Source organism: Acomys minous (assembly GCF_964271855.1).
Source record: "Acomys minous genome assembly, chromosome: 13".
Classification (NCBI taxonomy): domain Eukaryota; kingdom Metazoa; phylum Chordata; class Mammalia; order Rodentia; family Muridae; genus Acomys; species Acomys minous.
In genome coordinates, this window is record NC_140495.1 from 72,667,146 (window position 1) to 72,808,187 (window position 141,042).

A 141,042-nucleotide genomic window follows, 5' to 3' on the forward strand; every position below is an offset into this window, starting at 1 on the left:
ATGGAAAACTGACTAATGCAAGAGGTCTCAAGGAACCTATTTAGAGAGTTAGTTAGTGGACACAATACTGAAACATACAGAAAGCTGTTGTCTCATTCAGGGCTGAACAAACCATGTCCACTGTAGAATGGGAATGAAATCCAATAAACTATACAAAACTAGGTGATTTGTTCTATGGCAGAACGAGGAAAACACAGCTTCATTGAGAAACAGCTTGTGATCACAAACTTAGTTTCCAAAGAGGAGTTGGGCTATTGAAATGAATGGATTAACTGGTGTCTTGAATTGTATTAGGTATCTCCTCCAACCCAGAGGCCTACTAGGGAAGGCATAGGAGACCTTGTCTGGAAGAAGCAAAGCTCAGGTATGACCTGCAGCCGATGGAGGAATTCTAAGTGCCTCTGCTTGCTTTACAGAGAGCTAGAGATCTTCAGAGATGTGCACATGCTTGCACCAGAGAGCCAAGTTGAACACCGAAACCAGTTTGTGATGGTAGCGGTTCACATAAAACTCATCCATTTTCTTCCCATTTCTGTTCCAATAGGTAGCATCACCCTACCCTTAACTACTGACTGCAGTCTCCCAGTCAGAAGTAAGTCGGAGGTAATAGTGCCATTATATAATAAACTGCAGAGATAGTGGCGTTCCTTCATAAACTTAGTTTTCACTACCTCCTAGGTGTCTTAGTTTCCTTTGCTAGTGCAATATAAAATACCCCGATAAACGTAACTTAAGGGTGGGAGGGTTTATGAGCTCACAACTCCATGTAGAAATGTGGAGTGACTGCTCACATCCAGTGTCAGAAGGGGACAGCAAGTTCTGCATGCATGCCAAGTGCTCAGTTTAGCTCCTGTCCAGGGTCATGAAATGGTATCACCCACATTCCGGGTGGGGCTTCCCAATAACAAAATCCCTCACATGCCCACAGGCCAATCTAATCTACACAATGCAGTTGGCTCTGCGGTGTATCAAGTCCGAAATCAAAACTAAACATCACGCCAGGGTTTGTTTATTCAGCTTAAATATGCACCAATACACACACCACGGGACCCAGGCAAGCATGGAAATTCACAGGTACACGCAGATGACAACATCACATGGTAACGCAGTCCTCGGCCAAACAATGACGTGGCCTGGCCACCAGCAAATTATAGTCATCTGGGCAGCCGGCATTCTTTTCTTCTGAGTCATTCCTGCACCGTGATGATTTCTGCTTGGATATTGGAAACAAAACCTCGGTTTTTTGGAAAGCAATGGAAGCCCCTAAACTTCACTTGGACAGTCAGGATCACAGGGTCCAGACTTTGTAGAGCTTCTGGAGACCCAGCCAGAGACGGTGGAACGTAGCTGGCGCGTAGGCGGGCAGCGTGGTGACGTCACGGCGTGTCCGGTGCGCACCGCCCCGGCTCGGCTGGTCGCCAGGGGACGCTCGCGGGTCGGGTCTCCTTGGCAACCCTCCGCTCCGCCCCTCCGCCCCTTTAACCTTTAGGCTGCGCGGTTCCGGGTCCCTGTCGGTCTAGGTCCCTTCCCTCCCCTCCCTTCTGGGCCCGTCGTGACCGGAAGCGAAGATGGCGGCGGCGGCGGCCGACCTGGTGATCGGCTGGTGCATCTTCGGCCTCTTGCTCCTGGTAGGAGAGGCGCTCCGAGTTCTCCCAGGGCTCGGAGGTGGGAGGAGAAGGGCGGGCCAGCGCCGGCCTCGCGAGTCCGGAGACCCTCCTGGCCCGCCCTGCTCTCTGCTGGGTCCGCGTGGGTCCCTAAAGGAAAGTGGGGAGGTGCTCACTCCCCGAGGTCTTCTTCCTAACTTTAGACTTCATCCCTTGTCTGACAATATGGTTCGCGGGTGGGTTTGGGGATGAGCCCACTCCCTTGGGGTGGAGAAAGACGTGATGGCTTTGATTGGAGTCCTCGCCGCCTCTGTGCCAGTCTCCTGGGTCCTGGATTGGCCACTTGTTTGTTTTTCTAAATGCTCCTTTTCCGCCTTGTGCTTCCTCGCGCCCATTGTGCGATTCTGCCTTGGTGACGCGAGTGTCACGTTCTAGGTGCCACATTCCACCGAGAACGGTGCAGAGCAGGTGCAGCCCTCCTGTCAGCCAGTGCTGGGATATACTACTACCTGTCTGACCTCAGGTGCCACCTTTCCCAGCCTTCTCGTCTCTAATCATTGAGTGCACAGAACCTAACTGTAATGGCCCAGGGTGATCTGGTTTTTACTTTCTTACCCAAATGCAACTGACTTGGTTTGTTTAGTTTACTTCTCTTTGGAACGTTCAGTTGTCAAACCCTTCCCCCAACTCTTACAGGATGTCAGCCCTCTGGTTACTTAGTGTTTGCAGTTTGAAACTTGTTTGACATAGTTTTTCAGGTCCCTCAGACTGACACTTGTGTAGTCTGTGCCACTAACCAAGCTTTCCATCAGGAACCACAAACACACAGAGAACTTGCCCAGCTCATTCCGGGATCCTAAATTCACCCTTCTGTACATGGAGACTCCCTTCACTTTGAAACCTAATTGCCCCTGGCCACACTAAACTTTGCTCATGGAGGGATTTGGAAGGCCTAGAGTTCAGTGGGGTGCCCTCCCGAGCCATCAAGCCCTGTACTTGGGGAATTCACTAGCTCTCCCAGCCCATTTATTTAGAGAAAAGTATGCATGTAACCAGTGTGAAGACGGGACTATCTTGATTACTGAAAATACATTTACAGTTCCATTGTTTTACTGTAGATCATAGGAGGATACAGACGAAATAATATATGGCTTTTATAAAGAGCTGATGACACGTGGGACACATGGATTTTAAGCACTGGAAGACAAACTATAATTTTGTAAATGAAACAGGACTTGAGGGAGGATACCATTGAAAGAAAATGCAAGTGGAAGTAGTCTTTAGGTAGCTAGTGGAGTTGCATCAGGTACAGCCTGAGGATAGGGAAGTATGTTTGCGAGGTGCAAAAAATAGTGATTTATTAAAAATTAAATTAGTGTCCATCAATTTAGTGCTTGGCTTGGCTTATTAGAAGGGAGCTATATTCATGTCAGCTTTTCATTCAGTCTGGAAGAAAGTTAAATTTTTGTTGAATGCAGTCTTAGTGCTCTGTACTCAGAAGTAGAGGCCTATGTTGATAGCTGGGCATGTTTTTTTTCTTTTTGTAACTGCGCCACAAGCCAGCAAGTGCCAGCGTTCTGCGGCAATGTGCAATCTAAAACAGTGGGCATTTTCTCCCTTGCTTGCAAGGCCATTTGTCCAGCTTGTCCTTTGAGTGGATCTTTTACCCATTCCTGGGTTTGATGTGTGATCAGTTTGATACTCAGGAGGCAGTGGTGACTGTGGGAAATGCATCCCCTGAACGTGAGGACACTGCATTATGTAATAACAGATGGCACATTTACTAAACTACCGCAGAACTTGTCAGAGATGGCCCGAGAAGGGCTAAGTGTTGAAAAGTTGTCAGGCTCACAGCAACTTTTACAAGTTTTCCAAAATTCTAATTGTCACTGCAAAGTATGAGGTTTTAAATGGCATTTTACTCATTTGTTTGTATGGTGTGTCTGTGTGCTGGTCTGGAGGAGTGCGGGGGGGGGGGGGGTTCGTGTGTACGTGTGCAAGCCTGAGTGCACCATGGTGTGTGGGTGCAGGCCGGAGGAGAACGTCCCTCCACGGTGAGAATCTCAGAGCAAACTCAGCTTTGGCGACAACACTTTGGTTGTTACTCAGCTTTGGTAAACAACCCTCACTGGCCCAAAAGCACGCATTTTGTCACTGGCAACAGATACTGTAGGTTTTTCTTTTTCTTTTTCTTTTTTTTTTTTTCTTTTTTTTTTTTTTTTTTTTTGGTTTTTCGAGACAGGGTCTCTCTGTGTAGCCTTGGCTGGCCTAGACTCACTTTGTAGACCAGGCTGGCTTCGAACTCACAGCGATCCGCCTGCCTCTGCCTCCCGAGTGCTGGGATTAAAGGCGTGCACCACCACCGCCCGGCCCCTCTAGGTTTTTCTAAAGTGCTATTTTGTTGTTGTTTATTTGATAAAGTCTAAAGCAGTCTACTTTCAGAATGCTGTTGTTTGAGGAAGACGGCTGGCTTGGCTTTCTGCTCTGGTATACTCAGGGCATTTGCATGCTTTTTTATCTTACTGCACAGAGTTTAAATCTCATGGGTTGAAATGTAATAAAAATGAAGTTTTACTATATAACCAAGCACGGTCATAAGTTGTTGCTTGTCTTCTTCTCCCTTCGCAGACTCCAGGACAGTTTGGTCCTTTTTTCTTGGTTTGTGATAATACACTCCAGTTTTACCCACAGTGGCCTACAAATCATGCATCCAAATGTCAGAACTGGGTTTTTAAATTGCTTGCTTAAGGTTTCTGTAGCTGTGATGGAACACCATGACGAAAAGGCAACTTGGGGAGAAAAGGGTTTACTTGGCTTACACTTCCATAGCACTGTTCATCATTGAAGGAAGTCAGGGCAGGAACTCAAACAGGACAGGAACCTGGAGGCAGGAGCTGATGCAGAGGCCATGGAGGGGTGCTGCTTACTGCCGTGCTCCTCTGCTTCCTAGTTTAGCAAAACTCTTTAGGATTTTCATTGTTTCCTATGCGTTGTTGGTTCCCAGCCTTGGCCATTCATTAAAACCAGCTAGGGAGTTTTTAAAATCCCAATGCTCAGAACAGTTAAGTCCAAATTGGGAAGAGTTGGAGAGCTATTTTAAAATGTTTCCTTTATTTTTTAAAAGGAAACAAAATGCTTTACGGTGTTACTTTATTGCTATTTACTACACTGCTGCCTGTTAAGCCCTTACTCTCCATACAGGATAGCTCATTTAGTCTTGAAAGCCCATTAGGAAAGTTTTTATTCTTGTCAGGACAATTGGTTTACTTCATGATACAGTTACTGTTGTCATCTGTAGCATAACCTAAAGGAAAACTTTGGGGTTCTCATAAAATAGTAAACCCCCTTGCTAGATGATTCTGCCTGGCTTGTCTCCGTGTGGTTGGTATGTATTTTCTGTGTGATACTTATCACCTTCAGTTTGGTAAACATGCTAACACCTCTTTCTAGAAGTCTGTGTAAAATGTGTCCAGCACTGCTTTAAGTGCTGGTAAATGTGGAAGATAGAGAAGGCTCAGCTTCCAGTGAGCTCAGCAAACTTGAGGAATGTTTACAGGAATAAACACTTAAGCCAGAATTTGAGTAGGTCTGGTTTTATTGTGATTGTATTTGTTTGTTTGTTTACTCATTTATTTTTACTTATTTATATCTAGCTTCTGTTCTCTTGTTTTCCTTCTTCCTGTAAATGACAGTGTTGAAATGGCAGCAGTATGTAAGAATGACATACAACTTGGGTGGATTGCAAATGCCTTGAGCAACGTGAAAGAACCAGACTCAAAAGATGAGATGTTCTGTGTGTACACGATGGCATTCTACAAGTGACAGACACTGTAGGAACAGGGCACAGGCAGTAGTGCTTAGGGGCTGGGGATATAGAGTGGGGTTATCTACAGTCGGACAAATCAAAATGTTCAGCTGTAGGGGAACCCTTCTTGGTACCTTAACTGTGGTAGGGTTTGGATAAAAGGCACACAATAAGGCCTTTTTTCATTGTAGGTCTTGTTTAGAACCGTGGTCCTTACGTTGACATAGATTAGAATTCTCTCACATTAAAGCCCTGATGCTTGGAAGAGCCTCACAGATTGACTTAATATGGAGTAGGGGATGTAGGAAGGTATTTAAAAACTAGATAGGTAAGTCTACCTCACAGTCAGGGTTGGGAACCACTGACTTTGTATGTGATTGTAACCTCCTATCATTGAGTAGAACATAGGAGCTCAAAATACAGTACCTGACCAGTACTGCCATGGTCATGCCCACTCTAGAGATGTTCACAGCCCACCTGGGCCTCTAATTCTGAACCTCTGGGAGATGGGCATAGCCCCTGCCTTAGCAGGCTCCCTGTATGATCGCACTGCTGCCTGATAATGCCGAATCATAACCTTTGTTATCTGTTAGCCACTCGAGAGGTCCTAAGAGTGCCACTCAGCTAACGATGTTAGCTTCATCACCTCTGGGCACAGTTTTCACCAGAAAAAGTTGTTAAGCACATGACTCCATTTTCGTTATTGACTTTTCTTTAATGCACTTTGAAGTTTGAAATTATAGCTTGTATATGGTGAGGCTCTCGGTGGATGGCATCTGCGAGTTGTCATTGCAGAAGTTACTTTCTATCCATCTTCCGTTCTGGGATGCTTTTACCATAAGACTGGAAAAGAACATCTTCAGGCACATTTCCGTTAGGTTGGAGAGATATTGGGGGTGTGTGTGACATGTGTAACTACTAATAATGTTTGGTGAGGCTATATATGCACTCTTACTCATAAGACGTAAAATTGAACTGCATTCATAAATAGGCTTTGACATCCTATCTTGTGCAAGTTAATCAATATTTTCCTTACACATGTAAAAGAACCGTTACCCAAGTAACTTTCCAATACGGGTTGATGTTAGTGTTCAAGAATGTCTAAGGTAATAATAGGTATTTCTTTTTGCTGTGTTTCAGGCTATTTTGGCATTTTGCTGGATATATGTCCGTAAATACCAGAGTCAGCGGGAAAGTGAAGTTGTCTCCACTGTAACAGCCATTTTTTCACTGGCAGTTGCACTTATCACGTCAGCACTTTTGCCAGTGGATATATTTTTGGTTTCTTACATGAAAAATCAAAATGGTACATTTAAGGTAAGTGGTATTATGCTGTGTGATGATTTTTTTTTCCCCTGTGGATGCTTGCTTAGCAATAGCTTCATTTAGCAGACCGGTGTGTTTTGTTTTCCTTATTCTTTCTTTCTTGTGTGTTGTGTGTGCATCTGCGCGTATGCACAGAGAGTCCAAAGGTGGACGCCAGGCATCTTCCTCTGCTTGGGTCAGGCTGGTGGGTGGCAGGGACCTGTCTGCATCCCCTGGCTCTGCCTCCACTGCCCAGTGCTGAGGAATAGCTGTGGGTGGCCGTGCCTGGCTGGCATGTGTGTGCCGAGTACCTGAACTCAGCTTCTGCTGTTTTCTCAGGTAGCTAGCATTCGTACCACGGAACAATCCCTCCGGTCTGGTTTCCTTGTGGGTCTGGGAGAAAATAAGCATAAAATGAACCATAGAGGATGCAGACACACAGTGGGAGACTAGATGCAGACCTTATATGGGAATAGTTAATTCAACAACCCAGCCTGTAGCAGGAGTCATTTGTTCATGTGAAAATATTTCATTATAATAGGTTTTGTTTTTGTGCTTCTTATAAATCCTCTGCAGTGTATTTGGTTTTATTCACATTCATGCCACAAATAAGTGATTTAGGAGGGCTTCATTAATGGCAGAACAGCATTGACTGTATGTCATAGCGTTCCAGTGTAGAGAGAGTGTTGCTAATCTGAGCTGAGTAACTTTGGCCAAGTTAGCCAACTTTTCTGTACTTTGGCTTCCTCATTTTAAAAAAGGAAATGCGTAGATTGGAAGATGGTCTCTTTCAGATATGCAAATTTCTTTAGTTCCTTATTAGCTTACTTAAGTCTCTGTGATGTAGGCATTGTGTATGTCTGGCACATGGTACTTGACTAAAGTAGTAATCTTTGCATTTCAGTAATGCGTAGTGCTTTAATAACTCTGGTTTTGGTATAAATGACTTCATAGTTGATAACATTTTTTTCTGTGTGTATGGTTATGTTTGGATGTATTCTGGCTGTTGCAGAAACTACAATTTCTTTTTTTCCTGTAGGACAGACTTCTAGTTAGTATTAATGGAGTCTTAGTGTGTGCCACACAGTGTAGTTATTGACACCTGCTGAATTGCATCCGTGTGTCAGGTGTTTACCTACATTGCCTTCCTTGACTTCCAAGCAGCTCTATGGGATAGATTACCCATGACTTCTTAGGGACCAGCATTTACTGTTCACACAAACCAGGTTCAGCTTAAAAATATGAAAGCATCTGAAGCCATGCTATCTGCCTCCAGGGGTCATTTTCATTTGTGTTTATAGGGGAAGATGACTTTTTAAGAAATACATATTTCAGTAGATTAGCAAACAGTCTGTTTCTTTCTTCATTTATTTTAATTTAATTTACACTTTCGTGTTTTACACTGAGATATTTTAGGAGGAAATGATTATCCTTAGTGGTTTTATTAGGGTTAGTATTAGGCTGTTTGTTTGTTTGCTTTTGTTCTTTTTGGCCAAGAAGTAAATATCTTTAATAATTTTGGATATAAGTAATTAAGTAATTGGTTTTGACATTATGAGGCCATTTTCTCTGATGTCGTTTTAGTAGTAAATTACATAATTTCTTGTGATTGGGGTTGGATATACAGCCATGTTTCTTAGATAAACGATTCTGACGTAAGAAAAATATGGAGCTTTTATTAGAAGTAGTATAATGAAATCCAGGAAGTACATAGTTATAAACTAGGTGTGCTTTTCTCCCTGCAACCTGTGACATTAATACATGTGTATGTGAATATGTACAGGTATTCTGATACAGGACAAGCAGTGTAGTTATCCCTTGTTTGGTTTTTAATGTAGACTACTTATATGCTCCAGGGAAATGTTTTCTTCTTGAAGTCTCTAAAGTGAGCACCTTCATAAACCCATGAACTCTCCTGTGCACTGCTGCTCCTTCGTACCCAGGCCTACATTACTTATCTTTATGCATCATAGTTATTTTCTTTTTTTAAAATTTAGTCTGGATTCCTTCATTTATTATTTTCTTCACTGCTGGGAATCAGACTCAGGGCTTAGCACAAGCAGACAGGTGCTGTATCAGTAAGGTACGTCCCTCGCCTCTGTGTTAGTTCAATTTGGGAGAGTTTATTGTACTTAAGAACAAGAGTGTAGGCATTTTCCTCTGACTGGGGCTGTGACTCAGCAGCAGAGCTCTTGCTAAACATGTCTCAGACCTGGGCTCTGCTTCGACTCCTAGTTTCTTTATCTTATTGTCTTTAGTTTTGCTTACTTTTAGTTCCTATAATGGAAGTAATGTGGTAGGGTTTGTTTTTTGTTTGTTTGTTTGTTTGTTTGTTTTTGGTACACTTTTAAAATTTTATTATTGTCGTCATCATCATTGTGGTCATCATCAGCATCTCCATGTATAACCCTGGTTAGCCAGAAGCCCTCCATTCTTCTGTCTCAGTCTGATGAACACAGAGGTGATAGCACTGGTTCTCAATCTGTGGGTCATGACCCGCTCCCGAGGGGGTCAATATCAGATATCCTGCATATCAGACATTTGCATTACGATTTACAGCAGTAGCACAATTACGGTTATGAAGTAGCAATGAAATGATGGTTGGAGGTCACCCGAGCATGAGGAACTCTATTAAAGGTCACAGTCTGTGGAAGCCTGAGGACCCCAGTTGTGCATCCTTATCATTACCACACCCAGCTCCACACTTGTGTTTTGTGTCCACACACAATTTTTTTTTATTCCTGAAAATTTATTTTCATATAAAGCCTCATATTTGCTGCCTTACAAAAGTAAAAACTGAAACGATGGACAAAACTTCCTAACCCACCCTCGTCTCAAAGTTCTTGTCGAGGTTCTTTTCAGTGCTTAGTGAAAGTCAAGCCCACATATTTAACGGTTACTTTTGTTGACTTTGTGCTGCAGCTGTAAGTTGAGGTGTTGAATAAGGTGAGCCACGGGCTTTGGTGAATTTCTCAGTTGTTTTCCATTCTGGATGACAGTCTCTTCCTGTGTGTGTGTCTTTTGTTCCTTCATGCATATGCACTTTGTGCACTGTCTAACTTTCATTCATTCCCACTCCGTATTGGTTGAGTCCTTCTGACTTATGGCTGTGCTTCCAGGGCCTATGTGTAGTGATTGCTAACTCTGTGCCCTGAGTGGCAGTGCACTCTTTTCCTGTTTTTGTCTAGTAACCCTCCTGGTGTTTTCATCATTCTAATGCAGGTGTGTGCTATAAGGCCTGAGTTGTTTCTGGTGACACTTTAAAAATATAATATGAATGAGCCAGCATAATAATTTGTTTCTAGCTTTAATGAAACAATTAACTTCGCAGACAAAAGTTTTGTGGTATAGGTGTAAATGTCCTATTAAACACCCATACAGTTGGCCAGGAACCTTGAATAGAGATGTACATAAAGCATGTTGCTACATATTATAACTCAACACTAATGTGGACACTTTTGTCTTTCCAGTGTGTGCAGGTTTTATAAGTTAGCTAAGCTACAGCCGCAGAAGATTACACGTTATGGTGTTTGCTGTGTCTGTCTTCCTCTCATGATTAATCTCATGGCCTATTGCTGTTACGTGTCTAGCTTATCCATTCTCGTTCTTATTTTAACTGGTGATAACAACACCCTGGAGCTTGTGTTCTTCCTGGAACCTCAGGGGTGAGCTCAGTGTGGCCATGTGGCCAGTGAGGTGAGGAAGCTGGGGTAGGGAACGCGAATGGTGTTCCTGGAGGTTTGTGCCACAGCAGTGGTTCTCATCCTCTGGGTCACAACCCTTCTGGGGGTTGCATATTAGATGTTCTTCATATCAGATATTTACATTATGATTCAAAACAGTAGCAGCGTTACAGTTCTGAAGTAGTGATGGAATAATTTTATGGATGGGGTCACCACAACATGAGGAACTGTACTGAAAGGTCACAGCATCAAGAAGGTGGAAAACCACTGCTTTATGGGGAAGTGGAGATGGGTCATTAGAGGCACTTTTCACTTGTTGTGGTTGTGTGCTCATCTCTGTGTGTGTTTAATGAAAGTTACTGGAGTTGTGTATGCTGTGAATCACCAGAGGGAAGGGTTTTTTCAGACAAGAAAGGATGGCATTGCAAGTATAATGTCCTGAAGAAGGGAGGGGCTAGAGCTTTCAATATGAATGTGGTAAGAGGAAATTGGGGTTCCCCTCTTGTTTCACTAATAGAAGAATTTAAGAATAGGCTTAAATGGAAACTCCAGGACAGTTTTTTTTTTTTTTTATCATTTTAAAAGAAAACCCCCAAGGCTGGCCAGCTGTAAACTTTAGCTGCTGCTCAGAGGAGAAGGGAAAGCTATGCCATCTTACTTGGCATGGAGGGCAGGCACATGGAGGTCGAGGGAGGGGATTAAAGGAACAGGAAGGAAGCCCAAAATGTGGGGGAACCCAAAGGTTAGGAGAAAGCACGCTTAGAGATAAGAAGGAACGAAGTTACTCTAACTGAGAAAAGCAGGCCAGCTTACAGAATGCATGCCTGTGGCCTTGTAAGCTCTGCAAGGAAAATACAGTTTTCCAAAAGAACCAGTAATTCAGTCCATATTTTTAGTATGGCTTAAGGTGAGCCACCATCTCAGGGGTGGTCTGCTGCCTAACTAGGATGTTAGGTCTCCACCCAGACCCTCTTCTCTTGACCAGAAGGAATTTTACTCTAAATAAAAGGGTTGATAGTAAAGTAGTGTGCATGCTTTGAAGGAAGCAAGGCCTAAAATCTGAATACAGATGAAGGTCAGTCTTAGATTTATGAATAAGTTGTGTCCATGTCTATATTTTAGAGTCAGACTCTGAGATGTACCTCTACATGACTTTTCTCCACTGCTGGTTGTGTTTAGCACTGGATGATCGTTGTTGTGGAAGGTTCTCAGGCACTAGATGCCAGTGGCACTGCTACTCCCCTCCCCCTCCCCCAGCTTCCAGTGTCTCGGGACATTGCCAGGTGCCCATAGAGAAAGAAATGGCTCCTGACTAGAATCCCTTTCCCCAGATGATGTCGTTACACGAGAGTAGCAGAGTTGTGCTGCAGTTCAGATTAGACAGAGAGCTTCCAGCGTCATCTTGAGGAATAGCAGAGGAAGTGTATGTGTGTAACCAACTTGGTCTTCTATCTGTGGAATTCATAACCTTTCTGAAATATTGCAGTTTATTAGTCTCTGGTCTCTAGTCCTAGTTCTTGATTGTTCCCCATTTCTCTAGAGTTTAAAATAACTGATATTTGTACTAGTTTCTTTTCAGGGAAGCAACAGTTTATAAAACATCAAGAGCACAGAAGGAAGGGTTTTTAAAGTAAGCTTTCCCAACAGTACATCGGACACTCAGAGACAGTGAATTATATAAAGGCAAATATACTAATAGTCCTTGAGCTCTGTTGTATATGTTACACATATTTGTAGTTTTAAACTAATAACAATTTGACTAGTTTATTATCTTAAAATTAGTTAGACATAAAAGCCTTCTAAATTAAAAGATGTTAAATTTCAATGAATATTTAGCTTTAATTTACTTTTATATTTTCTATTCTTAGTTTATATTTTGAAATTGGGCTTTTGTGGAATTTCCAAGTTTTAACATGTAAGTTGTTTTCACTGAGGACAACAGTGCTCTCTGGTTGTCTGGGAAATGTGTTGGAACTTTGTATAATGTTTAACAAAGAAAAAGAGAAAAATACACCCTCTAGCTCACTGATTTGACCATCTTAATTAAAACTCCTTTTTATCTTCTGCTTTCATGTATAAAGAATTACTTTCAAAGCCCAGCTTTGAAGAGCCAACACATATGACTGTGTTTGTTCTTTACTTGGGTGCTTAGAGCAGTGGGCACTTATAGCAGTAGGTACTTACAGCACTGGGTACCTACAGCACTGGGTACTTACAGCACTGGGTACTTACAGCACTGGGTACTTACAGCACTGGGCACTTAGAGCACTGGACACTTACAGCACTGGGTACTTACAGCACTGGGTACTTACAGCACTGGGCACTTACAGCACTGGGCACTTACAGCACTGGGTACTTACAGCAGTGGGACAAAGCGTTCCTGTTGTCTACAGACTTATTGGTAGGCATCAGGCCATATTTACAATATCAGCTTCTCTGTGTTGTTTGGATATTTTCCTTTTATTGAATTTCTAAAGAGACCATAAATGCATTTAAGGTGTTGGTTGTAACATATTCTGTTTCCCTTCCTCTAAAGCACTCCATGTCATTTTTGCTTTCTTGAAAAGACCTTAGGTTTTAGTATTTACATGGTATTTTATGTTTAGATTTTATGATAATACGTTTTCTCATCTTTCTCTGAACAGTGATTGTCTCCAGATTTTTGTTGTTGTTACTTTAAACATACTGCACTGAAGTTTTTTGTTTTGGTTTGGTTGTTTTTTGTTTTTTCTTTCTTTTTTTCTTTTCTTTTTCTTTCTTTCTTTTTTTTTGGGAGGGTGAGGGGTAAAGAGTTCCTCTTTATCAAAATCAAAGTTGCAAGCTGGAGTTCACTGGGATATAGGATCATCTGTACCATAACTTTCTTCTGTCTTGCTCTAGAGTAGCCAGAATAGTCTTGTCAGTAGATAAACCAGGCATCAACTGGTTTGAGCTGAGTAGGTGTATGCTGTGCATGCGGTGCTAGAATCTTTTGATAACTGACCACCTTAAGCCTGGGTTCCTAGGTCCCATGGGTAGTTAACATTTCGTATTCAGCTCCTTCTGGGTGGGAAAAGAAAGCCCAAGTTAGGCTTCTTGGTTGCCAAAGAACTCAGTAAGAGTCCTAAAGTCATTCAGTCCTTTGCAGGGCCGTTCTATTTAAATAATTTATATACTGTTAAGTATCTTGAGTTGTCAGATTATTTTTATGTTATATTTAATACAATGCATAGGTTGTTGTAAAAGGAACGTTTATTCTCGTGAGGTTCTTGCTCTGTTGGAGGCTTATTGCCTCTGTCTGCTAACCTAGGCCTAGTCCTGGAAGTTTCTAGCCTCTCTACAATGTAATGTAGGCCTAGAATATTTTTAGTCTCTAAGACTTCCTGTTTAATAAGCTCTCTCTTTTTTTGTTCTTACTGAGCTCTGGGCTGCTGGTTCGACTCAGCTGTTCTGGCTTAAGCTCATTTCCCAGCTGACTTATTTAATCTGGCTTTTCTCTCGGCCCCTACCTGCTCTTTTTGGCTTCAAACTAATCCCAGCAATCTGCTCTAATTTTCTGGCTCTTTCTCATTCTCTAGCTCCTTCAGTCTTCACCTGAGTTCTCTCTCTCTGCAACCTGTCTCTCTACTACTGTCCTGGTTAAACTGCCTCTTGTCACTCTCATTCTCGGTGTTGCACCCATAAGTAGCTCCCTTTCCTCTCTGCTCTCATGAGAGTTGGGCATATCCTATTCTGTGGTGCCATCCTGAGCAGGTAGTCCTGGGTTATATGAGGAAGCTGGCTGAGCAAGCCATGGGGCGCAGGCAGTGAGCAGGGTTCCGCTGAAATACGGTATGATTAGGGGTCTTTTCTAATACCCGCCCTGTCTCCTAAATGATGAAACCAGAACCTGTTACACTTATTAGAAGCCTTAAGCACTATAACTGGACAGATGCTCCTCTGTTCCAACCCATTTGTCATTGTGTCCATGTGTCAGTACTTGCCATCTCAGTCTCGCCTGGGCTGCTTCTGCCGGATCTCCCTGCCTCCTCATTGTGACCTCCTCTCTCTCTCTCTTCTTCCTCCTCCTCTTCCTCTCCAACCCTGACTAGGATAGGAAGTCCAGCTTTCCTATCTGCTCTGCGCAGTCATTGGCTATTCAGCCTTTTATTAGCCAATCAGAGATAATTAGGAGCATTCTTTACAGGACACTGATTCAGGAGTGTCCTGTATCACAGAATCAGTGCACAGAAATCAGCATCTCAGTGCGCAGTGTGCAAGGCCATCCCCCGCACCAGGGTCCTTCTGTGGTCTCAGCTCAGTTCCTGCCTGGAGTTCCAGCCCTGATTCACTTTGTGATGGACCGAAACTTGCAAAGGGAAATACACCCATTCCTATTCTGATTTTGATCAAGTGTTCCTACACAATAGTAAAGCCCAAAATACAAGTTACTTTTGTGTCTCTGTGACAAAATACCAGTCAGAAACAGTTTAAGGGAGAAAGGACTCGTTTTAGCTCAAGTTTTAGTGGGTGGGTGATGTTCTTAGAATGTCCTGGTGGAGACTGTGGCAGAGTCCACCCCTGGCTCATCAACAGAGGTGAGAATGCAAGCACCCCCTTTTCTTTCTTACTTTGGGGTGGGCTCCCAGCCATGGGGATGGTGCTGTCTTCTGTCAAGGTATGTCTCACTCCTAATTCTCTCTGGAAATACCTTCATAGACACACCTCAGCAATCTACGACTTCTAAAACCTAATGGTACATACAGCCAGGTAGATTATGAACACCGATGGCCACAATACCCAACTTCCGAAAACAAATCAGATCTGTTTTCTATTGCTTTTATGACAAAGTGCAAGATACTTAGCCTGAGGCACAGATCCCTGCAGTACTTGCCCTGCCTTCCCCTGCATTAGTTTTGTCCTACCTTCCCACAGCCCTGGGGAATCTGCCCTGAGCTGCTTGCAGGTTTTGTCATGCCTGCTTCGTATGTTCTGTTCTCTTTCCAAGACTGTACTTTCTTCCTAGAGTCACACTAGGACGGTTTTGGGAAATCACTCCTGATTGCCTGGCTTTCCCCAGAACTGTGCTGCTGTCTCAGCATCTGTGTATTGACAGCTATTTGCTTACTTGTCTGCTCTCATTGCTTGTAGAGACTGCACTTTATTTGAGCTACTAACAGACCTGAGAGATGATATTCAGTTGTACCAAATCTTAGGTTAGGCAGACTGTTGCTAAAGCTGATATACTTGTTTCCTTTTTATCCTAGGACTGGGCTAATGCCAATGTCAGCGTACAGATTGAGAACACCGTTCTGTATGGCTACTATAGTAAGTACCCTTCAGCTTCATTTTCTATTCCCAGTTGCCAGTTAAATTTAGACTAAGACCACATGCACACTCTTAATTTTGCTATCATGTATGAGAATATAGTTTTGAACGCCAGCAACACATAATATACATTTGTTCTTAAACCTCTTTGCCTTAGTTTCAGTTGTACCACTTCTCGAGGGCCATTTAATCAAGCTACTTTAAATCTCTGTGTTAAGTCAGCAGTTTCCTACACTTGCGCTCTGTATTTGATACTTGGGTTTTCCAGCATTCCTTTTATAAGCATTGGCAGTGGTAGAGTGCACCTCAGAGTTCCCACCGCAAGGTGTCCTCTGCTCTGCAGAGCTGCTTTCATCCAGGGGTCATGGTGGTTTGGTTTCTTTCCATCACTTCCTCTTCCCATTCCAGTTTAGACTGTAAAAGGCTTAAAGGGCACCTAAATGCTTCCTTTCATTTGAATAGTCCCCAGTCAGGTTTTGTAAAAGATATATATACACATACACATAATATATATGTATATAATATATATACATTATATATATATTATGTCATGTTTTAAAAGCAGTGAATCAAGATGTTGTCCAACATTTCAGTAGCACATTATATTGGACACTGAAGAAGACACAGATATTTTTTAATGATGGAATAATTAACCGTTTTAACACACTTAACTTGTATGTATGTGTTTGTGCTTGGGGGCATGTGAGAGCCAGAGTGTGCACAACAGGGTCAGAGGCAACTTGTGGGAACTGGTTCATTCCTTCATCACAATATTGAACTCTGATTGGCAGAATGGGGCCAAGAACCTTTGACTCGCTGAACTCTTGCTGGCCCTGAGGGAATGCTTTTTAAAAACAGGTTTATTGGATCTTAACTTAGCGGTTTTGGTTCTAACCTATATCATTTCTCCTGATCCATTAGAACCCTGAAATTCTTTTGGTGTAATGAGGTCTTAGAAGATTTTTATAGTATTGTTATAGAATTTGTTATTTATTTATTTTATTTTTTGAAGCTTGAGGAACAGTTTAGTAGAGTTTAAGAGAAAAAGAAAAACATAGTATACATTAGGGAAAAATCCCAGAAGCTGCCTGCCAGGACAAAAGAAGAGAAAGCAGTACCTTTTAAGAAATTAAAAAGTACTTTGAAGAATAAAGTGGGCCTGATCAGCTGAGGAAAGAACTGCATAGCCCCAGGATAGGGTTTACTATTTCTTATAAATATATTATAAAATATAAATAGTTCTGTGTTCAGTTAAAGTTGCCTTTCCCAACAAATTATTTGAAACAAATGACCTCTTTAAACATTCTCTTAAGGACTGGGTCTGTCAATGTTACAGTGTTGTCACCACCCTGTAGATCATGTGACAAGATAACCAAACTTGTTAGTAAAGTCTGAGCCCAGGAACCATCTTATCATTGAACTTGGAGGCCCCTGCAATGACCTTTTACTTCCAAGGTCAGAAGACACTTGTAAACCAGCTTATTCAGACAGACTTGTTCCTTTTGTCCCATCAACCCACGGAGAAGGGTTTCAGAGTATATTTTCTGAATCCTACCATAGATATTCTCTGACTTCTCAAGGGTAGAATGTCTGGGTCTCATTTGAACTGAGGAGGAGATAAGCTAAGGAGTGGTGGGTGCCTTGGGGGCTGAGGGCTGAGCTCTCTGAGGAAGTGAGGGTGTGCTGAAGCATCAGTTGTCTTGGTGACTGAAGCTCTGCATAGACTGCACGCTGGATTGTTCCACCCCTAGTGTTGAACATGCCCCTAGGCACAGGCACACACACATGTTTGGGCAGTCCAGTCATTTACAAAAGGACACTGGAATGACTAGGGAGTCTAAATGGGAAATGTTATCTAGATAGTGGTCACCAGGCTGTCTTCTCCTTTGTGCCTGTGACAGCCTTGGCTCCCTGTGGCTCTGGTTAGCCTGACAGGACGTGCAACTTCTAAAGTAGTTACTATCCCCAAGCTCAGCTGTTTCTTCTGGAATGTCAGATCTTGTCAGGTTGCCTGTTAGATTTTCTTCTGGATCTTAAGATTCAAAACGTCCAAAGCACTGTTTTATTTTATTTTATTTTGTCCTTAGTTTTTGTGTTAGTAGGCCCTGTAGATTGTTTTTAACCTATTTGTTGTTGGTAGCATGTCAGCGACCACCCTGATCCCTATAAGTTCATGAACATCCAGCAGTGGAATCGACCAGTGTCAGGGTGTCACAGGTGGGAAAGCAGAACAGGATTCCAGCTGTGAACCATACCCTCATCTTGCAAAGTCCTCCAAAACATACAGCAGCATTGGGTGGAAGTCTGCCAAGAGCACTGTTCCCTTCATGGGATGGAGCGGCTTTCCTGGTTGTTGGGGAGGGCCTTGCTGTGTGGGAGTGTGCTTTTCTGCCTCTCCGCATGTACCCCCGAAGCCAGGTCCTCTGCAGCAGTCAAGGCACTGTTGTTACTCATAGCCCCTGCCAGAGTCTGCTATTGAGACTTTCAGCTCCCTCGTGTGTAAATGGTTTTAATGTTAACTTTACTAGTCATTGTGGATTGTCACGCCCACCGAATTTTCATAGCCACCTTTTCCCACGTTGTTGTTTTTGCGCTGTGTTGCTGATGAAGAAATTGGGGTTAGCCATCATTGTGTTAGTGAGCGGCAATGCCCAACGTAGATGTGTACTGCCTTAGCTGGGCTGTGTGCTGTTAAGAGAGCTAGCTGCTTTCTACACAGTGGTTCTGAGAGTGTGACCTAGGGCAGTCAGTAGTAGTATTAAAACTCCAGGGCAACCTCAGGAGCACCCAGGACCTTTCAGTAGTTCAGAATTTTTCCAGACAGATTCTGAGTTAGTGGGTGTGATAGACATCTGTCTATTAGCAATCTATTGGTGATTCTGATTCTGATCTTAGTGCTCGGGCTGATGAACCATGGTGTAAGTGACTGGCTTTTCGTATGACATCTCATGTGCCCATGTGGAGAGAGATTTCGAGGCTACAGATAGTAATTTTGAATTACTGAGGGCTTTTGTCTTGGAGTGGGTGTTTTCAGCACAAGAGTGATCTAGTTGCAAATCATTTGACAGCCATTTTTTCCCTACAATAGTAAGATGAATATATGCTCAAATGCTTAATTAGAAGAGCGGCTATTGTGGGGTTTCTTCTCAGCTCTTCAGGGTTTGTAAAGATGCTGGTTTAGAGGATAGGTTAGGTTTGAGTTTATTTCCCGCAGAAGAAAACAAGCAAAAGGATTTAAATTCTTTTAAAAATATATTTTATTAATTTATTCATATTACATCTCAATTGTTATCCCATCCCTTGTATCCTCCCATTCCTTCCTCCCTCCCATTTTCCCCTTACTCCTTTCCCCTATGACTGTGACTGAGGGGGACCTCCTCCCCCTTGTATATGCTCATAGGGTATCAAGGTTCTTCTTGGTAGCCTGCTATCCTTCCTCTGAGTGCCACCAGCCCTCCCCATCCAGGGGACATGGTCAAATATGGGGCACCAGAGTTTGTGTGAAAGTCAGACCCCATGCTCCACTCGTGTAGAGAATGTCCTGTCCATCGGGGAGATCTGAGTAGGGGTTCAAAGTTTACTGTACGCATAGTCCTTGGCTGGTGCCATAGTTTGAGCAGGACCCCTGAGCCTAGATCTGTCCTTCATAATGTTCTTCTTGTAGGTTTCTAGGACCTTCTGGATCCTTCTATTTCCCCATTCTCCCATGTTTCTCTCACCTAGAGTACCAGTAGGATGTCCTCCCCTCTGTTCCACTTTCCTGGTAAGTGAAGACTTTCATGGGACATATCCCTTGGGCTAGTATGCAGATATAAGTGAGTATATACCATTTGAGTCTTTCTGCTTCTGGGTTAACTCACTCATTATGATCATTTCTACTTCAACCCATTTGTCTACAAATTTAGGGAATTCCTTGTTTTTAATAGCTGAGTAGTATTCTACAGTTTCTTTATCTATTCTTCTACTGAGGGACACTTAGGCTGTTTCCATGTTCTGCCTATTATTAATAAGGCTGCTATGAACATGATTGAACAAATGTTCTTGTTGTGTGGTGGAGCATCTTCTGGGTATATTCCAAGGAGTGGAATATCTGGGTCTTGAGGAAGCCCTATTCCCATTTTTCTGATATAGCACCAGATAGAAGGATTTAAATTCTTAAAGTAGCATTTGTCTTCTATATTGCCTTCAAATTACTGAAAGAAATTTATACCTTCACCCCCTTTTAATTCAACATTTGATTAAATCTATCAGTCCAGTTGTACTTTGAACTGCCTTCTTACAATGCATGATTTTTGCTATTATTTCATACTCAATGTAACAAATATTTGCCTACTGAAAACAGTTTTTTAAAATTTATTGATATGTGTTATTATGCACTGAAACATGTATTGATTAATACCATCATCGCTATTTTTATTTGTTAAAGTCTTTATGTATTTTGAAGGTGTAAATCTTAGTTATCTGTGGAAGTAGATTTAAGTATTACCAAATCCTGATTTTCACTGTGAAAGTTTGGGTTGTGCTGTTGATAGCAAGCACACTTCAATCAAAGTCTCCTTTGTCCCTTGTCTCCCCCACCCCTTTTTTAGCTGCTCAGTTTGTCCCATGGATTTCACAGATCTTCCCACACTCCAGATTTCGGAGGAGCACAGGCTCATGGGTCTTCTCCTTCCACTTTCTTCCGCCTTTGGGTCCTCCTGGTTGGTTCTTTGTCTTCTATGCTAGTGTTTACCTTTCTAATGTATGAGTACCCCAGGGCTCCACAGTCCCACCTGTTCTTTACCTTGGCAATTCCAGAGCTGATTGCCTCTGGGATTTGGCTCATCTCTGGTTTGACTCAGTGTCATCCACAAGCCAAACTGCCAGATTCAAGTGTGGTGCACATCTCTTTTGAACTTCATTTTCCTGTGTGCAACTATTCCAGAAATTTCTACCAAGAAGTCAGAGACGTTTCAAATATAGCACTGCCCTTCAGTTTGCTCTGCCTTCTGATTTTCCTGGTAGCAGTAGGTAGCAACTAGAGGCATAGAGTTTCTTCACATTAAAACCTTGGAGACATGGCTTTTTTTTCTCACTTTGCATGTCAAATATAGTAGGAGATTTTCTTATGCATGAGCATCCCATTGAATTTAGACTCTTAACTACTGCTCCCTACCTCTGGCCACTAGGCTGCTTTAAGCCACCATTGTCTCTTTTGGGGCGATTACAGCAGCCCGCAATATACCATGTTATTAGCCTTTGCCCCAAAGTATTCATAATGTGGCTCTCTTAGAGGTTTTTTTTTAACAACACGTGATCTGTCTTCATTGCTCAGAGCCCTTTTTTCCCCACTCACAGGAAAAGCAGGTTGTTACTGAAATACACAATCTTACATGATCTCCATCTTTCTCTCCCAAACCTCTCTGACTTTATTTCGCACAACTCTTTGCCTCTGTATGCAAATGCATAAGATAGCAAATAATGCTCTCTGTCTTCTCATATCTGTACCCTGATGTGGCCCATTCCTCTTAAGTGCTGGACCTAGTAATTGCTTTTAACAAAATAAATGCAGCAAAAAGTGTGAGGTATCACTTGTGAGATGGGGGTTTAAGAGAGATAGTTTTGCCTTGCTTGTGCCCCCTGGCTCTTTTCTCCTGCTCACTTTGGTTAAACACGCTGCCTTCCTGTCTTCTGTCTTGCATCGAGTTGGCTACATAATAAGGGCTTGAAGCAGCATCTAGCCATAGCCAGGAAGGGCTAGAATTCTGGGCAGCACTGTTTGAGTAGGCTCAGAGGCAGATCCACCTGCAGCCAAGCCTTGCAATCACTACTTGGCCAGTTGTAGCCATGGAGAAAATCTGAGCAAGAGGATGTAGTTAAACTCTGCTCATATTCATGGCCCATAGCGTCTATGCTAATACATGTTCCTCATTTAGTTTTTGTACTTTTTTTGGTTGATGCTGTTTTTGCTTGGTCTCATTGTATAGTTCAGGCTTGCCTTAAACTCAGAATACTACAGTTGGGATTATAGGTGTTATAATTTATTCTATTATAGTATGCCTATACTATAAATAATATATATTATAGTATGTAGTTATATTATAGACACCATCATGCTGGGTTCTACATACCTTTAAAAACCCACTAAGTTTAGACATTGCTGTCAATACCTAGTGTTTTCATCAGTATCTGTTGCTGTGATGAAATATTTAAAAGGTATTGGAAGGGCAATGCAGACCTACTCAGCTCATACTGGCTTGAATGAAGAGAAATAACAGGAATACCGTGGATGGCCCAGGACTGAATATAGCCCCTTCAGAAGCAAGCATTCCCCACTCTCAAAGTTTCGTCGTCTGACAGTCCATTCAGATTTGTTTACTTGTTTACTTGTTTGTTTGTTATTTTACATCCTGGTTGTAACCCCATCCTGTCCTCCTCCCAGTCTCACCCCCCCTCTTTCTCCCTTACACCATTCCTTAGAAGCTCCCCTTCCCATCCACTCTAGCTCATCAAGTCACATCAGGACTTAACTTGTCTTCTTCCACTGTGTCCTGGCAAGGCAGTCCCACCAGGGGGAGGTGACCAAAATGCTGGCAACAAAGTCCATATCAGAGACAGCCCCTGTTCCCCCTTATTAAGGACCCATATGAAACCTGAGCTGCCCATTGGCTACATCTTTGTAGGGGGCTTAGGTGCAGTCCATACATGGTCCTTGACTGGTGCTTCAGTCTCAGGAAGCCCCTCTGGGCCCTGGTTAATTGGCTATGTGGTCTTCTTGTGGGGCTCCTGTTACCTCCAAGTCCTTTTCTCCTTCCCTCTACTTTTCCACAAGACTCACTGTGCATCGCCCAATGTTTGACTGTGAGTCTTAGGATCTGTTTTGAAGTGCTGCTGGGAGGAGCCTCTCAGAGAACAACTTTGCTAGGTTCCTGTCTGCAAGCATAGCAGAGTATCCTTAACAGTGTTAGAGGCTAGCTCTCTCCCATGAAGTGGGCCTTGGGTTGGGCCAGGCATTGGTTGGACATTCTCTCAATCTCTGCTGTATCTGCTCTATCTTTATCCCTGTGCCTCTTGTAGGCAGGGTACATTTTGGGCTGAAGTTTTCGTAGATGGGTTGGTGTTCTCCTCAGGAGACTTATCTAGTGAGAGGGTGTCTTCTTCAGGTCTCTATGGCCCCTGCTACTAGGAGTCTCTGCTAGAGTCCCCCTTATATCCGCCCGGGAGCCTATCCTGACTTAGCTCCCCAGCTTGTCACAGAGATGCACTCCCACCCTCTTACCCCTCCACCCACAGTTTCTCTTTTTTCTCTGCAGGCCTCTTGTCCTCCCACCCCGGCTCTCCCCAGGTCTGATCTCCACCCTCATAGCTCCTGTGCTCCCCCTCCTACCTTGTTCTCTCTCTTCAACCACTACCTCTGTCTATTAATTCCCCCATCTGAGTGAGATCTAAGCATCCTCCCTTGGATCCTCCTTGTTGCTTATCTTCTTTGGCTCTGTGCATTATAGTATGTTTATCCTGTACTATATGGCTAAAATCCGCTTATGAGTAAATACATACCATGTGTGTCTTTCTGAGTCTGGGTTACCTCACTCAAGATTATCTTTTCATTCAGATTTTAAATCAGTCATTGGATTGAACTATTGCTTAGGTCAGAGCCCTCACAATCTGTTTTTGGAAATTTCTCATGAACATACCCAGGAGTGTACTTTACATCCCAATAGGTGTCAGTGCAGATATTTGTGATATGAACATTTCTTTGCTGTGTAACCTAGGGCAGCTCATTGAGTTCTCCACTTGTAAATGTAAGAAGAGATTATTTGTGTTATCACATAAGTGAGTTTAGGGTAGGGGTTGGCCATGGCTAGGTAAGAAGATTGGCAGATTTTCTACACCTCCCCACAAACAAACAAACAAATAGAAAACTGGACAAAATTGAACAAAACCCCACCACTGAAGTACTTTGGCAGTACTTCAAGGGTAAGTACCCTAACCTTGGCAGAGTTTAAGAACTGCTACAGTGTTGCGGTTGTATTTTGTCCTTCAGCCTTACCCTGCCCTGCTTGCCTGCCCTCAAGCCCCAGGTTGATTACTGGTGATCTGCTGGGCAGGCCGGGGCACAAGGCAGGCAGTTCTGCAAGAGGCTCATTCTGTGGGTGGACACTCACTGAGAGGAGGACTTTCTAGTCTCTACTCAGACATGAAGGCAGGCTTGGAAAGGAGCAAAACAAATAGGAGTTAAAACAGGAAGCAGACAGTTGAACAAAGACATTTAGTGGAAACAAGACTTGACAGATTATGGCAGACAACGATGGTCAGGAAACAGAGCAGGAGTGGCGTCCTTCAGGCAAGGCAGCAACAGGAGTGCTGTCCGGAGTCCAGGCCTTGAGTGGTATTGTGTCAAATGTCAGTGTTCCCATGCAGTTATGAAGAACGCATAGGGCCTTGCTAAGGACTCAAGCAGTTCATCAAACACTATTTCTAAATGAGAAATTTAGGTGGCAGACTTCAAAGCAGCTGCTGTGAGCTGGTTCAAAGCAGAAGAGGTGTAAAGAATTAGAGGGGAGTGAGACAGATGGAAAACTTTCACTAAGGACCTAGAAATGGTTTCACAAAGAACCACATAGAAATTCTGAGTTTGAGGAGTTAAAATAGAGAAGTGAAAGCTGCTAGAATTTCCCAGTGGTCGGGTTGACATAGCAGTAGAAAAAAACTCAGTGAACTTGAAGACAGCTGACCTATTCTGAGGATCCAAGGAGAAGGAAGGTTGAAGAAAAATCAATAGAGCTCCAGAGTACTGTGTGCTGTGGCCAGGCTCCTTTCAAAAGGGAAAGGAAGAGGAAAAAGCGTTAGAAGAAATTATAACCTTAACCCAGCCCGCATGTTTAAGAAGCTTAGTGCAGTTCAGATGGGAAAGATAGAGAACGAACCTTGAAATGGCACTGGAAAATTTAACACGACGGTGAAAAAAGTTAGAGCATCGGTGTGATTCGCAGTCAGCTGTGAAACAGTGGACAGCGGAGGGAAGGAGAATTAAGCAGTCCAGGCCCGGAAAGAAAATGTGTAGGTTCATTAGGAATCCTGCAGCACTAAGAGCATCCTTCAGAAAGTGCCCATGAAGTAGATGTGCTAAGGCAAACCCTGAGAGAATTCACTGCTAGCCGGCCTTCCTCACAAATGATGGGGAAGGAAGCCATTCAGGATGAAAAGGAGTGACACTAGACTGTATGGCGGATTTACACACGTATGCACACTCATGTTATCAGAAAGCATCAGTAAAGTATATGTTTAGTAGTTAACAAAGATTTTTACCTTTTATCCTTATAAAAGATAAAACATAATAAAAAACAGTAATTATAGCACTGCTGTCTTGGGTTTCTTTCATAGATAGATAAATAGGTAGGCAGGCTGACTGACTACATATAGTAATTGTACAAAAAAAAAGAAAAAGGAAAAAGTGGAGCTGTACAAGAGAATAGCATTTTTTACATTTTAAAAATTATTTTAAAGTTTTGTGTGTGCATGTAAATGCAGGTGCTTGCAGAGGCTAGGATGTCCGATCCCCCCTCCCACACCACGGGGCTGGATTTACAGGTGGTTGTGAGGCACCTGATGTGCTGGGAATCATACTTGGATCCTCTGGAAGAGCAGTCCATATTCTTAACCACCAAGCCATCTCTGCAGTCCGCAGAATAGCAGTTCTAAAAATATATTTTCCTGTATTATGGGACTATTACTTGGAATTAAATTGTGATAAATTGAAGGATGTGCTTAATTCCTATTGCAACTATTAAGAAAATCATTCTGAAATATACAGTGAGCTAAATAAAAAAAATCAAAATGTATACTAAAAGCAATTATTTAGTAAAATAAGAAAGTAAAAGAAATAAGCTGTGGGTAGGAGGTAGGAGATAAAGGCAGGAGTAATGATGAAATGCAAATGGAAAATGTAAATATGTCTATTAAAATTGTATTAAATGTAAGTGATGTAACTGCTTCATTCACATGCCACAGATTAGCATAGAGAAGTTTTAAAAAGTCACTTCCAATCTAGTCAACCTCTGATAGAGTACTGCTAGTCAGTGGCCAAATAATAGATTGGAAAATAGATTCCAAAATACTGGGGAAAGGTACCATACAAATAGCAATTAAAACAGTTGAAATACGTATGTTAATATCAGACAAAATGGACTTTAAAAATATATTTTTAATTTATATATTCACTTTACATCCTGGTCATAGCCCCCTTCTTCCTCTCTTCCTGGTCTCTCCCTTCACCCTCTTCCCCTATTTCCCCTCCCCTAGACAAGATGAAGTTTAGGACAAGTGTTACCTAGGACAAAGAAAAGCTGTGATTAAAGAGCTAGTACACTAAAAGATACAATAATAATTATTACTAATATTAATATTAGGACTGGAATTATATAATATGCCATAACCTATAAAAGTATCAAATGTTTAAAATAAATGAAAGAATAGAATTTTGACAAGCTTTGGCTAGACAAAATGTACTTGGGACTATTTCCTAGGGGAAAAACTCGAGTACATTGGACATCATGTGTATTAATTGCCCTCAGAACACAAGACGAACAAAAGGTGACTGGCTGGTTGTAGTGGTGTGTACCTTTAGTTCTGTCTGTTTGGGAGACTGAGGGGGGCAGGCCACTTGAATCCATGAGTTTAAAACACTAGTCTGGAGGCATAGAGAAACTCCATTAAAGGAAAAAAGATCATTGCTACACAGGAAGAACATAGTTGTAAATCATCTAGAAAAAAAAATATTTGAATAGGCATTCTTACCAGTGGAGATATATGAACGGCTAATAAATACACAAAAATGCCAGCATTATTAATCATTGAGAAATATAGATTATATTTCTAGACAGATAAACAGTCCCCCAACTAGCATGGCCTGCTTAGCTGAGACCGCCCACTGAAATACAGCCGACTGGGTGGCTTACACAAGCAGGTTCTCGCGAGGACCTTTGCCCTGGCTCGCAGACCGCAAACTCTCATGTCCCTTTCAGCGAAGCTTGTGTACTCTATTTCTTCTTGCCCATTGTTTTTTGAGGGGGAAGGAAGTCAGGTCACCAGTCCCTTCATTTGCCCCATCTTATGCCGTCATCTAACCCTGCTTGCTTCCCAAAGCCCCACCTTGAACTACTAGTAGGCCTTTAGCTTCTGTGGGGCAGTTCTCTTCATAACATTGCACCCTCTCCAATCATATCCTCTTCAACAAAAAGCATGTGAATTCCACCCTATTATTCCACAATGTCTTAACTTGTCGCAGACTCTAAAGACTGAAGTCCAAAGGCTTATTTCAGTATCACTTAAGTTCAATAAGATTGAACTTTTAAGTATAATTCATCTTGAGGCAAAATTCTCTGAACTGTGAAACCAGGTAAGTGATCTGCTTCTACAAATACCTATAATGCTGGCTGCAGGGATAGGGTAGACATTCTCACTTTGAAAGGAAGAAGACCAAAGGGAGCAGGAGTTAGAGCATCCGCAGGACATCAGAGCAGACACCACTGGCTCTTGGGGCTTCAGAGCTGTCGCTCTTGGTTTGATGCTGTCTGCACTGCTGGGGAGTGGTTTTGCCTGCTGGATTCACTAGGATGACAGTTTATATTTCTCCAGTCCTGCTGGGAAGACTTTGGACAGCTGCCATGTGAACTCTAACACAGTGTCCCCACTGCCTCCGACACTTTGAGCCCTTGGATGCAGCCTTGATGACCTCTGGCTAGCTTGTGGGGTCATTATTCTCTTGGCTTCATAGGCTCATGCACTTTCCCACCAGACAACTGAATGATCTAGCCCTATAGGAACTGAGAAGTCCGTCAGTCTACCTCAATGCCATCCTGCCTCCATCCCCATCACTTCAGCTCGGAGGTGTTCACGGTTTATAACTGCTCAGCAAAAGCCGTTTTGAATTTGGGGGCACTAGTTGTTCAAGACCATAGCAGGTAATAGAGCATACATCGTTGAGTATAGAGAAAATCTTCAAATGCTGCCACTAGGAATGTAAAATGGTACATTACTTTGGAAAACAGTCTGTAATTTTCTCAAAAAAAGGTTAATCTGTGATGTGACCCAGTGCTTACACTTCTAAAATCTACCTAACAGAAATAAATAATGCCCACCTAAAGCCATGTTTGTTTATAGTAGCCTTAAGCTATGAATCTGGAAGCCCCCAAACTGGTGTATACTTAAATGAAATGCAAATGCATGCCCATAGAGTGGACTGCATATTCAGAAACCTATGTCAGAGTCAGGAAAACCCCAAGTCTGGTCTGCACCTGGCCAAGGTGTTCCGTTTCCTGTGGCATCTGCTGTCAGCGCTGCAAGTGCACAGTTGAGGACTTGCAGCAGGAATGTGCAGACTGCGAAAGCATACTCCTCATTATGTCAGCATTGGCAAAACAAACAGCTCCCGAACTTAGTTAATAAGCCAGATGAAACACGTTTTCTTGAGTAACTCCGTGTGTGTGAAATATCCTGGAAAGCCCAATTTCTAGAGACAGCAGACCAGTGGCTGCCTCAGGCTGGAAGGAGGGCATATCACTTGCAGACTGGCACAGGCGGCCTCTTACGGGAGTGTTCTAAATGTGGATCGTGATAATAGTTACACAACCCGCTAATTTTACCAAAGTCTCTCTCTTCAACATGTATAACGTGTAAGTTTTGTCATAGTATATTACTTGTTGAAGTTACAGAAAAGTATTAGTGAAAAGTCAAGTACAGTTGCTGTATAGCGTGAAATTCTTGGGCACTCACCGCAGGTGGCATGGCTTAGGAGAGAGGCAGCTAGCAGGAGGCGCTTAGGTCACTGCAGTGTGCCTTCCTAGGGACATGACATCTTGGCTTCTTCCCGGTCCTCTCCTTTGGCTTTGACCATGCAGTGAGCCGTTGTTTCACCATGCTCTCCTGTCAGGGCCACCTGGAGCCCCGTCCTTGGCTCATATGGTTGCTCCACCTTCTTTGACTGACTTCTTCATACTGTGACCCAAATTCGCCTTTCAGGTACTCATCTTAACATGAAGCTTAACTTTTGTTTTTATCATTTTATGTGACTTTCTATAATTGGTACCTCACCTTTAATTTAAGTGAACAGATGACAAAAAAAAAAAAAAAAACCAAAACAAGAGGCTGTTAGAGTAAGGCTTATGAATTGGAATGTGGTTCTTTTACTTGTAGGAGGCATGGCCTCTAGAGTAACCAGATTGTAGTGTTAATTGCCTTGTTTCTGCCTACTACTAGTTCAGCTAATGCCTCTGTAGCTTTGAAGCAAACTTTCTAGTCCTCAGTTGCTAGACAGTTGGGAGAAGCACCAGAAATATCCTAATCTTTTTGGTGCTTATTTAATCAATTTTTCCTATTAAGTGACCTTGTAATGTGAACTGTGGGATAAATATCATAAAGAGGGAAACAACAACAAAATCACTATTCTTCATGATACAAATTTGAAGCTATTGCTCACCAACAATTTATTTACCTGTGTGTCCAGTGCGTATCCAGGGGACTCTGGGTGTGCAGCAGTGGCTCAGTTATCTGTCATCATTTAACAATAGACTTTCTGTTGCAGTTTTTGTGCACCAGGAATGCGGAAGCATGTCAGCTTGCTTCTCCTGCAAGCTTGCAGGGGAGCTGCTGGTTCTGTAGTCCTCCCAGGCTCTGCTGGGGAAGCACTCACTCCTGCTCCTGTCCTCAGCTGATTGTGTCCAGCATCCTGTTTTGTGCCACAGCTCTTCTGTAGGTCATAGCATGACATGGCAACTAGGGCCTCAGAGAAAGAGGGGTCATGTGATCAAGGCAGAAACCAGAGTCTTTCTGTAATGCAATTACTTCCATTGTGTTCTCCTTATATGTTGACTAGTATGCTCCAAGACTTGAGATAGTGCACCATTTCTCTGTTCCATCTAACCTTATTAGATGAGGATTCTGCATTTTGACTATGTACATGCCCTCCCTGGAATGAAGGCTGAAGCATATTCACGGTGCTTATAACTGAACACATTATCTGGAGGATCATGCCATTTAGAGGTTTTCTAAGTCTTGAAAATAATACAAACTTCATGGGTTAATTATTATTAAACCAACCTTACATGTCTTAGAAAATCATTGGTAAAGATGGTGTCATTTTAAACAGTACATTGCTGGGTTTGACTTTCTGTTCTCTCATTTAGAATTCTTCAGTCAACTTGCCGTGGTACGGGCCTGTGACTTTCCCTTCATTTTATTTTTGTGAGGTTTAAGTGTGAAGTCTCAGGTGGCTTTATAAAATGAATTGAGAAAGCTCTCTTTTAGAGACTGCCATGGACCACAGAGCACAGCATGGCTTCTCCCTTCCATATCCTGCAGGTTACTAATTACCAAGGGAATAAGGCAGCCTACAAGCCCATTTCTGATCTCTCAGTGAGTCTATTATCAGCGATGTGATTTTAAGGCATTCCTTATGAAACATTATCTTTAAATTTAAAAAGTTATTATTATTATTTATTTACATTACAACCTGGTTGTAATCCCCTCACTCTTCCTTCCTGTTCCCCCTCTTCCTTCCTTTTCCATTCTATTCCCCTCCCCCATGACCTCTGAAAGGTGGGGTCCTCCTCCCCCACAGTCTGACCACAGGCTATTGAGTTTCATCTGGATAGCCTGCTTCCCCTTCTCTGTTGAGACAGGACCTCTCTCCTAAGGGGCAGTGATCAAACCAAGGGCACCAGAGTTCTTGCCTCTCGCAGTCCCCAGCTTTCCCCTCTCCTGCCCCGCCATGTGGAGAATGAGCTGTCCATTGGCTGCATCTTATCAGTGTGTCTAGGTTCTCTGCTTGCAGTGTCCTTGGTTGGTGCATCAGTTTGTTCAGGCTGCCCTGGGTCCAGATCCACAGCCTTGATGGTCTCCTTGTGGGGCTCCTGACAATCCCCTACCACCCCCAGTCTTTCCATTCCCCTAACTCTTGCATACATTCACAGCTCTTTGACCCTGAACTGTGTGATGGTTGCTGTCTTAAAAGCTGTTTGGGGGTGGGTGCCTCTAGCAGAGGGTGAAGCAGTGCTTTCATTGCCTCAGAAAATGTGATTCTCTCTGGCCATTTTGGTCTCATTGCACAGAATGGCCAGGAGATAGCAGCTGTCGCAGCAGCTCGAATGGGAGGCTGGCCTCGGCTGCCATGCTGTATCATAAGGGTCTGGACTTACTCTCTGGCCTTCATCCTCAGCACATAGTCCCTTGTGATCATAACAAGTCTAAAATGGCGCTGGACGTACTTTAAGCCATCATGTATTAGTTTCAAACAGGAAGCAGGAGATGGGGGAGAAGCTTCGAAAGGGTGTGGGGTGTGCAGCTCTCAGTCTTGACCCCAAGTTTTTTCAGCTGGATAAATATTAAAGAAATATGAAAACTTTTCTTATTCCCACAGTATAGTGCCTTTATACTTTGGCTCCCTGAAACTAAAAGTTTTGGAATGTCTAATTATTCTCACTGTTGAGGACTGGACCTTGGCAGATGAGGCAAGCACCATCCCACTGAGCTAAGTCCCTGCCCCTTTTTACTTCCATTTCGAGACAGGCTATCAGTAAGTTGTCTAAAGTGGCCTTTGACCTTGCTTCATAGACCAAGGCGGCTTGAATCTCGCTGCTTCACCCTCCAAATTAGCCAGATTACAGGTCTGTGCCACAAAGCCAATGTGTTGTCCTTTATCATAGAGCTTTTGGTTAAAGGTTAACAATTTTTACTGGTAGTCAGGAGGAAATTGCTCTGAAAATTTAATACTTCAGAAGCCTAGTGTATTTAAGTTCATTTTGCATGTATTATCTTTCAGTGACACAAAGCATTTAAAAACTGGATTTCTTGCTTTTTCTGTATCTACAGAAAACAGTATAAGAGGAATTAATATGTGGTCTTTTCCAGGAGCTCTCCATGCATTTGTTTTGCGAGTTCTCTCTCATACACATATGCACGCATGCACACGTGTATGCACACACACACATATACATATATATGATTAATTTATTTAGTTTTTAAAGGAAATTATGAATTTAATTTATCACTTTCTATGGATATGAGATATTCTCTTAGTGTGATTTTTGATATCAGTGGACATGTTAACCTAAAACCTGCTTACTGTAGCCTGCTAGTGAGAGTGTTTAATGGAAACACAAGCGCAGGCACACTTTATGAAGGTGTCAGCATAGATTGTGGCATGACAGCGGGTTAAGGAGGACTTCCTCTGATGACAGGTATGAATCAGAAACACATCTGTTTCGTGACAGTAGAAGAATCAGTAAATATTTATTTAGTTCTGTCTGCCTTTATAGTTCAGCACTAATGGGCTAAGGCGGGAGTCTTGATGAAGGGCACCGAGCAAAATGACCAGATGAAGATCATTTAGCTTGGGCTGTCAAGATACTAGCATTTCGGGCTGGTGTGCTTTGTGCTTTGCATGGTTTCTGCCCTTTCTCTTCTTCCTGCTGCCCAGGGGCAGTGTTCTTTGATAGAAGGCCGTGCTGAGTTTTCCGGCCCGTCAGTCACTACAGTTTTGTGGCTTTCCATGAGACTGGTTTAGCTAGTTTGTCGAATCTTTTTACATTCAGCCACAGAACATGTACTCTTTTTTTTTTTAAGATTTATTTATTATGTATACAGTACGCATCAGATCACATTATAGATGGTTGTGAGCCACCATGTGGTTGCTGGGAATTGAACTCAGCACCTCTGGAAAAATAGTCAGTGCTCTTAACCGCTGAGCCATCTCTCCAGCCCCAGAACGTGTACTCTTTAGTCCGACCTTTGTTTGATCAGCATGAGGTTTGTGGACTCCATCTGTGTCACGCCTGTATTGCCACCATATGTCTTTTGTATGATGTGCATGCAGTCTGTTTAGTCACCTGTTGGCGGACATTTGATCTTTTCGGTTGGTTTTAATCATTGCAGTAACTTAGCTTGGTTTGCCGAGCTCATTATTGGTTTCCTTTACATTTTCCTGATGATGGATAGTGCGCATCTTTGCATGTGCTTGCACTTTGTGTTGCTGTATGTGTTCTGCTGCAGAGTATCTCAGGCTTGCTCTGAGTTTCACTTTTGAAAATGGCATGCCTTATTTTTGGATGAAGATGTGTATTTATGGATACACAAGGTGCTTCACAGCATAGCATCAAGTTAGAGAAACAGATGTCAGGACAGCAGCTACACTGTGACTGTCCTGTCTCCTCATTGAGCTACAGAATTTGTCTTCTGCCTTGTTATGTTCATGAGAATGACAGCAGCTTACAGCAGTTACAGATCATTGTTTTACAAATGAGATCATGTCTTGCCAGGATTAGGATTTAATCTAAATATTTTGTAATTTTACCTAAATATTTTGTATTTTAATATTTAAATTTGTTTAAATATTCTGTAACTAATGTGTAGTCACTTCTTTCTGAATAAGTCATTGAGATTTTGACAACCAGTGTTCTACTTTTTGTCTTTATGGGTTTTCCTTAAGTATCTCCTTTATAAGTTTAATTATATAGTATTTATTTTTATTTTCTAATTTTTGTGACTGCTGTATTTCAGTTAATGCAGTGATTGTTTAGAATTCATCCATAATATAGTGTATGCCAGAATTTCATTTTTAAGTTTGAGTAACAACAGTCCACTTTACGTATATGCTATGTTGTGCTTCACTGTTTGTCTATATTTGACCCTGGTTTCATCTGTATTTTCATTTTTATAAATAATGCATCTTTGAATATGGGGAATATAGAAATAATTCAGACACCAATTTTAATTCTTGTGGATGCATATGCAGAAATATAATCATCCAGTCATATAGGACTTGTATGTTTCAGTGTTTGAGAATGCATCCTACTGTTTACCGTGGTACCTATTACCATTTCACATTCCTACAGGAGTACGCAGGGTTCTCTGTGTCCTGGCCAACCTGTTGTTCTCGCCTGTGCAGTAGCCATTGTGACGTGTATGAGCTGGCCACATTGCCCCCTTGTACAGAGGAATGGGATGGCTGCTACTTTGTGACTGGCCTAAGAGACTGTGCTGCTCTTTGCTGATTATATATTCTGATCTTTTCTGATTATGCAAGAACATGCTTTTACACGGATTTTAAGAACAGGTTTCATGGGTTTTTCTTGTCTCTCAAGGTCACTTACACTGTTTTCTTTAATTCATAAACATATTGGATCTTTGCTCAGAGGTTAAGCTTTGCGCTGAATTAAATATTCTGCTATCTAAAACTATCTCAAATATAACATTATCTTAAAGCAGAAGAATGATTCCTGCAAATACCTTTGAATCTAATTTTACTCATTTACTGCTATTTGTACTTTTTTTTTCACCTTGTTTAATTTAAGACCACTGTGCTAATTCTGGGTGTTATATTTACCAAAGGGAAATTATTTCTATAAAAATTACAGTATCCTTTTTAAATGGTAAATGTTAGGCTGGAATGAGAGCAAAGGTTAGCTGAAGTGAGATAATGTACAGGTTTGTCTACTGTATACATAATAACCCGGATGTTAGCTTCCTCGGCTACATCATCACTTTTGTTACACATTGACTGAAACTTAGCTTTAGTTGTGATATATTATTCGACACTTGTTGATTTCTTGTGGGAATGGGAAAAAAGCGAAGCCTGTTTGACTGCCAGATATACAAACAGAGCTTGGATGGTAGGACATTTGCTTGGTGAATTTGATCATGCCGTTTGTTATTCCTCCCCACAGCTTTGTATTCTGTTATACTCTTCTGTGTGTTCTTCTGGATCCCCTTTGTCTACTTCTACTATGAAGAGAAGGACGATGATGACACCAGTAAATGCACTGTGAGTTGTCTTAAAACAGAGGCTTCGTCTCAGTTGAAAAGATTACTAACTCTTTTTTCAAAGAGTGGCGTGACTCCGCTTGACGTTAGTCTAGCCCTTGGTTAGACCCCTGCGGCTTAGGTGGCTTTGGGAAACTATTTAATCTCTTGGGGCCTCAGCTCCATCTCTGAAATAAGAGTTGAGCGTACCTGTCTTATACCTGTGAGAATGAGGCGAACTCACTTGCAGAAAAGGCTAAGAACAGCGCTGCCTGGCATGGTAAAGGCTGCACATAGATTGAACATATGCACACAAGCTAGGTGGAGCAGCACACCTGTAATCCAGTACTTGGAGATGGACAGAGGAGGATTGCCAAGTTGAATGCCAGTCTGGCTATATATTGACTTATATGTATAAATGTAACAAAACATATGAACATGTGAATGTTTATATAATTGTTATATATTTATATCTTACGGACACAAAATGTATGCATATACTAAGAATATTGCTTATTCTTAGCCAGGTAGCACACACCTTTAATCCCAGTACTCTGCTCGGGAGGCAGAGGCAGATAGATCTCTGAGTTTGAGGCCAGCCTGGTCTACAGAGTGAGATTCAAGACAGCCGGGCTACACAACAAAACCCTGCCTTAAAATATAAAAACAAAGAAACAAAAAAAAAATATTGTTGTTCTAATGACTCTTTTAGTGATTGGGTTAGGGATATCATAGGTATTGAGTTTTGCTTGTTTTCTACTTTGACAGTTTCACCTAGTGGCTAATTATACACTTAGTGTGGTGCTTTTCAAAGGGTCTAACCGTTCCAGATAATTGGAAAGACATTCAAGATGCAGAATACTGATGATAATTGTCTTTAAATTGTAAGACTTTCTGTCCATCAATTGAAACTTTGCACTCTTGACTTGAAATGTATATTTGGTATAAAAGAGAGTACTATTACGCTGTCATAATACCTTTTTATGTAAAGGCTTGCTAAGAGATATCTTTTCCCCCGGCCTCCAGCAAATTAAAACAGCATTCAAGTACACTTTGGGATTTGTTGTGATCTGTGCACTACTTCTTCTTGTTGGGTAAGTCTTGATATTTCATTGTGCCAATGGTGGGGATGTCGTTTGAGTAATAGTAAAGGTTCAATCAGAAAAATCTAGACAAGGAAAACAAAATATGCAAAAAAAAAAATCAAACAAATGGCTTTTTATGTCACCACTGTCTGGAACCACAATGGACACTGATTGTTGCGACTAGCCATTTGTACATCTTCCTCTTGCATGTACCCTCAGGGTTTTCACACAAATATGTGTGTACTTTGTATATTTATTATATCCAGTTCTTGGTGATGTTCCAATGCTAACAGTTGCTGCAGTGTCTTGGGAGTCTTCCCCAGGCTGGATTGCGAGTGTGGATTCCTCAGTTGATGTTGACAGGGCCTTCTTAGAGGACAGCAGTTCCCATGAGTGAGCTCTTAGGGCTACGCCATGGACACGCATGATGTTCATACGTTAAAAGCTCAAATCCACATCTGTAGAGTTCTTATGTATTTTAATGGAAATGTCAGTGAAGTTTCACATTGATTCATGCATCTGATATCTGTCCTTGTTTGTTGGAGACATTTGTCTTTGTTAAAATAGATGTGATTTTTTTCAACATTTTTTTATAGCAGGAAGGATGAATAATATGATCCTTATTTGCAATGCCATGCTTTTAAAATTTTGAACATTGTTTTACTATTCTAGTACAGGCACATCATTTCTCCATTTCCTTCAGTCCTCCAGTCCCCTTTGTCTACCTCCTCTTGAGGACACTAGGTGCTAAGGTGCTTTTGACAATTTTTGTTTATAATTCATTTGGTGGCCTTTAAACAAATTTTCAAATTTCATTTTATGTGTAGGGTTGTTTTGCATGTGTGAATGTCTGTGCCAGAGGAGGGCATTGGATGCCTAGAATTAGAATGATAGAGTTGTGAGCTGTCATACGGGTGCTGGAAACTGAGCCCAGATTCTCTGGAAGCGCTCTTAGCCACCAGCCATCATTCCAGCCCATAATTTGGTGTTTTAAATTTTAGCAAATAACTTTCAATACTTTAACCACTCATTAGACATGATTTGTGAGGGAGTGGAATCCACCAGTGGCCTGTGTGGCTCCCAAGGATCGTGAAGCATTTGCTATTCGAATTCCATCCCCGTTTCTTTTGACCTTCTTGCTGAGTCATAAAAGGGGTGCATTGTAAGGACGTAGGTTTAGGGTTTTGTTATTTGAAAGGCGGCCCATCAGTCTTTGTAGCACTTAGGTTTTGTGTCAGTGCTAGATCTCGGGGCCAGAAATGGAAGTTGATGGTCTCTGTCCTCAAGGCCCATACCCAGGACACATGCAAGTAAGTGAATTACGGTGTTTAAGCCCCCAGTGAGAGATGCATGATGCTGACACCAAGGAGCACCTTGCAGAACCAGAAGACTAGGAGGGAATAGTGATGGAGGGGAAATTTGAATTGATGGGCTAGTTATATAAAGAGAAAAGGTGAATGGCATGTAGGCTGTAGAGGTTCGCTTGTGCTGCTATAACAAAGTGCCACAGACCAGAAGGCTCAAGCAGTAGACACTGAGTTTTCACAGTTCTGGAAGCAAGAAGTCTGTGGTGGAGATGCTGACAAGTTTGGCCTCTGGTAAGAGTTCTTCCTGACTCATGGATGGCCCCCTTGTACTGCATCCTCTTTCTGTGCTGTGTGGAGGAAACTGGTCTCTCCATTTCTTTCAAGGCTATCAATCTCATGGGATAAGGGCTTTAGTCAGCTGAAGAATGGTGTAAAAAGTATGTGACTTTAAACCCACCTTTCCTGTCAGACTAACAAGTAAACAGCCAACAAACCACAATGTGAGGTTTCAAATGATCACATAGACCGTTGGCACGTGAGCTTGGGCTGGTAGGTAGGCTGTGAGTCTAGTGTGCAATGGTTAAGAAATTGTGAGTTTTATCCTACTTGACAGTCAGAACACAGTGAAGACGTGTGATTGTGACACCAGGGAAGTTAATATAGATTACGCTGCTTTAAAGTTACAGCACTATAAAGGACGTGTGGATGGGGCTCTTGGGATTGTGTTTGCGAAGTGATGTATTAAAAGGTTGAAAGATCAGCCAGGTGAGCCACTACTAATTCAGGTGAGGATCAGAAAGAGTAGTTTCTCAGAGAGCAGGGAGAAATAGATGAGCCACTGGGAAGAGAGATGGGACAGGGTGTGATTGTTGAGAGTAGGAGGTGAAAATCTTGTGTTTGATTGTGCTGAATCCACCCTTTCAGTTTCATGTCTCCTGAAAGTCATTGATTAAGGTAATTCAGTCATTCAGAAGGATTTTTGAATGTTTTCCTGTGCAACTTTCTAGCTTTATTATTTTCTGTATTGAGGGGTTGAGGGGGAGAATTCTAATCTTAGCATGTTCCTGCTCTGTCTGCTACTGTGGCTGTGGAAACTGGGGTGCCCTCTATTCACTGGTTTTGAGAAAGACGAAGTATTGGTGTGATTTGCCTCTATCTACAACTCTTAGCTGGGCGCAGCGGCACACACCTGTACTTCCAGCACTCAGGGAGGCACGATAGTCTTTCTAATTGTTTTTGTCTCTTCACAACTCATACATACAATCATTATTGGTTTCAATTGCCTTTTGAAAATAAGTGTTTTTGTTAAATTTTGAGAATTCCACACAATATATTTTGATCATATTTACCCGACTCTTCCCCTTAACTCTCCCCCAGTCTACCCCACTGTCCTCGACCTCCCAGCTTCATATTCCCGCCTTCTAGAAATGGAGTAACTATGGACTCCGATTTGCACCTTTCATACGCTTCTGCATATGGTGCTGTGCACTTGAGGATGCTCAGCCTACTAGGAGCCTCAACATTACAGAAACTAACTTTCCCTCTCCCAGAGGCCATCAGGTGCCTGTAGCATCCCAGTTAGATGTGGGCTTCCTAACCACGCTCGAAGTTCGGCTGGCCTGACCTCCTGCAGGGCTCGTGCAGCCATCCCAGCGTCCGTGAGTCCATGAGTCCAGAGGTCCTCTGCAGTGCTTGCTTGTCATGTGCCTCCCAGACTTCTTACCTTAGCCCAGCACTGGCTGACCACTACTACCTTTACTCTAGTGCTCAGGAAATATTCACATACTTTGGGATAGGATTTTGTGTTTAGTTTATAATTATTTTTCCCTCTGCCTATTGAGATTTCTCTCTACAGAAGATTATTTTGGTCCTGTTTACTAATTAACTCCCTGTGGAGATGTGATTGGGCAAGGGCTTTGAGCCTTTGCTCTAGTTTCGTCTCAACTAATGAGTGCTAAGTCTCTGATGGAGTTCATCAAAATAATTAATTTTTCAAAATCAGTTTGACTTATAGTTGGTATCATTTTTTTTAAAAGTTTAGTTAAAAAATTGGGGTCACTTGACCTTCCTCCTGGTGCTATTCTGTTACTTCAGACTTGTTGAACAGCCAACCTCACAAGTTGGGTTATGAGGTGTTTCATGAAGGTAGGGTTAGTTGAGCACTTATTCTGCTAATGCACAATAATTTTGATTACCAAAAAGTGAATTTTTCTTACTATTTTTTATTTACAAATTTATTTACTATTTTACTTTATTCCCAACTAAAAAATTCAAAACATATTTTGTAAGCTATCAAGAAAAATTTATTCTCAAATGAAACTAGATTATTATGTAAGTAGTTCTTTCTTGCTAATTTTTCTGTTAATGAAATTACAGTACATAAAGATTCATGCTATTGATATGTAGTATCTAGGCATTATTTTTTAAAAATTTATTCTACTTGTCTGCTTCTGCTTGATTTAATTTCTGAACATTGAGTGAACTTTTTACACTTATGCTTGTGCTTTGGGTGAGTCACTTTTCTTTCTAAAGTGATAAGAATTAGTCTCCAAGACTAAAAAGACGCGAGCCAACGCAAGTAGTTAGAGTTGCTCTCCACAGGCTGTGGATTGAACTCAGGGCCCTGGCATGCTAGGCAAACCTTGAGAAACACTACCATGACCTACATTACAGATCACTGGTTAGGAATTAAATAACCCGACATAGGCATTACATGCATTTTTAAAAATAAGAACTGGTATTTTAAAGTAAAATACCAACATATATTTATTTATATATATTCAATTCAATGTATTCATCATTTCTTCTTTAAAAAGTAGATACATCCTACTGCTGTCCTTACAGTTAAGTTAGTTTAGGAAGGAGATGTGAAAATTATTTTTACTCGTTTAGAGTGTTTTCCCATATATGTTATCTTGCGGACATCCTACTTTTTATCTTAATGTCTTGATGTCTTTGTTTATTATTCTGACCTGGAAAATAAATTGACTGCTTTTTGTTTTGTTTTGTTTTGATTTGGTTTGGTTTGGTTTGGTTTGGTTTTGGTTTTTTGAGACACGGTTTCTCTGTTACCTTGACTGTCCTAGACTCGCTTTGTAGACTGGGCTGACCTTCCCATTTATTCGTAGTGTAAGTTGTTGTAACTGTGCTTCTCTTTCAGTGTGCTTCTCTTATAGATTAGAGAACAAAGGGAAAGTGTGTTCCCTGTGTGTGTTGGGTAAGATCTTCAAAGATATTGAAAGAAAAACAAAAGTCACCTCTGGTTTCACTTCATTGCACTTATTGCTTATTGTGTTGCATTGTTTCAATTTTACATGTAAATATATTGAAATAATTGTATTTGTTTCATGCTAATTTAGCATAGGGGTTTTTTTTATACCATAGGGGAAAACAAATATGTAATAAAATAAGTATATTGATGAGAAACTCCTCATAACCCTATGCCTGGTTATAGATTTAGTATTTGGAGGAAGAAATGATTTTTCTTTTAAAAGTGTATTGAAAATTATCAGACCATTTTCTTTCACTTAACTTATTTTCAAAGCCTCTAAACGGTTCTTTTTTCCTCTGTAGCGCTTTCGTGCCACTGAATCTTCCCAGCAACAAAAATTCTACAGAGTGGGAAAAGGTGAAGTTTTTGTTTGAAGAACTTGGAAGTAGTCGTAAGTATTCAAAATTGTTTTCAAGTCATTCATATTCTGTGTTCTTTGGAATTTTATGCAGATTAGCCATTTTTGCTTTGCTAATAACTTGATTTTCTTTACTTAAATGAGAAGGTTTATATTGATAAAGCTGCCTTCCATCTATTATGTAGGTAGCTGTTTCACTTCTACATAAAGTTACCATGCTATGAAGAAACTTTAGCTGGGCGCGGTGGCGTATGCCTGTCATCCCAGCACTCGGGAGGCAGAGGCAGGCTGATCTCTGTGAGTTTGAGGCCAGCCTGGTCTACAAAATGAATCTAGGACAGCCAGGGCTACACAGAGAAAACCAGTCTTGAAATACCCCCTGTCCCCAAAAGAAACTTTAATGTGCAAAGTATTTTAATTGGCTCATTATTTTAATGTGACCTTTAATTTCTTAAGGTATGTAGAATAATATGTTAAAGAATTGCACTGGGTATATTGATTTTCATTTCAAATTTTTAAGAGGAGAGTGCTCTGTGGTGCTAACAATGAAGCAATATTTTATCAAGAAAGTAAATTATATGTTTCATATGAATTAGTCTTTTACTGTAGATTTATGGTACCAAAATGTGTCAGCATTGCTTTTCTTGAAAATCTTAACAAAACAAAACCTATGCCATACTGATTAGGTTAGTAATTAAAGATTTCTTTTAAAAATGTTAGTTTGGGGCTGGAGAGATGGCTCAGTGGTTAAGAGCACCAACTGCTCTTCCAGAGGTCCTGAGTTCAATTCCCAGCAACCATATGGTGGCTCACAACCATCTGTAATGTGATCTGTTGCATACTGTATACATAATAAATAAATCTTTAAAAAAATAAAAATAAAAATGTTAGTTGTGTACATGTATGGGGAGGTGCCCATGAATACTGGTGCCTGTGCAGGGCAGAGGCATTGGATTCCCTGGAGCTGCTGTACTATAGGTGGTGTGAGCCCACAGTGTGGGTGGTGGGACCTGAACTCCAGCCTTCTGCAGGAGGCATTCTACCTACAACTGCTGTTGGTGGGCTCTGGGAGTTGAACCTGGGCCTTCTGGGAGAGCAAAATGTGCTTTTAACTGCTGAGCCATTTCTTCCCTCCCGCCCCAAGGGTTCCTAATGTCTAGTCTCATTTACCCCCATCCTCTTCTTGCATGTGTACGACATAAATATGTAATTAATGTGTTTAAAACAAACATACATTTATGCAGTTCATCTTATATAAATTGTGTGTGTGTGAGTGTGTGTGTGTGTGTGTGTGTGTGTGTGTGTGTGCGCGCGCGCGCGTGCGCATTTGAGTGCAATGAGGGCATTTGAGAACATGTCCATTACTACAGAAATTCACTTAAGAGTACTATTCAGTTCATGTTGCCTCCCATGCTTTAATTTATTAAACTATGTATTGATTTACCTGTTTAACAGTACTAGCAATATATTGTAATTTTCACATATATTTGGCTTCTTTCACCAAACAGTGCTTTAAAATTCATTCATGTAAGTAATTGGTTCTTTTTCCTTTTTTTTTTTTTTTCTTGTAGCAAAGTAATAGATTGTACAAGTATGGCACAGCTTCTCTGTCAGTAGGATCTGTTCATGCACATGCCCAGACCATAGATTTTTATCAAGGAAGTATCTTCAGCATCTTCAACAAGCATAGTTATCCTTTACCCAAATAGGAATGATTCTTTTTTAGAAGTAACATTTATTATTATTATTTTTTTTTTGTGTGTGTGTGTGTGTGTGTTCATGAATGATGTGTATGTGGGTGTACTTATACACAAGTGTGCAGGTCAGAGGACAGCTTTACATAGTTCTCTCCTTCCACTCTTATGTGGGCTCTGAGGATTGCTGTCAGGTCATCAGGGTTGTGTGCCAAGCTCTTTAAAATGCTGAGCCATCTTACTAGCCCAAATATATAGGAATAATTCTTAATGATTAACTCTGTTCTTTGTGGGAAGCTATTTTTATTATTAGTGATAATAACGTTTTAAGTCTAAATATGTTAGTAGAATACATCGTTTTATCAATTTTAAGATATGGTCTCATATTGTCGGTGTGTGGTAAATCTATGTGTGCATGGAACTCAGGCGCTTGCTTATGTGTCTGCTCGTGGAGACAAAGATTGACATTAAATGGTTTCCTTAGTTTCTCTCCTCATTGTTTGAGATAAAGTTTCTCATTAAACCTGGAGCACACTGTTTCAGCTTGCCTGCCTGGCCAGCTAGCCCTGTGATGTGCTGGGCAGCACTTTCTACCTAGGGGCTAAGGAGGATGACACCACAGCCTCTGTTTACGTGAGTGCAGGAGATCTAAACTCAGGTCCTTACGTTTACATACGAGATACTTTACTCACCAAGCTATAGCCTCACACTGTTGTACACATGTTTTCATCTCAGATACGAATGTGTATCTTAGATGTAATGGCTCCTTAAAATACCTGTGCAGTGGATGCCAGACCTGCCTTGGTACTATCAACAGTTTTGTTGTTTCTTCTGTGACAGTAAAAAAAATAGCTTTCACATATCTTTGATTTGATAAAATGTAGTTTTTAAAAGATTTATTTGTGTGCGTGCATGTGTGTGTGCGTGTGTGTGTGTGTGTGTGTGTGTGTGTGTGTGTGTGTGTGCATGTGTGTATGTGTGTGTATGAATTTATGTCTCTGGCCACATCCATAGCAGTGCCATTCTTGTGTAGGAACCTCTGGTACCAAATGGAAGATGCTGGATCCTCTGGAGATGGAGTTTTCTGCACTTGTGGGCCACATGATGTGGGTAGTAGAAACCAAACTTGATCCTCCAGAAGGGCAATGATGTTTTTAGCTACTATGCCGTCTCTTCTGTCCCTGAAAACTAAGAATTGACCCTGTCTGGCTTATTAATATGTTCTTTTTATGTGTTAAATAAAACTGAGATGAGTTAAAGATATATCATTTTATAGTTTTAACTGTCATGAACATATTACCGTTTAAACATCAAATTATTAAAAACATTACATTTGGTTTCACAAGACCCGCCTTTAAGCCAGAGAAATGCAAACTACATAGGGCCTATATTAATACCACGGGAAAGTTATTATTCTCACTTAGTAATAGCCAGTTTTGTTTTACTATAGACTCTCGCTCTTGACCTTCCTAACTTGTTGACATAATATTCCTGATTTCATTTGGTTAATAATGTTTTTGTGACTGTTGTTATTTGGGGTATTTAGTTATTGCCACTGCTTATTTTTTTTTATATAGGCTCTGTTTTAGTTTGATTTTTATTGCTGTAATAAAGACCATAATGAAAAGCAAGTAGAGTAGAAAGGTTTTATTTCATTTTACAGCTTGTAGTACCATCCTGCAGGGAAGTCAGGGCCGGAACTAAAACATGGAGGATCTCTGCTTACTGGCTTGTTCCTCATGGCTGCTCAGTCGGCTTTCTATATACCCAGGACTCAGGCTGCCACTGCCCACGGTAGCATGGATCCTCCCGCATCAATCTTTAATAAAGAAAATGCTCTACACATTTGTTTCCAGGGAAGTCTGATAGAGGCATTTCCTCACTTGAGGTTCCTTCTTCCCAATAACTCTAGCTTGAGTCAAGCTAACGACATTCTAATCGGCACTTGCTGTCTTCTCACTGTGTGGCCAGGGTGGTCTCCAGCTCTTCAGCTTCATGCCTCTCTCCAGTACTGAGAACATATTCTATCCCCAATATTTTTGGCTCATGTTGGGTTTGCTTTTCCTGCCAAGTAGGCAAACTGATCCTCTCATTCAAAAATGACATATGTGTAGAGTTATTTCTGAATCCTTCCTCTTCTTCCATGTTACTCTCCTTTCCTCCTTTCCCGTGAGAGTGCCACCCTGCACTCTAGAGTGCAACCTAAGGTGCAGAACATCATGGAAGATGGGATGGAAAGAATGTAAGAGCCAGAGGACCAGGATGCTTGCTACTGAATAACCTTCTAGGACCAGGATGCTTGCTACTGAATAGCCTTCTAGGACCAGGATGCTTGCTACTGAATAGTCTTCTAGGACCAGGATGCTTGCTACTGAATAGTCTTCTAGGACCAGGATGCTTGCTACTGAATAGTCTTCTAGGATCAGGATGCTTGCTACTGAATAGCCTTCTTTAGACACGACAGGGACATAAATACAGTGCTCATAAAGTTCTCAAAGCAGTACATTTAAATAAAATTTGAAAATCTTGAAAAAAATGAAAAACTCTAAAGATTTTAGGCTACATACAAATACTATTTTCAAATTAAGAAAAACAACCCAAGATTATCAAGATTAAGAGAAGGAAGAAAAAAAGAGAGTAAGGCAGGATCTTCCTATGTAGAGTTATAAAGAAGTCTGACATGGCCAGGGAGATGATACCTCAGCGGGCACAGCACTTGCTGTGAGAGCATGAGGACCAGAGTATGGATTCGTGCCTTCAGCATAAAAGGTCCGTAACCTCACTACCAGTGGTTGGAGGCAGGTGGAGGATCCCCCAAGCCTGCTGGCTAGTGGGTCTGGATGAATTGGTGAACTTCCGGTTCAGTGAAAGACCCTATCTTAAGGAACAAAAGAAGAAAGGAAGGAGAAAAGGAAAAAAGAAAGAGAAGAAAATGGAGAGCAACCTCTCTACCTTCATACACACATGTACTTCCACTCCACACACTTCAGCATACACAAGCGGGCACAAAAGGCAAGGTTCAGGCGGTCTTTCTTCTTTTTGTGCATCTAATATCTTGATTTCTTTGTAGGCCCAATACCTTACCTTTTTTTATTTTAAAAGGTAAAGGTAAGGAAATGTTAGCTGAGCTAAAGGATTATGTGAAAATCAATTTATAAAGAGCTCTTTAAAAATTCCTCTTGAATAGAATTAGCACTTGAAGGACACAGTAATATATATTTGTTTTATTCCTTCATAATGCCTAAAGGAGCCTGACTTATGTATTTTATATGCTATAATAAATACAAACATTAGACTCGTATAAACATACATTAACAGTGTTTTTCATTTTCACAGATGGTTTAGCCGCTCTGTCATTTTCCATTAGTTCCCTGACCTTGATTGGAATGCTGGCAGCCATAACATACACCGTAAGTGCACTGGGAGTCTCGGAGCTCAAGCTGAAGTGTCACCTATGCAGCAAGCAACCTTGTACCTCAGTCATCTACTCACTGTCCCTTCTTCAATTTCTTTCTTGTTTTTCTTATTTAAGACTTGGTTATCTTATCTGTTGGCAAAATTAATACTGAGAGATGAACCTTATAACTCTGTGAATTGCAACTAGTGATGTCCTGTATAATAGTGGAGTTAGTAATGTGTACATGGCAGAGCCCTAGAGTGTTGGCCAGTATGTTACTAGCTCATAGATTGTTCTCTCTGGGAGTGTGGCTGTACAGTCAGACACTGACACTGCTCTATATGCTTTATTTTCTAACTTTCTGATTTTGTTAGTTTTTCTGGAAGTAGCAAGGCATGGATAACTGACTACTACATATACGGACTTCTTGTTTGGTCAAATTAAAAAGAAAGAACCATAGTCAGTGCTTCTTTTTACCTCTTCCCCACTGAGCTGTATAAGCCGTATTTAAGCTAGCCAGAGGCTTCAGAGATCAATGAAATTATACATAGAGCATTCTTGATTCTTGTAAAGATGAAAAATACTGTCATTTTGAAAAAAAATTGTGCATGTCTTTCATTAAGCATAAAAGAAATGGTCTGCTACTATAATAACAGAATTGAATTATGTTCCACGATCATTCATGTGTTATAATACACACAATTAGCAGACCTTGGCTGGTAAGATTGCTCTCTGGGTAAAGGTGCTTGCCCCCAACACCCACATGATAGAGAGAACCAACTCCCACTAGTTACACACACACACACACACACACACACACAATGTATATAGATCATTTTAAAAAATAGCTTAAGAAATGTACATTTTAATATCTTTAGGTGTTTATGCTTAGTTTTCTGTGTTTTAATGTATTGTACATAAGGAGTTTTGCCATCTGCTAGTCGTGGGTGGTTATCTGTCTGTCTCAGAATATGTTTACAGCATATTTATTATTTGTCTTAAGAAGTACTAGATTATAAGCCAATCAGGACTTAGATCTGGGGCTCCAGGCACTGTTCTCTGGCTGGTCTGTCTTACTCACTTTGAGTTTGTCTCAACCTTCTTGAGTCTGTCTTCCAGATGACGCTAGGTTTCACGGGTGTGTTTGTGTGTGTGCAGTTCAGGAAGTGTTGTTTATAGACATGCTTTCGTAGTTACAGGGAAACGAGGTGAGCAGTGGGTGAAGATTAGTCAGGAGAAACGGGTGGACAGGAGGGAAGACCAACATGCAGTGCCGCTGTCAGGAGCTGTGAAAGCCCAGGACTCACCCTGCCTGGAGTCGGCTTCAGCTCTGTGGAGTCTTAAGGTGCAAGACTTCGGAGTCAGATGAAAGCCTGTTCCTCCCAGCAGCAGCACTCCATGGCCTTCATGCTGTCTTGTTCGGGTTCCGGGTTCCTTGTTTCAGTGTCCAGCAGCAGTTGTGAGGAGAATCCAGGGAAACATGTGAGGTGCAATACAGAGAAGGAATGCTGCCTCAGGAAAGCTGAGTCATTCATGTGGACAGTAAACATGGCTGCCCTTTGTTCCGAAGGAGCATGCTGCCTGTACCTGTCTAGGCTACTTGCTATGCTGACGTCCTTACGAAGGTACCACTGAGAGGGAGGAAGGACAGGGGTCATGCTGGCCTGGCTTCCAGTTTGTGAGTGAGGAGGAAAGTGAATGAAGTCACTGAGACCGTTCAAAAGTCAGCTTCCCGTAGGAGCAGTGTTATAATAGAGAGAAATCTTTTAATTAGTTACTTTCGTTTTGTGTAGGGGTGTTTGCTTGCGTGGATGTGCACCACTTGTGTGCTGGTGCCTACAGAGGACAGAAGAGGGAGCCAGAGCCCCTGAACCTGGAGCTGTAGATGATTGTGAGCTGCCATGTGGGTGCTGGGAATCACACATGGGCCCTCTGCAAGAGCAGCCAGTGTTCTTACTGCTGAGCCGTCCCTCCGGCCCACAGAGAGATATTTCTCACTAATATCTTATATTGTTCAACTTTGAAATTTTTCATTTAATTATTTAAACCAAATGATCATGTTGAACTGAGTTATTCTTAAAACAAGTTTTCTCAAATACAGAGGAGAGCGACCTTAAAGATAGTGGTAAAGTAACGAGAGGTCCTTACATTAACATTGGGAGCCACGGGACACAGAGGAGTGAGTTGCTGACTAGAAAGCGAAGCAGTGTTCAAGTCCCAAGGCCAAGGAAGAGAGTAAGTAGCGTGGGTTCAGACAACCTAGGAGTTACAGCTTTGCTTTACGCTGAACACACAGTAAAATGGAGGGCTTCAAATTCAAGGATCTCTGAAACTCCTCTATCATCTCAGTGTCTTCATGATCCAGGTGGAGCAGTATTTCAGAAACTCTCTGTGATGGCTTAACTAAACAATGTAGGAAGTCTTAGGATCGGTGGACTACTTGTGAAATAGTCGTTGTTAACTTGGTTAAATATTTAGTTTTATGTAAACCAAACTGCAATTTCTACTTCTCTCTTGTCTCTGTGAAAGTAAAAACATGCACGGAGCAATTATATCATGAAGAGTGAGGAAATGAATTATTCAAAGCTGTGCAAGTCAGAGATGTATTCATAATTGATGGTTAGTTGGAATGGGGAGGATGTGGAAGGAGAATAAATATCATTTAAATAGCTCGGAAAATATGCTCGAAGCAGAGTGAGATAATATTTCATACCTAACCCAGGTTTTGGCTCGTTTTATTACTGATCTCGAGAGTGGAAAGGACAGCATGTATACCTGAGTTAGGTTGCATGACTTTATATACAGCATCAGGTAACTCATCACATGCTTCCCTCTAGAAAGGGGCCAGTAATTTCTTACCTTTATTAAAGTCTAACAGAAAACTACACTAAGTCCTTTGAAAATTAATCAAAAAGCAACCATTTGTAGATGGGCACTTTTAGTGCAAATGGGTAATTGATAACACTAATAATTATATTTGTTTACAATTGACCTACAAGGTTTTTCAGCCGCATTATGGAAAGGCTTGAGACTTGATCTCTCGTATAGTGTGAGAGAAAGTATAGTAGATATCATGAAGGTAGAAGGGATTCGATTTTAACTGAAGTACCAGAGTGGGAAATTAAGATGTAGAATACATTGACCCCAAATATAAAGAACCAACTAAATGTAAATTATATCTATCCCAGAATTTATAGCTAATTGCTTATATTGATATTGCAGTTAATTCTGTACCAACCAAGTGTGTTTCTTATGTATATACAGTGTATACAACTTGGTTTAGAAACCAGTCGATGATTTAAATCTCACTTTGCTTTTGACACTCTACTGTGTCTTAAGGATTGGCCCTATAACTGCAACTCAGGGTTAGGAGAATGACAGACTATTTTAATCTGCCTATTAGTTTAAGCTTAAGTTAAAAGTGGTCTGATACCTTTCAGATTTAACAAATGAAACCTCTGGGGATACGTATCTATGTAGGTATTTACATTTCCTGGTGCCACCAAGTGGGGTCGTGTTAAATGAAGATATTTCCATCTAAAACATGGCCAGTGATGTGCTTAGCTACAAGGTTGCTGACTGTGCAGCCATGAGGGAAGCTTCAAAAAGTCCTCTAAAGTTCTCATAAACAAGCATATAGTGTCCTATGCACATTTGCTGTAGATTAGTTATTAGTGGTCATGTATAATAATAAATGCAGTACAATATTTTACGCTATTGAAAACCAGTGTATCTGCTTAGGGTATTCTACTCTCGTGTCTGGGGTCTGCTTTGAAGCTCCTGACATGCCATTCTGTGAATTTTCGTTGTTTGTTGCTTTTTGTCTTGCCACTTAAACAACAGTACTTAAGGAGAAAAAGAAAAATATATAACTCCATATACCTAAGTAGAAAAATGTGACACAAATTCTAAATGCGGCTCTCCCCTTCAAAGAACACAGCCCTTTAGTTTTGCTCTGTGCAAAAACTGCCCAGCTTTGTTTATTGTTCCAGTGAATGTTTGTTTAACTATGTGCTTCCTTGTTCTCCTCTGGTCTGTATGGACTGGTTGTTTCGAGGCTGTGCTGCAAGACTGTCTTAGAGATGCAAGTGTCACTTGAGCTCGGTATTTTAGACTAGCAGTGCGTGTAACTCGATGGAAGGTGACAGTTGTGGACCTAGGACTGTGATTGTGCTAGTGATGTTGCTGTGTCCCAACCTCTGCCCTTTCATCAGTGTCAGGACACATTCAGACTTCTCTGATTTTAAATGTGGGAAAAATGCATGTGTCCTTATAAGGAAGGCCGGAGTACATGTACAATGAATTGTTTTAGTGCATATCATTGAATTATAGGTTTTAGAAATGCATGTGAAATGTTTCCTTATTCTACAAGTGCTTATTGTTGTTGAACCCTAGCAAAAATCCAAGGTTTTGGAATTGGAAACATCATTCTAAGAGAGTAACATATATAGAGAAATTTCTATTCTAACCTGATCAGTGAAATAAGATGGAAAAATATTTAAGCTTTATACATAATGTTTTAAAACATTTTGGTTTGTAATTTGTTATTGAGAGCAAAACGAAACAACCACCAAAATTGGAGGCAATTAGGGCTAACCTAGAAGCATTTTCAACTCATACTGTCTCATTAGGCTTGCCGTTCTCCTAGAAGTCCACTGGAGGGCAGTAGTAAGCAATAAAAGTGTTCTCATATGCTTGGGCACACACACCCCAGTATGAAGTTAAATTCAAGATTATTTAGAAACCTTAATATTTTTAAATGTTTATTTCAAGCTTATTAAAATCCAAGCATTATGGTTAATTTTCTTGATAATCATTACAACTTAAATATGCAATTTAAAAGCAAGCCAAAGCTGGGTAGCCAAGTCGGTGGTTATTGTCTTCTCTTTGCTCCTTTCAGTGAGATTTCAAAGAGAGGTGGAGTATCCTGGTGTCTTCCTAACAGGTTGTTACTACAAGAGTATTTTTATTTTCTAACATACTTTACATGATGCTGCTGAGCAGTTCACTTCAACTCTTCTAATAAATACCTCTATGTATGTAAAAAAAGAATTCCATGTTGATCAAGAGTTCTCTCTCTTTTTAAGGGTTTTAATCAAGCATTATCTTTATAGGCACATTATCAGCTTAGTAAATGATCGTAGAATAAAGACAGGAAGGAAAAGAATTGGGACCTAATGGGAACATATCAAATAGTCTCTGCTCTAGCCAACTTTAGCAGAGCAGTGATGTTAACCACGCATTGTTATGTATTATAAGCAAGGCACATTTGCAGATCACGGGAATTTTCTCAGACATGGTGTAATTAGGCTGAGACTTGAAGTGCACTGAAATTTTCTAATGAAGCTGGGCAGTAAGTGGCGTTCTGGGGAGAGTGCTACACCTATCAAAGAGTGACACAGCGGAGCTTGAAGTGGGTCACTAGAAGGTTTTAAGAGTGGTGGACAGGTGGGAGGGAGATGAGGTTAACAAAATGATGAGAAGGCAAGATGACCACAAGAACAGCCGGTCATGCCCACATTAAAGAATTAGTAAAACTCCCTTAACACAATCTTAAGGGAGATTCTGAGGAGATATACATACACACATATACATATATACGTGTATATGTATATATATGTATATGTGTCTGTGTATATATGTATATTCACATATTTATAAATTATTTATGGTAAGAATGGGTGGGTGAGTAGAACCTCTCTGGCTATAGCAGCCAAGTAGCACTTTCCCAGAATCCTCTCCTGTGAGAAGATTTTGAATGATATCCTCCCGAGTCCTGGAGGATCTTAAAGCTTGTTAATTAGAAGATAACGTAGTCTGGTGTGGGTGTTGGAGTGAGATCACTTTGAAGCAGCATTGATGATGGACTAGGTCAGACCAGTAGCACACACCTGGGCTTTGACAATGACCTGTGAATCAGGAGCATGTCACATATGCTGACTAAAACAGTAACTTCCCAGGGAAGCAGTTTTAAAGTATTTATAGCTGTCCAGCACAGAATGGGGACCCCAGACTCACAGCCCCTTCCCCTATAGGGAAGACTGAGTAGGAGATGGTTGTGTACTTAGGAAAAATACGAAAAAGATTTTAGATGACAAGCTTGCATCTAGTCAGAGTCTGTTGTTGTAACTATGAGGTAGTAGTTGTCAGCATTTCTTAACTATTAAGGTTAATGTGTCTTTGAATAATGGCCACATAGCAAATGCCATTGAGTCTCATGTTGATGGGTATAATAAAAAATATCATTTGGGAATAGAATTTGCAACTGAGTGGCATGTTTATTTTCAATGTTGAAAATCAATTGTTGAATGTATTTGAAGATTAGTAAGAATGGTTGTTTGTACATAGAATGTTAAATAAATTGTGTATAGATAATTAGTCTACAAATTAGTCATGAAATATTAGGAATATATTTAAAGATTTACTCTATGTAATTGGTGAAAATTATTTTTTATACTCATGAAAATAATTTTGTTAGCTCTGCATTTACTCATATTAGCCTGATTAGTCTGTAGTTGTAAGTTATCACTTTGAAAAAGTGTTACTAATTAGTTTTGAAAACATACCTGCATATGTGTAATTGGAGCAAATAAAAAAAAATCTGAGATGCTTAAGAGTGTGATCAGGGATGTATGGGAGCGTTGCTTGGTGACCTACTTTACTAGTTCACTACTACTCACTTTCAAGTTATTACTTTGAAGGACACTATTTTGAGCCTCAGTGTTGTGTATAAAATGTTTTGAATTGCTTTATTAAACATTTACATGTCTTTCTTTTCAGGCATATGGCATGTCGGCATTGCCTTTAAACCTGATAAAAGGCACCAGAAGTGCTACTTATGAGCGCCTGGAGAACACGGAAGATATAGAAGAAGTGGAGCAGCACATTCAAACCATTCGGTCAAAAGTGAGTTGCTGTCTTACCATTGGAAGCATATGATTACCTTCATGATGTGACTTCGCCATTGGCAAACGCAGAACCTTTTACTTTGTTTGGATTTTGTGCATTAAATGTTCCAAGAATTACATCTCTATTGTTAATTTTTAAACTTTTTTCTGTCAACATATAGGATACTGGCAATTTGAGAATTTATACTGGTGTTTTACAACTAAAAATAACCTGCTGCTTGTTTATGACTTTTCCAGTTCTCAGTCATCCTAATTTTATGTGTAAAAAACCCTAGAGTCAAATTTTGTGTATTTGTTGAGCAGTTTAAGGTTACATTTAGTCACGTGCGAGGCAAGTCTATTTCTAAGAACAAAACAATTCTGTCATCTTCAGATCACACACATTTTTTTCTTAACAACAAGAAAGACAGTTGGAGAGCACAGAGCATCAGGTGGGCATGCTGTGTGGGCCAAGAAGCTCTCTAGTTTTGTTTTCATCATTTATCTGGGCAGGGGTGATGGGAGATGGGCACATGCCATAGCACATATGTAGAAGTCAGTGACAAAATTATGGGAGTTACCTTCTTTTACCACGTGAATTTTGGAGACTGGAGTCAGGTCATCAGATATGACACTATGCACACTTTCTTGCTGAACTAACCATCTGGCAGAGCCTAGAACAGTCCTTGATTCAGGAATGGGAGACTGCCTCTCTTGTCTGGGCGGGTCACGACTCAGAGAAAAGGGCATGCTGCTACCTAGCTAGCTTTCTCCTCTTCCTGGCTTATCAAGTCTGAGGACCCCAGCCATGGATGCTGCTGCCTGTATTCAAGGGTAGTCTATTTTCCTCAGTTGATTCTCTCTGGAGTAGTCCTCATAGACATACCTAAAAGTGTGCTTCATCACAGCTATATGTGGTTTCCTAATGCAAGAACATCATGGTGAAATTAACCATCAGAAGTCCAGCCTTTATACACAAGATACCCCAAAGGATTGCTGTGACCCATAACATTCTATACCCATGCCGTACTATAAATGCAGCTACTCTATCTTTAAGAGTCCCTGGCATTTTAACAGTCCCAGTGCTGCTAAAATGCCAAAGTCCTGAGGGAAAGGGATGTATTCTCTTCACTATGAGACCCTGTAAGACAGCAAATAAAGTTAATAATTGCACATGCAATGGCAAAGAGCAAACATTCTTCCTGCAAAATAGGAAGAACAGGAAGATAGCAGGGAAAGAGGACAAACAGCAAGCCTGGAGTTTCATGTTTGGCATCTAAGGCTCATGGTGGCAACTGCCTGTTACAGTGAGCTTGGATGGCTCAGCTCTTCCGGTTCTGTTATTGGTGACGCATGTGGGCTCTTGGTTTGGTTTTCCTCAGGATCTACAGCTTTCCTCAGCAGATGCCTCGTATTTCTGGCATCTCCAATATTCTGGGGTTTCCATTCCAATTCAGGCCTTACCTTCAGCACTTCATGATTAGCTTGCTCAGCGCTCTCTGTAGAAATACCAACCCTGCTAATGCTACTTGGGCTCTGTGACTTTCTGAATCTTACTGTGAGATTCACAACATACTCATGCATACATCTCAAATGCTTTCAGGACTGTCACTGAGTACAAGACAGCCAGCTCAAGAATTAGCCCAGTCCCCTGGGCCACACGTGCAGTGGCCTTTGTGCACCTTTGTGACATCCTAGGAAAGCACTTCCTTTGGTGGCCATTTCCCAGCAGAGTGTCCTGAAGGAACTCTTCTTTCAGATCTCGTCTTTCCAGGCCCATTTGAAGTATTACTACTTGCAGTTCTCAATGGGCAGAGAGTTACTTTCCAGCCCCCTTCACACCACCCAGTGTGAGTCGGTGATTTCTCTGCAGTGGTGCTGGTCACAGAAACACCTAAGACCGTTTGTCTCTCTCCATCTTGCTCCATTATGACCTCCTTGTGCTATTCTTCTCACCAGCTCTTCATTATTCATGTCTTTGTCTCATAATGCAGCATAATTCTAAGAAGATTGAGCAGTAGCCCTGTCATAGCTTGAAGGATATGCTGTCTTAAAACTGTCTCTACTACACAGTGTAGTCCTTTACTTTTGATCCAGTTTTCAGCATCTGGGCAGAATGCAGCCAGATTCTTTGCCAAAGTGGAACAGGAACAGCCCTTGCTAGGTTCCGGTTAGAGTCACTGTTTCCGTCCTACACTTCCTGAGCCCCTGTCCTTCCACTGTCCAACATGCTTGCCTTCTGAACTCCCAACAGGAGTGGTCTGTCAAGATAAGCTGTGCAAGAGGGTGGTTGGTTTCAGGAGGGCCTGGTGCAACCGTGAAGACACATTTATAACTATGGGAGGCTCTTCTGAAAGGTTTTTTTGGGGGGGAATTATATTAATTTTCTTCAAATTGAGGTTACAGTAGCATTCATTGCTGGAAAGTGTGTGTTTTGACCTTCGGTTCTTAGTGTTTTTGCATTCTTAAAATAGAACTCCAAGTAGATATTTGTTCATCTGATAAATGTAGGTGTGTTCTCCATCTTTTCTGGGCTTATTTTTATGGGGTGCTCTTTTTTTTATTAAACATTTTTTATTTTTTACATAGGTATTTTTGTTATTACACATAGATACTGTTGGCTCAATTTTCTTAACCAATATATTTTATTACAAACTTATTAACCAACTGAAACAATAGGAAAAAAGGATTAAAGAATAACAAAACCGTAAGAATATCAGTTCCGAGGAATGATTCTCCTGACATAATCAGCAGAATTACTTATGCTGGAACCTGGAGTATCCAGAACCCGGACCTCAGCAGGAGCCCTCTTATGACTCATTATGCCCACATACATGTCTTTACCATGCATTAGGAATACTGCAGATGCACATCAGGTGGCTCCATTTCAGCATTGGCCAGACTATGTCCGTTATACTGTAGTGTCTGTTGTTTGAGTTGTGCATTTGCCTGTGGAGAGTCCAATTTAGAAGGGCCTTAGTTTGATCTGCTAAATCTGCTGAGTATTTTGTTAAGACTTTAATGATTTGAAAGGAAAAAAAAAACAACCTTGATTTTTGTTCTATTATTTGTAGAGCAAAGATGGTCGACCTTTGTCAGCGAGGGATAGACGTGCCTTAAAGCAATGTGAAGAAAGATTAAGAACACTTAGGAAAAGAGAGCGGCACTTAGAATTCGTTGAAAACAGCTGGTGGACGAAATTTTGTGGTGCCCTGCGCCCCCTGAAGGTAAATGGAGTTTTAAAAAGTGATCTGTTACTCTTTTGCAAGCTTCTGAAGTCCCTGCAGAGAGGTGGGGCTCTCCCTTGGCAGCACTATGCTAAAGAGCATGGACTGTGAGGCTGAAGTAACCAATTTTAAGTCAGAGCTCTGTGACTGATAGTTTGAACAAGGCATACAGCCATCAGAGGCCCACTTACTCCTGTGTCACATGTCACTAGGAGATCCGAATGAAGGGAAAGGTAAGTAACACAATAAGCTCAGAGCTTAGTCTGCAGCTCTATTCTGCACTGTAATGGGAGACAGGGATGCTTATTAGGATTCAGAAACCCTGCCTCAAAGTGGCCGCTTGCCTTGTTAATTGAGCATCTAGAAGCATGTAAGGCTCTGTTAATGAACTGGAAACCATTACTTTCTCCCTTTCGGAATCAGTTGTTTGCCAGCCTTCCGTTCTTGACCCTTGGCACCTGAATTTTGATACCTAGGGCCGTGATGGTGACTCAGACTGAAAAGTAACTGACACTGTTAGCTGAGAAACCAAGGTTTATGTGTTCTACATCTAGGGGACTTTCAGACATCAGAGTTTTATAGACAGCGATTTACAAGTTGTAATTTATGCTGCACATTGCATAGATTGACTTGAAGTCAAGTTAGGTGGGAAGGTAGAAACAGGTTGGCCTAAACTTGAAGATAAATGTTTCAGATCGGTGTCAGGTGACATATGCCTTCAATCCCTGTATTTAGTAGGCTGGAACTGTAGGCTTGTGGATTCAGGCCAGCCTGAGCCAAATGGTGAGACTGTCTGAAAAACACAGAAGAGAATAATGTTTCAGAGATTACCATAAAAGATGGGTCAGACAGGGTGAATTTTGTTACTGCTTTATCTACCACCTCAAAAGCTCCTCTTTTGACATTTAAAAATATGAGTATATCACCCATTAAGTCCGTTAATTCTCCTAGGTGGTCAGCTTTATAAGCGTCTCTTAGAATGCTTGTTTCTAATCTTTATGGTGCTGGGGCTGGGGCTCAGGGCCTCACTCAAGGTAAACTAGAGCTCTATCATTAAGCCATGCACTAGGCCCACAATGAAATATTTAAAGGACCTCACCTCGTTCCTTTTTCCCAAGGTGATTTATCTTACTGTACCAAAAACCTTCACTTTAATACTAAATTCTTTGTAGTGCCTAATGAATACTTAAAATGCAGTCTTTGTCATCAGCTGCCTTCATTAAATCATGCGCTACTTCACTGAACATATGTTTAGAAGATTTTTAAATTAATTTTATTAAATGTACAGACTGATTTCACCAAATATAACTTTGTCAGTGCATAAAACACCCACATATATCTCCAAATGCACTTTGATCCTGTTCTCTGCAGCCCAGAGCAGTAGTGGCCTTTCATGCTTTAGTTTATGCTTTCAAGAATACAGAAATATAGAAATGTTTGCTTTGCCACAGCACAGTGTTATATGCTAAAAAATATATCTTATATATGTTTATCTGATTTCATTTGAACATATGCCAAGGCCAGGGACATATAAGCATTCTTGGATCTTTTAGAGTGGGAATTATAGGTGCTGTGAGCCACCCTATAGGTGCTGGGGACCAACCTCTGAAATTGCCAAAGACTTTCTAACCACTCAGCCACCTCTCCCTCCAGCCCCAGCAGTGTTTTTATATTCATCCATGTTACCTCATTTTATGTGGTTCATTGCGCTTTACTGCTAAGTAGTATTCTGATGTATCCATATTACCATTTGCTTATCTTGATTATTTCCATTTTGAGACTAAATCTTTGTACAAGTACAGGCTTTCCTTCATTTTTCTTAGACAAATGCCTTGCAATAGAGATGTTGGGTCTAATGTTTAATGCCTAACTTTGTGAGAAGCTGCCCTAGGGTTGTTTGGTTTTTTGGTTTTATTTTGTTTTCACAATCCTTACACTGGTTTTCTTCATTTAATAGTGAGATCTTGCCTGCTGCCTGTCCCTGTCTCTTTTACATAATGCTTTTGAGAACTGCCCTGCTAAGGAATGGTAGCAGCTCATGTTTTGTTTTGTTTTGTTTTGTTTCCATTTATGTGCTAGGTAATGATACTGTTTTATGTGGTTGTTCTTGGTAGATCTTCTAAAAAATGTGTGTGTAAATCTTTTGACCATTTTCTAAATCAGAGTTTTCTCCTTAAATAGATATCCTAATTAATTTATTGCATTTACTTATGGAGACGTGTCGGTACATATTACAGTGTATAATCATCAGATTGGATTTTTCTACTATGGCTATTATAGATTTGTTAAGTGTGCTATGTCAAGGACTTCGCCAACTACATTCATTGCTGACATTTCCCAATTAATGCTTTTTTATCTTCACATTATTGCTCAAACAAATACTTCTTATATTTTTTAAATCCAGTGTATTTATTTCCCATTTATGCTATGATCCTAGAAATCTCTGTCTCTCCTAAGGCAGTTTTCTCCTATATTCTCTTGTAGAAATGTTATAATTCAACCCCATGTTGAGGTTTGGGGTCTGCGCTGAGTTAAATTTGTAACTTAAGTTTTATTTTATATAGATGCCCATCTTTTCCAGCGCAATTTGTGCAAGGCTGCCCTTCCCTCCTTGGCCGGGGGCGGCTCTGAGCCTCTCTTGGAGCCTCTGCCCCACTGATGTGTGTGTTTGAGCTGCAGCTTCCCTTCTGACACTCTAGGCAGGCGTGAAGGCGGGCAGAAACCCTTCCAATTTTACACTCCCTTTTCAGAGCTCTCTGGATTGTGGTTGGTCATTCCCATCTAGATTTTAGAATCAATTCATAGTTTTATAAGACACCTGTTAAAATGTCTACTAGGGTTATTCTGGATTTATAAGATCCATAAGTAATTTGGGGAGAACTGATGTTTTAACATGACTGAATTTTCTAGTTTATGGCCTGTTTACTTATACCTTATATTTCACTGTCAGTATTTCTTATATTTACTATACTTGCTTAAAAATAACCTGAAAAATTGCTTCCACTTCTTTTTTATATTCTGTTGAAAATCGTATTATTGATTATTTTCAACTTTCAATATTCATTACTCATTTGTAAAATTTAAGAACTCGCAGCCTCGCTGGACTGTCAGTTCTAGTAGCTTTATTGTAGGTTCCTTAGAAAATGTTTGTTCTTGGTTGTCGTAGCTACTAAAAGACAGCTTTACTTGTTCCCTTATAATGTGAGGACTATGGTGTTGATAAGCTTTCCCAGCAGATAACTGTAAGAGGGTTAGTGTCCTACTCAGGTACGTCCAGGAGATTATAAGGCCTTTCAAAGTTAGAAGCAGCCTTGTCATCAGGAGTGTGCCTTGTGGAGGAGTTTAGGACCCAGCACTGTCCACTTCCTAACTGCTGTGAGATAAGTAGCATGCTCCCTTGATTATCTGTGATGCATTTCCTCACCGTACTCCAAAAAGCACAAGGCCAGCTGACTATGAGCCAAAACAAGCCATTCTTCCTAAAAGTTTGTCATGTCAAGTTTTTGTCACAATGATCCGTGTAGACTAAAATGATGATGACCAAGAGATTTCCAGGTGTGTATTTTCCCCCTTTATAATTTTCCTGACTGAGATCTTTAATACAGACAACTTGACATTTATTCCTATTTGTTATATAAATATGTCTTCTGAGTAGTGTTCTCAATTCTTAGCAATATTGCTGGTTAGCTAGAAATAAGGCAGGCACACCTGAAGGAAATCCTTAGGAATAGACTGATTTTTAAATAATTTAGAGTATATGCAAGAAGGGAAACACTTCCCTTTTTCTTTAAATGAAATATGTTGTTGATGAAGGTGTAGATAGGTTGATTTGCTCTCTGTGCTGCTCACTATAAGGTGAAATTGACTTACAAGTCTCTGATTGTTTGTTTTTTGTTTGTTTTGAGATAAGTACTCACCATATAGTCCTGGCTATTGAACGCATAGGAATCTGCCTGGCAATCTCTCCTCAGTTTCTGGATTTCGTGCATGAGCCCTCATGCTCAAGTTATATTCCATCTCAGAATTTGACGCCAATATTGCCTTCTGTAACCCGTTTGTTTCAATTATAAAGGATATATACAGAAATCCAGAGATACTTTCTGTCCCCTCACCCCCACCCCAATATTGTGTATCTCCTGTGAGGATGCCTGTTGCTCTTGTGACTCAGCGTATCCACCCTCTCCGCAGGGTATGTGAGCCTCCTCTCAAAGTGCAATGACTCCTAGCACTGGCTTTGCAGCTGGTGAGTGCAGGCCTCCATCCTTGCTCCACACCTCATTAGCTGTGTAACTGCTTGTCCCTTCATCTTTTTGAACCTGTCTTCTACTCTTTAGAATGGAGCCATATACTTACTTATGTTTATATGAAAATTAAATGAAGTAATTTATTCCGTACACTCTGTTTCTGATGCTCTTGCTACAGTTTGTATATACATGCTTTTCAATAGTTAAAATACAACAGCGGAACTAAAGATGATCGTTCTGGTATTGAGATGAATTATAAACATAAGCATTTAATTCAGGAAAGCTAGAGGCTCCTTTAGTGAGAATCTATAGATTTTCCTACCCATATATCCAGTACTTGGATAAAGTCTTTTCTGGGGGACGGGATGCCAATCTTAAAGCTCTGGCAGACTCACTGGCCTGGCCTGATGAATCTAGATCCATTTGTTTAAATATAATTTGAGTTTCTTGTTACTTCTATAGAGTTATAAAGTGCTGTTGCTGGTGACATCAGACATTTAATCTTCCCTTCTGATTTCTTCCTGAGCTTTAGAGTAGCTTTCCAGCAATGAAGCACATCCATCGCTTCGTACAGCGTCACCACTGCTCATTCCCATCTTATTCCCCAACAGAAGCATCCTGCCCATTAAAAGTCATTCCACTTCCTAACGACTACTGTTCTGTTTCTTTCTCTTAGAGCTTACCTATTCTAGGCACATAAAGAGAAGAGTATAAAAAATGTACTATAATAGAGCTGTCTATCTGTAAAGCATTGTTAATACTTAATGTGTAAGCAGGATAATGCTTTTGATAACCTCTTCTTTAGGACTGTGAATATCTTACCTTAAGAAGCAAAAAGGACTTTACAGGTATGGTTGAGATTATAGACCTGTGATTCTCAGGGTGGTCTCAATATAACAACCTGAAACTTAAAAGCAGAACATTTTTTGGCAAGAGAAAGAAAGAAATAAACAAGTAACGTAGAGATCGTCAACATGTGGGAATGACTTGCTCTGGTAGCATTAGTTAGAGAAGTGAGGCAGCATAGAGACAAAAGAAGCAGCCCTGCTCCTCAGAGAATGAATGCGAATCTTTTCCCTCCCATAGTCTCCAGAAAGGGCTGTGGCTCTGCTGGCAGCTTGGTTTGGGCATTGTGAGATCTTAAGGCAAGAGTTAGATAAGATCCATTATGTCTAGATGTACCACCCACAGCAACTAACAGGTTAAAAAAAAGTTTAAGTGAGTATTGGTTTTATGACCAGAGATTAGAAAAAATTGCTATGGCTGAAATGGAAAATGAACACATTTTTAATCTGAAAAACTCCAGTTTATAATTAAAATGTAGCAGCTATGAGTTTTTGTTGTAGAACCCAAGCCAGTACATTTTAAAAAGCAAAAAAATGAAAGATTCTAAGAGACATACTGAAATACAGTAGTAGGTGGTTTAAAAAGATCTGTCATGTACAAGGTAAGATATTTCATGGAAACAACATTGAATAAATATATGGAGGAGGGACTGAAGAGATTGTTCAAGGTTAAAAGTACTGGCAACTCTTCCAGAACATTCTGATTTGTTTCTAGCAGCCACATGATAGTTGACAGTCATTTGTAACTGAGACTGGAGAATCCCAGGAAATCTGACACTCCCTTCTGGCCCCTCAGGTACTGCATGCACATGGTGCACAGTCACACCTGCAGGCAAAACACCCTGCCAGACTCTGCCAAGACAGGGTTAGCAAGTCCTCAATGGTTCCTGCCTCACAAAAATGTCTGTCAGATATGCTGGGCCGGAAGGCTAAAGATGATGCTCCAATGATATAGAGAGTTTTGGGTGACTGTTCAGGCAGCAACTGTCTCTGTCATCTTCTCATTTTGGAAACTACTATCCTGTACTCCTTGTATACTTAATTTTATTCCTTCTCAAGTCTCTGATGGGATTGAAGACCAGGTAGTTTAGTTTTACAATTAAGCTTAGTTGTTTAGGGGTAAGATGTTTTTAGGTCTAGATAGATGTCTTAAGTTGATGTGGATTTACATTCAGAATTTTAGATGTACCAAGATTAAAAAGATGTTTTCTTGAAGATTGCCAAATTCAAATAGCCAAAACACTATGACTGTAACATTTATATAATTCCTGATTGTTTTATGGTTCTTCTTGCTGTAGGTAGTTTATTGTATATATGTGTCATAATATAAATGTTTATGTGAAAAAGAAAAATAATTTTAAAATGCTTAAAAAATACATATAGAGGACCCAAATATAATAAGTAGTAAGGAAAAGTATCAGTAAATTCTATAAAGTACATATATTATACTTATTACTCTAAATAAAATTTATTGTAACTAGTATTTTAAACAATCAGTAATCCAAGGCCCTTTTCACTTGAAAAGTAACCTTATAATCAGCAACTCTTGAGTGAGCATACAGTAGAAATGAAACCAACTACAAAATTTTCTAAAACTTAATGATGCAGGCTGAGCATCCCCTGTCCAAATCTTGCAGGTCTGGAGCTCTTAAGCATACCACAACAAGTTTCAGATTTCCTAGGATTTCCGTTTTTCTACTTTGCAATTTAATGATGTTCAGTGGTAAACGTTATACAATTATACCAAAGCCTGGAGAACTTTTAAAATTGGAAACACGTCTGGTCCTACACATTTGATAAGGAATACTCCAGTCTGGAGGAAAAATGCCCGTAGCACTGGACCCTTTCTGGTGACAACAGGAGGGCAGCACTTCCGTCTGTTCTGACTCTTGAGCTGAGGCTGTTTCCTGAGTTGTAGGCCTGAGGCTGCTTCCCGTCTTTGTCTGCACTAGATGATGCACTAAATCAGTGCTCAGAGCAACTCATAGCCCAGAGTGTACCTATCCGCAAAAATGGAAGCAAGGGAGGAGTATTTAACTCCAGCACAAAATGTCAAGCTACGAAAAAGCTAACAAAAATGAGACACTTAAGAAAATAAAGATAAGAACAAAGGTGATGATGATCCAGGGGAGGAGACAGAGCAATCAGCCGTTCCTGTCTAGATTGTTTGTAATAATAGACAGTCCATGGCTGATTCTGGAAAAAGGAACTAAAACTAACTGCCCAGGCAAGTGCCCACTTCTAGGACTGTGCATAGGAGAGCAAACAATAGACAAAAACAGACAGTGCAGAGAAATGCTCAGAGAAGAGCCAAGGCCGACTGGGAGGAGCCAGCTTTTGGAGGTCTGCCACTGCCTGAGTGTAGGACCATGTGGGTATAGAGTAACGGCATTGTTAGTACGCATAGTATCATAATGATGAAAGCTCAGTGAGCAGAGTACGAATCTGTGAGTCTGTACTGATGTGAGTGAATAAGTCAAATAAAATAACGCTCATTGAACAAAGAAATTTAGAAAAACCCAGAGCCATTTGAAAGCAGCATTTAGCAGGGAACAGGTACTTTTTCTGAGAAAAGATATTAATAGATATTGACATTAAAGGCAAAAGTTTGCTGAGAATAAACTTTTACCTATTCCCAAGTATGATGCCACAAAACTTATTAGTTATAGAAGGAGAAATGGCCCTTTTGCAATGGAGAAACCTCATTAGAGGTGGGACAAATAATTTGTGCCTCCTGATATGATACGTTGAAAGGGTTCTCCCTGCCATTTCTGTCAGAAAAAAAAAATACTCGTGAGAAATAGACCGTTTAGCTTTAAGGACATTCTATAAAATAATTGCTCTGGTCTCAAAATGTCAAGGTTATGGGGGAAAAGTAATGAGGACTTGATCCACCCTGAAGGTTACTAAAACATGTGATGTTGGCTTGAATTTTCAGCTAGAAAAGATTGCTTTTCTATACATGACATGAACAGCTCAGTTCAAATTTGGCTAAGGTGCTATTGACATTAATTTCCTGATTTTTATGATTGAATTGCTGTTTAGACACAGGTACTAAAAATCATTTGATCTATCACTAATCCTCAAGCTGTCCAGCATGTATATGTAGCAAAAATAGGAAAGCAAGAGAACAGGCAAACCTCGGAGGATCTGGCTGAAGGATGCAACATGACTGAGATGGGGGGGGGGAAAATGATGTCTGTTCTTCTTCTCCCTCCTCGCTCTGCAGCCCTATCTTTCTTTACCTGTCCTCTGTTCAAAGATCTCTTTCATTAAAGTGATACTCTACTAAATAAACTGCTTCTCGTAGACAACAAGGAAAACTAACTACACATAAGAGCTGAGCGATGCTGCATTGTTATATCACCATGAGAACCTTTGCATCTTTGAAATAATACTTGTGGTGGACCTGATAGCATGTTATCTTTCAACACTAAAAATTGTATTAATGGGGCCACTTGGAACATGTAAAGAAACATAATTCTGTTCACATATGATGGTTCTTATTGATACATCCTGTCAGGACTGGACAATGGAAACCATGTAGTTTCCTTTTGTCTGTGTGGAAAGTCTTGATGGCTGATAAATATAGAATATACATATTATCAATTAGAGGACTAGACAATTGCTGTGCAGAATGCCTACTGCTCACTGCACATGGAGAGCCTGGTGCTTCCTAGAGAGAAAGTTTAGTTTGAGTGACCATTCTTTTCAAACTCTTCAGTGAATTAACTTTGCATTATGTGGCTTAATAAGTACTTTTAAACACCTCTGATGTTAAAAGAATAATAAAGAGTTTACATTGAAAGTAATGGTAGCATACTCGTTCCATCTTTCTGCACCTGCACAGTCTTATTTAGAGTAGAGCTCCTCAGTCTCCACACACGTCTGACCTCTGGTCATCTGCTTAACAAGAGGTGATGTGTGCATTAGGGAGGCCAGCAACGCCACTTGTTTCTGCCCACAGAATGCCCATACAGCACAAACTTTTCCTAAAATTGTGACCATGTGCGTGCAGTGCCAGCAGAAGCCAGGAGGGGACTTTATGGTTGACTGGGGAATCACTGCAACATGAGGTACTATATTAAAACACCACAGCATTAGGAAGGTTGAGAACCACTGTCCCCGTGGCTCCAGCTCTCAGTGACTTGAAGTGAGGAGTTCAGTACACAAACCCAAAAGATGGGAGTGTGCATGCATTTACAGTAGAAAGGCTCTAAATGGTCTACATCCTTAGGGAAATACACGATGAAGTTCAGGATTCTTCATTTTTTACTAGAGCTGTTCACTCCTCTAATGTGCTGCTTCTTGGTGTTCCTCGGTTTGCCTCACGTCAGCTGACATAGTGTCTCTTTAGCTCTTCTGCCTGTTCAAGGCTGCTGCTGAGGCCTTCGCTTCAGTTGTTCTATTCTTCACCTTGAAAGTTTCAACTCACTTTTAAAAAGCTTTTCTCTCTTCATTGTTGTTGTTTATTTCCTGAAACCTTTTAATGTAGTGATTTTAAGTTTTTAAACAAAAAAAAAATTGTAGATTAATTTCAAAGTTTGAGTTTCCTAAAATGCTTGTTAACTCTTTTAACTCCTTTGTGTTTACCATATTTTCTTGGTTTCATTTTATTCATGATTCTCCCTCCCTCCTTCCCTCCCTTCCTCCCTCCCTTCCTCCCTCCCTCCTTTCCGTCTTTGTCATATCCTTGGGTTTTTATGAATTAATTTCACAAGGTCTTTATTCTTTGCTGTTCACGCTAGCTCCTATCAATTAGCGTGTTGATTAAGAAAGAGATTTTCTTAAACTGTTGCAACCCATGAGCCTCAGCCTTTGTCTGAGCATCTCGCTGTGTGTGTGGGGGGGTGCAGTGTGTTACCAGCTGAAAAGATCCAATCAAGCTCCCACACGAGACGGTTTGCCTTTTAGTGGATTAACCTCGCCTGTTCTCATAAGACCGTTCCGATCCCACACTTGGGATGTTAACAAAAACAGGTTTACCTCTTCTTCAGGAGGGCAACACCAAGCAGGCACGTCTCAGCCTAACCTCAGCTGTACTTCCTTCCTGTGCAGTCTCAAGCAGGTGTATAGGCCTTCTCAGAGCTCCCCTGAGCATAGAGTTCCTTCAGGATTGCTAGGAAAGTATCAAAATCTGAGACTCCAACGGATGCTTCATTTCCTAGACCTTCTTTTAAAGATTTTGGGTTAGTATATTTTTATACACTGTTCACTGGCCCTTGAGGCCGTGCAGTTCATAGATTCCTTGTCACTGTTTGCAGCCATCACTCCTGCACAAAGGCTGTTAGCACTGTAGGAACACCAATCCAGGTCAAGTACAGGCCACTTCATAAGTAGTTTTCTCGAGAACCACCAGGCAGGTCAAGTGATGGCATTTTTCTGGGAATGATGCTTTAAAACAGCTCCAGCCCACTTTGGGTGCTGTGTTACCTCCAGACGGCTGGCCTCTGCGGCTGATTTCAGGATGGCCATAGCGTTAGAGTGGGAGGTTTGGAGCGAGGGCAACTTGAGGTTCGCTGTGCCTTACCTAGGTTCAGCCTCATTTTCTTGAATTAATGGCCCCAGATTGCTGTCTGTTTTCCATTAATCTCCACAGTGTGAAAAATGTTTGTTCCAGCCATTTATGCTAGCTCCTTTATGTTTTTATGGAGCATCAGTGCTTCACATGTCTTCTGACTTCTAGTGATGCCACATCTGCAGCTTCATTTTCATGTAGAAATTAACATCTTGGCTAAAATGTAATCTATGGCTTCTAGGGCAGCCTACTTTCTCACCACTGGTGTGGTACCTCACGTCTAACTTAAGTTCCCCTATACATGTAGGATGGGAGCATCATAAAGTATTTAGACTCTATGTTTGTTCAGAGATCTTAAGTAGCTAAATAGTCTAACTCATAGTTAGACTGGTAAGAGAGCTAAGGAGTTTTGTACTTGTGTTTATTTGTTTGGGGTTTTTTTTTTGTTGTTGTTTTTGGTCAAAATGTAGCAAAGGGAATCTTTGCATCTTCAAGGTCTGCAATTTCCATGTTATGTTCCTATATGACTGACTGGAAGCTGGCAGTTTTGCAAGCCATTTCTTACTAACATAGAGTTAGGAAGCGATATGCCTTACCAGTTGATCCTCAGCATAAGACTTGGGCCCTCCACACTCCATAGGCAGCAAAAGGTGGTGTCTGAATCTGGTAGTAAAGGAAGCTATAACCCCTTCATGTCCTTAAGTGTGAACATTTGGTACCACAAAGGAACTGTCTCAGGGTCCCTTACCAGCTAAACCCTTTTAAAATATGAATTCTTAGTGGAGTTCTGCCAGTATGAGCTAGGTCCATGTAGCGTTGCTCACTTCCACAAGATCCTCTTGACCTTCTCTTTTGCTGTCCTTCCTACTCTTCCAGCCCCAAGGGCCCTCTGTGTGAAGTGGAGAATTCACAGAAGGCATGCCTAAGCTGCTTTTTCAAATTAGTGTTTCATAAGCTCATCCTGTTAGAGCAAGTAGAGTAATATGTTAGTATTTGCTTCTTTTGTCCCCGCACTCCAGCAATCTGAAACACACTTCAGTATCCTCTGAAATGAAATTTCACATTCATCTGTCCCTATCAATTCCAAAGGAAAAGCTAACCAGAACTGACATGTACTTAGCACAGAGCCCTTTTCTGGTGGCCTTGCCGTCCCTTTACCTTGACTCAGGTGGACCTTGACCTTGAACACACAGCAAAAAACCAAAACAGCAACAAAGAGTGCAAGGTTTTTTCTGCCATAGAATCCATCTTTTTTATCCTGAACAGTTATTTAGAAACTCGGTTTCCTTTTTTAAAATGTCCATTCCTAAAGCAAAGTTCTTATTGTAGGGGATGAGAATGAAAACACTTGTTGTATTTACCACAGCTGTCTTCTGTGACAGTTCCTCTAGCAGGAAGGAATTTCACTTACATAGACTTCTCTGGCTTGAGATCTCTTTAGCACTGTGCTTTAGCACTGGGTTTGTGTGTACAGGCATGTGTGAGTGTGCGTGCATGAGGGTTTGTGTGTGCAGGTGTGTGTCCATGTTTATGACTCTGTGTGTGTGTATGTGTGTGTGTGTGTGTGTGTGTTTGTGCATAAGGGTATGTGTTCAGAAGGCTTTGTATGTACAGGCATATGTGTGTGCATGTTCATGAGTGTGTGTGTGTGTGTGTGTGTGTGTGTGTGTGTGTGTGTGTGTGTGCATATGCATGCACAGGCCTGCGTCTCCCCTCACATGCATGCAACTACTTGTATTGGTGTGTGAGTGAAGTTATTTTTCTCTTTAATGTACTTTTCAGTAATAGAACAAAAGGATTTTGATTAAACCACAGTTTTCTTTGTTTACTTGTTAGTCAAGACTTTTTAAATATTTTGCTTATTTACATACACATTATTGACCAAATACTCTCATGATAAAAATTTTGGTACAAATGCTAGGACTGTATAATAAATTAAATTGTATGTTGTGTTAGATCATTGCTATGTGGTAACCATTATGTCAGCTTAAAGATTTTATGCTTTCAATATCAATGGTTAGAACTGTATTATAATGTATTTTTCATTGTAGATCATTTGGGGAATATTCTTCATCTTAGTTGCACTGCTGTTTGTGATTTCGCTCTTCCTGTCAAAGTAAGTACAGCAGGCATATTTTCTAAAGCACTTACACAAATTCTTTGATAGCATACATTTTGGTCCTGAATTCCATTAGTGTAGCCCATTCTACCTGAAGTGCTGTGCAGCATTAGCCCAAGAACCACTAAAAGGTCTCATAATAGACAGTGTTTTCTTTTTACTTACTGACAATCTCCGTGAGATAGTTAAGCAAAGTTTAGTTCATTTACTGTGGCTCAACACAAGTTGCATGCTTAAGTTATGGTGATGTTCTTTCTAGCTGGGCTGGAAATGTGATGGTGTAGTGTCAACTCATTCTTTACAACTCTTTGCTTTAGTTTAGATAAAGCCCTTCATTCAGCGGGAATAGACTCTGGTTTCATCATCTTTGGAACTAACCTGAGCAATCCATTAAACATGCTGTTGCCCTTGTTACAAACAGTAAGTAACATGTCAGTCATTTTACGCTCCAGCAAAACACTGTGTCATTCTATCCCATTAAAATCATTATTATACAAACTTACAAAATGTCAGACATGCGTTGGAGCTCTGCGCTAATTTTTTATTTGCAGATGCTTTCTACATTGACATTGGCTTATAGATGACTGTATCTGTGTACTGACAGACAGCCGATATGGGATTCATACTACCAAATGTGAACTCTTCCACACAGTATTTGGTTTTTAATTTTTAATTAAGTTGTTTATTTTATAGATAAAAATAATATAATTTATTTTAGGATTTTTTTATTATGATGGTGATACTGAAAACATGGTAGTACTTGGGGTTTTATGAAAATGTTTATGGTATTTTAATATTAGCCTAATTTGAAAGGGAATTAATATTTTAATTATCAAGTTAAATAATTGTTTCCAACTATTTTGTTTAGTTTCTAGAGCTTTCTTTCATAGCTTGGCTATTAAACTTGATCTTCATCTTTTTCAGGTGTTCCCTCTTGATTATATTCTTATAACAATTATTATTATGTACTTCATTTTTACTTCGATGGCAGGAATTCGAAATATTGGCATATGGTTCTTTTGGATTAGAGTAAGTATATAGTATTTTCTGAGTTTTGTTCTTGATACTTTGTACATATTTCCATTGTGGCAGTTTATCCTCTATGTTATTTTGTGTGCATGTACACACATATTTAGCAATGTTTGGAAACATTTTTAATTATAATTACTAGGGGCTGCTCTGGAAATTAATGGATAAGAATCAATAATACTGCTAATTACGCATGATGTAGCCTACAGAGCAAAGACTGATCAAGATGAAAATGTCAACACTACTGAAACTGAGAAACATTGGTCAAGGAAGTATGTTATTTGATTGCATTGGACATGCAATGAGCACAGTGGGTTTACTGAAGTTCAGAGATTCCCTTCCCTGTTAGGAGTGAGATATTGTTACTGTTAGTCCTCTGTCTTCCTGACTTCCTCATCTAGGCTAAATAGGACAGCCTTTTTCATTATTCCTTGAACTATGTAACTTAACACTTGACACCACACTTATGCTAGTTATAAGTGACCAAGCGTGGGTTAGAGTTTCCAAGAGCGTCTGCATGGGCTGCATGTAGACTCTGCACCTTTCACACCGTGGAGTCAAGTGTATGCAGATGTTGGTGTTACTGGGAGCTCTGGAACCTCCATCCCCATACCAAAGGCAGCTGTGAATCCTGCTTATTTTCTACATTCATCCTGAGAGAATCATGAGTTGTAAGTCAAAGCTGAGTCAGATGGACATTGCTTCTAGATAGGAATATAAAAAAAAACCTAGTAAATATGCATTTAAACTGAAGCTTTTTGCTGTGGGGAGGGGGCTTAGTAGTAAAGTACAAGGTCCATCAGTGCTGTCATCTTTTCTGGTTCTTTCACTGGGAATATTTTATTATGTGATCACTCCTGGGCATAAGGAATCTGGGAAATGTCATGCTAAGTTGACATCTCATCCAGAACAGAAATTCTGTTAGCTTGTACTATGCTGTTCTCCGGTAAAGTAGCAGGAAGATGGAACTTCAGTTACTAGAGTGAGAGTGGGGTTCACCGTTCAAATGGAACACATCGCACAGTTCCTTAAGTCACAGTTAACACTTTAATTGCCCTTCAGCACAGATAAAAATATCACATCTGTAATTAGATTATTGTATATTTTGAAAAGCTGATTTTTAAAGCAGAATATGAGGGTGTCATGACTATTTTATAGCAATTAGTACTTATAAACATGCCGCATGTGTGCTTATGTGGTAATGGTATAAAAACAGAACTGTAGAATTGTAAACATGCTCTGAATACTTAGGGTTTGAATTCATGCTCTGAACTTGTAGATAGAGCTGAGATAGTTCATGTGCTTAGTTCTATAAACATCTGAAAGGGGCCACAGGGAAGCCCAGAAACCTTGCCTGGAAGCCAGTGATGTATAAGCTAGTGATCAGTCGTGAACCATGTGTAATTTTTTTTTTCTGAAATAATTCAGTAAGATCCTTTGGACATAGGTGCCCTGAAGTTATTTTCAAATCCATATAAGATCAACACGAAAATCTTTACATGGAAAAAAATGGTCTTTTTCATCCTTTTGTTCTCACGTCACTGGTGTTTATTTTGGAGCAGTGGAACTGTATCAGTACATCCACCTCACAACAGGCCTGAGATAGAGCTTCAAAATAATGCTGGTGGAAGTTTGCAGCTCATTTTTGTTTGTTTGTTTGTTTGTTTCCCAAGTTATATAAAATCAGAAGAGGACGAACCCGGCCTCAGGCACTCCTATTTCTCTGCATGATACTTCTGCTAATCGTCCTTCATACTAGCTACATGATCTACAGTCTCGCTCCTCAGTACGTTATGTATGGGAGCCAGAACTACTTAATAGACGTAAGTGCGGTATTTAAAGTTCCATTATTTCTATATTTTACAAATAATGATTAAAAACTAAAAATAAACTTAAAAAGAAAACAAATTTTGAAATATTTTAAACAGATTTTATTATTAAATTTATTGTTGACAAATCTAGGTTTTCAGTATTTGTGAACATATTTATGTTTGTTTCATCCTTATTAAAATGACATAATTTCATTATAAATATTCATGAAACAGATCCTGTGACACTAAACCACTGTGCTGTTCCTTAGTATTGTATTAGCTAAGACTCCTAATGCTTGTATGAAAACAGAGCTTTAAATAATTTTAATAACGTATTCCTAAAGTACCGGAGAGTGCATCATAGTTGTGCACTGCTGCTGCCACTCCATGAGAGAGGCTTCCTGAGTATTTTGTCTGTGAATAATTGGAATTCTTTTAAATATGATGGTTTCTTGGTATATTTATCTTTTTTTCTTGATAGTGTTGACTAATAAAAACCAACTGGGTTTTCTTAAAAGATGTATTTATTTATTACATGCACAGTGTTCTGCCTGCATGTGTGCCTGCACACCAGAAGAGGGCACCAGATCCCAATATAGATAGTTACGAGCCACCATGTAGTTGCTGGAAATTGAACTCAGGACCTCTGCTCAGTGCTCTCAACTACTGAGCCATCTCTCTAGCCAACTGTGCTTTTTAGGTTTAATTGACTAGACAGTTTGCATTTTTGACAATTAAAATATTTTGGCCATATTGGCTTCAACATTAGTCTAGTTTATTACTTATGTGATAAGACACCATGACCGAGGCAGCGTTGAAAAGAAGAGCTTATGGTTCCAGAGGACCAGCACACAGTGGTGAGGAGCAGGCAGCAGGCACGCATGGGTGTTGGTTTTCTTATGAGAAACAGCATAGATCAGGATTCAAGAGGGAGTAGGGATCACGTTCTAAACTACTAGAGTAACTGGAAGCCATTTTCCTCTCAAAACCCGCAGTCCAGTGATGTACTTCCTCCAACAAGGCCACACCTCTTAAGCCTCTCCCAAATTTCCATATCAACTGAGGACACAGTACTCAAATTCACCTACAGATGGGGACAGGGAGGCTTTCTTATTCAAAACACCACATTTAGTTTATTTCCTTTTCCTAAAATGCATCTTGGAGTGCTTCTTAGCCACTTACATCATGCCTGTGTTCTACTCAGTGCTTTAATGGGTTCCTCACTACTCACCTGCCCTCGCAGATCTCTTTTCTCCTGTATTTCCTCCATTTTTACCTGAAATAAAGAATGAAAGCACATCAGAACTTGCTCAGTCACAATTTTGCAAAATAGTACAAAGGTGCTTCAAAGAGAGTATTAGCTGATTAATAGTGTCGATGGAACACTTAAGTCAGATCATGTGGTCCACGAGTCTGGGAACACCAGGCTAGACCATTAGATCACACGAGCTAAGTCTAATTGCGCAGTGTTTGAGAGCTCCTGCCTCATCCCATCCTGCTCTGCTAGCTCATACCTGGTAAGTGTTCTTCTGGGAATAAGATTCTTCTTTTGTACTGAGAAAAGATAGTTTCCCTATTTACTTTTCCCTTCCTTCCTTTCCACTTTCCTCCCCACCATCCGCATCCTCCTTCCCCACCCCCTCCTCTGGTTTGTGTGGTGCTGCAGAGAGGGCGCGTTTTGAATAGGGTTGCTTCCCACAGTCTCCGTGCTTCTGACTCCCAGCCTCTGGGATTTCCAGTGGAGCCCAGGCTCCCAGGCCAGCACTCCAGCCTTCACCTTTGCCTTTTTGATGCCATGCTCCTTCTGAAGAGCAGTTCTGCTGCTTGGTAAAAGATCTAAATCATTGCTGCAAAAGCACCTTATTATTAAAGGTGCCATGGCTTCTTATCATATACTTTTTATTAAATTAACCTTTTAAAATATTTGATGTCATCAGTAGAAAGTAGAATGTGAGGTAGGTAATCAAAATACATTTAGAACTGCAATATTTAAATTGTAATCTTATTTTCATCTTTCAGAGCAATATTACTTCTGATGCCCATAAAGGCAATTCAACACTTTCAGTGCCAAAAAGATGCGATGCAGATGCCCCTGAAGGTAAAGCAGCTATTGTTCAATTGTGTTAGAATGTATACTTTGTAAGGTAGCCCACAGGAAGCCGTGGCTCTCTACCTAGTGGAGACTGGTAGAATAATAGCCAAAGAGAACTTTCCGATCAGAGATACTGAATCAGCATTTGATGAAGAATGCATTTAGTATGTGCATCAATTTCAAGCTGTCTCTGCCTGAAAACAAAGCACACAGCTGTATGCTCAAGCAAGTTTTAAACATTGTTACGCTAACACAGTGGTTCTCTTGTGGGTCATGATGGGGTTTGCCTAAGACCATTGGGTAACACATACATCTACATTATGACTGCGCTGACATTTCTTATGGACGGGAGGGTTAGGATGACGATTGAAGGAAACGGTAGAATTAGGAGTGAGAGCAGTGGTTCTCAACCTTCCCAATGCCGAGACTCTATTACAGTTCTTCATGTTGTGGTGCCATCCAACTATAAAATTACTTTCAATGCTACTTCATAACTCTAAATTTGCTACTGTCATGAATCTTAATGTAAACATCTGATACACTTGATGTCTGATATGTAATCTCTATGATAGAGTTGTTTCACCCCAAGGGGGTCAGGACCCACACATTAAGAACCACTGGAATGAGATCATAACAGGTCTGTGAATGTGACAAAAAGAACCAAGAACCAAGACATTGTGTACTTCATAATTTGTTTTTTCCAAAAGCTGAATCTGATGGCTACACAGAAAACTATGGTGCTTGGCAGTTGGCAAGAAGTACCACTGTTATCTGATTGCCTCAGTTCTCCATGGACTGTATGTTCAAACTGTCCACCGGGACTTACTGGACCATGAAGTTAGCAGTGAAAGAAAGTGGCAGAAGTTTCTGGTAGTTCATAGCAGGGACCAGAAGAGCTTGTCTGAAAATATGCTAATGATAGAAATAAACACGTATAGGGAATGAGGTGGAATTATCAACCTGACTGTTTCTTCAATATCTGAACTAATATGGCTGACTTCAGGAGTAGTTCGGTTGTTTGGGGAGCATGTGACCATGGGGGCTGAACTGAAGATAGAAAGCGAGGTGCAGGTTCAGGGTTGGAGCATAGTGTACTCCCAATGTCAACATTAGCAGTCCCGTAGACCCAGAGCTTACTCTGCTATCACATCTACTTATTTTAAACTTTCTGGGTATAAATTTTTTGTCTTATTTGGACATTAGAGTAGCTGAAACCCTCCCTATAATGCAGACCTCATTTTTCTGTATTCCTTCTGTTTAAGTGTATTTGCTCACATAGTAGCGTAGAACCTTAAATCAAATAATCTGTAGGGTTATACACTCAAATACTAAAATGTAAGTTGATATGGCATCCCAACTATATGAGTTATTAAATAGCCAATTAGACAAAATTAAAAGCTAAAGAAGACATGAGAATGTATGTATGTGTGTATATGTATATACATATACGTGTGTGTGTGTGTGTGTGTGTGTGTGTGTGTGTATGTGTGTGTGTAGGAGATATAAAAGGAAATGTGAGATGTGTTTGCATGACTAAGGCTAGAGTAGTTGTGCATCAGTATCTACCTGTAGAAAGACTTGGTCACTAAGTTTTGCAGTAAGTAAGCCTGGGATGATTGAAAAAGCAGGCTGCATAGGTACAATGTTTGCCAAGATATCTTCTCTGCCAGCAGGTACAGGTGGTCTGTGGCCCTGGAACAATTTATCGAAGCTCCTGTACAGGTTAGGGTTAAAGAACTTATCCCACTCACATATAGAAGCTGAAAATGGGAGGAAAGCCATAAAGAGCCACACAAACTATACACTGTTCTAAAAATATAAACCGCAATATTACAAAGAAAACCTCTAGAAACGACACCTGAACAATCACCTCCTCCTTGTGGCAGACAGACTGGAGTCTGAGAGAGAAGAGCATGAGGACTCTGCAGACAGAGTGAGCCTTCAGCTTTAGTCCAAGGGCCCAGATTCCACGTCTTCCATTTTCTTTCCTCTACATTTCATGCTTTTATGTTTCCTTTAAGAGAAAGGAAACCTAACAGTGTTACATCAGTTGTCCTTTAAATTTTCAAATAAAGTTGCTATTGCAAAGTTGTTACTGCTTTCTAAATACAAGAGAATGCTCATTCCACACAGCAAGGCAGTGGAAGTCACAGATGATATTAAGACTGACCAGATACATATACACTATGGAATACTATTCAGCTATTAAAAACAAGGAATTCCCGAAATTTGTGGATAAATGGATTGAGCTAGAAATGATCATAATGAGTGAGTTAACCCAGAAGCAGAAAGACTCAAATGGTATATACTCACTTATATCTGTATATTAGCCCAAGGGGCATGTCCCACGAAAGCCTTCACTTACCAGGAAACTGAGACAGAGGGGAGGACATTCTATTGGGACTCTAGATGAGAGAATCATGGGAGAATGGCAAAGTAGAAGGATCCAGAGGGTCCTAGAAACCTACAAGTAGAACATTATGATAGGCAGATTTGGGCCCATGGATCCCGCTCAAACTAAGGCACCAGCCAAGGACAATACAGGCCGTAAAACTTTAAACCCCTACCGAGATCTAGCCAATGGTCAGAACATTCACCACAGTAGAGTGGAGAGTGGGATATTACTTTCTCACATACTCTGGTGCCTCACCTTTGACCATGTCCCCTGGAGGGGGAGACCTGGTGGCACTCAGAGGAAGGATAGCAGGTTACCAAGAAGAGACTTGATACCCTATGAGCATATACAGGGGGAGGAAATCCCCCTCAGGAACAGTCATAGGGGAGGGGAATAAGGGGAAAATGGGAGGGAGGGAAGAATGGGAGGATACAAGGGATGGGATAACCATTGAGATGTAATAAGAATAAATTAATAAAAAAAGGAAAAAAATTTAATTAATAAATAAATAAAAAGAAAAAAAAAAAAAAGGCTGACCAGAAACAGACAGGCTAAACCTTAGGTCATTAGAGAAAACACAGGTTGGAAAATGAGGGAGGTAACGGAAGCCTAGCATTTTAATGACAAGAAAATGTCCTGTGCAGTGGTCACTAGTGTAGATGATTGAAACAGTAGTACTTAGTAATTGGGAAGTCTTAGCCTTCTGAGAATACAGTTTTAATAGAATATAATAAAGTATAGTCCTAGAGAATTAAGGAAACGGATTGTAAAATGGAAACTCCATATTTTAATGTAGCTTTGAAGTAGTCTTAATAATTGTATGTAAATTAACTTTTAATCCAGAATCACAGTAAAAGACACTTAGGAGTTTGCTGTTTAACCAGTACTTGTGCAGTCTTTTTGCAAAAATGAATGCATTCTTAATTCTTTATGTGTGCTAGTTAATTTTAGCTGTCAACTTGACACAATCTCACGTCACCAGAAAAGAGAGTTTTCATAGGAAGTTGCTAGGAACGTGAGTAGAGATAAAGACGTGCACAGACTTAATGTCGGAACTATCTACACAGAATTGAGTGGCTAACTGGAGAGAAAGTATAAAAGAAGTTCAAAATACCAGGAGGTAACAACAACCTAAAAATGAGTAAGTAAATTCCTAGCAGATTTAGAAATGACTCTAGTTTGAGATAAATGTGACAGGAGGGATTGAAAGTGATTCAGACTGAAGCAACACTGAGTAAGTTGTAACGAAGAAGAAAATAGTAGCTGAACCTCAGAGGAACCCGATGAAGTCTGCACAAGATCAGAATCAGTACAGCTGGAGGAGCAAATGGACTTGGTGCACCTCATGAAGTGACAGCCTGACAGCAGTGGGTAACATGGATTGTGGGGGTGTGCCCACAGCACCCTGTGCTGGCAGCGCATCAGTGAATTAATATCAGGCGAAGCCAGACTGAAGAGAACGCTACAGTAATTAGCCTTGGCACTTCAAAACGGCAGTGACTTAAAAGGCAAGGGGAGAAATTGTTACAGAAGTAAGAACATAAAAGAGAGATGCTCAGATGTGGTTCGTAGTCCTGAATCGGACCCTATAGTGGAGATGAAACTCCTAAAGGACATTAATGAGATAAGGGACGAGTAGAAAATACACAAGATAACTCGTGCCCTATAAATGTTAAATTTCTAGGATTTGTTCCTGTACTATAATTACATAGAGAATATCCTTCTTTAAAGAATGCTGAAATGCAGCCGTGTATACTGGCACACACCTTTAATCTCAGTACTCTGGAGGCAGAGGCAAGTGGTCTCTGTGAGTTTAAGACCAGCCTGGTCTACAGAATGAGTTCCAGGACAGCCAGAGCTACGTATTGAGATCCTGTCTTGGAAAAACAAAAAAACCAAGAACAACAAGAAAATTCTGAGTTGTTAGGCAGGCATGCTGCCTGGAACATAGTTGAGGGAAACAGAAAGAGCCAGTCTGTATCCTTAAAGAACATACCAAGCGTAGACCAAGATGGGGGGCTGTGAAACATGACGTTTCTGGGTATCATTTTGGGTTTAAATCACACTATTTTGTTTTGTTTTTTATATAATTTCATATTACTTAAGACTTAATGCTAATGAGTATGTAATATCTTTCTTAAATTTTGTAAGTTTAAGTGGCTTGCCCATTGGTATAAGCCAGTGTGGTTTGTCCTGCATAGTAACAGGATTTACTGTGAGCATTCATGTAGTGGGTGCAGTACTAACTGAAGATACGCTGAGCAATTGCAGTTAAAGGGATCAACTCCTTGTAAAAATAAGTTAAGACTTTTTCCATTTGCTTTTAATTCTGAATCTTCAGCAAAATAATATGTCATGTAGATCTCTATCATTTCTTGTATACATTTGAAAAAATTTTTTTGAGAATTTTATATGGAATACTCTGTATTTTGTCTAATCCTTTTGTGTCCGCCATACTGCCTCTCAAATTCATAATTTCTTCTCTAATTATTGTTACATATATATTTTATATATACACCAGAAGTACATACACACACATACAAACATATGAATATATATAATCTACTGAGTTAATTACTGTAGCTTGTATGTACATGCCTTTAGTATTGACTACTTGGAATTGGATGACCTATCATGGTGCTCATCCCCGGAGAAGACTTACTCTCCCTTTCTCAGCAGCTGCTGATTGCCCGTAGCTCTTCATCTAGGGGTAAACTTCCCCCAAGCATGCTGTCATATCAGGCCAAGTTGTCATTATACAGGCCTTGTCTACACAGCCATGTTGTTGAGACCTCATACATGCGCTTCTCTGCCCTGTCTGGAAGACAAGATCCAGCAGCCGGCATCCTAGCTGCCTGGCATTTGAGTCTTCGCGCCTCCTCCTCAGCAGGCTTCCCCTGTGTGTAAGGATTGCCCTGTAGGTATTTCAGGTGGGTCTAGCTACCCCATGGTTATAGTCTCTGAAGGTTCACTAGTTTAGGGGGGAAAGCAATTACCTGTTAGCATAAGGGTATACTTTTAGATTGCAGTTGGAATTATACTGGTTTAGAAAAAGTAATATGTTTTTCTCTGGTGTCTCTGACCTCTCCAGCCACAGGCAGTTGTTAATGTAATAGTACCAGGAGTTAATTTCCTCCTGTTGAGCAGGCCTAAGTTCAATTAGACTGCTGTCGGTTACACCTAAGATAAACATACCACTACTGCATCTTAAGGACATATTGCCAGTCCAGTCATTGTTTACAGGACTATTGCCCGCTTTTGCCCTTCTGATGCTGTGAGAACTAGTCCTCCAGGAAGAGGCTTCAGGTCAGTTCCAGCTTAACTCTCCAAGTCTGCCTGAAGTGTGTGATGTTTTCAGCAGTAAGGCCTTACCTTCAAATTCAGAGAGATTTCCCTTGCCCTGCTCTGGGACTTTTAGTAGTCTGTGATTCTTGGTAAGATTATGCCCCATGTGGCATTACTCATTTTAACTATATCTCTCTCTGTCTGCCTATCTGATGTGTAGACACATACGCACACACAAACACAAAATCACGCCCAATACATACATGTTTCTGTAAGCCTGTAAAATAATAGTCTTCCTCTGGCTGTTTCAAACACCCTTGCTGTTACTTATCTCATTCCTTCCTCCATCTCCCTGTTTACCATGAAGTAAACTTTGACTTATTTATAGACAAATTCAGTGATATAAAATGAGTCCTTCTTAGATTCATATTTCAGGAATTGCAGCTTTTGAGGATGTATTCAGAAATTTAAATCTACATAAAATATATTTAAAACTTCACAAGTTAATCCTCTTTTCTGCATAGTACTTTAAAACACTGAAGACTTTTTTTATTAATTATTCATATTACATCTCAGTTGTTATCCCATCCCTTGTATCCTCCCATTCCTCCCTCCCTCCCATTTCCCCTTACTCTCCTCCCCTATGACTGTGACTGAGGGGGACCTCCTCCCCCTGTATATGCTCATAGGGTATCAAGTCTCTTCTTGGTAACCTGCTATCCTTCCTCTGAGTGCCACCAGGTCTCCCCCTCCAGGGGACTTGGTCAAATATGGGGCACCAGAGTATGTGAGAAAGTAATATCCCACTCTCCACTCTACTGTGGAGAATGTTCTGTCCATTGGCTAGATCTGGGTAGGGGTTTGAAGTTATGGCCTGTATTGTCCTTGGCTGGTGCCATAGTTTGAGCAGGACCGCTGGGCCCAAATCTGCCTATCATAATGTTCTTCCTGTAGGTTTCTAGGACCCTCTGGATCCTTCTATTTCTCCATTCTCCCTTGCTTCTCTCACCTAGAGTCCCAATAGGATGTCCTCCCCTCTGTCCCACTTTCCTCTGAAGACTTTTTTATACTTTGAATAACTCACAAATTTAAGTACAGACATGCTGTTTCATATTTGGAAATAACAATTCAACTTTAATGAATAATTTTAATACTTCATAAATTTCTTACATATTTTTATGATAAAAACTTTATATTTTCTAATGTGAAACTTTTGTTTTAGAAATTATAGCTAGTAACAGCCGCTTAGCTTTTTAGTTTGTTTGGCTGCTTGCTTTTTATTTTTGTTCTTTTTTTATTTTTCTTATGTATGTATGTAGTTTGCCTGCATGTATGTCTGTGTGCCTGGTATCAGCAGAGGTCAGCAGAGGATATTTGGATCACCTAGAACTGGTGTTACAGGCATTTTGAGCAAGTACATAAGTGCTGGAAATTGAGCCCTGATCTTATGGGAGAACAGCCAAGTGTAGTTAGATTTTTGGCTACTGTATTGGGTTCTTTTTCCTACCTTCTTACACCACGCCTGTCCCTTCCAGTCCTCCAACACTGGCTAGGAGAAAAGGAAGGTTAGAGGGAACATGGATATCCCTCGGCTACTTCCTGCTGATAAGGGGCATCAAGGGTCCTTGCGGCACATTTGATCTTCATTGTCAGGATAGCTCCAACCAGCAAATAGCAGCATCAGGAGCCGCAGCAGCCATGCTCAGGGCTCTAGCATTTTTATACCCTCTGAAGAGACCCCAGAATTTCAAATGTCATACACTTGGAGAAACTGTGTGGAGCTGGCAGAAACATGCTAGAGCATGAGGCAAATCATAGCTGCTGTGGAGAATCCAAAGGAGCCCTATGTCCCATACCTGGCATTAAAACAGAAATATTGCTCTAGAAGATGTGTATTCCTATCTGAAATAGTTGAAACAGTTTATGTATCAATAATAATTGTACAGTAGAACTTGCTTCAAGATTTTTACTTTATTTGTACCCCCAGTCTAGTACTATTTAGTCATAATCTTACAGTGAGTCTACTAGTTCTCCACCTTGGAAGACTTTATGTGAAATGATTCAGCCTAGTCCAACCTCTAGAGCTTTATCTTTTCCTGTTTTTCATTTTCTTGTTCCCTTCCATTGCATTCAATTTAATAAATGGAGCTTAACTAGACTAGTAAGACTTTTTAGTGATGCTTCGAATTTGGCAGTTGAAAATGTAAACACACTACATAATTTAATGAACAAAATCAAGAATTTATAGTCTCAAGTTTCTATTCTTATTTTCTAATTGGCTGCTAGCTTATGAACATGTTCATCCTGCCAACCCCAGAGAGCTTCATCCTCAAGGCTAGTGCCGAGCCCTTCCCTCCTCTTCCTCTTACCCAGTCTGTGCTGTTGCTGGCCATGGCTTGGGCAGAGTGCTCTTGTTCCTTTTATTCCCACTAAGCTGCTTACTCTAATTTCCAATAATCAGTTTTCAAGTCCCCCAACCTTAGGTAGAAGCATCACAACAACAACAGCAAAGCAAAAACAACTGTAGCTTTATCCTTCATCGAGAGCACTTAAATTAGCAGCACAGGAAATGCAGTGCTCTTCATGGCTCCATGTAGAAAGCAAACTCCATACAGTGGTAGGCAGAAGAGTACAGACATATTTAAATAATCTTACTTGTCAATATTTTTCACAAAAGCAAAATATAGAATTCTAGTTTTCCCTCTGGCAAGAGTTGAATACTTTCTTTGTGCCTCTTAGATCAACACCTCTGTTCTTTGCAACTAAAGGGAAAAGAAACATTTTTTGAGGGTAAAATCAAACATCTGCCAAGTAGAAAGTGATTTGGGGGTAGATGGTTCTTGGATTTATTGAAAAGTAGACAGCTAAGAGAGATGCTCACTAAAAGTTTTGTTATTAAATTTTTTTTAACATCTTTTCCTAAAACATTAAGTACTTAGGTATTCTTGAATATCTGAAGTTTCAGAGAGTTTATTTTTTTAAGTCTCGGCACCTAAACAATACTGCTTGAGAACATTCATTGTCTTGTGGATTTGTGTGATTTAGTAATTTTAAAACGTTTTTGTTTGTTTGTTGTTTTGTTTTTTGCCAGAGGTGTGGTGTCGCATGCCTATAATCCCAGAGTTCAGGGAGGCAGAGGAAGGTGGATCACTGTGAGTTCAAAACCAACCTGGTCTACAAAGTGAGTCCAGGACAGCTAAGGCTACACAGAGAAACTTGTCTTGAAAAACCAAAAAAGAAAAAAAAAAAGGCCTGCTCAGACATTAAGTGTATTTTCACACATTTATGTCTTTTCAAAGCAAATAGAATTAGAAGAGTTGCAACACCGTTTGATACTTGGCACTTGATGTTTAGGTGAATGGTTGCTTTAAGCAATGTCCATGTTACAGAACTTGACATGCTCAGTAGATATATCTAGAACCTAAAACCTTTGGCAGAACTTCCATTGTGCTGCTTTGTGGTGACGGGACTCTAATGTCTCTGCATGCCTTGTGCCCAGGGTAGCCTACCAATCTAACGTGAGATAACAATGGTAGGCAATGCCTACTGTCCTGATTCAAAGGTCGGCTTAACCCCTCTTGTCCCATATTAAGTGAAGATAACTCAGTTTAGCTTCTTGACCCTCTTCGGAACATTAGAAGTGACCCAGAGCCTTGGATGCATAGATGTGAGGTATTGTTGGTTTTTGAAAAGACATATGATTCTTTTGTTTAATAATTTACACATGTAGAGATGGGGATTAGAATTGTAAAATATAGTCAGATTTAGTCTATAAGCTAGAAACCAGGCAACTCCAACAGAATTGTGATGATTTACTTGAAGAAACAACATTAAATAGTATATGTGCTACAACTTAAGTATGTTTGGGACATAATATGCATCTTCAATAATGCGGAGAAGCACGGTCCTAAATGTTTTATTGCTGAGTATCCCATATGATCACTTAGTTCTGGTTATTTAGCATCCCTGTGCATTTTCCTTTAGCATATATGTGTTGATATCACAGGCCAGTGTCTCATGGTGAACAGAACAGTCATTAGTCTTACCCTGCCCAGCTTCCTTTAAGTAAAAGGGATGGCACAAGTATGTAAGGCAATAGAGTTTGAGAACCCTAGAGACCAGTGCTGGTCCTCAGGAGGGATGGAGTGGGGCCTTAGGTACGATGAGAAGGGATTGGTACTGATCTGATGACATTTGAAAACACCTTGAGATGATGAATAGCAAAGATAACTAGGGTAGAGCATTCTAGGGATAGGAACAGCACATAGTTTTAAGGTCTTCCACTTTTGTATTCATAGGGAACTATTTGGTGGGAGATTGTGAGTGGGAGAATGGTATAAAGTGACTTAAATCCACACGGGGCCACTGGAACGGATGTTTCACATAGGCCAGAACCCGGCAGAAGTGCTGTGAAGGGTTGGGTAATAGTGAGCTTGCAAGTTTTGTGCAACAAACTGGTCTCACCATTCAGCTTTGCCTTCCTAACATGAGGGCACCCCTGGGCACAGCAATGTCTGTAGCTGGTTCCCTAAACACAGAAAAGCTGGAGACCCTGCTCTGCCCTGTGTACCATGGTCTACCAACCCCTGTATAAACTGTGATGAGCTGGGGGCAGAGGTAAGCTGCCAGGTAATTTGCAGTAATCCAAGGAAGCAGCCGTGGTCCTAGTGACAGTGTCAGCAAGTACCTAGGATCTGGATATATTCCAAAGGTAGAGAGTAGGAATAGCTGAGGAGCCAAATGATGACCCCCCCAAAAAATATCAACCAAATATAGTCCACACATATTTACATTTGGTTTTGCTGTTGCTGGTGGGGCCAGGGAAGGTGGCTTTAAACTTTTGTTTTGTTTTGAGACGAGGTCTTGCTGCATAGCCTAGGCTGGCCTTAGATTCCCTGTGTGGCCCAGGCTGGCCTCAGAGTCACACTCATCCTGCTTCAGCCTCTAGAACGATGAGGTTGTAAGAGTGACTGTGTTAGCCTGAGTCTTACTTAGAGTGTATTCGCTGAAAGTTTGCACTGTTTTCGTAATGTAAAATATTCTCCTTAACAATCTAATCTGTTTACACTCACTGAAGTTATTACTGAGCCTGATCCACTCTGTGATTTAAGGGTCTTCCTTCATAAATAGAGAATAAAGAGTGTGACTTATACTTATGCTTTATAGTGTAATCTTATAGTTATAACCAGTTGTGTGACTTAAGAGCTGTGCGGAGCCACAGTCGGGTACTGTGCACTAGTGCATTGTTTTCCTCATGACCAGAAGTATTTTCATGGTTGTAACAGATGAGAAAGGAAGCAAAAGAAAGATATCAGCCTGTCTGCTCCCCGTGAGCAGTCCAATGAGACCCTGTGTTGACGTGAATACAGTATTCACATTACAATATGATGTGTGTAATGTAATAAAAGTTTTCCATGGCCAGCTGATGATATAATGAAATTGGGAACATTCTTTCTTAAAGGAGCAATACATATATTTTGGCACCTTGTAAATGTAAAAACACAGCCTCTCCAACACCAGTCCCTTTTTTGAGATGGTCCCAAGTAGCATGGGCTGTCCTCACGCTCAGTGTAACAGACTCTCCTGCCTCCACTCTGCAATGCTAGGATACAGCTGTGACCACATGTGTAGCTTAGACCCTCTTAAATGAAAGCAACTCAAGTTATATTCTTGATATTATATCCTTTAAAATAGTCACTAGGAAACTTACTCATCAGCATAGAACACCTGACGAATTCTGTCTTTATTAGCCTGGTATGATTCATATAGTCTTAAAATGTAATAGAACTTTTTCCTTTAGACTTAACATCATCTGTAATGTTAGCCAACCTAGGTCTTCCAGTGAGATTAACAAAATGTTGATTCAGCTGTATGTGTTTGTTCAACTTTAAGTTAATTAGTATAACTTTGCTTTTTATTACTATTTTCTTTCTTTTTCTTTTTTCTGCCTTCTCACTTATCTGGCTTTATATAATTTTTCAAATAATTTTAGATGTATGTATTTCATATGTACTGTAAAGATACCTGAAGATAGAATGGGGGCGGTTTGAGGGGATTTCCTGAAGACCCCACCACTGAACCCTACTTTGCATCCCCATAGCTATGCGTTACCCATGTGCTCATCTCCTACCTTGGGGACTCTTTCTCCTCTCCCCAATTCCAGGCTAGACTTCACTTGTGGGATAACCATTTAATAACCGATTGTAGTTTTGATAGTTAGATCACTTGATAAATAATTACAGAGTCTAAATATCTCTGTTAGCTTTTGGTGATGGTTCAACATGACGGCTCAATTGTGATTACACCTGCCCTTACCCAGAAACTCTGAAGGTGCTCTTAGCTGTGCAGTGCATTGACACTGCTTGTTAAAAGTGCATTTAAAGTAAAAGGCATTGTTATTGATCAGCTATTTTAGTGGATGTTAACATACCTTAAAAATGACTGAGCTGGTGGTCTAAAAAGAAACAAATGTCTAATATTCAAATTATCAGGTAAAATAAAGCCTGCTCTGTGTGACACAAAATGGTTTAGTTTCATTTCTGTTACTTCTCCTCTGATGGCATGTGAGAAGCAATGGAGGAGGGCAGCAAACATGGGACTTAAAAAAAATTTATCCATTTTACTCATGTGCTCGTGTTGCCCTTTCTCAGTTCTTGTAGACTCTGTCATCAGAAAGAAAAACAAATGTGAAGTTTTCAAGATAAATATGGTCTTTGGTGTAATTGAGACTTTTCATGACAACAGTAACAGACTCCTGAGTGCTTCTGATTTTAAAATACAACCCCTCAGTGGTCACTGACTAACTCCGGTGTCTCCCTTCCTCCTATCCGTCCCCTCCCTCCCCCATCTTTCTGTGTGTGTGTGTGTGTGTGTGTGTGTGTGTGTGTGTGTGTGTGTGCACGCGTGCGCTCGCACATGTGCATATACCTCAGGTGTTGGCCTTCACCTTCCACCTTGTGTGAAATCCCATACAGGGTCTCTCATTCACCGCTGCGCGGCTCAGGCTAGCTGGCTATGAGTGTCCCAGGATTCTCGTATTGTTACCGTCCATCTCACCTCAAGAGTGCTGAAGTTACAGATGCACACTACTGCGCCCTGCTTTGCACAGATTATGGGGCTCCAAACACAGGTCTTCACTCCTGCACAGCATGCACTTTGCCCACTGAGCCATCTCTCCATCCCTAAATTGATTTTGAAGGTTAAAGAAAGTTAAATTGTTTTGCTGTCGTTTTCTCAAGTAACTTAGAGAGCTAAGATATGCTGGATGTCTGTGATTCAGGTGAGCAGCTGGATACTGGCAGATGCTAAACAAGGACCTCTCCCTTTGTTCATCGGGGAATCATCCCTTGGGCATGAAATATTAGCAAGGAGCTAATTTAAAAGCATTATTCTCTGAGTATGTGCCACTCTATGTAAATAAACTAAATATAGCAGGCGCATAAAGATATCAAATGCTTTTGCATGGTTGTACATGGATTTTTAGAGTTAGCTTCATTTTTATTGACAAAGCCAAACACTAACAATATTTTAACCTTGATTTTAGAAAGCTTGCATCAAAGGCACGCCTTTAAAAATGGAGAACACGTAAATTGTGTTTGGCGAAAAATATTTAAGATAACAGTTTGGGTGGTGGGCCAAGTAATCCAGTCTAAGCCAGTTTCAAATGTCACTGAGTGGATTATTAGGCCTCCAGGGCAGTGATTTGATTTCACTTACACTTGCTCTTGCCGGCTCAGCTGCTGTCCTGTAATCCCTCTTCTGGCCTGAGACTTCCAATTCACCAGGGCTTAGCTCCCAAAGTGTCCTCCAGTGTGGAAATGAATAGAGCTTCTGCTTCTTTGTTCAGTCGCCCTTCGCATGGAGACTTGTGAGTGACGTCTTCAGATAGTTTCACACTTGTGCATAAGGTTCATGTGACAGCCAGAGAAGATGCTGTCTTTGTTTTTAAAAAAGTTTATATTAGTTATGCTTTTCGTTACTGTGTCCTGGGCAGGATAGGGCAGAAGGGCTTCTTTCTGTCCTTAGGGTTAAGAAGGGATGCCTTCCCTCTTAGTGGAGAACTGTGGCGGATGGTCACATTGTGTCCACACTCAGGAAGCAGATAATGCTCTCTCCTGATTCCCTTCTTATTCAGGTCCTGCCCAGGGCTTGGTGGTGGCCCATGTGGTTAGTCCCTCCTCCTCTCTGAAAACTCCTATCCTATAGCCAAGCCAGTTGGCCTTGAGGATTAACCATTGCAATTTGAGACAATTTTTCCTAAGTTCCAGCCTATTGCTCCCCTCAGCATTCAACCTGAACATTTTCAAAGGCCTTTTACTTCTTAGCAGTGTGTCTTGTTTCTGAAGTGTTCACATTTGAATTTTGCCTAGCCTATTTTGTCTCAACTCAACGTACAGAAAAATAATGAGCATATGCAAACTAGTGATGACACTAATGCCAGAGGGATCCTTTTTCACTGCGGGACGTCTGCAGAGGACGTTCAGAATAGTTGTTTAATTCGCAGCCATTTTGCAGCTCTTGTGAATTGTCTTACCATGAATTTCATTGTATCAGCTGTCACTCAGCCTAGGGTTTTAGATATACTTCACTTCGTCTGCATAGTGATATGGGAAGAAAGGATAGAAACCATTTTAAACCATACACAGGCTCCATGGTTCACATAACAAAGGGGCTAAATGGTAGATCCTTGTGTAACTCCCAGGCTATGTGACCTAGCCTCTTATTCATTGCACCGGGCATTTTATTTATGCTCCATTTTGAAGATGTACTCAAGGATGTCATTTTGCCACCCTTAGACTCTTGTGAGGTCGTCCCCCTCCCTCCCTGAGAGTTTTTCTGTATAACCCTGGCTGTCCTAGACTCACCTTGTAGACCAGACTGGCCTTGAAATCATAGAGATCCACCTGTTTCTGTGAGTGTTGAAATTAAAAACGTGAGCCACCATGCCCAGCCAAATCTTAATTTAAGAAAATTAGAAAATGTTCTGTTTAGCAGTCTAAATCTTTGTAAGGCCAGCCAACCCCATCCTAAGTTCTACTTTACTTCATCATACTGAATAAGATGGCAGGTGACACTCTGTGAATGCTTTCCAGTAGTCAGACTTGATGAAAGTAGCAAACTGACTGGCCATATTACTGTGAATTTCTCTGGAATGATTCTGTAATTGAAGTGAGAGTAAGAGGTGGTAAGAGCACAGGATGAAGTAATTTCCAATCCAGGTGACTCCACTGGTGCACTGACTCCCATCACTAGTTTAAAATCATGCTCTTGAGTGCTACAGGTAGGAGAGCAACGAAGCACGTAGAGCCAGGTGTGGCGCACATCTGTAATCTCAGCACTCACAAGTCTGAGGTAGAAGGGTCATGAGATCAGCCTGGACTACATAGGAAGACCTTGTCTCAAAAGCAAGCAATAGGAACAGTTCCCACAAAAATAGGAATAATATGAGGGAGCCTGGGCAGTCAGTTGATGGACATTTCACTGGTAACCCTCACGGGGTCGGGGGAGGATGCAAGAGGTTGGGTCCATGCTAAGTGCATATTTCCACGCCAAAGATTGGTATTGAGCAGCTCATAAACACAAGTTAGAATATAGTAGAAAGGGTCAAAGTAAATGAGATGTGGGTAAATATTTGCATAACATATCTAAGCAGGTTTTGTGTTCTCATAAAATATAATCTAATTTCTACTTTTTCAGAGACTGTGTGTCAGCCATAAAATTAAAAAAGAATATTTTAGACACCTTATATAATAATAAACTAGACAGCAAAACTCCCTGCTTAATTTTTTTTTGAAGAGTGCCTCTTAACCATTATTAGAGCTGAGTAGATAGCTCATAAAGTAAAAATTAAAGGTATATTTTCTTATTCAGCAGTAGGATATGATATCTCCTCGTTGCACATAGGATATGTGGTCCTTGTCCATTTCAGATAGAAGTATGCAGAAGTCATACTGTCTTTCTTAATAGATAGAAAAGAAGTTGCTTTGTAAGTCAGTTTTGTTGTGGAGAATAAAGGCCCCCTGAAGTGCCAAAGGTTGTTAAACCCTGTGAGCAGCAGCAAACACAGTGTTTCACACAGTTGTGTCCTGCCGTGCTGCAGCGGCCTTTCTGAATAGCTTGAAATATTTTCTCAGACTTCACTTAGGACATATGCATTTGGGTCTTGTAACTCCATGGGAATGATGAATGTAATGCACTTGTATAGTGTGAGTGTAAAATCCACCACAGCTATCAAGTAACCAGACTCCTTTCGCTTTGACTTACATTTTATTTTAAGGAGAAATATAAATAAATTGGTTTTCATTGAAGTTATAATGCTGTCTGAATTTCCAACAGCGGCCATCTCTTTAGACAATGATGCTGGCATTTCTTCAGAACAACCACTGTTTTCTCAGTGGAACGCTCTCCCAGGGGGATGGGAACACAGTAAAATCCTATCAAGTGTGGTTGTCTGAGAGTTGGTCTCCTTACAAAGTGCAGTATCTACTGACGTACTTGATCACTCTTTCTTCCATTTTCTTGATGGGATTCCATGTTGTTCTTATTTTTCTATTTCAAATTGAGTTGGCCAATAAAATTTTTACTTTTAGGATCAAAATTATAATATTGACATTCATTTATGTGTGTGTGTGTGTGTGTGTGTGTGTGTGTGTGTGTGTGTGTGTGTGTGTGTTGTAATAGCTGGCAATTTAACATTGGCTGCGATTGCGAGCAGGCATGGGGGAGGACACAGACCTAGCTCTGCCATTCACAGTCTGGTTTTAACCTGTAGTTTTGATTAGCAGCCCTTTAGATTCAAAATGAGACATTGGTTTATGAAAGTGACAACTTGAACATAATCATGTATTTGCTTTTCCAGATCAATGTACTGTTACCCGAACTTACTTATTCCTCCACAAGTTCTGGTTCTTCAGTGCTGCGTATTATTTCGGTAACTGGGCCTTTCTTGTGGTAAGTATAGTAGCCAAGCACGACTCGGCCTTCCTTTATCCCGTTTAGCATATAAGTGTGTATGTGTGTCTCAGGAGTCTGGTTGAATCTCATCTCTGCCATTGGGAGGTTTTTAAAGGTGTAATTTATATGTATGTGAGTGAATGCCACGTGTGTGCAGGTACCATGGAGCCCAGAAGGCGGTCAGGACTCCAGGCGCTGGCATTATGGGAGGGATGGGTTCTGGAAAGGAAACTAAGGCCCCTACAAGAACAACTCTTAGCCAGCGAACCATCACTCCAACTCCAGCAACTTAGTTTACAGCGCATTGCTTAATGTTTAGATTTTAATACCACCGCATATTTGAATTCACAGGTGTTCTTGATTGGGTTAATTGTATCTTGCTGTAAAGGGAAGAAATCAGTCATTGAAGGAGTGGACGAAGATTCAGACATAAGTGATGACGAGCCATGTGCCTGCTCTGTGTGAACGGCCCTCAGTGCTAAGAGCTTATGAAACTGCCTGGATATCTGTGTGCATTTTCAAAGTCTTAAAGTAACATTAGGATGAACTGTCTAAGCTTTCATCAAAAATGAGAGCATGTCCATTAAAAAGAATTCTATTTTTTATGTTTTCTGAAGTAACATTATTGTATCATAGATTAACACTTAAAATTGCTATAATAATACTGTGTAAATATGGAATTGCCAGATTTGTGAGGGAATGTTTGTGGAAATTTTCTTTGTTGTATAATAGTGTTAAATTTATTAAAATCTTGCAAAATTTACATTCCCTTTGTTGCTTTTTAAAAACATAAGAAGTCACTTGTCTTGTGCCTTAGGGACTCTGGAATAATGTGAAACTTTTAACTACCGTCCTCTGATTGGCTAAGCAGTGTTGCCGTAGTGCTCGTATCGGATAAGCGCAACTGTCATGGGCAGATGTTATCACGTTTGTCCATAGAATTATTAGTCTAACTCAAGTAAAGTTCATGAAAAATTGTTAAACTGCCGAAACCCATGGTATTCTAAGATGTGTTCCAGATTTCATTGTTCAAATATTAACCCATTGTGCGTGTTGCTACCTCTGCAAGAATATTTAAGGCACATCTATTGATGTAGATGTTATTTGTTTCATAGAAGACTTTGAAATTTATATTATCATAAATGGAAATACCAAGAATAATGAATGCTGAAACTTGAATTTGTGAAGCATTGTAACCTATATGACATCATACTCAGCTATTTTTTTTTTCATTTAAAGTCTGGAAACCTGTAAAAGAAAATGAAAGATGTGACCTAACAGAATGCTCTCAATGTGTTCTCAATGGTGGAGAAGAAAGTCTAATTTGCTAATGTCAACAAGAGCTCATTAAACAGTATTTACCATTATGCTTGAAGTAATGTAACTTTTTGCTTCTGGGGAAGGCTTTTGCAGGGCAGGGGAGGGAGGGTAGTAAGCGACAGGGTTCTTCCTCTGTGTAACAGCTCCTGCTGTCCTGGAACTCACTTTGTAGACCAGGCTGGCCTCAAATTCATAGAAATCTACTTGCCTTTGCCTCCCAAGTGCTGGGACTAAAAGCTTGAGCCACTGTGGTGGGCCTTGGCCGTGAACACTGAAGAGGTAACCCCTGTCTGCAGCTGTATCTTCTGCCCTGTTTCCGACAACACTTTCCGTTCTGATTGCCTTTCCACCTCACCTGATAAGCATCCAGAGCCTCTGTGTTGGGGCCACCTCTGTTCCCACCCTTATATTACTCACTAGGGCGCCAAACTCTCCTGCTCCTGGTGTTTGTTTTTGGGTGGAAAGTCCCTCGACCTCATCCGTATTATTCTTCCTATGAGTCTGAACTCTCACTTGCCTGTTAAGTTCCTTTAGTGTTTCGGTTGCAACAGGTTGGATTGAATGTCATTATTGACACATTAAGCCCCCCTTTGTTGGTTTTTATTTTCTTTGTTCTGGCAAAGGGCCTGATCTGTCAATATTGGGCTCCTTGATTACCCCAACCAAAACCCAGGAAAGTATTATTTAACAGGCTCACCATAAAGATGTGTTGGCTTTTACCGCCATCTTTCTTTACTCTGTCTGCTCTTCTCTCTTCTCAGGGCCATTTATTGTGCTACGGTTGAATTGTGTCCTTCAAAAATTCACAAATTAAAGTCCTCCCTCACCCCAGTTCCTTAGGATATGACTAGGTAAAATTAGGCAGTTGACTGGGCCCCTCCTGGAGACATCTGGCATGTGCAGGTACCGTGAGGAGGCTGCCATGAAAGGACACGGGAGAAGGCAGCAATCTACAATCTGAGGAAAGCCACCCCAAGAGAAGCCAGCTCTGCTAGCACCTTGCTCTTTCACTTCCGGCTTCCATATCTGTCAGAAAATACATTTTCATTTCACAAGCCACAGAGTCTATGGTGTCCGTCACTCAGCTGAGGCACACTAACACACCCTGGTTCCTCCACTTCCTCTCTGGGAGTCCTGACTCCTCTCAGCCTTTTCTTGACATTTCAGATAAAAATGGAATTAGCTCATTGCTTTGCTATGAAAAGCTTTCACTTATTTTACAATGAAACGTATAAAGCCCTGCATGATATTTAAGGCTTTCCTGGTGTTTGTATTTGTTTCCAGACCTCTTTGCCATTCCCACATCATGTATATGAGTGACTGCTCAGAGCCATACCCTGTTAACTGCTTCTTCTGCTTGTGATGACAAGGCAGCCTTTCCTTTGCCTCCTGGGAAAATTCTTATGTTCCTTGGGCTTAGTGTTACATCCCTCCTCTACAGCCCAAGAAGGTGAGAGGCTGTCTCTTCTGTGTCCCTGTGGACCTGTACAGGGCCGCATATTGTGACTAACAGATTCCATGTCCACCTTCACACTGCAAAGCTTTTCTAAATTTGTTCTGGGGACCCAGATCAACTCCTTATATATGGAGAGTACATGTTTGATAGGTGAATTTGCTCATTTGAAGCTGTAAACGTGTCTAATTGGTTAAGCATACATAAAGTAATCTTTTATCAAAATGTCAGAAGGCACATACATCTCTTTTGAGGTTTTTGTTTTTGCTTTTTGTTTTGTTTTTTGCTATTTAGTAAGTTTAGAAATATCCTAATTACACTATATATTTATCATAGGATTTTTTTGTTAGAGCAACTTCCTAGCTTGCCCTGTTACTCATTTTATTATTTAAGCAACAAAATTTGTTTATTTTGCTCCTCTCTCATCCTGTGTGTTTAGAAGTCTACTTTATTCTAATGCTACTTTGTCCTTTTCCTGGTGCAATGGAATGCACTGGACGTTCTATTTTCGTAAAGCTGATTTCTAAGTGTTATAACTTTCACTAATGAACAGCATATTTCCTTTGAAGTCCTCAAGGGACTGCCTAAATTAGAGATCCTCTAGAGCAGTGACGTTTCAAAACACCAAGGGCCCTCATGCTCCACACAAACTTCAAAGTGATTAACTTATTTAGCCATGTAGCAGAGAAATGAGAAACCTGCAGCCAGCATCTAGCAAGCTCAATGCTGCTGTACTGAAAGAAGTAAAACTTTTTACTGTATAGAAAAAGAAAACCAGTTGGGAGCTCCAGGGGAAAAAAAGTAATATAAGTGTTTTCAGGAGCCTGCAAGATGGCACAGCAGGTAGATTGCACACAGGCCTTTGCACCTGAGTTTAATCCCAGGATCCCAAGGTGGCCTGGAAAAACAGGCACCCAAGACTTGTCCCCTGACTGCCACATGCCTGCACACACATAGCTTAAACTAATACAGTATTCTCTAATGTATTAGTGAGGTCCTCTGATTGTTACGTATTTAGAGTAATGTACTGACTTAGAAGCAATCTATAAATATAGCAGTGTTGTCTATAGCCCTGAAAGTTTGTGCCAGTCTTGGTCACTTTGTCATCTTTCCATTGCTATGACAAAAATCCTGGAGTAAAAACATTGGAGAGCAGGGACTGACTCTGATATGAACTCTGGTGCCCCTGTATGACCACTTCCCCTTGGTGGGGAGGCCTGGTGGCACTCAGAGGAAGGGGAAGCAGGCTACCAGGATGAGACCTGATAGGCTGTCATCATATGGTAGGGGAGGAGGTCTTCTGTCACAGGCCTAGGGGAGGGGAATAGGATGGAGGAGGGAGAGAGGGGGGAATGGTAAGAGGGAATAACTGAGATGTAATTCTGAATAGATTATTTAAATTTAAAAAATTTAAGGAGATATTTATTTTGGTTCGCAATTCCAAAGGTTTCAGTCCATGTTCCACTTGCTCTGCAACATTTTGGTAGGACCAAATGGCATGATGGGGAGCAGACAGTGGGTAAAGTGCCTTGTGGTAGTGAGAGTGAAGGGCCGGAATCCCAATGTTCTGTTTCAACCCACACCAAGTGACCTGAAGTCGTTCCCCTAGGTCTCCTCTTCTGAGGGTTTCACCGTCACTTAATGGTGCCACAGCCTAGCAACCAGAATTTGGGAGTATACTTAAGATTTGAACCATAACAACCAGGTAATATGACAGTTGATGAGAGAGGGGGGGGCAGGGAGGGAGGGAGGGGGAGAGAGGTGGGGGGGGGGAGGAGAGAGGAGAGACTTTACAGGAAATGATGCAAAAATCTTCCTATCACAGAGTATGCTCGTTAATTTTTGTCAACTTGACACTAACTAGGATCAATTGGAAACAGAAAATGTCTCCATCTGATTGGCCTGTAAGCATGCCTGTGGAACAACTTCTTGATTAATGATTAATGTGGGAGGGTCTGGCCCACAATAGGTGGTGTCTGGGCAAGTGGTCCTGGGTTGTATAAGAAAGCAAGCTGCCCATCGCTGTGGCGCACGCCTTTAATCCCAGCACTTGGGAGGCAGAGGCAGGCAGATCATTGAGTTCGAGGCCTGCCTGGCCCACAAAGCGAGTCCAGGACAGCCAAGGCTACACAGAGAAACCCTGTCTCGAAAAACAAAAAACAAAAACAAAAAGCAACAACAACAAAAGCAAGCCAAGAGCATGCAAACCATGAAGCAAGCCAGTAAGCAGCATCCTCCGTAATTCTGCTTCAGCGCCTGCCTCCAGGCCCCTACTTCAGATCGCACCCCCTTTTCCCCTCCCCCTCCCCGCACCCCTCTTCCCCCTCCCCTTCCCCCCCCCCCCGACTTCCTTCAGTGAGGGACTGTTGACAGGAAATGTAAGTGAGATAAATAATTTCCCCCGAGCTGCTTTTGATCCCTGTGTTCATCTCAACTATGGAAACCAAACTAGAGGGGAGAATGGCCCCCAGAGAATAGAATATTGCTGTAAGAGACATGACCATGTTGTTTTGCTGAAAATTGTGGAAATTTTTAGAACCTTAGGTTGGAAGAGCCATTGAGTGTTCAGCAAATATACCCTTTGCTTGGTTTGGGGTGATGCTTTATCATTGCGGCATAGGAGAAAGCTGGGAGAGAAGGGAGAGAGAGATCAAAAGATTCTGCCTCTAGGTGAGGGACCATTTATACCATTTACAAATATATGGGGATGAGGATTGTTTGAGCTTATAGGTATTTAGAAAACAGCAAATATAAGGACACTTTTCCTTCTTTTTTGGGGGTGGTGGTGTTAACAATCTGTAGACCTTGTTATTGCCTTATTAATGGGAACAGGTAAAATGATATAGGCTCATTTATTTGATTTTTCAAGTATTTCCTCATTTGTTGAATACTTCAATATTTGCCAGAGATCTTTAAATACCCAGGCCAGTATCCTTTTGAAAGACAACTTGAATATTTACTATGTGTTTGGGTAGGCAATATGGGTCCAGGAAAACATAAGAGGAATTTGTTAATTAAAACACATTGGCATTTATCTTCCCTTAAAAATGAGCAATCTGAGGAAAAGGACAATACGAAAGGCAGGTAAGATGGAATCCAGCTCCAGTGAAGTCACCCAGTATGAGCTAGTGGGTCAAACCAGCTTTGTATTCTGTCTTCCACTGCTTCTGAAATCTACCCCCATTACGTTGTTTTCATTTATTCCTTATTTAGCGTATCGTGTAGGCAAATAAATCATCCACTTATAATTATTGTTTTGTGTATTAAACATTTTGGAATGGAAAAGAGGATTTAATATGAAAACATGAATATCAATTTTTGTATTTCTCTATAAGGTTATACCAAATAGTGATTTTTATTTCTTATGTGGCAGTAATCTATTATTCAATTTCCTTAGTCATTTGAGTAACATTTTAAAAATTCCTCTTTCATACAATACATTCCAACCGCAGTTTCTACTGCCCCCACTCCTCCCAGTACCCACACACACACCTCCTCTCTCCCCCAGATCCACTGTTCCTCCATTTCCTTTCAGAAAAAAACCAGGCCTCCCAGGGATATCAACCAGACTAGCCTAACAACATACAATAAATCTAGGCACAAACCCTCACATCAAAGCTGGGCAACGCAACTCAGTAGGAGGAAAAGGGTTTCAAGAATGGGTGAAAGAGTCAGAGGCACCCCTATTCTCACTGTTAGGAGTCCCACAAAAACACAAACCTAAACAACCACAACATATTTTCAGAGGACCTAGGACATATCCATGCAGGGTCATGCTTACTGCTTACGTCTCCTGTAGCTCCCATGAGCCCTGCTTAGTTGATTCTGTGGGCCACATTTGCCTTAACTCTTCTGGTTCCTCCCCCTTTTCAGCAGGGTTCCCCAAGCTTCAAGAGGAGGAACCCAAATGGAGATCTCCAATTTGGGCGCTCTCTCCACATAATGTTTGGTTCTTGGTCTCTATCCGCCATCAGCTGCTGAGCTGGAGGAAGCCTCTCTGATGATGACTGGGTTAGGCACCAATCTATGGATATAGCAGAATATCATTAGAAATAATTTAATTTTTTTCTTCTTCTATTCTAGGTCTCTGGGCTATCCAGCCTCTGGTCCCTGGCCATCGAGGCAATGTCAGGCATGTGCTCCCTCTCTTGGTGTGGGTCATTGCTTGGCCATTCCCACAAGTTCTGCACCACCATTTCCCCCAGCACATCTTGTAGGCGAGATAGATTGTAGGTTGAGGGTTTTGTTGCTGGGTTGGTATCCCAGACCAACCACTGGAAGTTGCCTGGTTAAAGAAAATGACCAGTTCAGATCCCATATCCTCCATCACTAGGAGTCCTCACTAGGGTCACCCTGGTGGATTCCTGGGAGTTCCTACTGCACTAGGTTTCCACATTGCCCTCCAAATGCCTCATTTCCAATTGTCTCTCCATGTACTCTCTCCCTCCATCCTCCTCCCACCTAACCCTTCCTGTCTCCTGTCCCACCTGCCCTAGTCCACATTCATAATCTATTCTATTTCTCCTTCCCGGGGAGATGCATGTGTCCCCCTTAGAGCCATCCTTGTCACTGAGCCTTTCTGGGTCTGTGAATTCTACACCCTTGTGTATGGCCATACCATCCTGAACATGCCCAATCTTGTCCGATTGTCTTTTCTTTCTAAAAGCAAGAGGTGAGCACCTGTATAGAAGCTGTCTGCCCCATACTAGAAGGAATGTAACATTCCTGTCACTAGCCCACACCCCCAAATATATTCTGTACCAATTTTTCCACTAGCCCTTAGCTTCCTGAATATCCACCTGAGGCCATCTTCTAGCGTCTAGTCTTCTAAGGTCTAGTTCCATTTTTATGGCTCACGGTCTTTGTCCAGCACGAAAGCATTCAAGTATACATGTTCTTTGAGTTTCCATATTATGGCTTCTCTGTTGCATAAAACGTAAATGGATGTGTATGATTTTTCTCCTATTAATCTTGTCTTCTGTTACTGAGCCTCAGCTGGAATCCTAAAATGGATAGAGAAAAGATTACATTCTCTCGCTGCAGTTTATTAGAATTGTGAAGGTAAATGTAACCAGCTGAGCATCTGACTGATGATACAGCAATGCTAGGAGATCGGGGGTGGCGGGGGGAGGGAGAAAAAATATCTTAAGGAGGAGGCAGGGGTGGGGCAAACTGTCTCAAGCAAGCAAAATACTTTTATAGCAACTCAATAACGTGATGCTTAAAATGCATAAACTTGCAAATAATAAAGCTTTAAAGTTTATAACAAATATACTAAAGGTAAAAATCATAGTATTTATGGGAAATTTTCTTTAAAAGATACAACGTCCATTGCAATTATATGCAAGCCAGGCTTGGAATTTCCTGGCAGCCAAGATTAAAGGATGATAGATGGAGTTTTTACAGTTGACAAGTAGCAGTGCTTGGTTTACAGCAGTTACTTTCTTGTTTCTTTCAATTTTCTCAGTGGCACTGAAACTTAAAAGGAATCTATAATAAGAGTTCTTACATAAAAATTGAATAATGAGCAAATTACTAAGGCCTGAACAGGAAGCATATATGAGGATATAGGATATTGGCTCTCTGAGGAAAATCTGGGTGCTGTCAAGAATTCTCAGTTCACATTAGGGTTATGATACTTTCTTTCACTCAGCAAACATTGAAGCCCCTACATATTCCATAGGACAGTGGCTGCCAAGAAGTTCTAGGAATCCAGATGATGGCCTCATCCACTTAGAACATGGTCTAAGAGTGCATAACATTTGGCAGTAAACGGGCTCGCTGATATATGTGATTGTATGTGTCCCATCTCTTGAATTAATATAGGAAAGTCACTTCATCAAGGTTGAATTATAATAAAAGCATTACAGGATCAGAAATGCTTATATCTTTAAAGCCCACCATCTCCTCTTCAGATACCATAATCAAGTTTTTGATGAGTGTGGGATAAAAGATATGTGAGACATGTTGTTGGGAGCGCCAATTTGGTCTTAACTAAGTACCTACTACATTATTCAGAATATTCTAGGGAAAAAGAGTGTATTTCTATACATATATAAGAGGTGATTTACTAAGCTGATTTACACAACCAGATAATAGCTCAGCCAACACTGAGCAGGCAAGATAGGTAGAGCTGGGTAGCTGCTGCTCAGTCTGAGAAGCTTCAAACTTCAGCATAAGGGAGACCAATGACTGTGGTCTGAGAGTCACTGATATGATGTCTGCAAGCCATGGCTGCAACAATAGACTTCTGCGGTCAGGGAGAATGAAGCGTACCCATGTTTCCTGTCTTTTCTTTCCTTCCACTTTTGTCCTATCCTCAGCTTGTTTTTGCGTTGCTGCCATCATTCCGTGTGGGGTTTTCCTCCCTCAGTTGTTGTCTGTCCGTGTTAATCCTCTCTGAAATGCTTTCCCAGACACCTAGACGTATGCTTTAGTTATTCCCCCACATATCTCTTGGCCAAGTTGACAGTCGGGATTGGCCATCACATTTTCTCTTCCTCAGGAGCATCTACTTTCAAGATGAACAAATTTCTCATTTACTAAACTTAGCTGTGTTGTCCCAGACAAATGAGCAGTGACCAAGTAAATCCCAGACAATTCACTTTCATTATTTTCTACATAGAGGTTAAGCTATTCTTTTAGGACATTTCCTCTCCTCACCCTTCTCACACACATTTTTATTGAGAGCCAACTTATTTCCTCATTGGCACATGCTCATTGATGCATCTCTACCCTACAACCACTTATAATTTTCAATGATGATTTGACAAGGAATGTGAAACTTATAACAAAGGCAATAAGCAACTATTAAGCTATTACTTAGGGATAGCATTTGAGTAGAGACCCAAGCTAAGATTGCTTGAAGTTTTGTACATGGTTCATTATACTTTGATTTCCATCTCAGATCAACACTAAAGCCGCCAAACAGGAATAAGGTCAAGGTTGAGTATTACAATACATATATATGAAGTATCAGCACCTGTTGTCCACAAAAGACAGATGTTTTTTGTATGGAGGTGACCAGGATACCCCTTGGAGATTAGGAGGCACAGAGAGCAGATTACATTCAGCAAAAGCTAATACATGACAGTGTAGCTCAGATGTGTGTGTGTCTAACATACACAAAGTCACAGGGTGACCCATGGAACCAGACTAATTTTATGTCTAAAAATTGTATTTATTCTTTATTTCAAGCAAAGTTCATTTGGTGACTATGCATTCTGCTGTGTAGTTTATTCTAATGTTTAATGGCAAGAGTAACATGGTGGTGAATCTTCACTATCAACGAGATGGGACTAGGGATCAACATGAAACACTTCTAGGTATGTCTGTGAGAGTGCTTTCAGAAAGATTTAGAGCAAAGAAGACCCATCCTGAATGTGAGCCGGCACTGTTGGGTCTGCTAGTGATGGGCATGTGATAGTTAATCTTCATTGTCAACTAAATGGAATTTTGCATCACCATGGAAACATGCCTCTGAGTATCTGTGTGTGGGTGCAATTAGACAGGTTTGACAGAGCAGAAAAGGCCTACTTTGAATGTGAGTGCCATCATGCCCTACACTAGGATCCCAAGCCGAATTAAAGGGGGAAAGAGAGCTGACCACGGCGAACCACTTTTCCCTGCTACCCAACTACAGATGCAATCTGATTAGCTGCCTCAAGCCTCTGGCACCATATCTTGCCTGCCATGATGGAGTGTCTCCTCAAACTGTGAACCAAAATGAAGCCTTACTTCTTTACACTGCATTGCTTTTGTCAGCGATATTGCCACAGATATGAGAAAAGTCGCAAATACAATTAGTCTTGATAACAGTTTGACCATGGTTACAGGAAGCTATTTGAAAACCTCAGATGTGTAAGAAAATATTTATATACATAAGATCTCAATCTATGTAAGGAAAGAACAGCATTCCTAATAAAAGTAACTTATGGGAAACAGAAATTTGATCCTCTTGTATACAAGAGCTCATCAGTATAATCAAGCCTGAAAGCCTTTGGAAATGGATTTACTGATGCATTTGCTCAAACTGATATGTGAATGCCAAGTGTGTATCAGAAACAGCTACATACTAGAGACACAGAGCCTTCCTTCAAGGTGTTAGAAATCACGAGACACACTTAAAACTAGACAGTTTAATCTCATAAATGCCATCAAAGGGATCATGTGACAAGGCTGAGAGTGGTGACTACTTCTGCTTATGAAGGGCTAAGAGTCTTGAGATAACAAATGCTAACCCACTTACAGGCAATCATTTGTCCAAGTGGGAGGAAAGTAATTTCTGATGCAGACGAGCCCATGAGAGAGGCAGAGGCATAATAGTGAGGAAACTCCTGATGGGGCAGTGTGCTTGGGAAGTGGGGGTGCTTCTTAAGAGTGAGACAGATGGGTAACACCATAGCAGGAGGGCCTGAGTAAGCAGCACTAACACTTGGTGCTCATTAACCGTATTTCAACCTCAAAATCAGTCAGGTCTGCGGAAATGGGGACCAGAACTTGATGAACATTGGTCTTCAGCTTTAGTGTGGTAAGAGCCAAAATCACAACAGGAAGCCTTCCTTGTGCCAAAATTCAAAAGGCAATGTCGGCGCATGCCACAGCTGACACCAATAAGCATGAGACCACTTAGATTTAGGTGGGCAGTTAAGTTAGTCATTCCACTAGTGAGACAAAGAGGAGACTTTTGCATTTACAGTGTGACAGTGAAAGCTTTGTTGTACCTGTCATTTGAAAATGTCCCTTTATTCTAGGCATTAGTGCCCTTTCTGTAAAAGGAAGAAAGTAGTTAAGATTTTTGTGTTGGTGGGCTACACAAGAGAGGGGTTTTTTTTTTGTCACATTCTGTTTTAATTTCTGCTATTTTACAAGCCTTTTAAATATAAAATGATCTAATTTGATTTGTTCTGCTTATGTAACATGCCAGACTTTCACCTTCTCCATCAGTTGCATTCCTTGCACTAGGTTTGTTACCATGAGTACAGTCTAGAGGGCCTGGCTAGCTAGCTGGACTGCCCTACACCTGTTTCTGTCTAAGGACAGGATGTTTGTTGGTCAGGTTAATTCACCAATCGGATCTTGGATGACTTCAGTTGCCCAAGCAAACTCTAACTTCCTTACTGTCACATCCAGGACAATTATCTATTGCCATGTCAAGGGCTGGAAATAACCATAAAAGCAACCAAATGGTGCAGTAACAGGAATTCCTGGAAACTATTGTCTGGTCTGAGAAATATATGTGAATTCCTCCTACTTATTTGCCTAGCTTACTTTCATTCTTGGCCAAAGTAAAGTCTCCTTTATTTATTATATTGGGTCTATAATTTTAAGACCCACATTGGGGACAAAAACTAATACCATAATACCAATTTGAGCAAAGAAACACTGGGTAAACAACTTAGTAAAAAATTAAAAGGAGGATTGTGAATCTAAACAAAAAACGTTTTATTTATTTGGTTTGGTTTTTTGTTGTTGTTGTTTTGGTTTGATTTTGTTTGTTTTTTGTTCTTTGAAAGAGAGAGTTTCTCAGTGTAACAGCTCTAGCTACTCTGGACTCACTTTGTAGACCAGGCTGGCCTTGAACTCACAGAGATCCACCTGCCTCTGCCTCCTGAGTGCTAGGATTAAAGGCGTGCCTCACCATGCCCAGCATAAAAGACACATTTTATAAAGAAAGCTGATGTGTCCTTTCATAGTTTTTAAAAGCTAAACTTAACTGAGTCTCCCTCTTTTTTCATTAATTTCCAGCAGCTCCTTGGTTGAGGCTGAGACCTTATGCTTACCATCCCTCTCCATGCTAGGATATTGTCTGGCTTAACCTTGTTCTGCTCTTGTGCATGCTGTCATGGGAATTCATATGTGCAACTGCCCTGTTTTGTCCAGAAAACACTGTTTTCTGTCTCTGCCTCTTACAGTCTTTCTGCTACCTCTTCTACAATGATCTTTGAGGCTTAGGAGGAAGAGGTGTAATACAGATGTACCTCTTAAGGCTGAGCATTCCATAGTCTCTCATTGTCTCCATGTTGACCAGCTGTGGGTCTCTGTGTTAATAATTGCCATGTATCACAAAAGTTTCTGTGATGAGGGTTGAGATATGTACTAATGTATGAGGAGGGAATAAGGAAAGAGCTGAGTAATACCAAAGACCTTTCGAAAAAGTCACAAGGAAACTACCACAGTAGAGGTCTCATTAAATATATATGCCTATAACATATTATATATTAATATCACATATATGTTCTGTGTGTGATACATATGTGAGAAAGAGAGTTCAAATCAAGTTATGCTATCGTTATGCTGCTATGGGGCAACAATGCCCCCACGACATCACAGAATAACAAAAGTCCCAGTGCCAAGAATGGCTTACCTCCTTTGGCTTTGTTGAGCAGTGAGTTACCGTAGACCCCCAAACAGCACAGGCTAATACCAATGCTCTTGGTTACAGTCCCCAGAACTTCATGGTGAGAACCTATTGCTGCGGAAACCATCTGCTTGAGTCATAGGACTTGGAGAAATCAAGTTGATACTGAGCTGAAAACTTCATTTCTACTGGCTACCTTTTATACTGTTTGAAAGCTCTATGAATCCTACCAGTGGAGGAAAAATACTTGTTGGTCTTACCCAGCTGTGTAATTCTGAAACCGGTGATAATGGTCAGCTTGCCAAGACATTCTTACTGGTGCAGTAGTGGTACAAATGTCAAATGTTGTGGGAGTAGCCAACTACTTAAAAAAAAAAAAAAAGAATAGGATCTAAGCCCTGCTTCACACAATGAAACCCATATTTGGCAATGCTATTGGGGTTAGGAAGCTGTGTTTAAAGAGATCCTGTTTTCCAGCAAGAATTTACTATCATCATTCTGCTAAATTGGCATGGTACTAAACCAATTCCCAACAACCTTAGTCATTATTAGATTAAATGCAAAACAAAAACCCACAGAACTTAGCAACATAAGCCTTCAGATTAATATTTCCATTTTTTTTTCTAGACAAGGTTTCTTTGTAGCTCTGACTGTCCTGGAACTCTCTCTGTAGACCAGGCTGACCTCGAACTCAGAGATGCACCTGCTTCTGTCTACTGAGTGCTGCAATTAAGTGTGTGCCATCGCTGCCCAGCAAATATCTTCATTTTTTTTCATTGTTCAGTGATTTGATTTTCTTCAAGTTGGCTGCCAAACCTCCGCATAATAAGATGCAAGAATAAAACATGACAGTTACTCAAGCACAGGGGATGTCAGAGCACTTAATTAGGAAACAGGAACCACTGTACCCCACCTTCCTCACATTTCTCTCAGGTTGATTAGCAATGACAGCAGTACCATCTCTGCCTCTCAAGCTGTTTTTCTGCTTACTTTAAAATACAGAGTGATGGATTTCTCTTCAGCTCTTCCCAGAACATTGTAAGCTCAGAAAACGAACATTTGTAAAGCTTCTCCCATTTCAGAATAAGTAAAAAAGTTGCATATTACTTTGCTACAGATTGTAAAGACAAAGTGGGGGAGGAGATCCCCCTTGGACATGGACCTAAGGGAAGGTAATAGGGTGGGGGAGGGAGGGTGGGAGGAATGGAAGGGTACGAGTGATGGGAGAACAATTTAATTGTAATCTGAATAAATTAATAAAAACAAAAACAACAACAAGAAAAAGCAAATTTGAATGAAACATTTGGTGTCACCTTGCAGGCTATAATTCATACCTGGCCCATAGACTTTGGTTTTCTCACACCTTGATGCTACTAACAACTTGGCAGAAGTAGAAAGAAAAAGCCATACCTTGGGTCAAAATCTAACCTGAGATGATTAGTAACTGGGTGATCGTAAAGGAACATTTTTTATTTCTATAATCTTCTTTCTTTTGTAAAACACAAATTATCAAAAGAATTCACAGGATTCAGAACATGTTAGGCTCTCAGCCGACATTACCAATAATCACTGTATCTGCATAGACTTAGGAACACACATGGAGTTTGTGTGTGTGTGTGTGTCGGGGGGGGGGCGGGGATTGTTGTTTTTGTTTTATTTTGTTAGGTTTTTGAGACAGGGTTTCTCTGTACAGTCTTGGCTGTCCTGGACTCGTTTTGCAGACCAGGCCAACCTCAAACTCACAGAGACCCACCTTCTTCTGCCTCCCTAAGTGCTGGGATTACAGGCATGTGCTGCCGCCACCCAGCTGGGAAAACACATGTTTTTTGACCAAAGAGGGATTTATGTGCCATGGGATAAGATATATACAATTCCTGACTTCCTACCTATAACAACACACATTGACTGATTTGCTCCAAGAAGGGTATTGATTTGAGCCCTGGACCTTAGATTCCATCACTAGAGTTCAAATAGAAAACGGAAACCCAAAGTGCATGGTGACATACAAGCATAAACACATGTACATCCGTCACACCATTTGCTCACTATTTCCTGTCAACTAAGTGAGCAGAAGAGAGGAGCTACAAAGATATCTAAAGTGAAGCATGGCCCTGACCGAAAAATACTTATCATTCAGAGATTTTTTTTCTGAAACTTGCAATTAAAATTATAAGGTTCTTAAAAATAATGTAGAAAGATGGTTTAGAGAAATGGTTACTGGGGACCGGTAGCCCTGGTGTATCTACTGATAAAGTATAGAAATAGCTATAATATGAATAATTTCTATAAACTTAGTTATAATTAATGATAATGTTTGTTCAGATTTTCAAAGAGTAGAGTATAATCATTTTCACAGTAGAATACTAATTGAAGTGAGAAATATGCTAATTATTTTGACTTTGGAAATCATTTCTCAGTGTTTGTGTATATTAAAACATTACATTGTACACTTTTAAGATATATAAAATTTGGCTAATTGGGCCCCAATAAAGCTGTAAACAAGTTCATTTTGAAAATTACATTTTATGTTCAGAACAGACATACAAGGAAATTTAAAGGCATAAGAATACCAAAATATGATAAATTGAGTTTTTGTCTTTTGGGTCTTGGGATTTCTTCTTTTCTGTTTGATTTGCTTGGGGCACAGGCCTTACTATATTTCCCAAATAGGCCCTAAATTACTGAGTTGGGGCCATCCTACTGCCTCAGCCTCCTGCGTATGTGAGATCACAGAACCCACCCTGCCTAGCTTTATTTCTGTCTTTTACTCTCCTCAGTCACACGCCTTTCATTCTTCCCCCTGACACTTTGAAAGCTGAACCTCTGATGTTTTCCTCTCTACTGCTTTGAGGATCCGTGTCCTGTGAAAAAGATATGGTTTCATCCATTTCAAAGTTGGACGGCCTCCAGTAGCTTTCCCAACATGCTGTCTGTTATCTCAATTTTTTTCCACATTTAGTTAAAGTAATTTCTCCAAGGGAATTTCACCTCTTTCAAAACTATCACTTCCCTTTGGATTAAGAGAAAAAGGAAAATTTTTAACATGGGAAGCCAACAATAGCCAGCATGATCCCTTTTCAGTTTTTCACATTGACTATGCCCCCAGTCAGCTTGAGGACATCTTTGTGACTGCTGTGGGGGTTTTTCCTTGATCCAGCTCTCTCAGTATTAAAGGGTCTATGTCCTCTCTGATACACATAAAAAGAATGTTGAGAAGCAGGTCTTAGTCAGCATTTTTAATTAATATTTATCTACCATAATGTCAAATGAAGCAACCAAAATCCAAAGAGACACCATTTTTCTTTCACTACATAAAAATCATAGCAACATAAAGTTTCGCCTTCTATACAGACCATCTTTTTGGAATTGATAAATAAGTATATACAGTATTTAAACACTGAGTGTTTTCTCAACCATCAGAGGAAAAATACAACAAAATGAAACAAGAAAACAAAACAAAACAAGAGTCCCAGGCACGTACTAGATTCCTAATACCTGGGATAAACAAACTCACTGTTGTCATACTGAGCCTACATTTCCACCTCAGTCTCTAATTTTCTTCACTCTCGCCACAGTAACCAACTCCTTTGTGTAGGCTGCAGCTCAACAATCTTGGTCCACAATTCCACTCTGGAGAAGTCAGCCAACCCAGGTAACTGCAGGGTCTGGCAGAGCTTGATGCTGTATTTCTCCCTGTGTGCCTGGATCTGGCACATCGACTCTGAGAACGAGCCACGTAAAACACCTAGTGTGATGCTTTCGGTTTAATAGGCATCTGGTACTGCTATTATTTTACTCATTGGTGTTCCTGCTCACAAAATGAATTTTACCCAATGATCCTACTGGTAATAATTGAAGCAATGGCTTGTTCTTTGAGTTTCAGCCCACTCCTCCAACACACACACACACCACTATACTTATACCTTGATAAAAATAAATTACCTTTACGGGGAATATTTTGTCATCAAGGGTACAGCAGACACTTTCTGTGAAAGGAAACTTCGGCAACTGTTATGCAAGTGATGCTATCTTTTGTTTATTTGTTTTTGGGGTAAGGACTGTTTCTATTTCCTAGGCCAGCCCAGAACTCGAGGATCCTACTGACTCCACACACAAGTGCTGTGCCTGCAAGTGCAATTTTTGAAGCTCTTCACTAGAAGAGCTCTTACCCAGAGCAGAGCTAACAATGGACAGATAGTGACAGTAGTGAATCTAGATATATCTTTAATTACAGCAGAACTCTTAGGACACTTGCTTAAGAACAGCAATCCCTATAAAAGGTGACAGTTGTATTCCCAAAGTTCTCCTAACTGAAGCATCTGTAGTTGGTAGTTTAGTTAGACATTATCTTCAAAATCCCTTATCATAGCTGGGTGTGGCGGTGCATGCCTTTAATCCCAGAACAGGCAGAGGCAGGTGGATCACTGTGAGTATAAGGTCAGCCTGGTCTACAAAACAAATCTAGGACAGCCAAAGCTATACAGAGGAACTCTGTCTCGAAAAACAAAAAACAAACAAACAAAAAAACGTATCATGATGGTTGCATATACCTTACAAGCTTTGCTCTAAAGCAATTCTGGATCTGATTGACAGTCACTCATTTGAACCGTGATGGTGTCTTCCAATTGTCTACAGGTATTCTAGAATAGGCTTCTTCATCTTTTTCCTCTCTACCTACCCCCTATCATGGGACTCCAGGTATATGTGTAGATAAAACAGGTATACAAATCAAACATTTACTGGTAGTAAATCATAGTCTTAAAAGTGTTTTTTTTCTATACATATGATATTATTGTTTTCTGAAGACAAAAAAAAATGCTAGCTTGATTATCTGGATATGCTTCTACATTTTTATGGAATGAATTAGATCATTGCTGAGTATTTGAAAATGCAGAATGTAGGGCATCATCAACATTTTTCAGAGTTGCTCTGTATCAATTCTATTATCATCAGTGCCAAGAACACCAATTCACATATATGGTAAAAAATATGATTAGGGACATTTAGAAACTCTGTCCTGTTATCAACTCAAAATTAATTGGTTTTTAATGAAACAACTCAGCAACTAACATATCCATTTTTAAGATCAAGCATTCTAACACAACACAATCCAAAGTCATGCTAATTTGGTTATATATGCTAAGGAATGAGATATGAAAATATTAAAAGTTTTTAAACAATTATGCTACTTTAAGAAAATGTTATATGCAGTCATAGGGGAGGGGAATAAGGGGAAATTGGGAGGGAGGGAAGAATGGGAGGATACAAGGGATGGGATAACCACTGAGATGTAACAAGAATAAATTAATAAAGGAGGGAAAAAAAAAGAAAATGTTATATGTAGATTAAAAACAAAACAAAAAAAAACCAAACAACAACAACAAAAAAACCCCACTGATATTCATAAGATACAATAGACTTGAAGTTGAGCCAAGGTATTTGAGATATGTTTGTTGACCTTGAGTGGTGTAGTGGGATGCAGCGTTAAGTACATAAAACTATAGTTGAGTAGTATGGTGTGTCATTGGTGTCTACTGCCAGAAACGCCTCACATTTATTATACATTTCATTTTCAAACCCATTTGTGGGTTTCGTGTGTTCAGAAATATTTTCCTGTTGCAAAATTTCCCAACCCCATATTCAGCTATACAACGCCATATGGACATATAATTCACAGTTTAAGAACCTGGGCTTTCTGGTGCCTCGCCCAGTCATTATCAGAGACGCTTCATCCATCAGCTGTCAGGAGTAGATGCAGAGACCCACACCTAAACATTAGGTAGAGCTTGGAGGAACCCCTCAAAAGAGAGGGAAGAAGGACTGTAGGAACCAGAGGGTTGAGGATGCCAAAAGAACTCAGCCCACAGAATCAGCTAAGCAGGCCTCATAGGGATTCACGGAGGCTGAAGCAGCAAGCCTGGGGCTTACATGAGTCTGAGCTTGGTCCTCTGCATATAGGTTGTGGTTGTTTAGCCTGGTGTTTCTGTGGGACTCCTAAATGTGGGAGAGGAGGTGTCTCTTCTGCCTGCTCGTGGGGCCATTCTCTTCCTGCCTCATCTTGCCTTAGTATCAGGATTTGTGCCTAGTCTTAGCACATCTTGTCGTGCTGAGTCCAGTTGATATCTCTGGGAGGCCTTCTCTTTTCTGAAAGGGAAATAGGGAAGCAGCAGATCTGAAGGAGAAAAGAGATGGGGCATTGGGAGGAGTGGAGGAGGGGCAAGCTGACGCTGGGATGTGTTGTGTGCAAGAAGACCAGATAGAAAGAAAGGAAGGAAGGAAATTGAAATCACATGAAGTTTTTTTTCCCCCTGGCTTTAATGCAATAAAGCTAGAAATCAGTTACAAGAAAAAAATGTAAAGCATACTGTGATGGTTTGAATAACTTTGGCTCTGAATGCTTAGTCATCAGGGAGTGGCACTACTTAGAAGGAGAGGGTAGGCGTGGCCTTATTGGAGGAAGTATGCCACTCGGGGGGTGGACTTTGAAGTTTCAGAATCCTAAGCCAGTCCAGGTGTCTCTCTCTCCCTGATGTTTGCAGATCCGGATGTAGAACTGTCAGCTGTTTCAGTCTGCCTGCTGCCATGCTCCCTGCTATGATGGCAACGGATTAAACCTCTAACTATAAGCAAGCCCCAGTTAAGTGCTTTTTAAAAATGAGTCGCTACAGTCCTGGTGTCTCTTCACAGCAACGGAACACTGACTGAGACACATAAAAATACATACATACAAATTATATAATCTATATTGTGTAAGATGTGTGTTTATGGTGAGCATGCATGCGTGCAAGCATTTGGGTGAGGGTGGGTATGTGTGTGCCATGGAGCACACTGATAGAGGTCACAGGACAAGCTCAGTTGGTGGCCCTCACCTTTCATGTTGTTTGAGATGATGTCTCTTTGTTTGTTCACCACTGTCCAGGTCAGTCAGGTTAGCCCAAGATTCCTGGGATTCTCCTGCCTCCACTTTATTATAGGATGCTTAGCATTAAAGAACCAAGATGCTGTGCCCAGATACAGAATCAAGCATCAGTCTGTACACATAGCAAATATTTTATTCACTGAGCTCCATCCCTATATAAACTACTTTACAATAATGGTTCAAGAGGGAAAACAATCAAGAAGTAAAATTTTTTGTTTTGCATTTTTTGTTCTTTGAAACAGTCTCACTATATAGGACAAGGTAGCCTTGAACTTACTTTGTATCCCATGCTAGCCTCAAGCAACATTCTTGCCTCAGATGCCCTAGAGCAAGGCTTATAAACATGTACTCCTGTGCCTGGCTTTGAAGAAGTAAATTAAATTTTTTTTCTTAAAATAAATCAAAGTGGTGGTGTGACCCACCAAATCCTGCAAGGCACAGTATAGGCAATACTTAGAGGTAAGTTTATAGCAATCAGTGTCCACATCAAAAAAGACATGATGATCTTCAATAAATGACTTGTCTCTGTAGCTTAAAGAACGAGGATGGAAAAAAAGAAGGAAGAAGCAACTGGTCACATGCCACAAAACACGAGTATCAGTTAAGCAAAGAGCTGCTTGTATAAAAATATAAAATAGGCAAGCCGGTAGACTAAGAAAATGAGACAAGACTCAAAGAAGATATGTTTGCAAAGATAGAGATACATATAACAAAAAATACAAAGGCTCTTTGGAACTACTTTACCAAAGCTCCATGCCAGAAAAGTTGATCATCTAGAATAAAAGACAGATTTCTAGGCACACGTGCCATGCCAACATTATGACCAGAAAGCAAGCATGGAGTGAGAAATAATGAGGAGCTACATACACTTACACATGGAGTCTCCAACCAAAGAGAAGTCCTCAGCCAGATATTCTCACTGCTGACTTCTACCAAATATTTAAAAAATTGCCTCAATTCTTGTTGAAGTATTTAAGAAAATAAGTTTTCTAAACAGTTTTACCTTGTGCACTTGGTTTTTGTCAACTTGACACAAGCCTAGACATATCTGGAAAGAAGGACTCTTAATTTAGAAAATACCTCCAGAAGATTGGTCTGTAGGCAGAGAAGAGCAACGGGACACCCATCGCTATGACTGAGCACCTGATCCTTTAGTTCTCTTCTCTGAGGGAAGGTGTCATGTCCTATGAATGACAACTTAAGTAAGTCAATGTAACGTTCAAATACATGAGCCTATGGGGGCCATTCTTTTTCAACCACCCAACTCTGGGAAGGTAAATAAGTTGTATAGTAGGCCCCACTTAGGAAAGCAAGATAAACACTAATCGTCTTTACACAGAACATTTAATGTACAAAGTCTTGGAGGTTCGAAGAGCACGGAAACACGAACATACCCAAAGACTGTAGTTGCATACGGGAGATTTTCTACCACTGCTCCACCCTTGTAGTCCTCCCTCCCTCCACCGCCCCCTGGAAATCCTTGGCCACCAGACTCCAGGGACAAAGGGAGCAGAAATGAAGAGCAAGGGAGTCAGATGGCCCGTGAGCATGAGCGGAGTCCAGGAAAAGCTTCAGTGAGGCTGCTCACCTTTGATTGGGGTGAACAAAGGCTATAAAGTTCGTGGGGAGTGGCTGGAGGGTTCCGAGGGTAGATGTACACTATTGTCTAAGGCTGCAAGTGCCAGGAGTGCTTTATTTGCATTGGACCACGCGGCCCTCACGTATGAACCAGAACACAGTACCTAATTATCCTACGGGCAGCAGAGGGAGAACATTAGGGAACTGTGTAAAAGATCACATTCCATAAAAGGTTAAGGCATCTGTACCTAGAGCCGCTCTCCAGATGAGGCCAGGCAGAGAATAGGAAGCCCCACTGACAAAGAGAGTTTTCCATTTAGTGCCAAGCTCAGGGCTTTCTGGTCATCATGGATTGCAACCTTAGCAGTAGGGTTTCCCAGCAGCCGTTGTCAATACCATCTCATCACCGGGTCTGGGAGAAGACTCTGCAGTTCTCAGAAGCTCAGTGCTTGGAGAACCTGCAGGTCTCCACTTCCTGACCAATAAGAAGCTGAAGGACAAGGGTGGCTAACCATAGTATCAACTGTGGCGCTTAGAGTTACTTTGCTTGCTATGGCTAAAAATACTCACTTTTTAACCTGCACAAGTGTTTAATTGACTCTACAAACATTCAGATATTCTTGTGGTGAAAAGTTAATAAACACAGTCCAGACACACACACACACCAGAATTACAGCACAAAAAGAGTAATCGTGTTCCTGGCAATCTACGCAACTGCGAAATACAGATGCCGAAAGCAAAATGGGATTTTTGACAAAGGATACATGTATTGCTACATTATTCAAAGTGGCTAAGTGAGCTATCAAGGAAGTCTAAGATAAACAGAATGTCTATTAATATGGACATATTGGGTTAAATACGTTAACATATCTTCAAACCATAGAATATTATATTCAGTACCAAAATATGAAACTAGCTCAGAGTTTGGTCGTAAAAGAGTAAAGGCACAAGGCTAGCTCATTGTCAGGATCGCATGGAAGGTCTTAGCTTTACTGGACTTTCAAGATAACAAGTTAGCCTGCCATAGTCCCATACATACTACCAAAATAGAGACTCTGAGGTCAAAATAAAAGAGCTTATTGTTCATGATGCATTGGAGCAGGAAGCTGTATATTTCAAGACTCTTTTCAAATGCTCTTCTGAAGATTTTTGAGACAAAATATGTCATTAAATGTTTAGTAACTTATAGAGAATTGCCTCCTTACCCCTCCTGAGTACAACAATAAGAAATTCTAAATAAAGTTTTTTTTTTTAAAGAAAAGAACAAGGACAGCATTGGAGAATGATCAAAAGCAAGAGAAAATCTGAAGGAATTTCAGCTTTGAAAGTAAAGATGTACATTGAGTAAAACCCACTTTTAGATAACTATTTCTCAAAGGGCCCCCTTCAGCCTGCAGGGATCAGGACCATTAAATCTGAAGCACGGAATATCTTACTGAGGTATCAAAGGACAGAATTTAGGACTGCCAGAGTATCTAGAAATAGAGAGGAAAAATTTTCACTGGAGGTGGCATTTGCTAAGGAAAGTGCTCAAACTTGAGGGGGAAAATTTCCTCCTTTTCAAACATTTGTGAGCTCCACAACATACTTCAAAGGGAAGGCTTCAAAAGCAATAAGAAGAAATTAAAGGCATGCATATTGAAATTTAAAAAAGCTAGCTCTACCGCAAGCTCTATGAAAAAAAAATTCTTGAAAAAGTGGATTAAATAATGTTGAAGTTTGAGAGCAGTGTAAAACACTAGTTATATTTTTTATGTACAAGTAGCATGTCAGAATTCAAATAACATCATTTTTATTATTAAAACATAGATTTAAAACATACTATTAAAACACAAGATTTAAGGTGACAAATATATACAAGACTTAGAAAACTGTACAACATTGTTGAAAAAAAACCTCATAAATAAAAGGAAAGAAATTGATAGGCTAAAAGGCTCCATATTTTAAGATGTAAATTATTCCCCAAATTAATGTACAAATTCAGTAAAACTTCAACAAACTATCAGTACATCTCATTTTTTTTTTTTAAACAAGGTCTTACTGTTTAGTGTAAAACTAATTTTATTATCCTGGCTCAATTGTTAACTCGGAGGCTAACTGCCTCCTTCTGTTAACCTAGGCCTAGTCCTGGAAGCTTCTAGCGTCCATATATTCTAATCTAAGCCGAGACTGTTTTAGCCTCTGAGACTTACTGCTCAATAAGCTCTCCCTTACTTGTTCTTTCTCAGCTCTGAGCTGACTGGTTCAACTCAGCTGTTCTGGCTCAAATTCTTCTCCTGGCTGACTTCTTGGCCCAGAATTGCTCCTCTTGGCCTCAGACTAACTCAGAAATCTGCTTTAATCTTCTAGCTTCTTCTCATTTTCTGGCTTGTTCTGTCTTCCCTTGAGTTTTTTCTCTGCTACCCATCTCTCTATTATTGTCTTGGTAAAAACTGCCTCCTCTCTCTGTAAAACGCTCTCTTCAGTAGCTTCCCTTTCCCCTCTCTTCTCATGAGAGTTGTGCATATCCTAGTTTATCGAATCTCTGACTGATCGTCTTTTCTGCACATCCCTTTCTTCTACAAACTAACTTTATCTTTGTATGGGATTAAAGGCATATATCTTCATGCCTGGCTCTAAGCTTTTCTTTACCTGATACTTGCTCTATTTCAGGCTGCCATTGAAGTTGGATCTGTTTGCCCCCATCTCCTGGATTAGAGGCAGGTTTGTATTCCAGCCAGATCACACAGACCTAAAAGATCTTTGGATATGATCTCTTGGCAGAGCAACCATGTTCTGAATTAACATTTTTCTACAGTTTAGCACTTGGTAGCCTAAACTTGCCATGTAGACCAGGCTGGTCCCAAACTAAGAGATCTGCCTGTCTTAGCCTCCCAAGTTCTGGGATTAAAGATGTGCCTACTTCTAAAATATTTTTAAATGGACATAGAAATGAGTACAAAGATGCTCAACTATAGTCCCAGTGCTCCAAAGGCTGAGGAATCACTTGAGTTTGAGCTGTTAAATTCAAGAGCCTTTGGGTCAACAGTATTAAAACCTTGGATATCCTCTGCCCTCCACCAAACAATAGGAGATAAAATCTTTACCACTCAAGACATGATAAAATAAACCAAAAGCACATCATATTACATAGAGACAAAATGCTAGTTCCAAAGAAGGAAATGAACAAAGATATATCCAAACATCTGTAGATAGTTAGTTTTTGTGATTACAAACATATGTGGGCTAAAGGATAGTATTTTCCTCAAAAAGTAGCATATACAGAGTTTAATATGAGGTGGGTCATAGATGAACTTGACCTAAACTTTGAGCAGGATGTGGTGCATGCCTGCAATATTAGTACTTTGGAAGACAAAAGATCAGGAGTTCAAAACCAGATTCAGATACATAAGGAGTTTGAGGCCAACGTGGAGTACAAGAAGAGAAACTGTCTCCACCAACAAACAAGGAGGGGAGGGAGGGAGAGAGAGAGAGAGAGAGAGAGAGAGAGAGAGAGAGAGAGAGAGAGAGAGAGAGAGAGAGAACAAAGTAAAACAGCAACTCAAACTTCTAATAAATTTAGAAGACTATTTAGGGAAACTATGTGGGTAACTTTTTAATAGATACAACACAAAACATAAAGGAATAGCTTTATAAATTACATTTTATCAAATTTGAGCTTTACCATTTAAAAGTTGTGGATAAAATGATCTGAGTGGAAATAATTGAAAATCATGGAAAGATTTGCATTTAGAACACATGAAAAACCATCGAAAGGCAATCATGAAAAGTTCTCTCCATGGTTTTGTGTTTATGAATCTTCCTTGCACAGAAGTGTCGGCCAGTTCATCCGCTTAGGGACGGATAGTCTCTGATGGTGATAGAGACTCAGAGATACTCTGAAAGCTGAAAGTACACAACTGCATGAGGAAGTACAGCAAAATTAGAAGAAGACAGTTTATTTATTTATTTATTTTTAAAGATTTATTTATTTATTATGTATACATTGCTTTGCTTGCTTGTACCCCTGAAGGCCAGAAGAGGGCTTCAGATCACATTATAGATGGTTGTGAGCCACCACGTGGTTGCTGGGAATTGAACTCAGGACTTCTGGAAGAGCAGACAGTGCTCTTAACTTCTGAGCAATCTCTCCAGCCCCCGAAGAAGACAGTTTAAAGAGCATCTGAAAAAACAAAAATCTTTCAAGTGTTTGCCATGCTAATTTCTACAGCAGATGTACCATTGTAATCTCACCATTGCTGAATAAGGGCTCCTTTTTGCCACAGCCTTACCAGTATTTTTGGTCAATCAGTTTTTTATCTGAGGCATTCTGACGAGGGCAAGATGAATATTAAGGTAGTTTTAATTGCATTTTTTCTAAGTGCTAAGGCTGTTGAACACAGTCTGAGAAGTTTCTCATCCAGTTTATTTCTTCTTTTGAGAACTCTCTGTTTATAGCCCAATGTTTAATTGGGTCCTTGCTTTCTCAACTCTGGGCTTTTGAGTTCTTTAAATATTCTGGCTAGTAATCTTCTATCAAATGTAGAGTTGGCAAAGATTCTCTCCTACTCTCTGGGCTTCAAAAATAAAAATCTCAATTCAAAAAAGTAAGGATGGCCAAATTGGTCATCTAGAATAATGAATTTTCTTTGATAAAAATTGAGAACACAAATATGTTAAAATAGACCTCAGAGATGAATTAAGGTACAAAGTAGGCTTTCTAATAAACATGTGTATAAACTTAAGTAACTGTAATTTACTTATCATACAGCCATTTAATTAAACCAATTTCTAATATAATAATTAAACTGGACCAATAATTATATGTGTGTATAAGGTACTTTAAGATTTAAGTAGGAACTGGATTTGTATCTCAGTTGATAGAATGCTTGCCTAACATGTGCTAGGTCCTGGGACCAATAGTCAATACAACAAGAAACAGGTGCAGTGGTGGGTGCCTGTGATCCCAGGCAGGGAGGTAACAAAAAAAAAAAAAAAAAAAAAAAAAAAGAAAGAAAGAAAGAAAGAAAAAGAAAAAAGAAAAGAAAAGAAAAGAAACGAAACGAAACGAAACTCATTCTCAGAATCATCAGTTTCAGCATAGCTTGGGCTACAAGAGACACTGTCAAAATTTTTTTTATCTATCTATCTATCTATCTATCTATCTATCTATCTATCTATCTATCATCTATTTTAAATTCAATAAGTATCTGGGTAGTGGTGGTACACACCTTTAATCCCGGAATTCAAGAGGTAGAGGCAGGCAGATCTTTTGAGTTCAAGGCCAGCCTGGTCTCCATAGTGAGTTCCAGGACAGCCAGAGTTGCACAGAGAAACCACTTCTCGAAAAGCAAACAAACAAAAAATTAATAGGCAAATTAAAGGAGAAATAGTTACAAAAGTGAGTATTTTTTTCTAGTCTGGAAAACGAAAACAGGCCAAAAGCTGAGAGGTGAACTAAGAGGTAATGGAGGAAGGCGGGTCTGAAAACCTGGAAATAGCAGCCTTTCTGAGAACTCACAGGATATCAGAATTTTTCCTTCATCTTATATTTTGGGTCTGGGTCCCAAACTCTGGGAACCCCAAGGCTACAGAAGTCAGAGTATCTAAAAATCTTCTCTTTTCCTTTAGCTTTTAATAACAAAACTTTCCCCTAGATCTCCGTGTCTGAAAGTTTAAAAAGGTTGAAGACATTTAAAGTGAGAAATGCCATGGAAATATCAAACTTCACCGTATCAACCAAACTGAGTACAGCTGTAAGAAGTTTGACATGAAAGGACTGTGCACAATGGCAGGCCCATGGCTTCATAAAGCCAGTGCTCTAAGCTCCATGTTAATGTGTCTCTCCGATCTATCTCTCTGAACAGCTTAAAATGAACTTTTAAGGAGATTTTTCCATAGAAACTTTCTGGGGAAAGGGGCATATTTTTTCCACTGCCTCTTTGAATTTTTTAACCAGAGTTACTTTCCTTTTAAACATGTTGACTCCAGATCTTACTAAAAATAGAAATATGGAGTTGAATGTGTAGATAAAGGGGTGCTTTTGGAAAGTGGATTTGGTTACTTTTAAAAACATCATTTATAAACTAAAAACTACATGCATTCAGATTGCCTTAGGGGTTTAAGAAAGATGTGACTCACTTCAAGTGTGCTTCTTGCTACAAATCAACTTACTTATTGCTTGTAAATATTTGTTTTCAGAATCCTAACATCATAAGTCAAAGCCCAGTGTTAATATTTTCTAATCTTTTGATGGCGTTTACAGAAATCATTTTATACTATAAGGAATATTTGCTTTTAACTTGTTTATAAAAATCCTGACTTCTTTCATACTTGAGTGGAGTGGAATAAATAGGCTCTCAGTTGCTGGTTTAGGTAGAAAAAAAAATGACCCAGGAGTCCTTATAGCTGGGCTGTAAAGGTGACTTAAAAAGTGTGTTGTAGGACTGTGAGCTGCATAACTGAATGTGGGGGTCATTAAAAACCTGGCACAACATAAAACAGTTCTTTTAAAAAAAGATTTATTTATTTTGTGTATACAGCGCTCTGCCAGCATGTACACCTGCACACCAGAACAAGGCATCAGATTACATTATTGGTGGTTGTAAGCCACCATATGGTTGCTGGGAATTGAACTCAGGACCTCTGGAAGAGCAGTCAGTGCTCTTAACCTCTGAGCCATCTCTCCAGCCCCCATAAAACATTTCTTGAACACCCAGGGACCAATGATTAATTCAATATCAATAGCATATGAATCAGAGACACTTTCTGGCCATCGTCACTGGCACTGCATTATCTGACTTCAGGGCAGCCATGGTTCTGAGATTTTATGGTACATGCTGTCCTCATCCCGCCCTGAAAACATTTCCTGAAATATCTCAGTTCACTGTCAGGACTAATGTGTGCCATCAGTTGCAGTGTTTTTACTGTACAAACCAAGTTTCTGCTCTTTTAGAAATAAAATAAAATAGTAGCCCTAACCCTAATCCTAATCTCAACCTATACCATTACTACTCCTCCTCAACATTTAAATATCAGATTAAATTATTTGGGGCTATATTATATTAGAATGTTTCATTTTAAAACTTGATGACAAGAAGTTACTTTCATGGTCTTAGCATCCTGGAATCCAAGGGTTGGGAATTTCTAAAAATTCTTTTGAATAGTTAATTTTCTTAATCTTCACACACACACACACACACACACACACACACACACACACACACACACACACAAACACACACACACACACACACACACACACACATATAATTGACAAAAAAGACCAGCCATCTTGGTGATGCTGACACCTGTTTTGACCATGTGCTTTGGGGAAGATTGTCATTTATACATTTCCTCCTCTCCTTGATCATCACCTTTCCAAAACATTCTAAATACTTAACGTTTATTCTTCAGTAGCCAACATATGGCAGCTACTTTCCTCTTCTTTAAGGATTCAGCATTTTGCCCCATGTCTGCATTTTTATGGTTTCAACTATAATTAACACATGTGAAAGTGTCTCTTCTGTGTGCTTAGAATAGGTGTGGTGACAGATTCCCTTTTCAAAGTAGGACTTCCCCTGGTCATGTTACCACACTCTATGACACCCTGTGCTTCAGACACTTCAGGGCAGTGCAGTGGCATGCTCTCACCAATTCCCTGTACACATGAGGAAACCGAGTGGCTGTGGGGTTCTTCTATCATACAAACTGGACCAATGTTAACCCAGATAACTCAGATTTCAGCTCTCCTGTTCTTCCCACTGCACTCTTGGGCATCTCCTCTATATAACCAGTTCTTAGCTGCTTCCAACAGTGACTTCATTTGGTCTACTATGGATTTCATTTTGTTTTTATTTTGCCCTGAACTTGCTTTATTTATCTTATTTAATAGATATCCTATCCACTTTTTACCTCCTTGAGAATAGATTTTATCGTCTTCCGAAAATCGTTTTTGCAGCAAATGTACTTTGGGGTGATGTTTATCTCTGAGCTCCCACAGTTTTGTTCTACTTTAGTGTAGACAAAATGCTAGTGGGAGAAAGGAGTTTAAATGACCCAGATTACTGTTTTCTTTTTATTCACCTTCCCTTGAATTTAACCCATGGGATTTTTGTGTTTCTGTTGAAAATGGTATTTGTGTCAGCTATTCAAGGTCATGTAAGTTCATTTAAGACAGTAATAAAATGTAACTCTAAAGTTTTTGTTTCTTGCTTATTAATATGCATTTGAGAAGTCTACATGTTGCTGCTACGACTGATATCTAGATCCTACTAATATATGTGTTTTGAAAAAGAAGACTGAACACGACAGCAACAACGTTTTTGTCCTCCATTTTTCAGATCACCAAACTCCAGAGAGTTAGAGACACTCTCCTACAGAACAACACATACGCTGTGATTTCTAAAGAGACTTGTGTGTGTGTGTGTGTGTGTGTGTGTGTGTGTGTTTGTGTGTGTGTGTTTTGAGTTCTACACTCTAATTGATCCTCTTCAAATGGTGGAAGTTGACTTGCTTTGGAAATCTTCTTTTCAGTAGATACTCTCAAGTACCCATGAGTAAAACACTGCTATCCCTGAGAAATTCCCAATGGTTGACATCTCTTCAAAATGGATATGGTCTTATTTTATTAGCTGTGTCCGGTAACACCAGAGAAATATTCCATTGCTCAGTTAAACAACTATGCTTTTGAAGTGTTTTGCTTAGAGAAGGGGAGAAAACAGTGACGTTACCCAGTGTCTTGGCTAGGGTTTCCATTTGCTGTGAAGAGGCATAATACCCATGGAAACTCTTATAAAGAAAAACATCTAATTGGGGCTGGCTTAGAGTTTCAGAGGTTTAGCCCATTGTGGTCATGGTGGGAAACATGAAAGCATACAGGCAGACATGGTGCTGGAGAAGGAGCTGAGAGTTCTACGTCTTGATCCACAGGCAGCAGAAGGGGATGATGTGTCACACTTGGCATAGCTTGAGCAGAAGAGATCACAGAGCACACCCTCACAGTGCCACATTTCCTCTCCATATGGACCAAGCACTTAAACACGTGAGTGTATGGGGGCCATACCTATCAAACCACCACACCCAGGGTTGTATTTTCTTATTCTTAACCCCATTAACTTCATTAAATTACATTGCTGTCCTCTCTGGTGTTGCACAGGCGGTGCTACCCATAGAAATAAATACTATTTACAAACTTTCGGTTTAGCCAAAGAAATTAGAAAAGAAAATCGTGCCTCTTCTTCTGAAACTCAGTTTGGTTTTTATGCTTTCTTTGGTCCCTGTTTATTCTGTTGACACACTGTATTGCCTAAAAATAATTTAAATAATTAAAACAACTGTGTGTGTGTGTGTGTGTGTGTATGTGTGTGTGTGTGTGTGTGTGTGTGTGTGTGTGTGTGTGTGTGTTATTGCATGCCATAGTGTGAATGCGTGTAGTCAGGGAAGTCAATTCTTGCTTTATACTTGATTTAAGTAGAGCCATGTAGCTGGCTTTTGCTACTTGGTGGGATGTTTTTTTTTTTTACAATTTCTTTTTTAGAATTTTTATTTAAGTAATTTATTCAGATTACATCTCATTTGTTATCCTCTCACTTGTATCTTCCCTTTCCCCCTCCCTCCCTCTTTCATCCTATTCCCTTCCCCTAGGTCTGTGACAGAAGGGGACCTTGTCCCCAACTGTAAGACCACAGACTATCAGGTCTCTTCCCGGTAGCCTGTTTACTCTTCCTCTTAGTGTCACCAGGTCTCCTCACTAAGGGGAAGTGGTCAAATAGGGGGCAGCAGAGTTTGTGTCTGAGTCAGTCCCTGTTCTCCACACAATTGTGGAGAATGTGGTGTCCATTGGCTAGATCTGGATAGGGGTTCTAAAATAGATAAAGAGCTCAAGGAATTAAACACCACAAAACCAAATAACCCAATTAAGAATTGGGGCTCAGAACTAAACAGAATTCTCAACAGAGGAATTCAAATGGCTGAAAAACACCTAAAGAAATGTTCAACGTCCTTAGTCATCAGAGAAATGCAAATCAAATGACTCTGAGATTCCATCTTACACCCATCAGAATGGCTAAGATCATAAACTCAAGTGACACCACATGCTGGCGAGGACTCGGAGAAAGGGGAACACTTCTTCATTGCTGGTGAGAGTTCAAACCTGTACAACCACTTTGGAAATCTATCTGGCGCTTTCTCAGAAAACTGGGACTAGGGCTACCTCAAGACCCAGCTATTCCACTCCTTGGAATATACCCAATAGGTCTTTTTCTTTCACCCTTCACTACTCCTTTTCTTATTCCCCTTCAAATCCCCAATACATGATAGGTGAGAAAAAATAGATAGAGGGAGAAGGAAGTGATTTTATCATTAGACTACATCCTGTGATTAGAGGCATCAGGTTCTGCTGTGGCAAGTATGTTTTTTGCTGGTAGGATGTTTAGTTTCTTCTTCATGTTTCTTTATGCACAACTACTTAACAAACTATGACCAATAGCAACCAACCATGAACCAGCAACCCACTTACTGGGGTTCTAGCTTTCATATAGACTCTGAAAAGTTTCTGGAATTCCATATGTCACACAAACACAGAAACTCTCTGCAGCTGGCAAAGCCATGGCTCTGCTGGAGCACAAGGGAAATGAGTCGCCAACTGTGAAGCAGCCCTGTACTCCACACCTGGGATTAAAACGAAAATGTATTAACCATAACATTTCTGTCTTTTTTAAAAGAATCTAAAATTCTCACTACAGAGCTGCTCTTGTTTCTGCCACCTTGCCTGGCACTCCAGGCTGACCATCTAGTTTCTAGAAGATTCTCCTGTCTTTGTCTCTAATCTTGGATCTAGGAGTGCTGGGATTACAGTGCATACTCCCATATCTGGCTTTTTACGTGACTTTCAGGAATATGAACTCAGGTCTCATGGTTGCTTTGTGAGCATTTTTCCCCCACTGACTTATCACCTGCTTCATTTTATTATTATTATTTTTTTGAGACAGTGCCTCTCATTGACCTTGGAACTTCCTATGTTGACTAGACTGTGTGAACAGTGAACCAGCAGGATGCCACAGTGCCAGAGCCAGGGTTGCAGGGACATGCCTCTGTGCCTACCTTTTACATGTTGCGGATACACACATGCTTGCACAGTAACCGTTGTACCCATGGGGCCATCTCCTCAGCCTCCTTAAACCTGATTGTTCATATTTATGCTAGGTTTACTTCGTTGATAAAGGAAGGAAGTGAGTTTAGACACAATTTTAAAACAAAGTAATTCTAATTTCATCAAGACCTTTGTGCCTTCAAACACTTCATTTATGTGATGTAAAAACTAAGGTCCAGTCTCCATTTCTTCCTCCTTCTTCCAGAGTTGTATTTCCACACTGTAATATAGGTTCACTGAGTCTGTCAGGCAACATGGACTGCTAAATGTACGAAGCAGGTCACCTAGAAATGTCACCAATGTGGGAAGAGTGAAAGGAATCTTGAGTAGATCAATTAAAGATGTGATGAGAAAAGGCAAAGGCAAATGAGAAAAGAAGCTGAGGGGGGAGGGGCGGGAGCTGAGAGATAAAGAGAGGCACATCTCAGAATGGGAGTCAAGTGAGTGATGGATTGCTCATTCATAGTGATGTCTGCCCGAGGCTGCTCCTATCTCAACCTCAGTGGAGCTCAGCATGTGCATCACAGCATAGGCTCAAGCACATAGAGATTGATGAGTGTCACACCAAAGGAGAGCATTGGAGAGGTTTCAGAAACGCTCCAGCAATCAGAACAGCAGAGTCGGGATAGGACTACACATAGAACTGGGGAATTCTTAGATTTGCAGTTAACTGGAAAAAAAAGAGTTGTCTCAGTAGATTTGAATGTAACCTTGATGTGAAGCTAAAACCCATATTGTCCACAGAAGTCAAGTTTCCCTATGTAGAATTCCAGTATTGGCAACTTTGTAAACTTATGCTCCAGATCGTGTGTGTGTGTGTGTGTGTGTGTGTGTGTGTGTGTAAAAGTTATGTATTACATATCCACTACTGGATGTTGTTCATATCTCTTTAGGAATAAATAAAAATAGAACAATTAAAATACACAAATAAGAAATGGAAGTAAATCTTCACAGGCCCTTTGCTTTTATATTTTCCTTTCCAGCTTATCAGACTTTGATCCAATATTTAGGTTCAACCACCTTGTTTCCTACACTACAGTTTCAGCAAGAATTCCATCCTGTTTCTGGTCAACATGTCAATTACTCTGCATATCTGCACCTTTATTATTAAATTTGAGTAAGGAGGAGTGAGTTCACAATTGAAACGTTAAATTAGAACAGGATTGCAAATTTGTATGTTGGAACAGACACAGAAAAATATTTTTCAGGATGGATTTGCGTGTATTAGGTATATGCAAGAAGGCATACATCAGTACCTGTGAGTCTGGAGGCCAGTTGGCAATGTCAGCTAACTTCCTCTGTGGCTCACCATCTTAGTGTTTTGAGACCAGGTCTCAATGAACTGAAGGTCATTGGTTCAGCTAGATTTGCTGGACAGTGAGCCCTAGGGATGCACATGTTGCAACTTCTGCAGCCCTGGGATCACAAGCATAGCCTGCTTCATCTGGCCTACCTATCTATCTATCTATCTATCTATCTATCTATCTATCTATCTATCTATCTATCATTTATCTATCTTTTAAATGTGGGTTCTGGGGCTTGAACTAAGGTTATTATGCTTGTAGGATGTACTTTATCAACTGGATTTATCTCCCTAGTCCCTAAAATTAGATTCTATTTGAAGTTTAGATTCCCCACTCCTACGAGATTCAAAATGTGAAGAGATAAATGTTTGGGAAACATGAGTTGAAGGACTGTCTCTGTCTTTTAGGTGCCAGAGCCACATATGAAACTCCAAGGACCATGAGGTGCTGTTTTAAGAAAAATAAAACACCATTGATCTTAATCTCATAAATGCTCATTATTGGCTCTGGAGTAAAGCACATCAGGAACCCTTAGGCTGTGTTTAGAAAAACCATTGATTCTTTCTGCTTCTTGGCCTCCTGATTTCTCTAAAATTGTGCCCCTTAGCTGGAATCTGCTCAGCCAGATTTCCTCACATTCAGCCTGCCCAAAATAGGTATTGTACAGAATTTCAAATTTTACTTGGAGCCAAAGGATTAACAGAGTTGAAAGAATTAAAAAACCCTCTGCTTTTCCTCCTACCTACCTCCCTTCATCCCTAGTCATGCTTGGGTCACATTCATCTTCTCTCCTTCCATCAAAAGTGCTACTGTTCTTTGTGGCCTTAGTACTCACAGCATTTGCATTGAGTAATCTACATTTCCAGGTCTCTGTGTCACCAGTTGATTTCCTTTATCTTAGACTCAAAAGACAGCTCTTCAAAGAAACCTCTGCTGACTATCCTCCTGAAAATAGCATTCCACTGGCCTCCAGCAGCTTTCTGTATTCTTCACAGCAGTTTTGAAGTTTGTTGACTTGTTTTTCTCTCTACCTACTGCATGCTGGTAAGGCTCTGTTCTGTCATGGTGTGGCTGCCCCTTCAGTGCATGGCACAATGCCTAATTCGTCATAAATGCTCAGAAAATGGCTTTGAATAAGCAAGTAAAACTAATGCAGACCTTCCTGTCATGCTCCACACTACACTTTATATACTGACATATCTTAGTAACCCTTATATCCTGGAGATACTGGAGAGGGCCGGGGAAGCAGGGGAGGTCATCCAGCAGTCCATTTATCAAAGGTTGCCCATGTCTGTCTGTATAACTGGTGGGGGTGCTTAGTCAAGGGACCTTTATTATTAGTTACTTGTCTCATTACCAAAATTAAATACTCAGCCAGAAGCAATTTAAGAATGGGTGGGGACATTCCAGCTTACAGTTTCAGAGATACATCCCATGAGAGCAGGGGAGACAGGAGCAGGCATGAAAAGTGGCTGGCTACGTTGCACCTGCAGTCAGGAACCAGAGAGCGATGAAATCTGGTGCTCATGTCACTTCTTTTTTCTTTATTCAGTATGAACTCCAGCTCACTGAATAGACGCACCCAAGTCTAAGAGGCCACCTCGGTTGACTCAGTCTAGAAACCAGCTCACAGTTGTAACTAGGGGTTTGTCTCCTAGGTGACTGTAGATCCTGCCAAGTTGGTGAAACATGTCAGTCATCAAAAGACACATCAAAGGGTAGGAGCAGCACGTAAGAGAAACAACAGTGACAGTGCCCTGGAGACTAACCAACACATGAGAAATTGCAATGTGGCAGGAAATCACAAAGTAAAAGTTCACTGGAATCTGCCTGCACCCAAGGCCTTTGGTGGGACAAGGCAGGTGGGAAAATGACTTACAAGTTTCTTCCTCCTGCCTCCTTTCTCAGGGTAACTCTGGAGACTGCTGAAACATAGAGCAGGGTGAGGTAGCTAGAGAGGAGCTAATGAAAGACCTAGTACAGCATCCCTCAGTCATATTGTCAATTGAAAGCAGGGACTCTAATGTGTTAACTGGGAACCTGGCATCGGGTGTGTGCATGTACGTGTGTGTATGTACAGGTGCATGTGTGAATATGTGTGGGTGTGGGTGCATGTGCATATGTATGTGTGCATGTGTATATGTAAATGTTTGGTTACATGTGCATGTGTATATGTAATATGTATGTGCATGTATATGTGTGTTTGTGCATACACATGTGAGCATGCCTGAATGTGTGTGTTCATGGATGTGAGTTTGTGTGTGAGTGTGTGTGTGTGAATGTGTATATGTGTGTGTATGTATGTGTGTATGTACATGTAAATGTGTGTGTGTGTATTTTTTCTTTCCAAATCTATAGAAGTCAGTTGCTGGTTAAGAGCCTATCCACTGAAGCTGTTCAAGGTTGGTTCCTTTATATATTTAGCTATGTAACTAACTGAATCAATTGATTCACAGGTGAAATGGATTGGAAAGTTTGTTCTGTGGATTTAAATTTTTAAAGCAGATTTACATGTGTAAAATATTAAGAAGCATACCTGGCAGATACTAAGTCCTCATCAAGTATTAGTTCCATGATAGGCCTCTTCTTGACTTAGATGACTTTCTTGTCCAACACCAAAACCTATGAGAATTATCATGTGTGGAGGATGTAGGTTGATGGAGTCAGTCGTATCCACAGTAACTTAAATGGAACAATGGTAGCATTTCTATCAAAATAGGTAGTCTCATGGAATTCATCTCCAAAATCTTTTTACGTCAACAATTAGAAAGTTGCTGGGATGTCTAAGATCATTCCAAACATGCTTTCACATGCTCCGCAGGTGGATGGAGGTGGCTTTTTTTTTCTCTTTACCTCTGGTTTGCTATTGCCTTCTACTCAAGTCTAGTGTTAAACTCATTAGCTTTCTATTAATCTAGGAACATTGTAGAATGTTTCAGAGATCAATAATATAATTATAAAAAAAATCCCCTGTGCATACAAATTAAAGGTGACTACAAATGATTGCTTCTGATAGAAATAGAATGTGCGCACCTTGATGCATCAACTGATGAATTCAAAGAACAGATGATTAAAGTCCAATGATGGATTATATGTTGATACCAGTTACATAGAGCTATTATCAATTTGCATAAAGGATCTTTTTTGACTTTTTAGGTAATAAAAATATCTACACCTGAATTGTAATAACCCCTGTGTCTTCTAATCTAATGGTATATATATTTAGGGATTGGGGCCACCGTGTTTTCACTAGCCAAGTTTAAGAAGCTCCCTTTCATAATGATGACTATTTATGTGAAACAGAAGGCACAATGAAAAGATAGGGAAGGAAGAGGATCTTCTCACCCAGGAACCCAACAGAAGCTTCTGATCAGGAAAAAAGCAAGAATCCCAGAACTAACACCTACTTAAAGCCTCACACTCCTTCCAGCTATCAACCTGAACATTTCTAGGAATCTCACCAGAAATCCCATTTACAGAGAAGGGATATGTACTATCCCCTCTCCCCCACATACTCCTGCTGGCTTCTGGTTTTATTCTATCAGATTATAATTTTATCCAAAGCATCTGTAGAACCACTATATAATTCCATCTAAAGAGAGAACAAAGTTTTAAAAAGCAAATTTTTGTACCAACTGCTTTAGTCAATGTTCTCTAGAGGAACAGAACTTGTAGAATGAATGAATATTCCTCTCTATATAGAAAGGGATTTATTAGGCTGATTTGCGGGCTGTGAGCCAGCTAATCCACCAACGGCTTCATGAAAATGAAAAATCCAAAAATCCAGTAGTCACTCTGTCCAAGAGGCTGCATGGTTCAGATGGTCTTCAGTAGATGCTGGAATCCCATACAAGTGGGCTCTAATGCCAGTGAAGGAGTGGACTTACTAGGAAGGCAAGAGCAAGCAGGCAAAGAGCAAAAGCTTCCTCTTCCCATGGCCCTGTACAGGCTTGCAGCAGAAGGTGTGGCCCAGATCAGAGGTGGGTTTTCCCACTTCCAAACATCTGGGTTAAAGTTGTCTCTTCTTACCTCAAAGATCCAGATTAGAAGGGATCTTCTTATTTAAAATTAAACAAAAGTCCTTCACTTGTGTGCCCCTCCATTTCTGTATTTTAGTTAACTCCACAAAGAGGCAAAATGACCACTAAGAATATCCATCACAGTAACCTTTAGAAATATAACTTATAAAGGAGCAGAGATTAAGGAAATGTCCAAATAATGCCTGTCCAGCCCATGCAACAGAGCCACCCCATTTCAACATTAAAGACACTCTGTTATCCTCACAGACAGGAGCCTAACATAGCTCTCCTCTGAGAGGCCTCACCCAGCAATGCTTGGAAACAGATGCTGCAACTCATAGCCAAACACTGTGCGGAGCACAGTGTGCCTTGTGGAAGAGTGGGAGGAAGGATGGAAGGACCCGGAGGGAGCAGGAGCCCCACAAGAAGACCATCATAGCCAGCTAACCTGGGCACAGGGGCACCACCAGCACAGTCTGAAACACCAACCAGGGACCATGTATGGACTGGACCTATGCCCCCTACACAGATAAATCCTGTGGGCAACTTGGTCTTCATGTAGGTCTCTCAGTAAAGGGAGCGTCTCCTCTTAAGGGCTGTCTCTGACAAGGACCTTCTTGCATGATTTTTCAATCAATTCCCCCTGGCTGGGCTGCCCTGCTAGGCCACCATGGTAGAGAATACATTCAGTCCTGATGCAACTTGGTGTGCTGGGATGGGTAGGTGGATGGGCTCCCCTTTTCTGAGGGGTAGGGAAGGGGAGATATGGGGAAGAGGGAGGGAGGGTCAGACTGGAAAGAGAGGAGGGAGGGGGCTATGCTTGGCATATAAAGTAAAAAAATACATAATTAAAAAATGAACTATTATGGAGAAAAAATATAATTTATGAGCTACCAACAGTATATGGCTAATACTAAGATGATTAATAGTGACTCTCCTTTGAGGAGGCCATACTACACTGAGATATGTAATAGTTGTTATTATTTCCTCAGATCAGGGAATGAGATTAGGGCCTTTTCTGAGCCCTTCTATCTCTTTCTGAACTCTTGCTGGCTGGATCAACACAGCTGCTCTGGCTTAAATGCCTCTCCAAGCTGATTGATTCAAACTGGCTTCTCTTGACTTCTGACTCAATTGCTCTGCCTCACCTCAAACTAATTCTGGCAATATGTTTTAATCTGGCTCCTTCTCCTTCTCTATCTCATTCTGTCTTCCCCTGTGTCTACCTTGTTCTCTCTGCAACCTGTTCCTGTAAAACTTTCCCGGAAACCAACTCTCTGTGAAGAACTCTTGGTAAAAAACTCCTCTCTCTCTCTCTCTCTCTCTCTCTCTCTCTCTCTCTCTCTCTCTCTCTCTCTCTCTCTCTCTCTCTCACACACACACACACACACACACACACACTCTCTCTCTCTCTCTTTTTCTCTGTCTCTCTGTCTCTCTGTCTCTGTCTCTCTGTCTCTCTCTCTGCACTGCTCTTATGTAGCTTCTCTTTCCTGTCTATCCCCTGACTGTCTCAACCTGCCAGCTCCCCGTAATAACACAGAGAGTATTATCATTTATTATAGCTCAGGCCTTAGCTTAGGCTATCTCCCACCTAGCTCTCATAACTTAATTAACTCCACCTGTTCTAGTCCACGTTTGTCATGTGGCCAGTCATTTCTCCTCAGTCCCTGTACATCCAGCTTCCTCCATGACTGGCTGGAGAATCCCTGCACCTGATGTTTTTTTCCCCAGAGTTCCTATCTCTGCCCAGAAGTCTGCCCTTTCCTCTCTGGCCCTACTATAACGCGTCAGCTCTTTATTAAACCATCCAGAAGGTGATGGAGAAGAATGTTTACAATACCCTGACACAGATGAAGCCTCATAAAAATAACAATACCAAAGTCTGGCCTGTACTTACCTCCCTGCTGGTACAGAAATCAGCACTTTAGTAACACAATGACGACCTTTACACAGTGCACAGAAAGATCATCCCCAACACCTGTCCTGTTCTCCAGAGAGTTGGACACATTCTATCTCTGACTCGTTCTGTCAAATCTGTCTGCCCCACAAATAGAAGTTGCTTTCAAACACAGCTGCTTCCTTCTATACACTAGCCTTACCTTCACCATTTGGGATTAAAGGTCTGTGCTAAGGGTGTGTGTATGCCAGCCAGATCCCTTGCCAGAGCAGCCATGTTGCTAGATTACAATTCCTCTACATAGGTATCCCTTACTTCCTGCTACTGTCCTTTGGGAAGCTCACTTGGATATGTCTTAGCTTCTTCCTGAATGGCTCTCCATCTTCAAACTGTCACTTAAACCCTACATGAAATTATCTTTAGTAAAAACCCCCAACTTGACATCCAGCTGGCTGTGTCTAAAATCCTTTTCTGCATCAAAGTCATGAATCCTAGTTGAGTTAGAGCCAAGGTCACTAAAAGACAACTTTAGGCTGCTGAAGATGACAGTATAGAGCTGAGTCTCTGTCCTTCACCACTGACAAAACAACATGTATTTAAAAAATTTTTTTATTAATTTATTCAGATTACAACTAAAATGTTATTCCATCACTTGTATCCTCCTGTTCCTCCCTCCCTCCTGCTTTCACCCTATTCCCCTCCCCTAGGACTATGAATGAGGGGGACTTCTTCCCCCTCTATATGGTCATAGGCTATCAAGTTTCATTTTGATAGCCTGCTTATTCTTTCTTTGAGTGCCCTCAGGCCTCCCCACCAAGAGGAGATCGTCAAATATGGGGCACCAGAGTTCATGGCAAAGTGAGTCCCCACTTTCCACATAACTGTGGATAATATCTTGACCTTTGGCTAGATCAGGGTAGGGGCTCGATGTTTATTACTTGTATTGTCCTTGGTTAGTGCAATAGTTTGAGCAGACCCCCTTGAGCCCCAATCCACCCATCACGATGTTCTTCTTGTAGGTTTCTAGGACCATCTGGGTCCTTCTATTTTCCGATCTCCTATACTTGTCTTACCTAGAGTCCCAGTGGGATGTCTTCACATCTGTCCCAATCTCCTGGTAAGTGAAGACTTTCATGGACATGCCTTTGGGGCTAGAGTCCACTTATAAGTGAGTATATATCATACGAGTCTTTCTGCTTCTGGGTTAACTCACTCTTTATGACCATTTCTAGTTCCATCCATTTGTCCACAAATTTTGGGAATTCCTTGTTTTTAATAGCTGAGTAGTATTCCATAGTGTAAATGTACTACAGTTTCTTTACCCATTCTTCTACTGAGGGACACTTCAACTGTTTCCATGTTCTGGCTATTATAAATAAAGCCACTATGAACATGGTTGAGCATATGTCCCAGTTGTGTGGTGGAGGATTTTCTGGGTATATTCCAAGGAGTAGAATAATTGGGTCTTGAGGAAACCCTATTCCCAGTTTTCTGGGAAAGCACCAGATAGATTTCCAAGTGGTTGTACTAGTTTGCATTCCCACCAGCAATGAAGGACTGTTTTTCTTTTTTCACATCCTCGCCAGCATGTGGTGTCACTTGAATTTTTTTACCTTAGCCATTCTGATGGGTGTAAGATGAAATCTCAGAGTCATTTTGATTTGCATTTCTCTGTTGACTAAAGATGTTGAATATTTCTTTAAGTGTTTCTCAGCCATTTGATATTCCTCTGTTGAGAATTCTCTGTTTAGTTCTGAGCCCCACTTCTCAATTGGGTTATTTGGTTTGGTATGTCTAATTTCTTGAGTTCTTTATATATTTTGGATATTAGACCTTTGTCAGATGTAGGTTGGTGAAGATCTTTACCCAGTCTGTAGGCTGTCTCTTCATTCTGTTGACAGTGTTTCCTGCCTTACAGAAGCTTCTCAGACTCATGAAGTCCCATTTATTAATTGTTGACCTTAAGGCATGGGCTGTTGGTATTCTGTTCAGGAGGTTGTCTCCTGTGCCAATGTGTTCCAGGTTCTTCCTCACTTTTTCTTCTAACTGACTTTAGTGTCTCTGGTTTTATGTTGAGGTCTTTGATCCACTTGGATTTGAGTTTTGGGCATGGTGACAAATATGGGTCCAATTGCATTTTTTTACATATAGACATCCAGTTAGACCAGCACCATTTGTTGAAGATGCTATCTTTTTTCCATTGAATGGATTTGGCTTCTTTGTCAAAAATCAAGTGACCATATATGTGTAGATTCATATCTGGGTCTTCGATTTGATTCCACTGATCAACCAGCCTATTGCTGTGCCAGTACCATGCTGTTTTAATTACTGTTGCTTTATAGTACAGCTTGAAATCAGATATGGGGATTCCTCTGGAGGATCTTTTATTGTTACAAGATTGTTTTAGCTATTCTAGGTTTTTTTGTTTTTCCATATGAAGTTGAGAATTGAACTTTCAATGTCTTTAAAAAATTGTGTAGGTATTTTGATAAGGATTGCATTGAATCTGTAAATTGCTTTTGGTAAGATGGCCATTTTTACTTTGTTAATTCTCCCAATCCATAAGCAAGGAAGATCATTCCATCTTCTGATGTCATCTTCAATCTCCTTCTTCAGAGTTTTGAATTTTTTTTTCAAATAAGTCCTTCACTTGCTTGGTTAGAGTTACTCCTGGATATTTTATATTGCTTGTGGCTATCTTGAAGGGTGTAGTTTTCCTTATTTCTTCCTCTGCATGATTGTTATTTGTATATAGGAAGGCTACTGACTTTTTTGAGTTAATTTTGTATCCAGCCAATTTGCTGAAGGTGTTTATCAGCTGTAGGAGTTCTCTGGTAGAATTTTGGGGGTCACTTATGTACACTATCATATCTTCTGCAAATAGGGATAATTTGATTTTCTCCTTTCCCATTTGACCTTTTGTTTTCTTATTGCTCTGGCTAGAACTTCAAGAACCATATTGAAGAGATATGGAGAGAGTGGGCAGCTTTGTCTGGTCTCCGATTTTAGAGGAATTTCCTTGAGTATCTCACCATGTAATTTGATGTTTGGCTATTGGCTTGCTTTATATAGCCTTATTGTGTTTAGGTATGAGCCTCGTATTCCTGATCTCTCCAAAACTTTAAACATGGATGGATGTTGGATTTTTTCAAATGCTTTTTCTGCATCTAAGGAGATGATCATATGTTTTTTTCTTTCAGTTTAAAACAACATGTCTTACAGACTGTTCTATTGCTCTGAAAGAGACAAAATGAGCAAGGCAACTCTTATTAAAAAAACATTTAACTGGGGGCTTGAGTATAGTTTCAGACGGTTAGTCCACGATAGTCATGGTATGAAGCAGATAGGCATGGCTCTAGAGTTGTAGCTGGGAGCTTTTTATCCTGATCTTCAGGCAGTATTCAGAGAGAGAGAGAGAGAGAGAGAGAGAGAGAGAGAGAGAGAGAGAGAGAGAAAGAGAGAGAAGAGAGAGAAGAGAGAAGAGAGACAGAAAGAGAGAGAGACAGAGACATTGGGCCTAACATGGGCTTTTGAAATTTCAGAGTCCACCTGCAGTAATACACCTCCTCCCACAAGGGCTCACCTACTTCTACAAGGCCACACCTCCTAATCTTTCCCTACAGTTTATCAACTGGGGACTAAGCATGCAGATATATGAGCCTGCCCTGGGCCATACAAAGGACCACACAACAGAAGCCAACAATCTTGTGCTTATTAATCTGATGGGGATGCCTGAAATGAAAGCAGAAGGTCAGATGGAAGAAAAGGACCAGCATAGTTGTGCAGGCAGAGTTAGAACAAAACCCAAAGATAATTAGTGACCCATGAATGCAATCACCAGAAGGCAAAGTGCCTTGTTTCTGAAAGAATAGAATTGAGTGTTAATTTACTCCAGGAATTAAAGATATCTTCAGATGAATAGAAGAGGAACTCTTAACAAAAACTAGAAAGAGAAAGGAAATGCTAATATAAATATGTGTCATATTCATCATAGTAAGAACTGACAGCATGCTTGGGACTTTCTTTAATGACAGAGGAATACATTTCCATCCTCCAGTACAAAAGATCACAGCTCTGTAAATACACAAGTGCATGTTACTCGACTTGAAATTTGTATATAATACATATTTTAAAATGTCAGCCTACAATTTGACTCTTACTTCTTTTTAAAAATTACAATTACACAAACATTAAGTACATGCAATTCTATATAATTACAGTGTGTAAAATACTTTCAGAGAAAATTTTTTATACAGAACACATAAACCACACATATTTATTACTTTAGATTTAAAATATAGGACTATGGTTTTATAATAAGAATATTAGGTTCCAATTTTAAGTTATTCTTTTGTCTGGAAGCGAGTAAAACTGTCCATTTTAATGAGATGTTTGACACCCATGTTTTAATATTTTTCAAGCCTCAAATAACTACATTTGTACAATACCAAAGTATTATGATCAGTTCTGAACAAGAAAGAAGGTGGGGATTAAAAGCTGAAAAGTCTCCATCCCTCGGCTTTCCTGCCTGATGAGCAGGAGCACTTAGAGAGTGACAATTTTAAGAAAAACTACATTTTTCTATCTCTTTCATCACGGGAATGCTCTGTGCTTTTCTCTGTTGTTAGATATTCTTTTGATATGGGATTTATTTTCTATCATGTCATTAGCATTTATCCAAACTTCCACTGTCTTGAAATAATTGAAGGCTCAGTCCCTTGCTGGCTGTTTGTTTGGTTTTGTACAAGGATGCGTTTCATTGCCACCTAATTACTTGGCTCCAAATTAAAGAATGGATTTTGGTCATCTCGCTTGGACTTTCTATCCTTTGTCTATCAAAACAGAATTCACTACTATTCCTTATTCCTCTTTGCACATAGAACTTGGCCATTTGTAGGGGAGGTAATTATTTTTATGTGTTCTTTTTTCTAGGAAAATACAAGCATGGGTCCATTTAATGCATCCTGTTGTTCTGATTGCTAAACTAGGGTGCATCCAAGTGATGCGCCTTGATAAAATTAGTAGGAAATAGTCAAACCTACACAGCGATACCGGAGGAGAATGTTCCAATCAACATCTCTATGACCTTTCTAAATAGAGGTTTGACGATTTGAGGAGGTTGTTTCTTCGCACAATGAGATCTGACTAATATTGCTACCTCCTGCTTGGAATGAAGAGTTAGCACAGAAACAGGTTTGAGTGGATTTGGATTTTTTTTTTTAAGACAACCTTTTTAGGCAGGATCAAAATCAATTTGATCCTTCCTTTAACTGGTGTGTGAGTCAGGGTTCTCTATAGAAACAGAAATAATATATATGTTTTTGATATATATATTCTTGCACTACATATTTGTGTGCGCGCGCGTGGCACGAGTGTGTGCTTACAGGTTGTGGCTTGGTCCAGGTAGTTCAACAATAGTTATCTCATACTGAGAATCTGGTTCAGTCCGTGAGGCAGTCCCAACCTAACACTGGAATCCTGAATACTGCTGGTATTCAGTCTGTATTGGAATCCTAAAGATGTTTGTTCTGATATCGGTGATGGATGCTTCAGCATTCTTTCAGGGCTGATGAACTTGCCTGACTGTCAGTGAGGACAAGCAGGCAGAAAGCAAAACTTCCTTCTCTCAGGTCCTTTTATCTGGAAAGTATAACCCAGATTTAGAGTGGTTCTTCTTGCTTTGAACAAGATGGTTAAAGAAATCCTTCTGAGGAGCACCCAGGAGCTTGGTGTTAGTCAATTTCAGATGTAGTCAATTTGACAACCAATACTAACCATCACAATTTGTATTCACAAAGAAAAAAAAATAGCTGGCCATGGTAGCACATGCCTTTACGAATCCCAGCATTTGCAGAGGCAGAGACAGGCAGATAGATCTCTCTGAGTTAGAGGCCAGCCTGGTCTACAAAGCTGCTCTGGCAAGGTGACAAAGAGAAATGCTGCCTCAAAAACAAAAACAAAACAAGAAAACAAAACAACAACAAAAAAGAAGAAGAAGAAGCAATTTCACATTAATTTAATGACTATAGCACATGAATCATTTGCTTGACTTTCCCAAATCTTAGTTTCCTGATCTAAAAAATGGACATAGTCCTACCATTGAATTCTGGAGAATCAGGTAAAATAATTAAACAAGTTTAGCAGGGGCCTTACATAGTGTAAACTGCATGAATAATGGAATCTTCAGGATCTTTTGTATTCTAATCATTGGTAACTATGAACTGTCAATAGGACACTGTACCATTTGTGCTATTTCTCAATGGATTGCAACTGTCCTGGCAGATGGTCCTATATTTTGAAATAGTACGGTTTTGTCACCAGACAGTTGAAACTATAGACTCCAGAGAATTAAAAATTTCCTGAGGAATTGCATTGTTGGGAGAAGGAAAAGACTAAAGTCTAGATGGCAGCCACAGGAGTAACTTGCCTTCTAGGAGAGATTTCCTACAGTTCTGATAACTTGCATAACAGATGCAGTCAGTGATGGATGGGAGCCCTCCTTTACCAGGGAGGCATGCTTCTTCTGTTTAAGCCTAAGCCTTATGTTCCTATAGCAAAGATGGTCTTGGGGGTCAACAAACCTAAGCATGGTCATATCAAAATAATCTCCTTTCTCTTCTTTCACTATTATTTGTCTCTTTAATTGGTGTATTGAAGACAGGTGACTAAAGTTACTGTGTTAAGGCCCCACCAGGGCTCAGTATTTGCCCCTATATGTTTTGTCACACTTTTTTTTTTTTTAAAATCTTTCTCCTTGCTTCTCCAAACTGTGTGTTATGGAAAGACCTTAATAATTCCTCAAAATACTGTTTTACATACAATGGCATGAATATAGATCACAATAAAAGTTGTTTCATGGAAACAAATAAATTTAAAAACAAGTTTAAAATGATCAAGAATGACAATTTCTTGGGGGAGGTTCATATATTGGCTTAGCAGTTAAAAGCGGTTTTTTTCCTCATCTAGAAGACCCCAGTTCAACGCCTACTCTCCGTATTGTTTGGCCTACAGTAGTCTGGAACTCTGGTTCTAGAGGATGCCACATCTTCTGGACTTATGGGGACTTGCACACACATGATGTGCATTCACATAGGCACAGTATGTTCACACAATAAAAAGGAATCTGGGGGAAAAAAATAAAATCTCGAAGTAAAGCTCTCTCATATCAAAAACCAGACAAAAAGCATTAACAAAACAACAAAGTTGTCACATGTCTTTTCTGATGCTGACAATGCAGAGATAACCAAAATGCTGGTCACTGTGTGTGATTGGGTAATTGGAGGAGGGGGGAGGGTTGAGGGGTTGTTTTGTGTTGCCTTCTTTCCATCACAAATATCCCCTATAGCCTTCTCTTTGGATTGACTCAGGCATGCCTTTGTTAGCAGTGTCGCCTTAGGACTATATGGTACTGGCATGAACTGAAAGGAACTTTGTGCTCTGTATCTTGAATCCTCTGTCTGGGTTAAAATGCATTCATTTTCCTCTCAGATTTAACTTCTTTTACATTCTAAGAAATGACAGTCAGATAAACAAACAAAGTAAACCCAAACAAAAACCTGTAACAAGGGGCTGGAAGATGGTGCAGCGATTTGTGGGTGATCAGATTTGGCTCCCAATCTCCATGTCAGGGGACTTACAACTGCCAGGAACTCTAGCTTTATGGCATCCAATATCCTCTTCTACTATTCTGGGGCAGCCATTCACATGTATACACACACACACACACACACACACACACACACACACACACACACACACATGCACACATACACATAAATGAGAATATTAAGATAAATCTTTTTTTTAAAAGCATAGCAAGACTAAAGAATAAAAGATACAATAGGACTCAATGATAGCTCCAAAGGTAAGTTGGAGAAACAGGCCAAGGATTTTTATTATAGCTACACAGTGAAAGAAAGATTATTCTGTCTACATAGTAACTGACCAGCTTGATTTAATTATGAATTTCGAATCACCTTCTAGACCAGTTCAATCTTTGATTTATGTGCTAAATTGTATTAAAATAAGCTTGACTGTATCAAATATGGCTTAATGAAATTTCTTTATATAAAAAGATATTATTGTCTGTTATTAGTCTCATTCTTCTCAGAGTTTAAAGACTATTTTTGAATGTGATCATCCTCTATTTTTTTGTTTATAAAAAATTGTCCTAGTTTGTTTTTATATAGCCTTTCATTTATAATTCATTGAACACCTACCATGTATTTTCAGTCCTTTTTTAATCAAACACACAACATCTCTCATCTAAAACTTGTTAGGGAAAAATCCGCAGTCAAGGTGGCATCTGTTATTTATGGACAAACACCCCAAACCCGCCACTTCTTCTCAAGGCTGGCTTTCCTGCTGCCTCCCCCACACCCCACCCCACCCCCTGCCCCCAGGTGATGCAGCTGCCTTCCTCCCTTCCTCTCAGTTTCTTTTCATGGTCTGCTGTGTTTTGCCTGTATCCCTTGCTGCTTTTTGTTCCAGACCCTTCTTTCTTAAGATAAAGTTCCTGAATTGCTCCTATCAGCAGGGAGACAGGCTGCATGCAGAAGACTCAGAGGCAGACTATTGGAAACTGCAGGCTTTTTAATTTAAAGGTTGACTAGGTTACCCTGCAGCACTGAGGTGAGTGTTTTGTTTGTCTGTTTCATTGGTTTTGTTCTTTTCATTGGTTTATTAAAAAAAAAAAAGAAGAAGTAGGCCTGGAAGTTTCTGGAAAGAAAAACAAGGGAATTATAGAATTGACAAACCTTGGCCATAGAGGATAACAAAAGTGCCACCTTGAGTAGACTGGGCCTGAGCCTTGGGAGTGATGAGATTCTCTTTGCTGTGCTCTTACGGCTGTACGTTCTCTACTTCTTCTTTTGGAGAGTTCAGCCTGGGCTGAACCATCTGCCAAGATTCAGTTTTTCAATTGTGGGGGAACAGAGACATAGCTCTGAATGCTCACACAGCAGCCAAAAGAGTTTCTCCAAACTTATAGGGACTCAATTCAGGCTTAGCCAGGATTCCTGACTTTGACTGAGTTGAAGATGACACAGGCTTAGGCATAAAGGTCAAGAGAAAGAGAGTCATTGGACAAAGGAGGTAAGATACACCAGAGAGCACAAGTGTGGGCTTTCCCAACACACAGTCATAGAAAGTTAGCATGTGGTTCAGGCCCCTCAAGGGAGAGTCACAATTAATTATAGGTATATATACCATTATGGTGGCTCTTAGGTTCCTTCTCAAAAGATAGGTAAGGTTTTTTTATTTGTCTCTTTTCACAGTTGAGGAAAGGAGCTGTCATATCCCCTCTCTTTGTTACTCAGTCTTCCACTCCTGACTTGAGCATTTCTCTCTCTCTCTCTCTCTCTCTCTCTCTCTCTCTCTCTCTCTCTCTCTCTCTGGTAGCTGAGTTCTTTTCAAAGGTAGACAAGTTGAAAGTTGGAGGAGGGGACCAAAATATTTCTTTTAATCATATCATAAAAGCAAATTTCAAGCCAGCAAATGGTAACAATAGACTTTTTTGAAAACCAACTTTCAAATTAGACATCCGTTGAATTGGCTTACAGTCAATTGATCTAGAACTGTGTTGGGTAGCCCACACAATGAAATAAACCATGTGTGGGCTTTAAGAAACTCTTAATAGCTAATTTCATGAGACCCTTTCTTGTTAATCCCCAGTGAAACCTGACAATTTAACTCCAATTTAACTCTGTGAAAGCAATTTTGAAAAATACATGGTGATAACCACGGAATAAGACTGTTCATCAGTCACACAGTATGCTCGGTTTCTGAAGTGTGTTACAATCCAGTGATAGCTCCTGTTCAGGCCTTTGTCTGGATCACCGATTTCTTCAAGAGTTGAATGAAGGTTAAAGCATCTTAGGAAATAGTAGGCTCTGATGCTCAGCTGGGACACACCACAATGGGATAAAGGCTGGACACTCTCTGGACTGGCCAGACATACGATCCAGTTGGAATCGCACCTGAGCCATATGCTTATTAATTGCTTTCATTATCAGCACTGCATCATTAGCATTCAATTTTACATGATGTCAAGAGGTTCTTGTGTTGGCCCTAAATCTATCCGAGGGCCAGTTAGGCATATGGGTCTCAAGGCAACAGCCCAGTTCAGAATCAGAGAAAGTTATGGGTTGGTCTGCTTTTAAGCCATTTTCTGGAGCAGACATATACAGTTAGGGGTGGCTCCCATTTATTGCCAAACATTAGTTAATGGCATTCTATTTTCCTGCCTTTGAGCATAGGTAAGTCTGAGCACCCTTGAGACTCATGTCATCTCCACCTAGCAGCCTTTCTTGGTGTGGTAGTTTGTGCAGGATCACTTACATTTGCTTTACTCTAGTCTCTTGTGTCTTAGGGTGCTGTACAGACCAGCAGTAACCTGAAACCTTGTTTGAAATGCAGACTTCATTCCCCCTAAGCAGAATCTGCATTTTAACAAGATCCCAAGGTAATTTGCATGCGTTTAAAGTTTGAGAAGCAATTCTTTAGTAAAGATTACTTTGATTTCTTCAGCAAGGTTGTGGTTGCCCCCAAGTCACAGAGGAAAGTTACTGACACACTTTGTGCAGAATGTCAAGTTCGCCAACTCTGAGTACAACTCTCTCTAAGTGAATCTATTTGTCAAATTGACTGAGGTGCCCCTTCTGATGATTGTGCTTTTCAGGTGAAGATTTGTTCCAGCAATTCATTTTGAAACAATGTGTATAGCTGGCTGGCTGTTAAACCTGGTACCCTTGAGACACTATCCCTGCAAGCCAGGAATAACTAAGATGATGGAAACTGTCTCATCTACTTGTAAATGCCAGAAATGTACACTTTTGCCTGGAATTCGTCAAAAGTTCTTTCCTGCTCTCCATTTCATTGGTACTCCTTTCATTGAAAAAGTTTACTCTAATTTTAAAAGTCCTGTGGTTTAATAAACATCAAGGACTTAAAAACTGGAGAATCACGTAAGAAATTCACTTGCAGCTACAGACCCTGTTTGTTTTCTGTCTTAACTTCTTATTCCTATGTAAGATTACTTTGTTTCTAGTGTTGATGTAAGAAAGGGTTAAGATTGTCAAACAAAA

At 40.5% G+C, this 141,042-nt stretch overlaps 1 protein-coding gene across 1 annotated transcript; it reads left to right on the forward strand.

Annotated features, from left to right (window-relative positions):
- The first annotated feature begins 1,013 nt into the window (after positions 1-1,013).
- LMBRD1 (LMBR1 domain containing 1) lies at positions 1,014-91,341 on the forward strand. Its single transcript, XM_084753664.1, has 16 exons — positions 1,014-1,628; positions 6,550-6,726; positions 15,623-15,683; positions 34,382-34,479; positions 35,484-35,551; positions 40,423-40,511; positions 45,509-45,582; positions 52,350-52,475; positions 55,531-55,683; positions 68,342-68,406; positions 68,727-68,829; positions 69,334-69,438; positions 71,112-71,261; positions 73,269-73,347; positions 89,880-89,971; positions 90,326-91,341. The coding sequence occupies exons 1-16, from the start codon at positions 1,569-1,571 to the stop codon at positions 90,437-90,439; spliced, it is 1,614 nt and encodes a 537-aa protein (XP_084609790.1). The 5' UTR covers positions 1,014-1,568; the 3' UTR covers positions 90,440-91,341.
- Positions 91,342-141,042: the final 49,701 nt, after the last annotated feature.

Coding starts and splice junctions, on each gene's coding strand:
- LMBRD1 (XM_084753664.1), top strand. CDS start 1,569: ATGGCGGCGGCGGCGGCCGACCTGGTGATCGGCTGGTGCATCTTCGGC. Junction 68,407..68,726: donor ATTTCGCTCTTCCTGTCAAA/GTAAGTACAGCA, acceptor TCTTTGCTTTAG/TTTAGATAAAGCCCTTCATT. Junction 68,830..69,333: donor TGTTGCCCTTGTTACAAACA/GTAAGTAACATG, acceptor CATCTTTTTCAG/GTGTTCCCTCTTGATTATAT.